Below are 144,179 nucleotides of genomic sequence, written 5' to 3' on the forward strand. Positions count from 1 at the left end.
AACCGATCGAAATATATTCTAGTTATTATTATATTTGATAATATTTTGCGACTTATATATATTACTTATTTATAACGTAAAAACTAAAATAGATTGCAGTATTTTCATGTTTAAAAGTCTCAAACTAAATTAAGTCTTAACTAATAATTTTAGCTTAATTAAAATTATTTTCAACAAATATACGCTGAAAAATTAATATTACGGGGACCGGAAAGTAATGTCATTTACGTGCATTAAATATTCGTTAGTTTAAAAAACCAATTCATTTTTTCGATTCCTTTTGATTAATTTTCAAAGCGGCATTGAGAGATTGTTGCTAACAAGGGTGACTACATTATTGATTTAAAATAAGATCTTGATAACTACTAAATGCACCGAAACGGTGTTACTTTCCGGTCCCCCTAATAAAACATCTGTTAAATAATTCATTGTAGCCTTGCCTTTTTTACCAATTACAGCTGCACAAGGTCACGGAATGGCTAAATCAGGTTATCGATCGACACAGTTAAGAATTGATTCGATTCTGGTTGCAAAATTTTATTTGAATATTGATAACCTCTTACCAGACGTTTAGCTCTTCCCATAAATTATATAGTGAACTAAGATCTGAAGATTGAATTGGCCTATGTAAATTGTCAACATTGTTAAGTGCAAGACCTTCCTTCACAAGCATTAAGGTGTAATTTGGGTCGTTGCAAATACTTGCTATAACCTTGATAATATTTTATTTGTTTTCTATAGCAAAATGTTTGTAAAAGTGAAATGATTGTTTTGTAAGATATACTGATACATAACTCAATGTTTAAAGCCAGTAATTATCATAATGGTGCAGATTTTTGATCCGAAATACACTTCACACTTTCACATTATCCTTACCATCTTTGTTAGTAAGAATTTCTTAGGTAATTTCTTCTTATTTGACATTGAACAAATTTTGTTACAATTCTCGAAAATTCCTTTCAAGTATTCTAAGCAGCCTGTAGTCCAGCTATCTGATTTTCATTACTAAATAATGGTTTCATTATGGATATTTGCCCATATAATCGAACGTCATATAAACATATTGTAACAGTACTTCAGCACTAATATTTATAAAACTTTCTTTTAACAATCGCAGTGCAATTCGATCTGAACTTTTTAAATGCCTTACATTAATTTGCCATGTGAAATAATTATTTTCGTTTATTTTCATAAGTTGGTTTCTCGTATTTTCTGATTTCAGATAAATTTAAAAGAAAACAACTAAAAAACAAATATTGAAAAAAAAATATTAAAATACATTTTCTGATTTTAATATTTACCGGTCAGTGTTTATTCATACCGTTCTGTCTAATTGTTCAAATAAAATTTTAAATATAATTTTTTAATGTCATTGAATTAATTAAATAATTGAGTTTAAAAAATGGCTTAGATAATGCGTCATAAATATCGTATTATTTCCATTTATTTAATAACCTGCCCTTATTTTTAATTTTAAAACCGTTAACTTAAATAAGTCACATAAATTGAGCTAACATAGTGAACTAATTGGCAACCCACGCAAGTCAGAACTTTCTTATTCTCCGAAACTAATGAGCGTCTAATTGCATCCTGATTTTCTTAACAGGTTGGATTGTTTCTCAGATTGAGAGGTTCCCGTGAGTCTTCTTTGTCTTTTCAAGTTCCATATTGCATTGTTTCAGATACGAAAGTAAATTGCTAAGGTTAACTATCAACTACATTTTTATAGATAATAAACACTCCTTTTATTTTCCCTTTTAGTTTAGATTCCACTGAATAGTTATGAATGAGTCTGTGTAGCTTTAAATATTTTTACATTTGCCTTAATCAATATTTAATGACCTTTTATTATTTAGTTTCATTTATAGAAATTTTGAGAAAAGTAAAATAATATGTTCCAAAAATATATAGAAATATAATATTATGTTTAAAGAAAAAGCATAAGATAACTTATCATTCTTCTATTAATATTTCAGCGGTATATTATTATCACAGTAAAAAATTAGAATTTAACTTAAATATGTTAAAGTTTATGGATAAAATATGATAATAGTGGCTTATGCATTTCACAACTTATAATTTACTGCTATAGAGCAATTGGCTAGACAAAAAAAAAGTGTTTTTAATGTGCTTTTCTTGAATGTTGATAAAACTTTAAGGAAAAATTATTTCTTGGATGTGTTTGTTACACATTCAAGAAATAATGTTTCAATACCCTTAAAAAATTCTTAAATTAATCAAAATAGTATTTTTAAAATATACTGTGATCAAACGTTTAGATTTTTTCTCTATCTTCTTTATTTTTGTCAAACTTAACCTTAAACTATTGTTTATAGTCCTATAATGCCTGAAATATTTTGCAATTATATTGTTCCTTACCTTTTTAGAAGGAAAGCAACAACGATTAATTAAGTGAAAATTAAATCAATTATGAAGAATTTAATCAGACAGAACTTGAAAATCCTTTAATTTATATAATGAAAAAAAAACTTTAAGGTAGGTAGATGCCTTATTTGCGTATCAGTAGAGCTACACAATGAGCTATTAGCGACGGTCAGATCAGAATGATCCGAAGATATGCCATCACAGTTTTGATCCTCTGCTGAAAGGATCTCATTCGTGAGACAACTTCTTCTATTTAGACATAGATCTGGAGGGGAAATCAATTTTCTCTCGATTATTGAATCCATGGTATTGTTCAGCGACTGAGTACATGACTTTCGATTCAACTTATTTTACGAGCATGTATATCGGTTATACTAGGTGGATCTTAACGGAGTCAAGGATCTAACCCGGCTCCTTTTCTCCGATTCTCTAAATACCGGGCTACCACGTCCCAAATAAAAGCTTTAAAATACACCCTGGTAAACATGGAAAAGAAACAACTTGAACGATGCTCAACTAGATAAATAACATATGTGTTTCGCACAAAATTGTCTCAATACACTAGAATAGTCTATGACAAATGTTTCTTTTGTTGGGATTGTAACGTTATTTTATGTAAACAAATTAGTCTTTAGTAAACTGCGATCTGTTACTTGTTCTTATTTTATCTTGTTAAAACCAATTATGGGTCATTCTCACTGAAAAGATATAAATAGACTAAACAATTTTCTTAAATTAAAATAATTAAAAAAGTGATAAAAATTACATAAATTCCTTTATTTATTTTTGTTATATGTCCTTATAATAACGGTCAAGTTTTTTATTTTATTTTTTACAAGATTTGAAATATTTTAAATTCTGCCTTGTCCATGGAGGAGATGTAATAGTTAATGGAGGAGACATTTTATGTTATAAAATATAAAATGTCAATGAAGACTAATTCATTAATTATTGGGTACAACTGATATTAGTTTAACATAAAAGTAAATAATAAAATATTTCATTATTTGAGATAGAGCTACTTCCGATTAATCATGCTGCTATGAAAGGAAACATCCATTTTTAACCAAGGTGTACAATTTTTTAAGTAACTCTTGCTGAATATTAATAAATAAAAATGTAAAGACTATTGAAATAAAAATTCAGACTCCACATGAAAGTTGAGAGTTAAGGATACTCTTTTATGAACATTTTATGCAAGTTAAACATACTGTCATCCAAATAACATTTTTGTTTTTTCTCTTTTCTTCTTGTTATTGTTTCTTTTTTTCGTGGGCACAAACGGCTTGCTCTATCAATTTCTAGAAATTTAAGTACATTTAATCACGATTTTTCTGTTAAACCTTTCCTGATGCAGATTTTAAAGTTTCTTTCTCTTTTTTTTTACTTTCTTCAAACAATATAGGGTTTTCTTTTAATTTATGTCTAGCTTGTCTCATACTAAGTTTTTCTGTTCCCTTCTCTTTTGCATTTGAACATTTGATTGCTTTCTTTTTTTACATTTTGGTTTTGCCATATTTTTCCAAAAATTTGAAAAGAAAAAAAATTTTAAACATCACAGATATTATTTAGAAAAATTGCCAATATTTACTTCTCCGATAAGAAAAAGTTAAACTTAATTGATTTTTTTAAAAAAATACAAGCAAATTAACACGTTTGTTCCATTTTAAAAAATATCAATTAAAGGAAAATAGTTTTTTAATTATTAAAATTGTATTATGGTTATCTAACACATTGCCTCTTCTATTGAATGTGTCTTCTCCTCCGTGGACATGACAATTCCACGGAGGAAACAAAAACTAGTTGCTGAATTTTACTGATTTTAAATTTTAAAGTTACAAAAATGGGGCAGTTCTTTTTATTAAATATACTATTTTTGTAATCTAAAATTCATCTATCAAAAATAAAATAATTTTCTCTTACCTTCTTTATGATGCCCACGGAGTATACGGTGAGAACTTTGCCAAACCCCAGCTGAACACAACAATTCAAAACTGACACCAAAGAGAACAAAAACAACTGATAGTTAACAATAGAAAATGGAATGGTTACCTTTCCCAGAAGCTGTCTTATAGGGATTTCGCATATGCTGCCCTTTATTGCATATTTATCGAACTATGTTAATTGTTCATGGAGGGAGATTTCATTTTTGATGGACAAAGTTTACTAGTCATTTATTTCATATAAAAAAAAAATTTCGAAAAAATATTACATAAAAAGTTACTATAAGCATTTAACTAGGTAAAACTACAAAAATCATTAAAATAGCATTTAAATTGTTTAACAGCCATTAAAAATTATTTTGTGTCACAGACGTAGGGACGTCCACGGAGAGGATTTTGAAGTTATGTTTATTAAAAAATAAGAATGAAATATTAAATACATTTCGCAGAAGTGCATGTGATTTGTTAGTTAGAACTTTTCGAAAAATGATGAAGAAAAATATTAAGAAATCTGCTTTATTTCTCAATATTTATTACTAAGGGACTTAAAAAATCACCTTTTTGTGAAAATGACCCTTATGAAAAAGGATATCCGCTTAAAAAACAAAATATAATTTGTAATGGTCATAAATCTCTAGAATCATTCACTATAAATTTAAAAACAACCACAGAGAATATAAAAAGAAATCAGCAAATATTTCAATAAATTGCAGACATACTTAAGCATTTGCGTTTCTCTGGATGAACAATAAAATCAAGAAAAACAAAGCAATAAAAAGAGTAATAAAAATATTATTCTGTTTTAAAAAAGGAATATTGTAATGTAATGAATAATTTCAACGGCACAATACCGTTTTTTACAGCCTCAAAATCGAGTTTGCTTTTCTGTGGCTGCTAATAACATCTATACTTAATATTTAATCTATCGAATAGACTATAATAATTCTCTCAGAGTCATTTCAATACATCGGGTGGATTTGCTTGCAGCTTACAACAAGAGGATATTATAGCCAAAAAAGCTTATCTAAGATTCTCATGATCGACAGAGTTTGGATTTGAGCCCCAGCATTGGTCCCTTACTTTAACCTCCATTTCATTTAACACATGAAAAGTTTCCAGTGTCCTGCACTCCCCAATTTGTGTCCTGTACTCTCCAATACTCATTACCTAAATAAAACACAGGTTTCTACTTCCAGTTAAAGTTCTTTTTTCCGGGTTTGAAACCATGCTAGTTACAGGTGGTAAAAACCACATAGTTTTGTATTCATGTTTTTTTTTTAACCATACTAGTTATAAGCGGTAACTAGTTGCAAAACAGTAAAGGTAAAAAAAATATTCTTCAACGTAAACTTTATGGTTAATTGGATGGACAGACTGCTGCTGGTAACTTTACCATAATTTTAGAATGAAAATTCTAACGGAGTGCAAGTAATGAGCCTATCTAAATATATTCAACAGAAATTATTTTAATTTTTTAAATTATTGGCAAAATGAATAGTGATAAAAACAATTAGTTGGCAAACCTATTATAAAATTGTAAAAACAGGCTGGCAAAGGCTTTGTAATGTAAGGAGGTTAGCTTTGAAGAAAATATAAAAAAAACACTTTCAATGAAAAAAGTCAAACGAAATACTGTTTGAGATTAATTTCGTTGAGCAACAATAGTTTGTAAAGTGTTAAAATTTTAAAGCTAATTTCCATATATGCACTTCTCCATAGAATATGAATGGGGAATTCTTTACACAAATTAAATGAAACAGGCTGAAAACTTATACACCCAATTGAAAAATTCCTTTGTAGTAAAATATCACTTAAAAAGTTATTAAAACGATAGTCAGTGTAACAGTTTGTGGATAAACGCGTCGTTAACATTTTGATTTGTTGATATAGCGATTAGTTAACATAACTAAGTAGTTTATTTGTGATCATTAGTTTTATAATAACAATTATATAGCTTATTCATTTTTATAACTTTTTTAATGAATATAAACGTGTTAGCAGGTTTTTATATTCAGTTGAAATTAACGTTAAGTGAAACGAAATAATAAAATTTTGAAAACATTAAAAATAGTATTTACTGTATTTTGTAAAGAAATCAGGATGTTAGAGTTCCATATTAATACAAAATAATTAATACGGCAAGTAATCCAGTAATTAATACGAAGAACTTGGGTAGCATTTTATATCAGTCATATTCTTACATCAAAACGTTTCTCAGTATTGTTTCGAAATAAGTAGTTTACAAATTCTCAGAACTTTGATGGCATCATCGTATGAATGAATATGAGGAGTTAGTCTGCTCAATTATTTTTAATTATATAGCTTACCATAATGTAGTTTTAAACCCTTCATTTTACTTTTTTAGCGCATTAATGCTATGAAGTTTATTTAAAAATCAATATTAGAGTTTAGAACAAGATAAAATTTTCCTGGACACTGTAAAAGATACTATATTGCAATAAGCACTGGTACTCAGTATACTGATACTTTTTACCGTAAAATCCTTTCTTTACCATAAAATTTTTCGGAACAAAATTCTGATAAACCGTAATTTTTACAGTAATGTTTATTGTAATATCACTGAATTACTTGAATTATATAAATATTACCGTACAATTTACAACATAAAATTTTACGCTAAAAATTAATCTTATGGTATAAGGGTTCGCTTTGTCAGTTGTTTGAAATTCTATCTTATCGATCATAACATTAGCAATAGAAGGGGAAAAGTTGTCATCAAGCCACTTTTCTCGGAATCAGTTCTGAAGCACTTGCTTTGTTTTTTGGATTTCACGGTAAAATAATTGTCCCCATATTTTGATCGGGAATTTCTTACAGTGCAGTTTTCATAGATTGAGAATAACAGAATACCCAATTATCTAAAGAGTATTTTAACTTTTAATGCATTTTGTTCAAACGTTTTGGTCATTTTTTTGCATCGTTATGCCCAAACAATTTTTATCTATCCTTACAACACAAAGCAATGTTCGGCATAGCTGATTTGTACAGAAGAAAATTAAATTTAAGGTTTGTTTCATTTATTCAATGATTTGAAATTTATATTATTTATATACATTTCTTAATAATATAATAGTTTCTTGTGTGTGTAATGACATTGGTAACCAAGGTTTAAATTTAGGAGAAAGGCATATTACACAGAAAAGATAAATAAAAATTCGAAATAATCTTTAAACCTAACAATTAATCTTTAATCTTAGTAATAAATGCATCGTTAAAGATAACGAGATCATTAATAAGAAGAAAAAAAACATGATTACTATATGGTTATTTTTTCCTCATCTAAATATATAAAAAAATTTAAGATTTATGAAATGACATCATTTATTTTACCTTTCCTTTTAGAGAAAATATTAATAGAAAAGCACTTACTTTTTGGGGGAAAATGAGAAATTTATGAAGATAAGATTTGTTCTACTACGTTTGGTAAAGACTAGACATATTTTAATAAGATAATCTTCAAAGAACATAAATCTTTAGATAAAATAGAAGAAAAACTAAAACCACCCTGCCTGGATATTCAGTTATTTATTTATTTATATCTTTTTTTTAAGTATGTACATAAATAATATTTTTATGCAATTTTCGTAAGAAAATCTCATTTCTTTGATAACTTGATGCTCTAAGTCAGTGTTTCTCAACGGGGGCGATAACGCCCCCCAGGGGGCGTTGGGAGTATGCTGAGGGGCGGTGGACTTGTTTTGGGCGGCAGGGGGGCGTTAAGTATGTTTTGGGCGGTAGGGGGGCGATAAGCATTTTATCTTATTTAAATTTAATATTCCCAAATAAAATTATTAAATTAAGAATCATTTAGTAAATAAAATTAATCTAAAATTAATGATAAAGAAAAAAAAAGATTAAATTAATGTAATAAATTTAGATTATCTGATACAACATTAGTACCAGCAGTAAAACAAACTCTTATGCAACACGTATTCGCCGATCCGAATCAGCACAGCACAGCGCATGAGTCAGTAGTTTTTGCCTCTGACTCATTCAAGCCATTTGGTGAGAATTAAAGTGCATGCGCTTTTTGTAAAAATATTCGATTTGACCCGTGTTTCTTATGATGGTTTAGTTTGCTTTCTAGCAGATTTTTACCCAGTTTCGATTCGATTTCATTGTTTATTTAGCCAGGTACGTTTGTGAATTAGTTCTTAATCGTAAATAATTTATTAATTTGAAAAAACAGTTGATTTTCTTTCATTCGTATTTTGCTGCCACCAACAATGTCAGTTAACATAAGGAAGTGTATTCAATATAGTGCTACGTACTTGAAGTTTAGATTTGTTCAATTGCTGTCGAACTCTCAACTACCCATGAACTTATTTTATAACAAAGTTTAATATAATGAGACAATTGAGCCTTCCCGTTAGCAGAAGCATTTGCAAAATATTCATCCTCACAAACAAAATAAAGCAGGGGTCTGTCCAGACATTTTGTGAAAGGTCCGTTTTTTGTAAAATTGTGAAAAAAATTACTCTAATTTTTGAATATAAAATAAACATTAAGTCACATTCTTTCAACCAGGGTCCGCTTTCGTGAATGTGTGCAAATAGGGTCCGTTATTTCAAAAACACTTTTGCAAGGAGTTTTTTAATTGTAAAGACATACAAGATTATGCTCAACACTGTAAAATTATAATTAAAAAAATTAAATTTTAAAAAATAAACAGCTATAGCAGCTATTAAATTAGCGATGCATCATATAAATATTTGGTATTTAGCCTATACTGCTGAACACAGAATATTCATTTCGAACGAATAAAGGAAGAAGCGTCTGCGGAAGACAAAATATAGTTCGTTTACATCTGTCTTTCTTCCCCCCCCCCCTTCCTGGGAAGGGTTTATTCGATTAACAAAACAATAATGAAGATAAACAAATTTGTGAAGGGTCCGATTAAAAGATAAATTATTTTGTGAAGGGTCCGTTTTTAAGTTGAAATATTTTGTGAAAGGTCCGTTTTTATGAAAAGATATTTTGTGAAGGGTCCGTTTTTAAGTTGAAATATTTTGTGAAAGGTCCGTTTTTATGAAAAGATATTTTGTGAAGGGTCCGTTAACGGACCCAAATTTCTTCTAAACAGACCCCTGTAAAGATTTGTCGTTTTTCACGAACATCAAAGACAAGTTTCTGAAGGCACCTTTGTCCTCAGGCTTACTAACAACCTAATCACAAAAATGCGATGATGGTTTGATAAGTTCTAATAATATCAAAATTAATTGCTAAATCTGGGAAATGTCATACTATCGGCAAAGAATTGACACTACCGGCTGTTAAGGAAGTTTTAGAAACAGTTTTACACTATCCAGCCTCATCCGATTTAAACAAAAATACCCCTTGCAATGGTAGGTAGACATGGTGGGTTTTTCGCCGTTTTGAAGAGGGTGGTACCAGATATTTTAGTAAGAAAAAATCTCAGCTGCCGTTTACATCAGTCATTGCAATATGTCATATCTGCTGCGAACAAAATTCGCAGTAATGTTCTCAACGATTGATTACTCAGACAGCTGTTTAAGAAAAACTATGAAGAATATCGCTTGCTACTACACCGTAATTCGCTGGCTTTCCAAAGGAGCCTTGTCTCAATAGATTTTTGAATCTTTTCGACTCTGTGCTTGAGTTCCTCGAAGACAGAATGTAGCTCTGAGAGACAGATTGCTAGAATTTAAGATAGACGTTGGTGGATTTATTTGCAAAATTTAATGGCGTTAATTTGCAACTTCAAGGTGACAAACTCAATTTGATCCCTACGAAATCAGTTATTTCTACATTTCTAAAAAAACGTATTTTTTGGAAGCAGAAATTTGGTAGGAATGAGTTCAACCAATTTCAAATCTTATCGTATCTTGAAAAGAATGGCGAAATTTCCTCTGATGATACATAAGAATATAGTTAACACTTTGACTCTTTGCACAGGGACTTTTCTGACGGTTATAAATATGTTTTGTTCTGTTTCCTTCAATGGATTATTAACCCTTTTTTGAATATTGAAACAGAAGAGGTTCAGATTCAGGAGGAATCAGTCAAACTTTCAACTAATGAAGTTTTGAAATGGTGATAACTCACAGAATTTTGGCTTCAAGGTAACATCATTCGCCTCTACTCTGGACTGTCAAAATTCATTATTATTTTCAAAATTATTTTTAATTTCCTTCCCTTTCTCCTACTTCGTCGAACGTGAATTCAGTGCTGTTATGGATCAAGTCACAAAAAAAGAGAAATAGACTCGAAATCACGCAACGAGGGGACTTGCGTCTTCACCTCAGTAAAAATATTGAACCAAACGTTAAGAAATTGGCTATGAATCATCAAGTACAATCATTCCACTGACATAGTAACTTGATTGTTTCGTTGATACTACTTTTATTTTTGAGTGTTTTTTTAATTATCTAATTTAGAACAAGTGACTCTTTTTAAGCATAGTTTTCTTTGTTGTACTGTTTTTTTCATTACCGTATATATTTTTATTATGACAAATAGACTGCGATTACCTGCCTAGAGAAAATTATCGAGTTAACGTACACATTAAATTTAAAAAAAAAAAAAAAAAAAAAAAAAAAAAGCAAATTTAACGCTTAAAAAATTGCCTAAAAATGCATCTTATAATTCAGCACACCCCCTCCGTCCTCATGCTCTAAATAACTGGATTATCATAAAGGGGGGCGTTGATATGTTTTTTGCTTATTAAGGGGGCGGCAACGTTAAAAAGGTTGAGAATCTATGCTCTAAGTTTTCCATAAATATGTAATTATTCCTTAGATGCAAATAAATTAATAAATTCTATTATTGAAAATTTACTAAAAAATATTTAACACTCACAGCAATAATTTAAGCGATAAAGATAAGCTATTGCTCGATATGATTTAAGAGAAAAAATTGTTTTAACTTGAATTTTAATTAGAGTAAGAACCTATATATTTAATCACAACAGTTGTTTTTTACAAACGGTGATCGTTTTCTAGAGAAAAAGAAATTTCAAAAGTGCAATGAGTGTAAACAGAAACTCTGAAATACGATTTGAATATAGCCAATAGAATATTGGTTCGATTCGAACGTACTCTGAGAAACTTGGACTTCCCCAATAGGCTGTTGCATTTTCATGAATAAAATTAGTTGTTCTTATACAGTAATCAAACATTTAATTTTTTCTTACAGGATATTAAAGAACGTCATGCATATATACCTGGATAAAAAAAAGAAGGATTAGAAACGTATTTTTATTTCAATTGCTTTACAGTTTTGAAATGCGTGAGAAAAATATCCGGTTAAAAAACAATTTAACGCATGTTTCAGAATATATTATAGTTAAGACTTGCAATGCTAAGTTTGAAACATTTTACAAGTATTACTGACTTAATGACACTTAAACTTGTTATAAATAACTGGAAAAACTGAAGATCAGAGGGGGCTATTCACAAATCTATGAATGATAAACGTTAGTAGTTCTTATACATGCTTAAAGAAAACCGTTTAAAATAAAATTTTATATTTCTTTTTTAAAAAATTCGCACAACTGACAAACTGTTCGAATAAAATAAATTTTTCCACAGCAATTGTCTTTATGTAATGTATTTTATATTTAAAATAAAAAATACTATTGTGATTTAAAATAAACACGAGGAAATTATTTGAAATTACTTACAAAAAAATCGTTTGCTGAAAATAAATAATTTTCATCAAATGATAATAAACGTATTTTTGCAATCTTTTCCTTACTTTTCTGCTCGTAAAAATATTGAATTATGATATGAATAAACTATGAACAAACTTTGCGTGAAAGTAAGTAATATTCGGTGTATTGATCTTTATTTATAGACTTTTAGATAAAAGAGAAACTGCTAACTTTATTGATCATTTAAAATAGATTTTTTTTACGTTTCTTAAGTGCTTCTTAATATATTGCAAAAAATAAATGATTGAAGGAAATGTTTTTATTGATACTTTTTTTTCGCTTTCAAAAACTGTTCTATTCCTAAAAGAAAAATACAAAAAAAAATTCACATTTCTTAAAATTAGTCTCCCTTGCTCATATTACTGAAAAATTTTTCTTACTGATATTTATTTTATTTAAGTATAATTTCATAAATCAATATGATTATTCATTTTAATGAAGCTTTAATTTCATGAAGTTATCACAATCTTTCTTATCAAGATGTTTAACTTTCTGAACTGTTTTACGTATGTTTCTGTTGTATGTATTTTCGGAAATGAATTATTCTTCAAAAGCATTTGAATATCGTAGGAAATGCCACGTATTTTTAAGTTTTTCTGTTAATGTATAAGTGACCCGAATTTGAGAAATAGAAAATTACCTTTTCTAACAAATAAACTGCAGATATAATGCGTAGTTTAATTATTAAATTATTGTTTTTCATACAAAAATATCTTCATAATTTTTATTCGTTTTTAATTTGCTTTTCTTTTACTGTAATCAGTTATTTCAAAAAGTTATATAGATAAAATTGAAAGTTACAATTTAATCATAATTCTCGAAAACAAAACTTGCGAATTAAGGAGTTTTACGATTATTATTCAATGCTTTTCCACTAACAAAAGAAAATAAAACCATTTTCTAACTCAAAATTTAGCTTTTATTTTATACTAAATGCATTATTTTTTTTTATAAAAAAAGCGATGAAACGTGATTGAAAAAACTTGCTTTTCTTTTATTTTTTGAAGATTATTTAGTCATATAAATTACCGATTAAGAGACAAAAAAATTTTTATGACTATTTGAAATTCATTAAAGAGCTCGTTTCGACAATATGGGTAAATTAGTCCCAGTGAGTGCCTTTTTAATCCGAAAAGAAACTGAATCCGTAATATAAATATTTTATGTTATATTTAATAACCGTCGTTGAACAGCCGACCCATTTTATGGTTTTACGAATACTAATGCTCAACTCCGTAGTCTTGTAATTTTGAACCCAATCCAGAAGACAAGGGAACTCCTGGATTGAGTGTTGGGAGAAATTTGCCTTCGTGGAGGACTTTTTGATGGAGCTAATACGCAGTTGCGTTACAAGGAAAGGTAGACCACGAGAACCTCTCACGGTTAGGCTGACGGCATGGGGACTCTAACCGATGATCCGTCTACCACTGAGGATATTTCATGTCAGCACTGTGGTTGGTGCAAGCCGGATGCGGAAGTCGTATCGACTGGGATTCTAACCTGGTTCACCTCATTGCAAGGCGTATGTTCTATCCCCTGAGCCATCGCGGCCCGAAATATCAATATTGAAAAAGAGGAAAGAAAGGCTACAGTTTTTGGAATAAAAACTGGGATCATTTTTTAACATTTCATTTTTTAACATTAAACGCTACGTCACTACAATATTATTCTATTTTAGCTCATGAAAACGGCAATAATTGAGAACTATTTATTGATTTCAATAATTTACATCAAACTAAAGGGAAAAATTTTGCTAAATTGCAATTTTTTATTGTTAAAAGAGTTTAATAGTTTATTTAAATCATAAAATATTTACGCTTCCGAGATATATTCTAGCAGCGAGATATGCATAATTAAAAAGGAACATGCTCCTGAATTAAGGCAGAAGCACTAAAACTTTTTTTCTTGCCTTGGTGAAAGATCTTCGAAAACCCTGACTAAATACCTTATTTATCAACTTCTGCATAATTTTATAAGTTTTTACAATGCATATAAAGCGTAACTTTTCAGGAATTAGCAAGATGCTTGTTATTTAAAAAATTTGTGCTTTATCTCATTAAAATTCTGCTATTTTTTATCATATGGACTAAGGGCTACAGGTAAAGATTCGGGCAAAACTTAATAAATATTACGATCTTAAATAGTTGAAGATAGTACTAAAAGACTGTATTTAGTACAACCAAAACAACAGTCGAAACTTGTTATATTGGACCAGTTTTTTTTTTAAATTAATGTATACAAGAACCTCTGGTACAAATAACAATTTATACCAATTCGCATTTGACAAAATACTGATGCTGACAACTAACAAATAATAAAAAATAAATAAAATAATATAATATTCTAAGAATCTTTAGCTCATTCAATTTTCCTATTATTCATTTAATATCATTCATTATATTATTCATTTAATATAATTCATTTAATATTTAATATTCATACGCATTAAATTCAAAATATGTTTATTAATAAATATGCTTTATTTTTAAAATGTTAAGTATGAAATGTGAATGTTATTTGAGTAAACGACAGAATTTAAAAATTCAGGTTAAATTAAGATAAATAATCGTCCAGAGCGACCGAGGCGAAGCAAGAAATTCAGCATTCCAGTCCGCAATGATTTTATCTCTAGCGATGCGCTTCCAGTGAGAAGCTGGAACAGACACCCTTAAGTCTATTTCACCAGACCAATTGGCTAGGGAAGCTACGTGTGGTGAAATAGACTTAAGGGTGTCTGTTCCAGCTTCTCACTGGAAGCGCATCGCTAGAGATAAAATCATTGCGGACTGGAATGCTGAATTTCTTGCTTCGCCTCGGTCGCTCTGGACGAAAAGGTTCTTTCCATCCATTTTTCACCGTTTGCAATGTAAATTCTTTGCAACTGATTTTAAATTGACCCAAATTTTAACAAACCATGGAAATTTTAAAAGATATTTATTTCGTTTCCATCTGCAGACCAGTGGAATTTGTGCTTGCGGTGATGCTGATGAAGATGCTGAGCATATTCTTCTTCACTGTAGTCTCCATGCGAGTGCCCGAATGAATTTAAAGACTGATTTGAGACGTCTTTCAATTTGTTGGCCACCTGTCTTATCAGAACTGGTCAAAAGTATTGAAAGTCTTGCGGCCTTGCGGAATTTTGTTTTTAGTGTAAATTTGTAAATTTTTCTCCTTTTGTTTTTTACTTACAACTGTAAGCCTCATGCTATACTTTGTGGTGCATGAGGAGTTTTAAGTCGTTTAAATTAAAAAAAAAAAATAATAATTAAGATACAGTAAAAAAACTAATTTTTAGAACAAATTGGAGAACATCATATAACCTTTTGAGAAACATTATATAGCATTATTCCAAAAACTTGCATGACTTCATTAAACTGCTTAATTGGAGAGGAAACCCTTAAAGTACAAGTACTGAATAGAAATTTATTTTATGCAATAGTAAGTAAACTCACATCCAATAATTTACTATTTAACTATGTACATTTAAAACAAGCTGGAAATAAAATGTTTCAGTCAAAAATAATGTGATTCGTTATATTTTAAAATTAAATTATATCTATAAATGTGCCCTTTAATAAAAATGCATTTTCAAACGTTAAGCTTAAGGCTTGTTATTGGACCTTACAACTCAATATGCAGGAATTTCTGATAATAATGAGGAAAATTCAAACCATATCTTATTAGACAAAATACTGATACTGAAAATTTTTTTAAAAGTAAATCGTCTTAAGTTACAAATTATAAAAAAATAAATTCTTTTCTTTTTTCTGTTTGCACATATTTAATAATTTAGAATTTTTTTTAAATAACCACAAGTTTGGCAAAGTAATAGATATCATTTAATTGAATAAAATCATTTTATTTATTTAAGAAATGAAATACATTTATAAAACAAATCCAGATATTTTCCAGATTATTACACATTGTTTATTCACATTGTTTTTTCACATAACATTAAAAAGGCGAAAGGTTTATAATATTACGCATTTGTTAGCTCATTGAATGCAGTAATTATTAACATAATTAACAATATAATTATTAACATAATTAACAATACAATTATTAACATAATTATCCACCACAGTATATATATACACACATTAAACACACATTTTGTCGAAACTTTCGTTGTTAAATACTAAGATGCATAAAAAATTAAGGTGTGCGCATTTATTAGCATGCAGTGACAAAGAAAAAACCCCTTTTTCTTATTCTTTTCTTAATGAATCAATCAATACAGTAAAACTTTATATTTCGGATATCACTCACTCCGGATAATTGAAATATACGGATCATAGAGGAAGCATTGTGTTTTTAATAAATTTCCTTCTATAATCTTTAAAAAATTTATTAGAACTGTATATTATTTATTTAATGATATTTGACAAAATGTTTTTATTATCATATACGTATATAAATAGTACTTGATTAGACACTTCATTCGCTTCAAAAATATATAAATAGGAATCGTTCCAAGTCTTCAAAAACATGCACTCATTTTCAAGACTTGCCGGACGTAAATGAGAAGAAACAAAAGTGATTAAAATATAAAACTTAAAGTTGCCAACGAAAAATTTAAAAATAAGGGGGAGAAACAGAACTGGAAAAACCACAACAGCCTAGAGAGAGAAAAATAGAACAAGAAAAACGACAGTGCCCCAAAGGGGCAAATCAGTGGCCAAAGAAAACCATTGTTTTTTTTCCTTCCGTTTTTCATCTTTTTTTCTCTCTTAGCTACTGTGTTTTTTTTTTTTTTTTCTAGCTTCGTTTCTCCCCTTTATTTTTCAATTTTTCGTCGGTAAACGTTTGATATTTCAAATCATTTTTGTTTTTTCTCAATCATGCCTGGCAAGTCTTCAAAATGGTCGCCTGAAATTGAGAGCGAAAAACATGTCAACTGTTATTTACTATTTACATATTTTCTTAATCGCATCAAGTTTTTAATAAAGTCATATTTTACAGCTGCAGCTTCTTGGGATAATTGATTTAAGTATTGGAATATTTTATTTTGAAACTCACCTGTAGTATAGCCTGTAGTGTCACTCAAATATGATTATAGTAAATAAGTATTTTAATATTAATATACAGACAGTATAATTATATTAATATTAATACAATAAATACGTATTATAATATAGACTGTTAAATATTTTTCTTCATAACCAAGCACTGGAGCAGCCGTGGGGCAGGGTAAAGTGCTCTCGTCTTTTAATTAGTTGACCGCGGATCGTATCCCAGTATTGACTGGTCATAAGAATTCTGCTCTATTTCCAACTATAATGCTTGTATAGAGTTATCTTTGTTAAAATAGTTTTTTATTTCAAAAATAACACGGTTGTTTCATTAAAATGACAGAGCTTGATTTTTTAAATAACAGTATTTTTCTGTGAAAAAAAACAGTTTTATTCTGGCCCATCAGTTGACAGTTTTTTTCTGTAAATTAGGGGATTTTATTTCGCGTAGCACAGATAACAAAACAAGCTTATTTTTTAGCAAAAGCAGAAGCCATGAGTATTCAAATTAAACTACACTAATACTAGTAAAAGATTTTTTGCAATTAATGAAAATGAAATTATCTTTTGATAATTGAATTTAATAATTATATGCAAAAAATGTTCAATTCGATTGAAAAGTTTTCGAGATATGGGGAAATTCGCAAAAAGTAAAATTAAGGGGGTCAGAACTTCGGATTTCCTATACAAACAATGGGGGCCATATTTCCCAGATCACGGTTACTTCCTATATTTTGAGACTCAGAAATCTCCGTTGAAAAAAAGGCTTGTTTATTTAAGGAAAGTGCGTTTTTTGTGTCTGCTTTCGGCACTTAAAGATCGTCTGTTCGTTAGAATATATGAGTTCACCCTCCTAACCATTTGCATAGAGTCATAGAACGTGAAGTTCCGATCATTAGATCAAAAGTTATTCAGGGCGGTCCGTTTCTTTTAGCAATGAAAGAAAAATGATATTGAAGAACATATTTTTGTGTTCTGAGGAGTCCAGATGCATTCGATTAAAAAAAGGTTCGAGTAATTAATGTTCTGCTATCGATTCCACCGCCCATTTTTCCTCTGATGCTTAAAATTTGGAATGTGTTGACATGCACTCACAGAAATGAAACTTTCATTGGCGACCCTTAATCCTTAAAATGTTTACATGAAAATCCGTCCTCATTCGTTCTGGATGCATTCTGGGATTTATGTTATTTACCACCTACTGCGTCATTTTGTGGTGTAAAAACTGCGGTGTAACGTCTCTCCTTATATCATGTTGAACAATCCAAAAGATTGTGTGAAGGTTCATTTTTTATTGCGAATTAGCACCAAATCGAGTGTTTATATGCGGTTTAAAAAGTATAATATAAATCTAAACACTTAAAATTGAATCTTACACCAAAACCTCATGCTTTCACACCATACGAGAAATAATTTCCCTTCCTAAAACATCAATATCGGCTCTCTCTGAATATCGAAAATTCAAGAAATGCCAAGTAGAACATCGCGAGTAGTTTGCTTTCAATCTGGAATGAGCTGGCTACAGTTTGTTGTTATATTCGTTGCTGTTATTCATCAACAGAAACAAAACTTCACCGCTAAATGTGTGTGTATGTCTTTATTTGTGTAATAAGTATAATTACATTTTAATTTTTAAATCTCTGAGCACAGTATTAACTGATTTTGCAATGTATAATTTTTATCCACTTCCGTGCTGTTAAGCCTAGTTCGAATTTGTCGCAAATTTCTGATTTTGCAATGTATAATTTTTATCCACTTCCGTGCTGTTAAGCCTAGTTCGAATTTGTCGCAAATTTCTGATTTAAAAATGTATAATTTTTATCCGCTTCCGTGCTGTTAAGACTAGTTCAAATTTGTCACAAATTCCTCTTTGCGCTATACGTATGTTTAATTTACAAGCTAATTTTATTTTAAAGACAAGTGTATTTATGCATTCTAAATTAATGATTCTTACTTTATATTGTATTGTGAAAATAAATTTGCTGATTCTTATGTGCGTCGTAACTTACTAAAAGTTTTTGTGTTATTGAATACCGAAAATAGTGACGGCAACTTTACACCAATTAGTGTAAAAGAACAATGGTACAGTGAAACACTAGATCGAAGAGTTATGAATGGCGTTTCTCTACACCACTTTTGAGTAAAGTGGTTTCCAACATTTTTGGTGTTGAGATACACTACTCTTTTTTATTCTGAAATATATGTTATCTCTAAATTAGTAATCAACTTTCACAGAACCTAACGCGGTAAAAGTTAAACATCAGTTAGTCATCACGTTGATATCATGTCGGGTTCTCTTAAATTTCTTAACAGCTTTTAAAACCATCAAATGACGTAATCATGCATGCGTGTGATCGCTTGCTAAGCGAATGTTTTTGCGTTTTATTCTATGCTATGACGTAGTCAATTGTGTAAATCAATTTATTACATTTGGCCTTATGCTTTGGACAAAATTTTATCATCAAACAAGTAAAGAATACAATTTCCTTAATATGAAGAAATGCTCGTTCGGAGCATTTTCTAGGCAAGAAAATTTCGGAAAATTTGAGTATCCAATTTTTATAGTGAGTGATAGTTTTTTTTATATATAAAATGTATTTTCATTTACAAATAAACACTTTAACCGGATTTTACTGAGAAAAAAAACGATCACCTTCGAATACCTTTCAAGAATTTTTTTTTGTATTTATTTAGTTCACAATTCCTTTGTTTGTGAGAAAAAATCCTATTTCAATTCAAAGGAATTCATCTAAGAAAGTGCATTTGTAACTTATATGTGCTTTTGTGAAATATTCTCTTATGAAACTCTTTCGAACACAAATACTACTAACAATTTTAAATTTTAAATACATTTAATCAGAATTACATAAATGAAATCTCATAAATTTAAAATAACTTGCGTGATAAATGTATTTAGAGTTCTTTGCCAGTTGTAACTCTAGATAAGAAAATCTAATAAAGAAAATAGTTTTTTCTTCGGCAAGAGAAAATTGTTGACGGAAACTACCTTTGACAAAAAAGCCTTTTCCCCAGAAATCTAATTCCTTTTCCTAACATTTTACGTGGAGCATTATTTCCTTCTACTAATCACTTAAAATATTAATAGGGCATGAGTATCATTCATTCAGTTGCTTTTATTTCAATCATTAAAACTTTAACTTAATCGTATACGAAAAAAAAAGAGTTATACTTTTTTTGATGAAAAAAAAATTTTGATCCCAGTAATTACGAACAAAAATGGAGAAAAAGGTTAATAATTATAGACGCAATCGACGCTATATTATTTAAATATTTTCATTAAATTAATGAAAAAATCATCCATTAATTATTTTGATTTTTTGTCGTGATGGCTTAGCGGTAAAGTAAACGAGCTGCCATTGTCAAGAACTGGGGTTCGATCCCCTGTAGCGGCCTGAAGCACACACAGCATTAGGTCAATGGGAACCATTTTGTCGAAAAAACTATGAACCCAACTATGTTCAAAGTACCACACACAAAATACTAAATTACCATAATCGTACTTTTGGTCAGAAATTAGTGGAAAGATAAGCTTAATAACGCATATGGCCTACAATGGTCAGCCGAAAATTCCAGAGTCAAATTACGGTATAAAATACGCTACACCGCAGCTGAATCATTCGAAAAATCAATTTTACTGAAAAATCCATTTTTACCGTAAAATATCATAACATACCTTTCATAATACTATTAGTTTAGTTAGAGTAATTCAGAGAGTTTACGGAATTTATTACTGTAAACATTACAATGTAACAGATTTCTTTATTCCGTAACATGCTCCGATTAAAATGGATTTTAAGGAAAAAGGTACCGACACCTTGAGTCTCGGTACTTTTTACCGTTATCTGATCCGGAATTTTTTACAGTACAGAAACGCTTTACTCTGTAACATACAATTTAAAAATTGATACAAGTTAACAATCACTTCGTTTCTCCCAAAAATACAAGTTTTATATTAATTAATATCCTAGTTACCACAATCAACGAAGAGTTTCAAAAGCTCGGAATTACAATACATTTAGATTGAAACACATTCACAATATCAAACGTAAAAACAGTCATTAATGATTTGAACATTTGTATGTTGTTGCCATTTTAAAGGAGTTTCAGTTAATAGCGTCTCCATTATTTAGATTGAGTTCATCATTTTCAGGTGAGTGTCCTTGATTCCTCTTGCAGCGTATATGACTGAGTCTTGAGGAGCGCGTTCTGTGCGACGTGACAAATGAAGTTCTGTGTCCCAGAGGTATGGACTTGCCTGTCTCTCCGAAGCGGGGAGAGTCTGAAGATTGAGCGTTGGGATTGCATATACATACTACTTTGCGAAAGTAATTACGGAACCTGGAAATAAAATACTATAAGCATTTATATTAAATGGCATGTTTAAGATAACTACAACTTTACTGAGAGAAAAAAATTGCTTTTTTTATCGTAAAAAGTGTCCTTTATTCCCAGTAGTAAACAGATTTCAATATTTTCAATATTCTATTCATTGATAGAACAGTTTAATATTACAAAAATAAACGTCAGCAAATGTTTAGATAGTTATTTTAATGGATATTTTAAAATCTATGGTTTCTGGTATGAGACACTCCCTTTAATATAGAGATTAGACCATACAATTTTTTATGATACACTGTTAAAATTTTCCTTCTAAAATTACGGTAATATAACTGGCAGCTGTCTATCCATCCGATTAACCATAAAGTTTACGGAAAAGAAAATTTTTTCCCTTTATGGTATTATAACCATTTATAAAAATATCGTTATAAAACCATGAATACAAAGCTATACGGCTTTTAACCATTTACAACTAGCATTTTTTAAAAACATAATAATTTTTAAACTAGACATAGAAGCTCGGTTTTTCGTAAGTTAATGGTCATTGGAGAGTGCCGGACACTGGGAATTCTTCACGTGTTGAACGGAATTGAGAAAACATTGAAGTGTCAACACTAGGACTCGAACTCCAGTTCTGATGGTCATGAGATTGACAGATATGCCCGCTCGGCTATGATATGTACGCAGTAGCGAAGAACTAAGTAGCTTCATTAGGTGGTTCCAGTAGGTGCGATAAAATTCTGGTTGTTTAACCGTATTAGGTGAAAACAGTTAATAAACAGTTTTTCTTAAACTTAACAGTTTGATTACCATTTCATTTATGGTTATTTGATTAAATATGGTAAAACAGCCATGCAATCAATTGTTATTTAACCATTTCTTCCAACAGTGTACTTATCATTAATTTAAATAATGTTCAGGGACACTCATAATAACCTTTGATCTAATGATTGGATCTTCACGTACTAAATCTTGCATATACTTGAAATTGGACTCTCAGGATTTATTCGGCTAATTTTGAAATTTGGCCAAATTTTGTATTTTTTTGTCACATAAATTTTCAGTTTTTAAAATGATGTAAAAATCTGTATAATTTGCCTGTTATTAAGCAAAATAATTTTAAATAATTATTAAAATTATTTTTGCATAAAATTATCTTTGAATAAACAAATTTTATATGTGTGTGTAACGTTTTTCTATTTGTTGAACAAATTCTAAGCATATGGCAAATTCCCCAAAAAATGAAGAATAAATGAAGACTTTCCGGGCCAAACTATAGGGATTATATTTTTGAGATTGCGGCTACCCCACCCCCTATATTTTTAGGGTAAAATTCAAAAACCCTTTAAAAAAGGTATATTTATTCCGCAAAAGTGTGATTTTGTCTCTGATTTCTTAACTTAAATAATAGTCTACAATAATTAATTAACATGATCCTTTAAGCCATCAAGATTGGGTCTTGGTACGTGAAGATCCGATCACTAGATCAAAAGTTATCAAGGGTGTTCTTTTTTACGCATTCAAACTGTGACTGGTTAAACCATTGGGGATCGTTCATTTTTCTACTTTGCAAAGCCCAAAAGAACTGCAATGTCATCGCAAAAAATAAATATATTAACAAATCTATCAAATCTAGCGAAGGTCTCCTAATTTTGGATAGTACCAATATTTCAACAAAGTGTAGTAATTATATAAGCTGATTACTATTTATAGGCAATTTTACAACAAAAAATTATATAAAAAATTCAGCAAAGTGATGACTTGAACTTGGAAATAATAATACATCTTAATAACAAACTTAACAACAGTTTTTCTAAGGCGCTACAGCCAATAGAAGGCATCTGCTTTCTCACTCTCATCTTAGCACTACTACCACCGTATCTCCTCCGGCTACTATAGGGGTGTTAAATTTTAGGGAACTATCACGTGTACGGAACTTTTTCCCTGATCAAAATCGGTATATGTTTACTAATAATACATTTTCGATACGCAAAAAAATTTGCATGAAAAAATAATCGCAGGAAATTATTTTGCGAGAATCAATTATCAAGTGAAGGTGATTTAAGTAAGTATTAAAAATTTAACACTAAAGCATAAAAGTATCAAAGTATTTCGGATTATTTTAAAAAATAATATAGTTTGAAGCACAACTTTTTTCTGCCTAAGATCTAAATTATAAAGGAATTAAATTACAAATAATTCAAGAAAAGCTTGTAAATTGTACATACCAGTATCATAGAATTTTGTACGAGTATTTCAAAATGTGTGAAAAAAATGCCTGTACAAATAACATTTTAAAATATTCATAAAAAAAATCCTTAAACATCTAAATTGATTTTAGTTAAATCAATTATGTATTTAATAATTTTACTTAAAATAGCATACATTAATAAACAAATAAAAATTAATAGGTAAACTTAAATAAAAAAATTTTATAAATATAACATATAAAGTAAAAAAAATTCCACTTTTGAAATCCCTTTATTGCCCTTATTATTCTATGAATTTAAAATAATATATTTATGCTGCAAATACATAACTATACTTTTTTCTTCCTTGTTAAAATTTCTCAGAAGAAGAGAAAAACAAATTAAAAAAGTTATTTTTGTGAAATCCGTAGTTAAGTAAAATATTTAATTAAGGCATTCTCCGGCACTTTAGTGCTGCTCTAATAATAATTAATTAAGTTAGGTGCTAGTTCTGAGTATTTTTACTAATTAGGTGATGTTTACTATGCAAGGCATCAGGGCTGAAAAGTTCAGAATTGTCTTAATCTATTATTGCGCTTGCTTTTTTTTCACTGTTGGTTTTTATAATTAATTTTTAAGCAAGGGTGTTCCCAAATACTTAACCGTTTCCTAGCAAAATATAAACAGTCAATTAAGGGATTAACTATTTTTAGAACATATGATTGTAAAATAAGAAATGCAAGTTTCAAATCACGGAAATTTGATATCGAATCTTCGAATGTCTAGTATGGTAAAACAAAATTGTCCTAGTTGTATAAGATCGTTTCGAAATGTGAGTATTTCACTATATTTTAATAAACAACTTTTGCTTTTGCAAACACAGTTCTTAACTGAAATCCTTGACGCAACAAGGGGTGAATCTTAGCTCACTAAAAAACCAGACAATTTTTTACTGAAATTAAATTTTCTTAAGAATGCAAAAGATATTTAAACTCACTCCTCGTACTTTGAACTATCTGTATGCCAAATTTCATCGCTTTCGGTTGGATGATTTTGGAGTTGATACATGACACACACAAACACACAGCTACAGACAGATAATAAAAATTTTTGGAAATCTGTTTTCATTCTAAAATAATTTATTTTGGACCAATTTGCATGATAAAATAATTTGTGACTAGTCCGTTTGTAGGATAAAATTATTCGTAAAGAGTCCGTTATTACGATAAAATTATTTGTAAAGAGTCCGTTAGTAGGATAAAATTATTTGCAAAGAGTCCGTTATTACTATAAAATAATATGTGAAGAGAACGTTCTGACGAAAAATAATTTTTACGAGGCTGTTTATGTATCAAAATTGCTCTAAAAAGGAACCCAGAAATTTTAAATTTGCAAAGATTTATTTTAAAAGTCGCACCTTGCATTCATGATGTAGTAGACTATGGGATTGTAGCAGGAATTAGACATTGCAAGCCAATATATTGCAAGATATACGTGTTGAATAAAATGTGTGTGCACTACATCGCTGTTGTAATATATGTAAAGAAAATATATGTGATACGGTAGCCAACATATAGCAAAAAGCAACATCACTGCAACCAGCATGTGAACAACCTGAAAATAAATAAACAAAAGCTTCACAAAACAGTTACTTTTCTTTCAAACAAAAAACGAATCATATTTATTACTCATTTAATTTGAAACTTGAAAATACAATTAAAAACTATATTAATTTTAACGCACTATTAAATATATCATACGCATAAATCACAATTTATAATAATTTTCCATTCGTTGTTATAAATTTATAATTTTTTGAAAAATTATCCATGTTTAATAGTTTTAAGTTTTATTTTTCCCTTTAAGCAAAGTTTAATTATTATAAATATGTTTTTGCCAATTAAAAGATTTCATGAGAACAATTTTCATTTAAATTATTTTAAAAAAAAATTTATTACTTGAATGAAAATTAATATATATAAGCTTAAATAACTATAAACTAAAAGCAGTTGTTCAACCATAACAATAAATGCTTAATAAATTACAGGTTATGGACTTTAAATAGTACTGAATAGGGAATTTTTACCAGATAAATCACTCATCTCAGCTTGCTAAGGAAAATAAATATTAAAGGGTTAAAATATTTAATTCCTTAATTTAACCCATGTGTAAAATTTGTTTATTTATGCCTTAGAGAAATGAAGCATTTGGAAGGGCGTGCATAAATGATTGAATTGACAACTTTCACAAAGGAACTATACACGATGCTAGAGGGAAAACCAGAATAATAAGCATAAAGAAACGCGAGATGCGTGGAGGACGTATCTAAGGAACATGATAACAAGCAGGCAAGATGCAGAAATAAATAGTTTTTAAAAAATTTGTTGTGCACAAAATCTGTGCAAAATCTCAATTTTGTGTTATAAATTATCATTAGTTATGACCTGTATATGTAGGGATGCAGAGCGCAATTGAGTTAGCTACCTTAGAATCCTGTAGGATTCTTGCTTATTATTATGTTTTTGACGTAAGCGTAGATTTTTGAAAACTAATTCTGAACCATTCTGTATGTTTAGATAAAAAAAGCCTTAAACATTATAAATATTTACTTTAATAGACTTTCCATTTCAAGAAAAATATTTTCGTATTTTATGATCCATGCTTAAAGAATGTTACAGTTCCTTAATATATTCAGAAACATAATGCATATCTATATATAATTTCTTCTTTTAAAAGCTTTAAATTGAACGCATGTTTTGATAGCACATTCTGAAACAAAAGAGGATCACAATTAAAGTAAAAATATATTTACCCTTTGTTTGGATTTAATAACATTATTTTGAGGGTCAGTACTTTCACCTATTACTTTGCTTCCCCAAAGTATACATCCAATCCACGTGTAAGTAACAGCCATGCAGCACATCGGAATGATGTAAGTGACAACCAGGAAAATAATGTTGTACCTAAAATGAATTGAAGTACTATTTCTTAACTTCCTTTTGAATATAATTCTACTAGCAATGAACAAATTTCTAGGTCGCAATTTATATTTCAATTTTATGAATGTTTTTCATTTTTAAAATTATTTTTTAATTAGTTCATCAATTTTATCTATGTTATCAGCCTGAGATTAAAAATTATTAATAAATATCCCTCGTAATATTAAACATAATAAAAAGTTCTTCACAAACCTTAACAAAAACAGATTTTTTAAATAAGTGAATCTGGTGGCATAAATGAGGGGATTTATTTAAAAGAAAAAACTACGACGATTAGTAAGCATTAAAAGCATATGACACGACTATGATAAAATTAAAACGCTTTTTTAACAGAATTCATAAGTAATTTAAACTGTTTCGTATGATCCTTCATTTCATTCCACTGCTAAAAAAATACCAAAAAAGTTATATACAATTTGAATGGAAAATCACGCGCTTTGAAAAGTGCACCGACAGCTAAAATTCATTTTTAGGAAAATATAAAGAAATTTTAGGTTTTTTTTCTGCGTTCTCATTAGGTAACAAGATTTATTTTCCCCAATTTAAAAAATTAATTACAAAGTCCGCCATAACTGAAATATTTAAAAGGGCAGCTATTAATTTCATCTATTGCACTGCGTATACATGCTACGCGAATCACTAACTATTAAAAGTCATATTTGTTTTGAAAAAATCCCATTAATTTATGGCTTTCCCACGTCAACAGAACTGTATATTGCTGCAAACAAATAAATTTACCGGACGCCTTTTAGTATTATTCAAATGAGCTGCAAGTTCTACAGATGAATAAACAGATACGAATTAAAACATAAAAAGCATTTATTAACTCTAAAGGAATTAATTAATATTTATAAATCTTAATTAATCGAACACTAAATATCCAACATAAAAAATTTCGATAACGTTGCCATAAGCAGAACTAAAGTAAAACAATAAAAATTAAATGGAAGTGGTAGCAGTTACAGTCACATAATATTAACATAATTCAGAACTAGTTTCAACTACTTGTTTTAAAAGTTATTGAGTTTGAAAAGATTTGGTGTTTAGATTGAAGTTAGAATTTAAATTTGCAGATGGTCCAAAAATAAACCATAAGTTCATGCTCCATAACTAATTTATTTTAACATAGTTAAGAAAAAGTCCAAAAATTATGCTTGAAATTTGAAATATATTTATTTTTCCCCATTCAAGGAAGGAATATTTAGTTTTAAAACTATTCTGATTGAAACAGTCACTTTGATCAAAGCAGAATTAATTGAAAATAGTAAGTTTTGATATAGGCGAAGAGAAGGTGGGAAAAGGTCATGAGCTCCGAAAGTGCACCACCGTTCAAAATAGAATCAAAATAGGTAGTGGCAATTAGAAGTTATGAAACAGAAATAAAATTTTAATCCGAAGTTATAATAAATTTATGAAATGCTTGCCAATAATAAGTAAGTAATCCATAATTTGGTAAGGTAACTATTAATAATTGGGTACTTGCATCTAATCACATGGTTGTGAGTCACGTGTCAATGTTACAACTAATTGGTCTGGGTTTAATATCACGCTAAATCAATTTCCGGATCAGATTTAATTAGATAACTGTAAGGGACGGCACGCGCGCTTATTGGCTGGTCCACGCGTGACGTCGGTAGCGAGTATCCAATTTTCTGAGTTATAATTGCTATTTAATGTGAGCTTCATAAATTTAAAATATATTGGTAATGGAAACTTAATAATGTATATGAAAAACCAAAAATTTACTGTAAACATTAAGTAGTCTCTCATATTCATGTAAGGAAAAGCTTAAGTATGGAATTTGAAAAACTACTTAAAACAATATATTAGTTATTACATTGATTGAAAAAATAATTAAATGAAATATGAAATTATTTTGAAAATAATTGAAAATAGTTTTGCCTATTACGTCATGACGTGAGAATTGATTCCCTGAGTTTCTTTACTACTACGAAACGGATCATGCATTTCCATACCCTTTTGTTTTTTCTGTAATTGAATTTATTTAAATCGGCCATCACTTTTGAGACACCTATATACAGAAAAAAATTCTGCGTAGAGAAAAAGTAAAATTACCGTAGTGAATGTAATAATATTTCTGGTAAAAAAAAAACGTTCTGGTTAATAAAATCTAGTTCTAATCTAAAACTTCTTAATCTAGTTCTGGTTAATAAAACAAAAATATACGATATTTAAACTACTTATTTTGTAATTTTTAATTTTATATGGTAGTGGCTTACCAAAAATTTGGTTTATAAAATTGCAGTTCTTATTACCAAACATTTTGTGAAAAATACAAAACTTGAAAGTAAATTTAACCTAATAATTTGCTCCAGTGTCTAAGGTATCATGATAAAATTATAAAAATTTTATCACGCATTGTACAACTATATTTTATCGTTAATTTTTCCAAATTATATACCAAAGTGCTTCAATAGGAAATTACCGGGACTTCTAGTGTTCCCATAGAGCCGGACACACGCTAAATGTTACCATATTCTGGTAGTTTTGAGCATTTTTCCACTCGGCGTAGTATTTCTGAGCAACTCATCCCTTTAATCCAGTGTTTCCCAAACTTATGACTTTTGCATACCCTTTCAAAATTTTTCGTAACGCTGTGTACCACTAATAAAAAAATGAATGAAAGAAATGAAAAAATGCACAAAAGTTTAAAATCACAACTGGCTGTTGACGCCACTAATTATTAACTGTTAACTCTGCAAAAAATAGCCGTAAAATATAATATAGCCGAAAAATACGTAATCGTAAATTTTCATGGCTAGCTGCGTTTTTAAATGAAATTTTTTGAAATTTTCGTTTGTTGCGAGATAATTCGCATAATAACGCGTACCCCAGCTAAACTGCTCCCGTACCCCTGGGGGGTACGCGTACCACACTTTGGGGAGCACTGCTTTTACCCATTAGGTGCCAAAGCTCCAGCTATGAGAGAAACTACTGATTATTTTTTCCTGTTTTTACTTTATCCATTAATTTAAAGTTTATTAAGTGTTCAAATTTTAAAATGAAACTGGGAAAATTCTAAAAAAAATTGGTACTTTTTTATTTTCCTTCAGTATTTTGAACATCTTAAGAAGTTTTGAACATCTTAGAAGCGGAACATCTTAAGAAGTAAGTCTTCTCGAATACCTTTCTCGTGTTGATTCGAAATACCTATTATAAGTAGGTAACAATGACTTCCCTGTTTGTCGGTCCTGATATGAGAGCTTTTACAGGAAGTAAGGTCACTTGCTCTCCCTTTCAATTAATGGGGAGTGCAATGGTATTAATTAGACATCTTAAACTGCCTGATAGTTCTGGAATGCAAATTGGGTAGTCTTGCACATTTGGTGAAGATGGTCCTCTTAGAAATCTAAAGATTGACTATTTTGCGCTGTTCGTAAAATATGACCTGGCATGAAATATAATAATGCCAAAACCAAATAATGATGTGAGATTTGATGGAATAAAACATTTTTTTCGAAAGTAGATATTAACAATCAAAATGCAAGTTAAGTAAAAAAAATACACGGTTGAAGTATAAAGTTAATTAGCAAATAGAGTGCTCACAGATGCAAAATAGCCACGCAAAATAACAATTGGGAAAGAAAACAAACACGCTTTCATAGTGTAAAATAGTTCATAGTTTCCTTAGTGCAGTAGAATAGAAAGATTTTCTAGTTGCTAATTTTTATTTAAATTTTTTAATTTCATTTATGGTGAGAAACCGCTCTACCTGTTTAAAATAGCAGACGGTTTTACAAATCGCAGTTGAATAATCGAAGGTATTTCGAAAATATGTGTTCCCCTGAGCCGTAATGGCTCTGGAGTAAGAGTGCTCTACTCCCAACGAGGTGACCCGGGATCGAATTCTCAGACACGGCTGGTCGATGTGAATTCCACAACCGGATCGCTGACGTAAAATATGCTCAGTGGTTGACGGATCATGGGCTAGAGTCCCCCTGCCATCAGGCTAACCATTGGAACTTTTCGCGTTTTTCCTCTCTATGTAATTCAAATGCGTTTCAGTTCCATCAAAAGAGACCTCCAGGAAGGCAAATTTCTCCCAATACTTGATCCAGGAGTTTCCTTGTCTTCTGGATTGGGATCAAAATTACAAGGCCTCGGAGGATTTCACTTTGGTAGTCGTAAACTTAAAATTAGGTTGGCTGCTCAACGATGGAAATAAAATAAAATAAAATATGTTCATCTGTCATTCGGCGTCAAAGCTTCCATTGCGAAGAAAAATCTTTCTAATCAGAATTAAATGAAAAGAAGTATTTCCTCCGTTAAATAATATTTCATGTGAAAGAGAACAACATTCATGTTTCATTCATTACAAAATAAATGTAAATTCAACTTACCTTCGAATACATTTAAATATAGCGTAAAGTATATTAGTTTCCTAATTGTGGATAAAAGTTTAATGCTCACTCGTAAAGTAAGAATAATGAAACTTTAAATAAATAAATATTATAAGAAAAGGTGCAAAATTGCTTTAGAATACTCGCAAATTAGCAATTTTTTTTTAATTTAACGTTAAAATAAGTAATGGTCAAAAATAAAAATATGCCGTATTAATACAAATATGAATAACATGGAAATAGTTTATTTAATGAAAAGCATTACGTAAGTGTATAGTTTACTAATTTTCTAAGTTTACAGTTATTTCGCATTCCAATAATCGACAAAAACATGAAAATAATTTAATTTAATTACACTTTTACGAGAATTCCAATGGCAAAAATAAATTTAAAACCAACGTTACTATACATGAGATCATTAAATAAATTGGAAATCATCTCTTTAAAAATAAAATTAACTTTGCTATGTTCGCGAGTGATTATTGCAAAATATTAAGAAATATTTAGTAGCGATTTATAAAGCAGATAAAATATTACATTTCAAGAAATTTCAATAAAAACTCAAATCTTATCTCATCATTTTCACACTCATAAATTAATGAGATGGCATTAAATAAAAATCTATTTCTTTTGAAACTTAATATTGAAAGCAAATTCATATTTTTGAATTAAACTCCAAATATTTTTATAATTATATAGTTTTTATTGAATATGCAAATGATGTTCCCCATTTAATACTTCCTCATAAATATGCAAAAGGTTTTTTTGATAAAGAATTGATGATTTATTTAAAACAGATTTTCCAGCCATTTTCTTAAAAGCTTTAAAAAGTATGAAAATCAGAAATTAAATTTATTTCTTAACCGCGAAAATTATCATAACTGAAGTTAATAGTTACCTAATGTGCTTTTCTCTATCTTTAAATTGATTTATTTATAAGAAAAGATTTTTTCTTCATATTTTTAAAGCTAAGTATAAATAACTATTACGTTAAAGAAAAGTTTTTTTTTTAAACAAAAATATTAAGCTCAGTCAGGTAAAAGAAAATCTAGGCATAAAGGACATTTTTTATTTAAAAGATATTTAGAAAATAATTTTTCACGTTAAAGGAACAAAGGGTTTCTTAGCGTTTGCATTTCTTAATTTAGCTTAACAAAATCGAAATTATAGCTTATTGTAAATATACCTTTTATGTTCGAAATATTTCAAAAGTATTATCTTTGAAACAGATAAATCAGTTTGGATGTTTAATAAAGTAAGTCAATTTTATCTGTTATGTAAAGTTAAAATAAAAACTAAGCCATTTAAAAACATACGAATTGTTAGGTGTATTGCAGTTGCCTTGTAATATAAAACTGATAGCTTTTCTTAAAAAATCTCATGAGAAATATTGTGAAAAATTTGCATAATTAATATCATTTTTAGAAGTTTTGAAATAAATAAACATTTTGATTAGAATTTAATAACATTAATTTATTTAAAATTAATTTAAAAACATATTTACCAGAACTAGGATTGCATAGTTTTTAATACATTACAGTAAATGTAATGAATTGTAATATCATTTTAAGCCCCTTGCTTTAAAAAAAATGAAACCATTGAAGATTTTTGTGCTCCTTTATTACTTCTATACTTTAATTCTTTTATTTTTTTAACTCTATTGTAATGACCAAGTAGTTAAATTTGAGTACAGAAATATTGTACCATTCTTTCACAATGGCTGCTCTTCTCTTAATTGCTGATAAAACTTTCTTACTTATTAACAGAATTTCTAAAAAATATGTAACGTGTAAAATGTTTACTTGTTCTAGAACAAAATTTGGCATTCTCATGAGAAACATAAACATTTTTCAAGCCATATCTGTCTGAATTCTAATAGTTAGCAAGAACTAAAATATCATGTTTAAACTACCTAATCAAAAGTCAAGGAGTATCAGAAACTCATATATCAAGCAAACTCATGTACGAAACTCATATACTATTAATTTTTCTTTAAATTCCGCAATCTATCATGATTGAAGGCTCTCCAAACTATTAGTCATCTTCATCTCATTAAACAATAGAAGCATTATTCTCTCAGTCGATTTCATATTTATGTCATGTCATTAATGTTTGTATTCATTCTGATCGTCAGAATTTATCAGAAAAAAAATATTTTACATTTATCAGAAAATACAATTTTATTTCATCTCATCATTACAAGACCTGATTTTTTTCCGTTAATGTCGATTTTCTTAATAGATTTTTGTTTGTTTAAAAATGTGATGTTTACTCCATTTACATTATATTTGATTAAAGATTTTTCCAAGGTGTGATGAAGTTATTTTTTAAAATCGACAAAAATATTAAATAATCTTTTAGTTTGAAGAAGTTTAGTTTAGTTTAGTCAGAAAAATATCTTTTAGTTTGAATAAGGATTGTTCATATTTCTACCCGACAGTTTTGCTTTCTTGGCATGAATGTTGTTTGTGTTTTCATTCAAAGTTTAATTCTAAGGCATTTAAATTTTTGCACTGTCTTAAAAATATAAATTTTAACGACAAATTACGATATTTGAATAAAATCGATTTGATAGTTCCTGAGAAAAATATATCGCTGATATTGTAGTTTCGAATCTCCAAGTAATTTAATACACATGGAGAAAAAAAATCTGGTAAAATTACTATTTAACATATCTAGTAAACCAAATTATAAATCTGGTTGAAAAACGAAATATAATATATTTAAACCATTCATTTAATAATTTTACAGATGATTGGTAATAGTTTACAGGAAATTCAGTTTCTCAAAAGCATGGATCTTATTACCACACATTTAGTAAAAAATACCAAACGGAAAAGTAAATTCAACAGAATAAATTATTTTAATGACATGCTTCAAGGTATTATGAAAATATTACTAAATTTTACCACATTTAATCTACTGTTATAAAGCTATATTTTGCTGTTAATTTTACAAAAATCATAACCGAAGCGCTTTGTTAAAAATTACCTAACATTCTGGTGTTTCCATTGTACCAGAAATACGATAAGTTTTATCATATTCCAGAAGATTTTTTCTACATTTTTCTTTCTCAGTGTAAGTTAACCGATTTAATAAAATTATAAACTTCTAAAAAGTTTAAAACTAGAAGAGGTTTAGAAATACTCTGATTCAACTTAAAATCATTACATTTTGAAAATGCTCGTGAGATGCCAGAACAGTACTAAAAAAATTCAAAATACTGAGCAACTTCCAAATGCTATAAAATCCCTGTAGATATGAGAGACACTTCAAGTGACTGGCAAAGCGTGACATGCAAGTTTGCTGGTTTCTATGTCCCTGAAAAAGTAAGGCACACAAAAGGCACACCAATCATGTATAGGAGGCAGAATTATATAACAAGCGATTTTAAACATGATGTATTCAATTTCTTGCACGCAATTTTTTAATTTTAAGAACTAGGGTAGACCAAACAGTGAAGGAACACTACCCAGTGATGGAACAATTCATATATATTAATTAAAAATAAGAATTTGAAAGTTTTTCTTTAGATTAATTGGTAACAATAGCAGGAAGTCATCTAGCAATGTTTTGGGTTACCTGGTCAAATAGACTTCTCCGGAAGAAATTTTGAATTTGTTATTATCTCTACAACACCTTGTTTCTTTGAAAAAATTATAAGGTGAGTGTTTGTATTTATATGTTTCAAGTGGAATTAATTGCATGTAATAGTTTTATTTTTCACACTGTGAAAAAGAGAATTCGAAATATAGTTATTGAAGTTACGTTTTATTTTTTTTATGCATTATAGCATAATGAAGTACTGAGATAAGGGGGTGTTTACTCACTGGATCACCAAACGATGAAAAACCAGTGAAGGAACAAGTGTTAATTTACTAGGTTTTCTTCTAAGTTAATGAAAATAAAAGATAAACTTTAATTTTCTTGTACCTTTAGCGATGTTCCGCATCAAAAGTATGTTAAAAATACGAAAAACAACTTCTAACCAGTGAGGGAATAGGCATGTTCCTTTACTGGGCATAGATTTCCCAGTGAATGAACAGTATGTGTTAATATGTTGACACTTTAATTTTCAATTCATGATTACAAAAGAAAAGTTAACATTTTCCATGTATTTATATGCTATAATTTCAAGAATAAGCTTGTTTTAAAATATTTGTATGGCTAATAAATTCATAAAGAGCATTAAAAAATAACCAAAATTAAGTGTTCCTTTACTGGGTGTTCATTCACTGGTAAGAGTTGTTCCTTCACTTGATCTTCTTACTACTCGTTATTTGAGCCTCCAAGACTTTAAAACAATATTATGTAAGTTCTCTGCAATTTTTTTTCATAATTTGCAATTAGTAACAAATATGCTGACGCTGTCATTTAACTAAAATTACGAATTTTGAAATTAATATTATTTTTTAAGCGGCAAAAGAAGCTTAAGTGTTCCTTCACTGGTTAGTTTACACTATTCAATTTCTTGCGTGCACTATTTAACTATAAGAACTATATGATTTGAGCCACGAGTACTCGGGCACAAATTCTGTTCCCGGTCTCGTATCTTCAGTAGTAGATAAATCATAATTTAAAATCTCCTTGTCTTCGGGCTAACCGTGGGAGGATTTTGTGGTCTCGTGATTTTATGTTTGTGTACCTGAACATCTCTACCGACTAAAAAGAATCAGAATATTTCTACAAGATTAAAAGAAATTATATTCTTTTAACATATTTATTATATCTTTTTTTTTAAGGAAAAATAAAATAGATGAGATAAAATAAACTCAAAACATCAACTTACTGCTAAAAATGGGAAAGGAACGATAATTTTCATTGTGCACAGTGAGATTTATTAATAAATAATTAAAATAATATTTTTGTACATCTCATTTTGCTAAGAGGCACTATAAAAGCTGCGGTGACTCAGGGGTTGGCTGCCCAATGAGGTGGAGCAAGTTCGAATTCCAGCGGTTTCTGGTTGGTACATATTTACTCCTGGATCGCACTAACCTCAGTGCGGTCATGAAACATCCTCGGTGGTAAACTGATAATGGGCTAGATAATGGATAATGGGTACCTCCTTGCCGTTGATCTAACCGTGAGATGTTTTCTGGGTTTTCCTCTCCATGTAACTCGAATCCGGGCTAGTTCTATCAAAAAGTCCTGCACTAGATTGTTCCAATGCATGATCCTAGAGTTATCTAGTCTTTTGGGTTGATTAAAAATTAAAAACTATAGAGTTTAAAGTTGATTGTCGTAAACTCAGAGTTGGGTCTGCTGTTGAAAAAAAACTAGAACACCTGATATTTAAGCAGTCATAAAAATCTTAGTATTTTGTGCGAAAATTCGTTTTCCTCATTAGTAAGCGTTAGTTTCAAATAAAAAAACTTAAAAGTGATTATATTCAACAAAACTTAATTTTATTTGTGTGTGACCAAAATAGTTTATTTTAAATTTTATCTGATTTAGCTGAAATCTACTGTTTCAGCCTCCTAGGAAAAAAAACAGATAGTTTAAAGCAAATGCACAAAGGGTAAAATAGAGGCAGATGATCACGATTTGCTGTCATACTGCAGTATCATAAATCATCCCTTTTCAATAAAACATCATACTTCAGCAAAATGTAAAGTAGTACTAAGTAACGAGTTATTGAATATCTGTTGTTGACGCAATACTCCCTGCGACGATGCATCTCTTGCGTGCTCAACGAGTTTTTTTTAAATGAATTTTTTTATTGAATAATAATCTAAAATAAATTTAGAAACCATACTTACACATGGTCTGTATAGGATTTTCCCCACACGTCATCAGGCCATTCTAAAGAACATAGTGTTCTGTATCCTTGATCAGCATATTTGTAAGTCACAGTGGTTGCGAATAATAGAGATGGGAAAGATAACAGGCAGCTTAGAAACCAGACAGCGCATATGATAGATACAGCAACTGTCTTCGTCATGCGAGGCCTCAAAGGACGAGTTACAGCAACAAATCTGCAAAAAATAAATGTTTATTTTATTTTTTTTTTTTTTTGAATGAAACAAATCTATTAATGCAAACATTAATGTGAAGGTAGTAAGTTAAAGCAAAAATTAGCTTAACTGCGTCCCTGATTATCCTGTGTCAACTGGGGCATATATAGATTGCAAATACAGTCGAACCTCGCTAATTCGAACTCCGATTACACGAATGTTTCGATACCTCGAAGGAAAAAAAATTCCCATCAAATTTCCTACACACTCAATGTTAAAAAAAACTTGATTTCACGAATTTTTCTTTCTAATCCCTCGATAACTTGAATTTTTTTCTCTCCATAAATAGTGTAGATTTTTCTTCTGAAAATAAAAAACTATTCCAAAGAAAATTAAAAAATTTAAGAATAGAAAACCAGTTCTCATAATGATAATTTTTTTTTTTTAAAAAATTGACATAAAGACGTCAGTGGCATGGAATGATGTGTCTTTCTCTACGATAATGAATGGCTTCAAGAAGGCAGGATTCATTAAAGATCACGAAAGCAGTCAAACAATCAAGATCGTTAATTCTGCTGAAAACTACACAGAAAATGATTGGGACAGATTGACCGAACTCATGAAACTTGATGACATGGAATTTCATAACTTTGTAAACGTAGATGATGCAGGAACAGTGTGTGGTCAGTAGGATAACAATGATATCATCGCTCAAACGAAAGCTTCTTGTGAACTATCAGAAGAAGAGGATGAAGAAATCGAAGATTTACCTCCCAATGTTACTAACAAACAAGCACTTTCTGCAGTGGACACTGTAAAGAGATTTATTGAGAGGCAGCCAAATATGTCAGAGGAGATATTTAAAGCTATAGTCCACTTCGAAAGTGTTGCAGACAAACTTCCTTACACATCTCTAAAGCAAACAACAATTGAAATTTTTCTTAAATGAAAGTGTAAAAAGTGTTTTCAGAATAAATATGGAATAGTAAATAAAGTATGTAAAGAACATTTTTCTTTACTCAACCATCGATAACATACGGCTTTTGATAACTCGAATTTTCGGTATCTCGAATTTTTTCTCCTCTCCCTTTAAGTTCGAGATATCGAGTTTTGACTGTATTTATTATTCCGAGAAAACACAGGTGTAGCAGAATTCAACAGTACGTTTTATTTCATCACGTTTTTACTCGGCCGGAAGCAAATTACCGATTGCCATTGTATATACAATGTCCGATTGGATTGTATATGGGTGATTCTCACGAAACATGACAATTCACTGTCCCTTGCTCCATCCGGACGTATCCGTTTGGGTTCACGTCCCGTCCGGAGGGTGCCTGAAGCTCCTCTGGGAGCTGTAGGTAGCAGAAAACGGAGTATATACTCTTTGAAGAGTCAAAGCAACGTTTCCGCGTGCTTCGAGTCATAGTGTGGTTCGGAACACAGATATGGAAAGGTCTTTTGTCGTCGAGCGAGACATCCATGCAGTGACTCCGCTCCAGGGCTAAGACAGTCGTTGGTTCTTTGGAGCCAACGACTGCCGAAAGGGAAAGGCTCTTCGTAGAAGCGTTCATAAGAACGCTCTCGAAGGGGCGAGAAATTTCCCGGCCAACCGCTTGTTGGTCAAATGAAGGAGACGCCTAGCACAGCGTTGGCGCGTTAAAGTCGTCCCCGACGTCAGTCCGTTGAGCATAGAAGTCAGTCGTTAAAAAACTTTGCACTGCTCATCATAACGGTGAGGCCAATTTTGGACTCGAAAAACCACCCTCTAGGGAGTTCCCTAGAAAACGAAGGCAGAAACCAGCTCAGGCAAGCCGTGTAATGACACGCGAGGTCGAGTTGAAGTTTCCCCGACAATAGTGAGGCGGGCGGGTCCGCGGTCGTTAAAAGAGGAGCTGGTTACGTCCGGGCTCGTTCCTCCGACTGTGGTTTCGTCGGAGGAGTAACCGGCACAAAGCCATTCAATGGGTAAAGGGTTGGATAAACCTTAGGTACCAAGCTACGTGCTCGGAGGACTGTCCCTTGCTCCAAGATCTAAGACTATAATACTAAAAGAACTTTTTTTTTTAAAAAAATTAATAAATAGCATTGCTGTTAGCATCTTAAAATGACTTAGCACTAGCATTGACTGTTTTGTATACTTAAAAAATTTAATTGAATATCAAAATGTCATTTTCCTGGCATGTCCCAAACAATATTTCCAATAATAACTAGCTTCAAAGCTTCCCATACACTTTTCAAAATCTAGTTTTTCTTTATCTTATCCTATGTAAGCATTTCTAGAATATACGCAGAGGGTATTGTTTACTAAAACTTCGTTTAAAATAATTTTTTCTGTCAATAATTCTTTTGTCCCATGAAAATCTGTCATTTTCCTGGCTTATGAATGCCAGGACATTGAAGTGTTACTAGAAATTCCTTTTAACTGCTAATACTGTGAAGAGGGAAAGCAAATATTAATCTAATACCAAGTTTATGTATGATCGTAATAAGATTGGATGTAATCAAAGTTATTTATTTATTTAATGATTGATCATTATACACAATTTTATTCTGTACATATCAGCACCAAATTCTTTTTGTTTCTTTCTACAGTGGATAAAAAGAATTAATTTAAGCAATTCATGGTCCATCTAACATAAAGGCTTAAGTTGAGTTACTTACTATTAACTTAAAATGACTGTTTCTTAAACTTCTAAGGTAATATGTCATTTTCCTGGCATTCAAGATTCGGTGAATTTCTATTTTTTTTTCTTTTCTCGAGCAAATGTCAATAAACTACACTGCTGTCTAAAAGATATTAATAAGTGTAGCTAAAGAAGTATACAAAAAAAATTTTAGATTATTTTGAAGACTCTAAATTTGAAGAAATTTTTTGGTCCGAATTGTCATGTTTCGTGAGAATCACCCATATACGATGGTAGTAGAATATGCATTGAAAAAATAGCGCATCGCTTCACTGGCATTTGGAGAGTATCGCTTCCTTGTTGCTCCTTGTTTTAAAAATTATCATACAATGGCTAATATTTAACTTTTTTTCATTTAATGATAATTCGTAATAGTAAACCTGATGGTAAATTAAATGTCTTTTAAGGTCTGGTTTCGTAGGACAAGCGCCTTATCTGGGCGTCAGCGGCGCGTCAACGTCCCGCTGACGCCAACAAAATACTGGTTTGTTAGCTCAAGGCCTGGTTTCTTAGAATTAGTGCCTTATCTGGGCGTCAGCGGAGAGTTGACGTAGAGCTGACGCCAAAAAAATACTTTTTTGTTAGCTCAGCGTGAGCAGTCGGTCCAACGCAGACATTATCTCTCATTGCGCATGCGTTAATAACGTAAACAAATATTTATTTTGAATTTGTATTGATTTTGTTATTGTCGACCAGTGTTTTAGAGAACAAATAATGACTTTGTCCAAGAAAAAACACATTATAGCTGAGCTAAATGAAGAGTGCTATGTTTAATGAAGAAGCTATGTTTAATGACAAAATCAAAATCTTGGCTGATTTCAATGTGCTGTTGGATGTTGTCCGCCATTGCTTCTGTGGTTAACGTCACGCTGTAATCCAACTGCAGTTGAGTTGGACGGCAATTGCAGTTCAAGATGAGCGTTCGATGACGCATACTATCAAACTCACAAATGGACCAATCAGATGTTAGCGCTGATTTCCAGCTGACGGCGTCCTGTCCTAAGAAACCAGGCCTTTACGCACATGAAAATTAAAATTTCAACTTAAACCTTGTGCATTATGTTTTGTTTTAGGTCCTTTTATTTATTAAAGAACTAAAAAAGAAATTGTTGATTTTTTGCATTTTTTTCTTCTTCTAAAAATTGGAAAGGAAAATGGTTGAAATGTAATGAAGTAAATATGCGCTTAACTAAGAAATTGGTGGTTGTTGACGGCAAATGACTTTATATAGAGTAGGGCTGATTAGAAAAAAGGAAAAACGGTAAATTTATAGAGAATTTGAAATTTAGAGCGAAAGGCTGGATTGATTTTCTTACTGCTGCTTAAATATATAAACAAAAAATTTTAAGCAATTTTTAAAAGTTTAATTTTTTTTTATTTATTAATTACCGTTAATAAGTATTTATTTAATTATATTTTTGAAAAGTTGTCCTACCTATTTATCATTTAATTCCAGTTTTATGTCATTAAGAGAATTCAATTACTTTCATCAATAAAAAAAATAGTAAACTATCTCAGTACTAACCAAGAGTTAAGCTGTAATTTCTCAAAAAGATAGTATTTTGTATCGATTAACAAATAAAGACGAAATCCACTGTTGAAGAAAAAACATTATTGTTTTGTTTATTATCAAACCAAATAATCAAACCAAAACAGGATTTAGAGAAGTCATAAAAATCATATTGATTCTAAAAGTCAAGCACTTATTTTGTAAAAATGTTATGTTAGAAATCGTAAAAGAGTACTTACTTAATATTCTAAAAGTTTTCTCAGCTTTATCGCAGCTATGTCTCAGATTTTTAGAATACAGAAATTAAAAGCATTTTTTCACCATTGTCTCGACACTGAATTAAAAATACTTTTTTTCTTAGAGCAGATCTGCTTTACTATGGTTTTATGATTATTCATAACGCCGTTTAAAAGTAAAATTATTTATTGTCCGACACAGGGTTTTCAATAATCCGTAATATATGTTTTTTAGAATCTTATCCATAAGCAAACTTAAAAAATAGGCAATTTATAAATCGCAAATGTTTATTTAAATGAAGAAAAAAATAAATTTAATATCGAATTCAATACTATTGATGTATTCAGGTTAAGAAAAGATGCAATTTAAAAATCACAAATTTTTATTTAAGTGATGAAAAAAAATAAATGTGTTATCAAATTCATTATCATTGATGTACTCAGATTAAAAGCCTCAAAAATTTTGATAGCCTGGTGAATCTTAGAAAAATGTTTCAAATAGTACTTATTTTAATTTTATTTCAAAAATAAATAAATAAATGTGTTATGGAATTCATTACTATTGATGTACTCAAGTTAAAAGCAGCAAAAAATAGTTTGATAGCCTGGTGAAACTTAGAAAATGTTCCTAATAGTACTTATTTTAATGTAATTCAGTTTTTTTCCAATTATACGGAAATTTTTGTTTTTCATCACGTCATATTCCTTGAATTTTATCAATGTTTTGATTAAGATTACTATTTTTCTTTATTTAAATTTTAATTTACTGACATACTTTACACATTTTTTGCTTCAGTTTTCAACATGATTGAATAATAAGTTGAAATTAAACAACATTTCCTAATTGTTTGTTGTTACAATCTTCTTATGTATATTAAAGTTTCTATTTTAAAAAGCTTTGGTTTCTTTTTATGCAAAATGATGTGTCAAATAAAGTTGCTTTAATCCTTTGAGTTTTTAAAATATTTTTATTTCTTTTCAAAGCATAATCCATCAAAATTCCTGGCAGTTATTTAAATACAGTGAATATATTCTTTGAAAATATTCTATCACAATTCATAAAAAATACATCGATTACTTCTTGAAAATTTACTTTCAATTTTTTGACATGTTTGAGTTTGAGAACCTCTAAAATTTTCATAAGTACAGGTCTATACATTTTCAATATAACGCAAAAACTGTGAAAATTCATGGTTTAAATTTCTTATACTATAAAATTCAAAATATTCGAAACGTTTCATATTAATACAAAAATATTCACAGTGTTTTATTCAAACTTACTGCGTAAATTTTTGAATCACTAAGATAAATTTTTTTTTTGATAATGGAATCTCTTTATCATATAACAGAATAAAAGTAAATACGTAATTTAAATATGTTGCAACGTTAACACACACACACACATTCGTTAACACATCGCTTTATACATTTCGTTTTATGTTTCATTCTGTTTTTTCTTCATATTTTATTTTCTGTTTTTGCGTGATATTTTTGCTTAATGTGTTCTATTTTATTAGTTGTAAATTTTTTGCAAATTTTTTTGAATGCTCCTCGCACTATTGTACTGATATATTTTGCTTCGGCAATATTGATACATTATAAAAAAGCACTCCTCTTTGCAGGTATAATCGTGAGAGCTGATGAAAAGATTACATCTTTTATTTTCCAGATTTTTATTTTTTTTCATTCCCTTTTCGAAATTTTTTTTATTATTATTTTTATTCTTATTTTATTTTTTTTGCCCTTTTTTCATAGTAATTTTTCCAAGTTTTCAATATATTTTGAATCTTATATATATATATATATATATATATATATATATATATATATATATATATATATATATATATATATATATATATATATATATATGTATACACAAGGAAGTAATTTGGTGGAAGCTACGAATTATTTTTAAAGTTACAGTTGTTATATAGTTGGAGAAAAATGGAATTCCAAGGTTTGTCCCCTCTCCCGAGATTAACTTCCCGCCATATTGAATTTACTAAAAGAGTTTGTGGTTAAAAGGGAAAAAATTCAAAATTACTATCTAGACAAGTGAGGTATTGTTTCTCATATATTTTTTCGCCGAAACTCTAATGATAAAAAAAATAAAATCGAGAAAAACTGATTGATCGAAAAATATAGAAGATTTATGCATAAAAAAACTGTTTTTTAAGTTATTTTAAACAACTTCAGTAATTTTTACGTTTCGAAAATGTTAATATGCAAAGAAATCATGGAATTCTATAATTTTGAACATTTATTAAATGGAATGAAAACCAAGTCAATAGGAATAATATCGTAGAAGTTGAAAGAGCTATAAAGTTTTCATTGACAAAAATTATGATTTCATTCTTGTGTTTATTTACGAGCATGATAGTTCTCCTAAAACAGATGAGGCATTGTTTCTTATTTATTACTTTTCGCTAAATTTAATATAAGAAATGTGCGTCAGTGGAATTAATAGTTTACAAAATATAAATCTTTCATGCTTAAAAAAATACACTAGAAAAACTATAAATTTAATACTTCAAGTCAAAATCCAATATTTCTTTTATCAACTGTGTAACATCAAACACACTGGTTAAAATGAATGCAATACACTCCTTTAATTTATGTAAACATAAATAAATTTTGACTTATTAGCTTTACTGATTTCATTCTGGTTTCATATAATTCAGTTTAAAATTGCACATAGGCAGCAATAGCTAATTTTACAATTTCTCTAGTTAAATATTGCATCGTAGTAGCGTAAATGTCACCCATTTGCGCTACTAATAATAAAAAACTAAGCTTTCATCATACTAACGTGAATAAAAATCAGAAAAACCGTAATTAGCATAAAAATAGAATTTTTAAACTATTAGTCAGTTAAAAAAACTGACAAAACAATATATCACAGACCTAGTTTAATGTTTTAATGTTTAAATCCGCCAATTCTGAACCCCACTTCTCCGTTAAATTCAAAACGGTGGTAACCTAGACTCAAATTACATTTTTAAAAGAATTTGCAGACTTCTCCTTAATTATTTTTAATATTTAATTTTTCAACTACTTATCAACTTATAAAATATCAAATGAAGTAAAAAACTGCAATATTTTGACAAAAATTCTGGTCTGAATTGCCATCGTTGGATCTGGTAAGATTCTAGTCTGCTCATTCTCTGGTAAGATTCTAGTCTCCTCTAGTCTGCTCACGGCTACGTTTGACTGTCTGCTCGTTTGATCAGCTTTGACAAACTTACAGATGGGTCTCGGTTAAGTTTTTTTTTTTAACACTGTTCGAAATTTCTCCAGAAAAAATTTTTAAATAACAATTTATTTAAGTGATTTTTTACTGTATTCAAATAACCATAAATAAGACAAACTGTAAACTCTGAGAAAAACCACTTACTAACTCCTTTCACCTTAAGCGGTTAAACAATAAGAATTTTATTGTACCAACAAGGCCTTTCTAATGAAGTTGGTTGCGAAGTTCCTTGCAGCTGGGTACGTATTATAGCCGGGAGGGCTAATATGTAAATCTCATAGCCGACAGAACGGAGGTTCGATTGTTCGAAGCTGGAAAGCTATTTCACCACAATATTTCTTCCATTCTCTTCGACACGTGAAAGGTTTCCAGCTTCCTCCACTCCCCAATTTGTGAACTTGAGCTGTTACAATAAGATACTCTCATATACGCATAAATGGCAGCATAACGTCCAGTTAAAAAAAAAAAATTACGGTTTTGAAACCATGCTAGTTGCAAATAATTGGAAAACCGTACAATTTTGTTTTCATAGTTTTTTACCCATACTAGCTGTAAACAGTTACAAAACCTTTAGTTTAAAATTGTTCTTTACTGTAAATTTTGCAGTGAATTGAATGGACAGACTGTTGCCGTTTATTTTACCATAATTTTTGAATGAAAATTCCAACAGTGCTGATATTTTCCAGAATAATACACTGAGAAGAAAAGTGCCATCAAAACTACCAAAATATGATAAAATTCACCATGTTTCTGGCTCTACGAGGGCGCCAAAGACTTCGGTAATTTTTGCCGAAGCGCTTTGGCCATTATTTAGGTAAAATTAACAATACATTATCGCTTTATAGTATCTGATATAATTTGGTAAGTGGTGTAAAATTCAGTAATTTTATTATGATACCTCAGAGCATGGCATAAAAGCCATTTATTCTGAAAAATATATTTTTCAGATTGGTATTTTTAGCTAAATGTTTGGTAATAGAAACTATAATTTTCAAATCCTGATTTAGCAGTAAATCGTTACATTATTAACGAAAAAATTACCAAAAGGATGGCGTAAATTCCGTACAGTTTGATTTTTCTAACCAGAATTAGGTTTTTTTCCCCAGAAATTCCATTACTATACAGCACAGTAGCTTTACCAGAAATTTTTCTCCTTGTACGCAAGTGTTAAAAAAATTCAAGCACAACAATTCAATTTATCCAGTATGATTTAGTGAAACGCTATGATGACTTTTCATCTTAGTTCGCTAATTTCATTTATCTTGATAACGACTTTTTACATTAGTGGTCTTTCTTCTTCTCTGCTTTGCCCATAAGTTTCGTGGGAAAGAATCTTAATGTGCATGTTCATACGTGTTTAAAGAAAGCGAATGTGTATAAAGAAGAATTTGAGTGCAGAGAATTAAGTGTAGGAAGAATTTAATATTCTATGCACTAATTACGATTATAATATTATTTGCTATTAGTAACTTATATCTACTTCAGACAGTTCTATTTTACCTTCTCAAGTACTTCAACAACATTTAAGTTTGTCTTTTAAAACGGAATTCTCGGCGAATTTTCTTAGTTAGAATTCAATTAAAAAGCCGTCACTCATTTTACACGCAAATACTCGAAACTTTTTTTCACTTTCAGGCTAACGTTGTGTTTCATCTAACAGGAACGTTGATTCTAGAAAGACACGTTTAAATTTTATGCAGAACGGAAAGAAAGAAAAACATAGAATCATTTGCAAAGTTTTTAACTGAATTCTGTGTATGCCTAACTTCTATATTTTGGAGTGTGAATGATAAGTTTCTTTATTGTCATTTTTTTATTGTCATTGTTTTCTTACTTTATTTCTCTTCTTTATTCATTCAAAATAATTTATTATTTAAATGATAATTTAATAAAAAGTTTGTATGCTTTTTTTAACACTAGGTCTACGGGAAGCGTCATTTTGACGCATTTCGAATTTTGTAAGGAAAATTACAAAACCCGTTTGCATTTTTATTTTATCTCTTGTAATGACTTTTATCCATTGATCGAGGTAAATATATATTGAAATCTATTTTCTTCAAAAGCGTTGAAATATTGAAATTCTTTTTGTGGTATACCTTATCTCTACGGATGTGCGTCAATTTGACACGTTCGTAATTTAGACAAAATTTTGAGTTAGTATGTAAACATCACATCAATAATAAATAGGAATGTGCCAACAATACTTCGATCCGTTATCCGATATCGTTATCTCAAATGAAACAAGCGATAAACAACTGTTGCCGATAAGCAATAATAGAAAGAACGAACGTAGAATGTCAATTGATGTCAGAGTGTCAGATTTTGAAGGTTTCAGTTGCTTGAATCGAGTATTGAAAAATAAAATACTAGAATATTTCATAAATATATATCGCATATTTTCATTTTTTATTCTTATAGTATATAATCACATCGCCAAAATAACTAAAAAAACGGTAAATAACTACTAAGTAAATTTTGCAAATATAAAGTGGTGAATTATATAAGCCGACGAATTATTTAGAAATAGAGGTGAATAAAAATCTACTAAATTGAATTTATTAAACCAAGAATCACAATTGATAAACTATCACTTTAAAATATATATTTGCTGTCCGGAGCAAGTTGGCATCTCTGTAAGTGCTGTTATATGTATACGTTCATGCGTTAAATTGACGCGTTTACGTAGAGATAGGTATATAAGAAACGTCCGTAAACCTTGTGTTAATAAATATATATGATATAAGACAAAACTGTATAATATATTTAATCCATAATTTGATTTCAACTGATATGAGTAAGCAAAACCGTTGTTACTTATATATTATAGACTTCAAATGTGAAAAATTATTTCAAATCACATTTAAATCTTATAATAGATATTATATTTAAAAAATGTCTTCGATTTATTGAATCAGTTAGGAGGATAAATAAAATATATTTTTTTCAAAATTAGTTTAAAGATTAACCGCATTTATTTCGGTTTATTTTAAATGCATTATAAACCTTATTACGAAGAAAAGATAGATCAATTTTTAACACAAATGTTTAATGCCAGAAAATAAATTGCTTACACTCCAAAATAAATTTTATTCATAGTTAAATTTTGACTTAGATGAGCTAACAAAACCATACATTACTTTATTTGTCACTTATTCACTTAAATGTAATAATAGATATTTCATTTTAAATAAAAATATATTCAGTTTATTAAATCAATACGATGTATAAATAAAATATAATTTTTATAAAAATATTGGAAAGCTTAACTGAATTTATTTTTCGGTATGCAAGTATTTCCACTTATTTAAATAAATTTTGAATCTTATTATGGAGAAAAGATCGTTCAATTTTTAAAACAAATATATGACTTAAACGAAATTTCTCTTATCCCAAACACATTATTTTGCATGTTATGAAACGAGGAAAAATTGATTATAAATCTCACTTAAGTCAAATATAAGATATTTCACTTTCAAGAAAAAAAAATATTTTTATTGACTCAATTTAATGCACAATTCCGTCTAAAATAGATCAGGAGAACTTTTTAAATCTAGTATGAGATAAAATTTTTTTTTTTTCTCAAATCGCATTATTATTTTGAAACTCAATTTCAGAAAAAGCTACTATTATTGTGTTGCAACTCATTATTTTCGAAGCTTTTTTTTTAAAACTATGTTTTTTTTCCCTTTAAGAAAATGGCTTCTTATATAATGCTTTCCTCAGAGATAAAATCGCTTTCTTCGTGAAACTCAAATTTTTTGATCTCATTGTAATGTTGATGAACTCCATGCAGCAAAAAGAAGGAAAAAAAAAGAAAGAAAATATAAAGCTTAATTTATAGAATGAAATCTAAATTTTATTACCCCAGGGGCTTTTCTAAGTAATTTTCCTTTAAACATTGTCAATACCTATTTGAAGTCATTACAATAATCATGCGCTACATGGCAATTATTGCATAAAAAATGAGAGATTTCAAACACCAACTTACAACTAAAATTGGGAAAAAGGTGCAAATTCTCATTGTGCGCAATCAGGTTTATTATTAAATAATCAAAATAATATTTTGTAAATCACATTTTGCTAAGAGGTGGTTCTTGGATAGAGCACTCGCCACTGTATGAGGGGACCCGGGTTCGAATCGCAGCGATGGCTGGGTGATACGAATTCCACAAACGGCTCACACCGACAGCAATGCAGACGTAAAATATCCTCAGTAGTAGACAGATGATGGGCTAGAATTCCCTCGCCATTAGGCTAATTGTGGAAGGTTTTCGTGGTTCTCCTCCCCATGTATCGCAAATGCGGGTTAGTTCTATCAAGAAGTCCTCCATGAAGGCAAATTTCTCCCAATACTGGATCTAGGAGTTCCCTTGTCCTCTGGATTGGGCTCAAAGTTGCAAGGCTACGGAGTAGAACATTAGTAGTCGTAAACCCAAAATTGGGTCGGCTGTTCAACGACGGTTATAAAATATTTAGAAAACATAAATGTTAGTTGTTAATGCAATTATCTTTAAGTAGACTAAAAAAAATCTTTAAAATATAGGGTATTTATTTTTTTAAAGTCAGTGTTTGAAATGTCAAAAAAAGTAAAGGAATTTGTTTCAATGCATTTCGTTTTCTTGAATTTTTTTTTAAAAATGTTATAAAGGAATAAAAAATTTGAAAAGCTTAATGTTAAATAGGCTAAATGGAAATTAGAATAACGCTTGAAATGATAATTAACGACTTATTTTTAGCTAGAGAGAATAAGAAATATTATATTCAACTATAAAATGAAACTTAGTTACATAAAACACTGACTTGATAAATGAAACTTATTTACTTTTATTCTTTTATTTTAAAAAAACTATTTCTTTATCTATAACAATGTATTATCTTTTTCAGATACAAGACAAATAAAAGCGATTTTGAAAAGAGTCAGTTGTTTATTTAGGTACTAAACTTGCATTCATTGATTTATTTTATTCTTTTCACCCACTATCGATTTCGGAGTTTATTTATTTCTAATTGCTTCTTTGGCCACTAGAGTGCTATTTGTGCTCTTAAACAGCAATCATTGCAAAACTTTAAAAATATTTCCACACCTTTTGTAAAGGATCTTTTGCTTTGTGTGTATTACGCCAATCTAGTAACACAAGTAGAAAAATATCCTGGTATAATTAAAGTACTTTATAGTAATGAAAAAAATAATAAAAAGTGACAAAAATAATTCTGATTAATGAAACCAAAAAATATGTATTTAAACTATTCACTTGGTAATTTTTTCTCAAATATTTTATATGATTTTCTCGGTTAACTAGAAAATCTGGTGGTTTTTAGAATTATGTTTAATATTAACACACATATGGTAAAAATACAAAATTTAAATTTAAATTTCTCAAAATAAATGGTTTTATGAAATGATTTTAGGCAGGGCTCAAAAAACCGCCCGTCCTCGGCGGTCAAAAATTCCCCACGGACAACGAATTTTTCGAATCCGACTTCCCGTTAGATGGCCATTTTCCCGTTAATGTTCGTGATACATTTTCAATTTTTGTTATCTTACAAGAGTCTAGCACCTCACTTCTAAAATGACCCTCTAATCTAGAAATACAGCAACTACTAATCATTGTGCAATTTGTATAAATGTTTGTAATAAATAAGAGAAAATTATATTTTTATTTATTTAGAAGCAACGGGTTAGTTTCAAAGGAGGACAGGTACATTGTTGGACAAGCCGTCCTCTGGGACGGGTAAAATTTCTGAGTTTTTTCGAGCCCTGATTTTAGGTTTCATGATAAAAATTACTAAATTTTACCTCATTTACCAAATGTTATCTATAGCATATAAAACCATATTTTATTGTTAATATTACCAAAATTATTAGCAACGTGCTTCAATAAAAATTTCTGAGCTTTTTGGTGTTCCCATTGAGCCAGAAACACAATAAATATTAATATATACTTCTGATATTTATTTTCTAATGGTTTTGACTATTCTTTCTCTTTCAGTGCAGGGCTCACTATAAAACAGCTTTTTAAGTGCTTGTTTCTGATTTTTGTTTCACTTTTGCAAAGTTTCCAATCAATTTTTTTTAAAGAAACATTATCTAATATTTGACATTTTAGCAAAATTGTCAATCAATTCTTTTAACGAAACTTAATCTTAAATATATTTGATATTTTAACTCTAAATTAAATTTTCCTCAGAATTTCAAATACATTATATTTTTTTGCTTTATTTTTTAAAAAGTAAGAAATAAAAATTTTATTAAGTTCTCAAATTTTAAGAAATTTGTAAAACATAAGATAGAAGTTTTGCAATTATTTGTATGGATATTAAACCGTGTTTCCACGCATTAATTTAAATTTCCACACATTATATGTTTTTCCACACATTATATGTGTTGAGTTTCGAAAAAACTCTCTAGCACTTTATATTAAAATACAAATTACGAAACTTTCTCACAATTAATGAGACTGTAATGTCAGATTTAAAAAGTTTGCTTTAAAAACACTCGATTTCGTAAAACGGCTACTAACGAAATTCAAACCTATGTCATGTGGTTTCTTACACAGTTTAGCAAACTAGGCACTTGCAACTCGAGAAGAAGACAAATCATTACGCTTAACCATGTGATTAAAATGAGACATAATTGGATACCTGGAAGCGATGTCATACATGTGTATCGAACCTGATTGGCTCCTGAATTGACAAATATTACGATTTGCATACGGTGACGTAAGACATCCAATTGAAGACATCCAATTGCAATAACAGTAAAGTTAAGTTTTTGGGCATGTGATGGCGACAATGTAACTTTTTTTTCTTCAGATTAAGTAAAATCCGTAATTCAGTGTGAATATAATTATTTAACATATTTAAACAAAAGTTTGCATTTTTGACAGTTGAGTGGTCTCTTTGTCCAAATTAATATATAAATCAGTAAAATGTTAGGTAAGTATATTAAAATTAAATTAAATTTAGTTATTTTGTTTCGTTAAATGTTATATTGAGATGAATATTGAGATGATTTCATACATTTACTTTGCAGTTTTGTATTTTTTACTGATTTTGAAAACCTTAATTTCTGGTAAATCATTACCATGTGAACGAAAAATTACCTAATGCATTGTTTGAATATCATATATTTATTTTTATTAGCAGAATTACTGTGTTTTCAAAATTATCATTACGGTTTCAAAATTACCATTACGGTTACTTGTTTATGCTTTTGAAACTCACAAGTTATTTTGCATCGTTAAAAACTTATTAAGAAAACAGAGGAAATATAAAAACTTTATTTTATTTTATAACCGTCTTTGAACAGCCGACCCAATTTTTGGGTTCACGACTACTAATGTTCAACTCTGTAGCCTTGTAATTTTGAACCCAATCCAAAAGACAAGGGAACTCCTAGATCAAGTGTTGGGAGAAATTTGCCTTCGTGGAGGACTTTTTTGATGATACTCTCCCACATTTGCGTTACATAGAGAGGAAGGCCTGATGGTAAAGGGACTCTAACCCACGATCAGTCTACTACTGAGGATATTTCCAGCACTGTGGTCGGTGCAAGCCGGATGCGGATTCGTATCGACCAGCCTTCGGTGAGATTCGAGACCGGTTCACGTTATTGTAAAGCTAACGCTCAATCCCCTGAGCCATCGTAACTCAAAAAGTGAATTTGAACTATTGAAGTCTAATCTTAGAAAATGCTTCGAAATATTGAACTGATAAATAGTAAGGTTTTAAAAAGGGATTTAAAAAAGCCTTTTTTTTGTACTTATATTTGACCCATCAGGAAATTAAAAAAAAACATATGGCAACTCTAAACTGAAAAAATAATTATCCTAACTTTAATTAATTACATTTAAAATTTGAACAAAAACAACTACAAATACCGTTGGAATTATTAAATTTGAACGAATAAAAAACTTCTCTGCTTATCTAATTGAAAATAGAAAAACTCCCTGGAAGAGGAGATTTAACAATTTAATTATTTCCCGCCTACTTTCATTTCAATCTTGTAATAAAATAGAGAGTGGAGTGAAAAAGGATTTTCGAAACATAAGAACTTTAAAAAAAATCTTTACCATACTTTTTACTGAAACGACTCCTTACCGTGCTCCCATAGAGTCAGAAACACGGTAAATTTTACCATAATCTGATAGTTTAAACCATACCTTTTTTTCTGCTTACGTAAAAATCCATTGTGCAAATCTAAATTTAGAATTGATTAGGTAAAGAATGCCACCGATTTCTTTTCACTCGAACATATTTACTTCATTTCAATTTCAATGAACTATTTCCTACTTGAAAAAGAGTTAACATAAACATGGCTTTTATTTTCTCTCGGCATACCTTTGAGCGGATCGATTATCGATTGGTATCCAGGAAATTCAATGATGCTTCAAAAACTACTATGGGAACTCTTCTTCTTTACCATTCATTGTCTTTTTTTTTTCTAAACTTATTTCAATATATTGGAAAATAGAGAGATATGGGAACATAATCAAAAAACCGTTTAATATTTAAGATTTGAAAAGTATGGTTTGACTATAACTGTAACTATTTAAATATGAATGTTTATAAAAATGTTTTATTGGTAATTATTGAAAGGCTTAGAACATAGTGATAAGCAACGCAAGGATTTCTTTGGTTTACTTCCAAATCGGAAATAGCTTTCGAAATTTCCATAACGTGACAGCATATTATACACACCCAAATTATCTCATCGTTAGGCTAAGGTCCATGACTGGTAAAAAATGTTCTAGTCACAAAGAGATTCATAGAACTCTGTCCTAGAAAAATTTGTCGTAAACTGTATGGCCACTAACAATATATTAAAATTAAGCCTTTCGCTCGGACATTGGCATTTTCATAGATTCGGGCAATTTATACCAGCATATCAATGAGATGATATATCAACAAGACAAGCCAAGAAACGAAGCGAAATAGTGCTATGGTGCTTTTTGTACTCACTCAATTTTGTACTTGCTCGTACTCACCAATGTTGAGGGAATGCGAGAGAGATGTTCTATGGCACCGGCCAAAATCAAACCCGAAACTTTGTGTCCGTAGTTTGATACTGTAAACCCCATGGAAAAGGGTGTAAATCCCCAAATTGCAATAGAAAGTTTAATATAATAAACATATAAATAAAAATGTTATATAAAAAAATGTCCCTCAGTGGCCTAGGATAAAATCTGTCACCGTGTTTCGTCTGATAACTGGCCACGATTCCCTGAAAAAAACATCTATGTCGCATCAACGTGGTTCATGATCCCTTCTGTACATTGTGTGACCTCCACGAGGTAATGGACTTGTCTCACCTGTCAAAGTGTCCTGCTTTCCCTCGGAAATCTATCTGGAAACTTTACTGGATTGCTCGCTCGTATTTATAGATTTATTGTTATCTTTTTGATGTTCAATTGTCTCTTAATGTGCCATTGGAAATTAAAAAAATAAACAACAAAAAACATATAAATGAATGGTTAGGTTTGCTAATTTTTCTGAAGTTGATTAAAATAAAGATCAATAGGCTTTTTTATACACATAAGAGAGATGGCCGTAAAAAACAACTCTCCAGATCTTACAGAAATTAATTAGTGCACATGAATAATTTTTTCCCTACATGTAAATCGATATATTTTCTACTAAAAGCTCTCCTAGAAGAATCTCCTAAAGAACTATTTGCAAATATGGCTTACCAATATAATGCCTCAAGCAATTCATTTATTCGATAACGATGCATTGAGAAAAAAGTATGGTCAAACCTACCAGAATATGGTAAAATTTTCTGTGTTTCTGGGGGACACCAAAAAGCTTGATAATTTTTATCGAGGTGCTTTGGTAATGATTGGGCAAAATTAACAATAAAGCAAGGTTTTTTTTAAAAATTTGAGATGAAATTTGGCAAATGTGGTAAAATTTGAAGATTTTATCACGATACCTTTGAACATGGAATGCAAAAACTATTCCGTTGATTAAATTTTCAATAGTTTAAATTTCAGTTTCGTATTTTTTTACTAAATGTGTGATAACCAGATTTATAAATTTGAAATCTAGAATTTTCGATAAACTGTTAATATATTAATAAAAACCGTTACTAAATAATTGGTTTAAGTACCATATTTTTCGATTTTAATAACCAGAACTACGTTGTTGTTGTTTTATTTCACCAGAAATGTCATTACCATACAGTTAGGTAATTTTACCAGGATTTGTTTCCCTGTGTGGTAAGGTTTTATTCTTACCTTCAGAGAGATCTGTTAAAAAATATTTTAAAAAAATTGTTTTAATTAAAAGATGTTAATATAAATTTTCCGTTTGGTTTCTGTTGAATTCAAAGTAAGAAGAAAAGATTCTTTTAAATGTAAATCAGTAGTTTATTCTAAGCCTAAAATCCTTTTTTTTTTTAAATATATGTATAAATTTTAATTTACATCTTGTATAAAAGAGTAGTATGTTATTTTCTTGTTCCATAGCTAAGTGTTTGCACTAGGGAGGATTTAAATAAATAAATAAAAAAATGTTACGCTGATTTCTCTAGTTTTTAGACCGGAATGAAATTTTTATGCAAATCCAAAGTCGGTGTATAAAAATAATTTCGCTGCTACGAAATGGGACGAATAACAATAACAAGAAAAAAAAACACATCTAAAACAAGCAAAGTCATTAATGTCGAGAAAATGCGTGATAAATGATGTTCTTGAGATGGAAGGAATAGATTGTGTGCGTCCTGTTTTTTTTTTCAAGCTGTAGATTTAAACTACGAAAATGGGAATACGTCAGCTGCAAAAGATGAGTTCACACCTTTTAAATTAATTTTTAAACAAATTCTAAGGAATAAAAGGAAGGTTAAATATATTTAAGTACAAAAGTTTGTTAAATCAATCTAAATTAAACAGCAAATTTCATGATGAAATATTTTAATGCATTTATTAGATTTTAAAAGTTAATAAACACTTTATTCAATTCTGTTAGTTTAAAGAGGATTTTAGGATTTAGGTAAATTACATGCATTTTAATTCAAATTTTATCAAACTTAATCTAAGTTAAATTCCGTTTATTTAATTCTGAATTTAAATGTAAAATAACATTTCTAATGCTTGTAATTTAAAAAGGTAGGATTCAATAATTAATGGAGGATTTTTTTTTATCGAAAGTTTAGTAAACGGAAGCTCTTAATGCTCTATCAAACATTAGTTTCGATGAATTCTCATGAATTTAAATTTTAATTATCACATAAATATTTTTGTTATTTTGCGTAATGATTGAGTTTCGGAATAAATGTCTTTGAAAAGTAAAAATTAAATGGGAGCTGATTAATAGAGTACGGATTTTAAATTCTCCCATTTAAAGAATACATGACTAAACGATATCCGCCTGAGAAACCCACGATTATGCATCAACCATTGAACCAATCTTGTTATTTTTAATAAGAAAATGTTTATAGGTTTTTATGAATATAAAATTGTATTTTGAAGCCAAATCAATGCCGGTTTCACGCGTCATAGTTTTAAGGAGCAGTGAACCACATTTGGATCTTCAATTTACAGTTACATTATTTTTCACAGTTAAATTTTTTTTTTACATGCTTACATTTTGGATGCTATAACAATAGTGCTGCAATATTGCGTAGTTCAAAAAAACTGTATCTTCTCTTCCAAATTTTTATTATTATTGGTAATAGTTTTCGTTTTATTTCTTTCCAAAATATGTATTCTAGATAAAAAGATTGAGAAATTTTCTTAGAAGATTTGCCTTGCTTCAAACCTTTAAATTTTAGAAAAAAGAAGAATATATAACTTATTTACTCATATTCATTTCCTTCAATTAAAGAATCGGAAGAATTTTAAGATTCATTTGTTCATTTAAGACAGCAACTTAGCAAAAATTCACAAAATATACCTTTTAATCTGATAGAACATTAATATTAATTGGTATTTTTAAGTTCAACAATTTGTGAGTAAATTTGGAAACTAGTTCAATCGAAAAATTATTCTCTAAATCAATGCATGACTGGATAATTGTCAGAGACCGGCAAAGATGTTCCAGTTACTAACCTAACAAGACCATAGCGTAATGCTCTAATTTCTTTAGAAAAGGATGTTCTCATCCCAAATTTAATTAAGAAGCTTCATATAATAGCCATATAAATTGACGGTCAACGTTTTTAATTTTGCTAATGTTCGTTACAATTTCAGGTACTGGGTGTTTTTGTTTTAAAAAGGGAGCAGGCTGTATAAAGTAACTGTCAACTTTTCGTATTCTTCTGAATTCTTTACAATTAGGGGTATTAAATATATTCGTTCTCTTATTCAGGTCAAAATTACGATCTGTGGATGAATGAATGGATGTATGAATGGGTGCGCCCTATAAGCAAGTGCGACGTATGGTGTGGCAGACGTCGATATATAGGCCATAGGTGACGCCACTGAAAAACAAGAAACACACACTCTGCCTTAAATTTGCTCAGTTTCTCCAAGCAGGCTTACCCGTGTGGCAAGTGGCATTAGAAACAACAACACAACAACAAATATTTTATTTTAAGAAGAAGATAATTATAAAATAACGACCAACTCTACGATTTATTCAAAATTTCTTTTAAGATATTTTTTTTTGGTCCAGAATTCCTTATAATTTTATCAACTTTGAGAAAAAGGGCATCTTAGGAATGACAATTAAGGAAGGAATTATAGAGGAATAGATAATTTAGGCATTAATTTGAATAATTAAGAAGTTAAGATATTGATTTGTGTTCTAGCATCATCAGCTTCAACCACTATCAATTCACTGCTGGATTATGAAGAAACTTTTCCCAAATACACAATCTGCTGATTCCATTTTCTCTGTTTACAATTGTTGATCCCATTTAAGGAGTAATCCCTAGGGAGCTCCAAAGCAAACAATAAGTAGGTGGAGAGACGCGTAGTATATTCTTCTGAAGGATAGATTCCGAACAATATTATAATCCACCAGGATCTGAAATCTTAAAATCCTGAAATCCTAAATATATATTAGCTGCTATTAAATCAACCTTTCAAAAAATATTACAACAGTTTAATAATTTGTGAAGTATTATGATGCATGAAGGCGCATTTTATATTTTAATAAAGAATATATTTTATGTTTGCAAGAATTTCAATTCCCAGTAAAGTTACGTTCATTCCAAAACGTGGATCTCAACCTTCAATTAGAGACATACTGCTATAGAACTATACTTGAAAACAGAGCAAATGACTCGAATATCCTCTCACAGTCGGAAACAATTTTGCAGAAAACCTCTTCTGATCGCATATTTTAGATTTAAATTTAGACGCATAACTTAAAACAATACATCCGTTTTCGCAACGTTACACAGAGGAATTTATGCAATGTAAAATGAAACTTAACTGCTATACAATAATATTGAAATATTTTATGCATCAAGCAAATATATTTATATTTATGACTGTTCATTTGTCAAATGAGTAAAAACTGTGAATTAATAGGATAAATCGGTGGATAGTTTTCTTTAGCTTTTATTTGTCAACTCCAATGAACCATGAGTCATCTTCCCCCTAACTGACTCACTACTTCACTTCGACACTTTGACCATGCGCTGTTGACACACACATTTATATATATATATATATATATATATATATATATATATATATATATATATATATATATATATATATATATATATATATATATATATATATATATATATATATATATATATATATATATATATATATATATATATATATATATATATATATATATATATATATATATATATATATATATATATATATATATATATATATATATATAAGAAGAGAGTGGAATGATAACACATAGCCAATCACAGAAGACTTCTGGTTTGTAACGCACAAAACAGCCAATCAAAATTGAGAACGCATGTGTGTGTAAAGGTAATAATTTTTAATAATGCTGTTCTGCAGAAATGTCACAACTAAACTTACCAGCTAAATCTTGTTGCGATTTTTATTTTGTATTGAATGTCTGAAATATATTCGCGATCGCAACGCTCGAGTACGCCGTCTAGCGGGAGCCTGTAAATATCAGACATTAATTTATCACGTTTTCATTTAGTTCCATCAAAGTCATTGACAGAATCAGACGCTATTTTTTAGCAGCAAATAAGAAACAAAATTTCCCTAAGGAAATGGCCGAAGAACTTGAAAAAAATCTCCAGAATATTAGTAAATCTTTCAGGAACAGAACACGCCAAACATTTGAAGAAAAATTCCAAATAATTTTTAATTTCTATTATCAACAAACTTGCAACTGATGACTTGCGATTTCGGATACTGTTGCAGATGTGCGTATTAAGGTAAAATGAATTTCTTCTGTCTTCAATTCATTACGAATTAAAGTGAAATCAACATTGCTTTCGTCATTCCAGTGAATAAATATGAATTCAGAACATACAGAATTGTAATAGTTATAGCATATTCTTCTTCGTTATGGAATAGTATATATTTCTGTATCCATATAATTCGGAAAACAACAATAAAAAATTATCCAAGTTACTTGAAATAGTGCCATTTGTGCTGATTCTTAATTAAGTTAAATCGTTTTCTTGGTAAGTATTTTTTAGTTTTGAAAGAATAAGTTCAACTAGAATTCAGCTATTCTGTTGTTAGCTACATATTCAAATTCATATCAATTATAAAATTTTGCTGTGTAGTATGTTATCTAAAAGTAATGAAGGGTAAACTATGTATCTATTATTTGAGAATAAAGTTTTCAAACAAGGAACTTATTATTTTGGAATTCTCCGGGAATTATAAATCAGGTAAGTGCAATGATTTTTACAATAAAAAATTTGCTTGTAAATATTTTTTTTTTATTTGATGATGGTTCTCTACAGAATGGTTTTTTACGTCTGAATAAGAACTATAAGAATAATAAAAAAAGAAACAATATGAAAGTTTTTATTTCAATGTAAAGAATTCTTAAAATCGTTTTTTTTTTTATCCTAAGAATTCTTTATTTTCCGTTTTTTAGTTTATAATTTTTTGATAAAAATTGGTCTCAAAATACTTTTTTTGAAAAATTAAATGGTATAACATTATGTGTTTATGTTTACTTCTTGTATATTCCAATGTTTGAAGTAATATGATTCAGAAAAGTATGGAATGAAAATTCGGCACTTACGTATTAACGCCACCGCCGCTACAGATTTGGCGGTTTTTAATTGCCGGCAATCTACACTTGAAATTTTTGCGACAATTCATAAAATAAAACACTTTATTTAAAATAAAAATAGTCAATCGGATTTCGGTGGAAAATGAGCCGATATAGATTTTAGCATAGATTCAAAACAATCATATCGCCATATGAACTCTGATAAATAAGATTCCAAATGAAATAACATTACCAAAACGTACGTTTACCAAGATAAAATTTCATGTTGTGGGAATTGGTACATTTTCGTTTTTTCGGTAAAATATTTCCCTCCTGAAAAAATAAAATTGCATCTTGTTTTGTTTTTGGCAAATCCCAAAGACGAATTTTCGTAGCACTAAAAATGGCGACAAAAAAGAATTGTTTTTTTGTTTTTGTTTCGTCAGCATTCTTTATTTTACGTTTCTTAGTTTCTAAATAATGATTTTTATTGAAAAATTAACAAAATTTATTACAAAATTAAATTTCATAAAATTATGAGGCTTATGTATACTTTTTTGTTCATTTTAATTTTTGAAGTAATATGATTCTTAAAACTATAGAATGTAATGTTTAAATGGGCCTTTCATGTTATATCATTAAATTTAGTAATACTATTTCTCGGGCATTAGGTTTTAACTCTTATAAGAATATACATATTTTTTTCTGTTAATGTGCAAATACTTTTCCGATGTGTTTTGGATATTCCTTCTCTAATAAAAAGAGATACCATTTTGTTTTCGGTTGTACAAGAAAGAATATCAAGCATTTTTCTTTTTTTAATTTAATAAGCCACATTAAAGAAGGAACGTTGCAATGCTACACGCTACATTAACGACGTCTCCAGAGTAACTGAATGACGGTTCATATAGAAATCGCAGGTATGCGTCTCATACAACAACGCCCCCTATAGTTCGTTGCGATCGCGAATTGAACAGAGTTTACTTTAAAATACTTATATCTTTTATGAAAAATGGATAGCCGTGAATATCTTAGGAGATATCAACAGCGACATAGGGCTGAACATAATTTAGCAGTACAAAATTACCGGGAAAATAATCATAGTACTATCAATACGCGACTGCGAAATGCGCGGCAAAGAAACGTTGAAGAGTCAAGACGTTTAAATGATAACGAATAATATGGAAAAGAAATTGATAAAAAATGTTGTATATAAGGAGGTTTTGTAAATAATTTTTAATTTTATCATTGTTTTTTCTTACTTTTAATTGTTTTTTATTTACTTTCAAAAAATCATTCCCCCAGAAATATTAATTAACAGTTCATAAATGTTTGAGATATTTCTTAAATAATGCATAAAAGTGCAAATCATTGGTACAGAAAAAGATGTTAAAAGAAAAATCAATGAAAAATGTACATAGCTAGGTTTTGTGAATATTCAGAGATTTTTGTAAAAAAAATTTTATTTTATTGTTTTCACCTTATTTTTCTACAACAATTCAGACAAAAATGTTTAGTGATCATTGATAACATAATTATTTCATTTTACATTTGGTTTTTTATTAGTATTTAATATGACAAAAAAATTAAACTGCTTAATTTAATTTGTCGAATTTCAGTTTCATTTGTTTTTATTATATAATTTGCTTTTTGTCTGATTGAAACTAAAATATTTTATCAGTTGACAGTATTGTAGTTAATTGGGCAATTACTTGCAATGAGGTTTGCTTTTGAAATATTACTCAGAATCAACTTATTAATATTACATGTTTTAATTTGTTTGCCACATTTTAAAGTCTTTTTTCATTAGGTTTTAATTGCTTTCAGTTTAAAATTTAAATTACTGGGGGGGGGGAGATGAAGCACCATATAGGGTGCGTCCGGCATCCTATAAGATCAACAATGATTTGAGTTAGTAGGGGTAAAAATGTACGCGAGGATGCCCCTTGGCGAAATTGGTGACTTACGTCTGGCACCATTCCTGTTTGCGTGGAACACCGTGGTAACAAGAATGGCTTCCAAAATATAATGATATTTCAATAAAACATTGGAAAATTTCAACCAAACATCAGCCAAAACTTTATAAAATTTCGATAAATCCGATATGAACAAAATTAATTAACCCAAGAAAATGCATTTTGAATCGAAACAAAAATTAATGGAGTAAGCACAGAAGGAAAAGGAAAAAAACAACTCACTTCTTCTTTAAGCTTAAATATACTCAGATTTAGGTGCACCGAATTCTCTAATAGCAGTTAGATACTGTCTAAATTTATCATGAATAGAATCTGTGTACCTCCATCGCCACATAAATTCGGCGAAATACGAATCGAAAAATGCGTATGTGGTACCGGACTGGCGATGAAATTTTTTTCTAAAGTCCCTTTTTATGAATGCCCACATACCCTCGATCTTATTGACACCAGAAGAAAAAGTAACCTTACCAGCCGGTATCCAACTTAGAACTAACGGAACTCTGAAATCACATATACCGTTGAACATTTAAAAATAACGCTAAAATCTAAACCAATCAGACGACGATTGGGTTTCAACATCACCCAGCTTGGTGAACAACCGCGATTACAACTTGGCGAGAATCAAGGGGCAACCTCAAATATAGTCAACCCGAGTTAGGCTCTGCCTCGTGTGCTTCGAATACGGAGATTAATCTCCGGCTAATGTCCTATAGTAATTTGTTAAATAATATTGCTTCCTCGCTTTATAGAAGTTTATATTATTGTTTGTATTAAAATCGCTTTATATAAGTTTATAATGTTGATAACAAGGACCTCTGGCATATTACAATCCTATCATATTTTCTCTATGTGATGTTGGTGCAGAAAAATTGCCAGCTAATCTCCTGGAAAACAATTTTAAATTTGTAAGGCGATGTGAACCTATTAATTGAAACGGACTGAGGACAGTACGCTTCTATTTGGTATCATATGTCTAACATGAGTATCTATGCTAATAGGAAAATTATATTTATTTATCTGTAGCTACATCCAGAATTATGTATTTATATCAAACTTCTTTATATATTCTTTTTTATCTTTCTTATTGTTTAAATAAATACTCTTGTAGATATTTACAGTATCCTTGTAGATATTATTTAATTATTTCTACATCTTTGAGAATATTCTAAAAACAATTTACGGTATTAAATTTCGTTATTAGGGTACCCTTCCCGTAAACGGACAACTCTCATAAACGGACAAATTTTTTGGTCCCATGAATGTCCGTTTAACGGAGGTTTCACTGTATATATATATATATATATATATATATATATATATATATATATATATATATATATATATATATATATATATATATATATATATATATATATATGTATGTATGTATTCAGTTAAGAGGAAAATCATGTGACCTTAAGGTATCCAACTACCTTCGGGACAAAATTTTTGAAAAATAAATATTTTCCACAACATTATTGCAATTTATATTGTATATTAATTTAAATAAACATATTTAATAGAGAAAATTTAAATATACAGGAAATTTTTTGTTTAAAGAGTATTTTTTAGATAATTTTAATGAAAATAACTCATTAACGGAAAACACACACTTACACAAAAAACTATTGTACATACAGCTATCAAACTTTTTGAGCCGTTTCGTATAGCCCTCTGAAGTGTTATGAACCTCAACTTAAATGATATCATGAAATTAAAAAAAATTATGGAGTGTTAAGCATATTTTTCCATTTTTTTTCACATTTTCTTCACATTATCTATTGCAAAATATCTCATAAAACAAAAAATAATGCAGTTATCTGCATTCTGGAGGTCTGTTATATAACCACCAATACAAGAAACAATCTCTGAAAGTTTGAAGACAAATTTATAATAATTAGTTGAGTTATCTTGTTTTCCGTAGACAAAAAACAGCAAAATTTTCATTTTGAGAAAAACACAATTAAAGTTTATAATTACATTTTTTCTATAAACTATGAATGTTTGTCAGTAGGAAGTTATTATATTTTATAGGGGGCACATTCCTTCACACATTTTCTTAGTTTTATTTAACGTAGCGATATTTTTACGTATTATTTAGCGATATTTTAAAGTATTTAGTGAATAACATCAAAAGTCTACTACTTATAAAGCATTTAACACAGGAACAATTTTTTATTAAACAATCATCTTACTGTATTTTCACACTTTAATATATATGTCTAAATATAGTTTTTATTAATAATTAAAAGTAAAAAATATTTTTTGTAATATTTATAATAGCCAAAAAGTAAAATTTTCTTCTAAATGCAATTTGTTATCATAGCAAACCGGACAACATTATGAAGCTAATATCATCATCAGGATCTCAATATCAATTATTCGATTGCCACACAGATTTTTTTTATCCAAAGGCATCAGTTCCTTATTCACTTCCATAGAAATCGATAATTTTGAAGATCTTGAAGTAATAGATTCTTCTGCTTTACGCAATTTTGAATAAATGGTATAATCAACTTTACTCAAATCATCGCTTTTGTTGGCATGTTGATTACCGTAATATTTACGTTTCTTATATCGAGAAGTACGTCCTTTGCCCATCTCAATAAATTTATCAAAATAAATAACAAATTTTTTTGAAAGAAATCAATAAATTTCTTCAAAACAAATCAAAATCAAGATATAGAAAGTACGCTTCAAATGTAAACAAACTATCAGAAAATATGCTAACTTTTCATGTTACCCACAAACAGTAACCACGAAACGGAAAATCTAATTAAAATATAATTCAGATTATTAGCCGAGAGTTTAAGAGCTTTTAAAAATTAAATATCTAAGAAAAATAAACACACAAATAGAAATGGAACCGAAACTATTACCTACTACCGGTTTCATTTTTGTAATTTCCGGTAAGTTAGACAGCTGTCATCTGTTACTAAAATAGCTATAACTAAAGTTCTGCTTGACGTGCATTCAAAAACAAAACAGTTTTGAAAACTAGAAAAATTGGGCATTATTATAAAGCAATAAAATAAAAAAGTGATTTTTTTGTGAAAATCCTCGTTTTAAAGGTAGTCGGATACCTTAAAGAAATAAAAAAAACGACTTCATCTACCAATTTATCCTATTAATTCACAATCACTTCCTACTTGATAAATGTATACTAATAAATGCAAATATATTTACTTTATGCATAGAATATTTCAATATTATTGCATGGCAGTTAAGTTCCATTTTACAGAGCATAAATTCCGCTGCCCAATGTTGCAAGTTTTGAGTCTAAATTTAAATCTAAAATATGTGATCAGAGAAAAGAGGCTTTCGGCAAAATTGTTACCTATTGTGAAAAGATATTCGAGACACGTTCTCTGTTTTGAAGTTTAGTTCTATAGCAGTATATCTCTAATTGAAGGTTGACGTCCACTTTTTGGAATGATCAAAACGTGACTGAGAATTGAAATTCTTGTTAATATGAAATATATTATTTATGAAAATATAAAACTGGTCATCATGCATCATAATACTTCACAAATTATTAAATTGTTGTAATATGTTTTAAAAGATAAATTTAATAGCAGCTAATGTGTATTTATTCAAGATTCCTTTTCAGGTGCATGTCCTGGGGGATTATATTTTTGTTCAAATTCTACCTTTAAGAATAAAGTCAAACTATTTATTTGAAAATCATTTTGCAAGTAAAAAAAATATTAGTTTTATAGTATGTTTTCGATTTAGGTCACAGAAAAGAAATTAATTTCATTATTTTGATCTTAACAAGCGAGTGCATTTATTTTTTAAGAACATTTTTGCAAGCGAGTCAATTTATTTTCGTCAGAATTTTTTCTTTTTCTTTAATTGAGATTTTCAAAAGTATATTGCTTCATTTGATTTGAACCAAGCTGTAGCCATTAAATAAAGAATGCCCCCTCGTCCAATGACGTACTTTTATTCATATTAAGTAATTTGAAGACCTTAGGCAACTGTAGTGATAACCAAATTTTTCAAACTGATTTTCTTTTTTTTTAAGAAGGAAACATTTTCGTCTAAAAAAATACTACGAGTACCCTGTTAGCAATGATATTTTACTTTTCATTGGGCTCTCATTTAGTGAAAATTCTCTTTATAAATTACTATCTGAAAACTATCAAAAATGTCAATTTTGAAAAATTTGGAGACTTAACACTAGATAGTAGAAAGCTCTATAATTGTAATATTTGATGACAGAATTGTAACTACGTAAAAAATCAAACATTTCGTATTTGTAATCCTAGCAAGTTACGAATTGAATGAAAAATTTAAAATGATCAATGAACCAGTACTGAACAACACAACGAAATCGTGCACAGAACTGAAAGACATATACTGTCCCAATTAATCAAGTCAAAATAATTAATTTTTTTAAATTTATTAATATTGTAGTCTTTCCCGGTGGCTCTAAGTTATTAAACTAAGCAAGAGGTCTTTTTTAATTCTTCCCGTCAGAATAGAGATTAACTGTATTCGGCATCACTTTGCATGAGGCTACTGATTGCAGTCAACTATTGGTAGTCAACATTTACCACTTCGGTACACATCCCATTCGAGGAGACGTAAGACATTTATTTCCACTGTATCGATATTAAAACTGCTCAGAATTGGTTTAATTTTAATTATTTTATTTTATTTTATAACCGTCGTTGAATTGCCGATCCAAATTTTGGGTTTAAGGCTACTAATGTTCAACTTAGTAGTCTTGTAATTTTGAACTCAATCTAGAAGACAAGGGAATTCCTGGATCAAGTATCAATTACCATTGATTTTAAATTATTTAATTAAAACGTGTTTTTTTTAGAAGAGTTACAACAAACAAAGAATACACGTGGCTTCAAATAACTTAAGAAATACTAAGTATATGCCATAGTCCTACCATGCTATCGTGTTAATATTTAATTAATTTATTCAGCATAGCCTAAAAAATAATACAAATATTAAAGCACATGAAGTAAACTCTTTTACTTATCAAATAGTATTGTGGCCTAACTACCACTACGAAAATTAAACATCAATTCACTGGTATATAAGACATGCTAATTTGATTCAATCACGGGGTACCTTTTATAAGATGAAGGATGGCATGGTCGTTAACTCCGCCCCCACAGTATGATAAGCTATCAATTAAACTGATGTTACACTCGATATATTTGAATTGCTAGAATCCTTTCGGCTTCAATTAAAAACAATTGCTAACTATTAATCAATAGTATAATTTGCTTTTTCTCTCATCCCATTCAAACGGTTTGTAATAAAATGCTCTAATATCAATAGGGATCTTGCCCGTGTTTCGAATTATCAGTATGCCAAATTCCATCGGTCTCGTTCGGATGATGTAGGGACAGTCTATGAAGGACAGGTCGTGTATAAAGGGCACAGAGAGAAACAAAAATTAATTTTCATCTATACCTATAGACAACATTTCATTTTTGAAGCATGGAATTAATATAATTAAAACAACGACCCAAAATTAATTAATTTCATGATTATAATTATTTTGGACAGTAAAATTAAAATGTAGTAAATTTATGTGTGTATAAATTGTAATATAATAAAATAGTAAATTTATATGTGTATAAATTGTAATATAGTAAAATAGTAAATTTATATGTTTATAAATTGTAATATAGTAAAATAGTAAATTTATATGTGAAATTATTAGGCAAATTGCAATTACTCCTAATAAAAATATATTCTTTGAAGAATAAAATTTTATACTAACGTTCATTCAATATTAAATTTAAAAAAAAAAACATGTTAATAACTTAGTAAAACTATAATTTTTCTTAAAATATCGTCTTAGTTCAGCTTTTCGAAAGTCATAAAAAACTTATTTTCTTCTTTAAAACCAGCACAGGCAAATTATAATTTCGGAAAATAACTGAAATATAGCAAAGATAATTAGAACAAAATAGAAGTTTCGAAAACTTTTTCCATAAAAAGTTAGTGCTGTTCTATAACTTCTTATTTCCTGAAGCTATAACTAGGTTTCGTTGAGCACGGACCGACCGTTGTGGAGTAATGAAAAATATTTGCAAGTTTCTGTTAAGATATTAACAATCTCCAAAGAATTTTAGAAGTAAATATAAAAGATTTAATCCTTTGAAATCTCCGGATGAAATTTATGTCATAGTTATTGTTGCATTCTTTAGAAAAATCAAGTATTTTAAATGTAAGACTCTCAGCTGAGGTGATAATTTAGCAGTATATTGTTAAAAAAAAGCGAGATATTTAATGCACTTTAATTTATTATTTTTATTTCCTTTGATATTTATTAATGTTAACTTACCTAAAAAAAAATCTCAACTTTCTATTCAGATTCGGATTTTTTCTTATGTAGGATTTTTTTCTTTTTATATCTTTTAGATGAACATTTTTACGTTTAAATTAAACTGGAAAAATAAGTGTACTGTGTTTAATTTTAAAATCAATGCACAAGCATATACCTGAGTTTAAAAACTGTATACAGGCATAAACCTAATATTCTTTTTTTAATATTCTAATCGCTTTCTTTATTTTATAATTAGAAAGAAATATTGTCATAAACGGAACTATTACTTAAACGACATTTAAGAAATATTTATTTTAAAATTTGACGTTTAATAGTGGTGATAAAGAAATAAATATAACAGTGATTTCAATTTTAAACTTCTTTTTTTTAATTTTGTGGCGAAAATAAGCAAAATAAAATCTATCAAAATATCAATACTTAATTTATTTAGACCTTGTTAGTTCCGAAAGAAATTTAAATTTTGAAGGTTCGATTTTTTGTCAAAAACAAAAGCAAGTTCACATTAATGTTCTATGACATGAATCCAAACTTAAACAAATACTTCACTCGCTCAAAACTTCACTTAATACTAACTTAAAATACGTTCATATTTAAAGGTACCTAGAGTCTTAATTTCTGGAATCATAAAGTTTTAATGCGTAATGTCCAAACAATATCCATTCTTTACTAATGGGATAAGCCGCCTAAGCACAATGACGAAAGAACTGAGCTCTCGGTGTGCAAAGCTCTGATGGCAGCTTGTAACTTACCTAGCTCTTGAATAATTTTTCAAATCCCAATACTTCATTGGACTACCAGTATCCTAGGAAATGTCTAGACGCACCATGATTTAATGCATAATGTAATGTGTTACGTCTGAACATTACTAATCCTCCAGTAGCAGAAAAAGCTCTGAAGACACATTGGCTAAAGTACCGAGCTCTCAATGTGCAAAAACGGTGTTCAATACCCCCAATAGCCTTGCGTCGGTTCGATTTTTGCCGGCTATTCTTTGGAGTAAAAGCAGCTGGTGCTCAATATCGGTCATTTTGCCCCACTCATACCACTTTCCTTTAACTGGGAACGGGGTTTAACTTTAAAGAATACTTTATTTTAATTTTATAGAACATTTCCCGTAATATAAAGATAAATAAGTTTATTTAAATAGTTTTTTGTCTTCTCTTTTCATTAATCCTTATTATTATATTATTTTCCATGTTTTCTCTCTATTTCTATATTTTTAACTTACTTTATGAGTTTTACGTACTTGCAGTTTATGCGCAGTAAATGAAACTTATTATTTCTCTTTGTTTCCTTTTTGTCATTATTGCGATATATATATATATATATATATATATATATATATATATATATATATATATATATATATATATATATATATATAAGTTCAAAATGAAGAATAAAACAAAGAAAAATTATAGACATAAAAAAAGGAAGGGGGAGGGGGGAAATAATAAGTAAAAAAATAACAAACAATAGTTTACATAAATATATAATTAAAAAGAAAAAAAAAAAAAAGAATGAAATTTTATTAAAAAAACCGGGAAAAAAAAAAGATATAATCTTTTCTTCAGCTCACACGATTATATCCGCAAAACAGACTGCTTTCTGATATTGTATCAATAAAGCCAAAGCAAAATATGTTAATACAATAGTGTGAGAAGCACTCAAAAAAAATTTTATAAAAATAACAATAAGTAAAATTGATCACAAAAAGTAAAAATAAAATGTAAAAACAGAAAATAAAATGAAATAAAAGGAAAAACATTAAAACGGGGGCTATAAAGCGAGTAGCAAAATCAGATCAACTTACATGGTTGAAATATTTTTCAAGAATGATTTAAAAATGTTTTCGCAGAAAGATTGCCAGATTACAAAATATGAAAACAAAAGATGAAAACAAAAGCTCAAATAGTGTAACAAGAGGGTTTTAAAGTGTCGTTCTTACTGCACAGCTGAAGTGATTTGTTATTCTGAGATTTGATTTGTTAGTTACCAAGGATGGGCCCGAAATGGATGTGCGCAAGGTAATATTATACTGTATAATCATTGTTAACTCATTGTTTTTCTTAATTTTCTTCGTGTTTTCTTGTATATATATATATATATATATATATATATATATATATATATATATATTCCCCCCCCCACCTTTTTTTTTCATATGTCTGTAATTTTCCTTTGCTTTATCTTCATTTTGAACCTATATATATATGTATATATTTATATTTATAAAGAAGTTACACGAATATTATTGTATTATTCTTATACACGCTATCGCTGTCCAATTTTCAAAAATATCTATAATTCACTTAAAAGTTTTATTTCTGCAAAATACACGTATGTAATACAACCGAAATGCATTTCAACATTGATGTGCATCCCTATAAAAGTAAGTTTAAGGCAGAAAATGGGAAGAAACTGAATCTTATTTTGACTCAAATCATTCACTTATGCAAACACACTTTCTGAACAGAACCGAAATACTAAATGTAGTTTGCCTAGAGTGACGTCAAATTCCATCGATTTAAACCAACACATGTGAGGATGAGCAAATACTAATAGCCCACCTTGGATTATAAGAAAATTTCTTCACTTAAAATATATTTTTGGAGTATAAGCGATGATCACTTAATTTATATATATCATAAAATTTTATTTGTTGCCATTAATCGCTTAGCAATCAAAGTAAAAGCATGTAATGAGTCAGGAATACAAAATTATTGAAAGCAAGATCTTTAATTCCATCCCTACTTTTATAATACAAAATTATTTGGAACTTTCTCCCCTCACTCATCAAGCCCCTCGATTACTACGATCATATTTTGAACTTCCATAATTAAATATAATTTCATGCCTAAAATAAAAAGCATTCCCGAAAATTTTATGGTACTAATACAGAATTGTTTGCGCAGATTTCTACCAACACGAAAAGATGATTCCAAATAATGTGTTACAGTTTTGTATTTATTATTATGATTACAAATGCTAAGTTTTTTGTAAGAAAAGTTGTAAGCTTCATAAAAATTTCAATAAGTGCTAAACAATAAAAATAATATATCGATTTAAATATGTTTGTCATAAATTGTTTTATAATAATGTTATATGATACACTGAGGAAAAAATTATCGTCAAAACCATCAGATATAGGAATTTTTACCTTGTTTCTGACTCTAAATCTGGGTATATCTTACCAAAAAACTTTGGTAATGATATTTGGTAATTTAGTATGATTAACAATAAAATATTGTTTTATAATATGCCATAATATCTGGTAAGTGTGGTAAAATTTGGTAATTTTATCAAAATATAATGAAGTATTGCATAAAAACTATTTATTCGGTTAAATTTACATTTTTTTTTCAATAAATGCGTGGTAATAAGAACGATAAATTTGAAAACCTGAATTTCCCGTTAACCGTTACCATATGATCTTACAGATTACCAAATGAATTATTTAAATATCGAATGTTTTGGTTTTATTACTAGACTAACGTTTTTTTCTTACCAGAAATATTATTGTCATACAATTCGGCTATTTTACCAGAAATTTTTTTTCTTTGCGTAGGATTAATTCAAAATTAAGAAACCCCGATTTTAATTTTAAGTTTCAAATTTGGAACAAAATTCGGAATCAAAAACGTAGCAGGGACTAAAAAAGGGTAGTGAGGAAATTTTGCTGGCAAATTTTTGTAAATTAGAATTATAAAAAAAATTTACAGATAAGCGATTCCTTTCTTTTATTTTACGTTGATGACAAATTTCGAAAAAAGTAGGTAATTTACTTTTATTATTAAACAAAAAACGACTGCGAAAGAAGCCATTCAGAGAGTCATGTACCGAATGGCCATATTAGCAAAAAATTCGATTATTTTCGACCGTCGAATATTTTCTGCCGAAACTGAAAGATACCGAAGTGAAAACTTTTCTTATCGATAGTTCCCGAAAACCATACAATAGGTTCCCAAGATCGGAAAGGATAGACGGCAAAAATTGGTCGATAAGAGAAGAATGTGTTATGAGGGAGAGTCCCATATGTTACAAAATGTAGAAATAATTAAACATATATTTTAAACCATTTGGATTATTGGAAAAGTCATTAACTATATTGTAAAATGATTTTGAACCTAAAAATTTATCCAAATTTTAGGTTAGGTAATGTCAAGAAATGTAAAATGGATTTTTCAAAAGAAAAATTAAGCCACAGTGGTCAATAACTTTAACATAATAGGTTCCCAAGATTGGAAAGGATAGACGGCAAAAATTGGTCGATAAGAGAAGAATGTGTTATGATGGAGAGTCCCATATGTTACAAAATGTAGAAATAATTAAACATATATTTTAAACCATTTGGATTATTGGAAAAGTCATTAACTATATTGTAAAATGATTTTGAACCTAAAAATTTATCCAAATTTTAGGTTAGGTAATGTCAAGAAATGTAAAATGGATTTTTCAAAAGAAAAATTAAGCCACAGTGGTCAATAACTTTAACATAATAGGTTCCCAAGATTGGAAAGGATAGACGGCAAAAATTGGTCGATAAGAGAAGAATGTGTTATGAGGGAGAGTCCCATATGTTACGAAATGTAGAAATTTAATTAAAATTGATTTTAAACAATTTGGATTATTAGAAAGGTCATTAACTATATTGTAAAACGATTTTGAGTCTAAAAAATTTATCCAAATTTTAAGTTAGGTAATGTCAAGAAATGTAAAATGGGTTTTATCAAAAGAAAACTCAAATACTATATATAATATTTCCACAATTTAGGACGGTGGAAAATCGTTTAATGTCTTGATTTCAGTTTGTAATCAAAGTATAAGTTCGGTTGAAGCTAAAAAAACCTATTTTTTGTACAATCCAATAATATTAAATGATTTTTTAAAGAAAACCTAACATAATCTTATTAATTTTCCTTATTAGAAATCATTTGTAATGTTTTTCTTTCCTTCAAAATATAAGAAAATTCAAGTCAAAGTGATCCACTACTGATAGAAGAAAAAAAACATTTTTAAAACAAGAAAATACCGTTAAGATAACTTGCATATTCATTTAAAAAGTTAAAAAAGTAATGTTTTCTTTTTTCATTAAAAAAAACGTCAAAGCTGTAGTTATTACTTGATCAATGCATTTTATTCTCACATTTGCGTTATAAGCAATATCCTCTTAAACTTAAAAAAATACTTATCCTTAGCCAGAATTTTGTCAGCAGAAATAAAACAGAAATAGTATTTTGACTAAAGCTTTGTTTAAACTAACATCTCTTAGAAAAGAATATTTTTTTTAATCGTAAACTATTTAACGTCATCTTCAGAAAAGAGGATAAAGTGATATTTGAAGGACCAAAAATAGTTAAGAAGTAATTTTCTGCAGATTCGACCACTTCAACATTTCTTGCAGGAAGAGGCTTAGAAATTTACTGTCTAAGAAATAACATGTTCTTAATGGAGAAAGTTCTTGAAATAAGATGAAAATATCATCTTCAGTTAGAAGAATATTGACATATTTTGTGTAAAAAAGATGAAAAAACTTTTATATTAAATAATGGTTTGTGTTTTAGTAATGAAATTCACACAGTTTGAAAAATCAAATAAAATTTTTCCTTTGGTATTATACAAGAAAATAAATTTAAATTATTGCTTTTTAGTTACTAATATAGTGGCTGAGTGGCACAGTTGGTTTGTCGTCGGCCTTCTGAGCCCAAGTCTGCTGGTTCGATCCCCGGCCCAGACATCGGATTTTCGGGATGCAGAAAATCCTCAGCGGCCATGTCGTATAATTATGCGGCATGTAAAAGATTGGCTCTTGGCACTTCCGACATAGTTGAATTCCTAATGCACTTTAGCTTCCAAATAGAGTCTCGGTGCTGCCATCTAGTGTGGCAGAAACTAGACGTCCAAATTAACATGACCACCGGTATCTCACCCATTGTGGTGCGCCTGAAAGAATGGATACCACCTCTGGAGAACGCACTAGGCCTGCTCATCAACGAGACCGATTGTGCAGCTCATTGGAAATAAAATTAAAAAGTTACTAATATACTATGAGTTATTAGTTGCAGTTATATATCGAATTTCAGATACATTGATTTATTTCTGTGCATTAAATTTACTGTTTAATAAATGTGTAATTTTTTCTCGAATATTTGAAGTGATTTCAACGCTGAGAGCTGAGAAAAAGTATGTTTAAAACAACCAGAATATGGTAAAATTTACCGTGTTTTCTCTCTTTATTAGAACCCTAAAAAGTGCAAATTTTTTTTTCAGAATCACTTTGGTGATGTTTATTTTTAAGGGCCTCCCTGGACAAGCAGTTTTGCCGTTCCACCAAATGCTTCGTAAAATTGAGGTAGCGGGCTCAAGTCCTCTCTTTACCCTAAATGTGCAACAATAAAAAGATAAATTTGGCTTACATACATAAACGGTTTTTTGATGCTTAATACAGATAATGTGCCTCATGTCAAATTGAGGAATAGAAAGCATAGAGGGAGGAAGACAGCACGAAGGTACTAGACTCGCTATTTCTACTTTTTGGAGCGTTTGGTGGAAGGACACTATTCTTCAGCAACGGAGGCCCAATAATGTTTTACTTACAACAAATTCTAGGGGACTTCTTTGTCCTGCTTTATTGCTTATCTGCTAAACGCTCTGAAGCTGGAATGTAGTGAGGTCGAATCCCGCTATGACACCGAATCTTTATTCGTGCAGTTTTTCCTAAACTTGTGCTATCTGTCTTTTAAATTAAAAAGAATATACTGTCTAAACATATAATTGCTTATAGTGAACAAGTCTCAATATAGAAATATTTTATTAAGATTTGAAAATTTTTCATTTAAATAAATTGCAAATAATTTGTGATTTCGTTAAATATAGGGTTCCGAAAACAATATTTGAGTCCTATGTAACGGTTGCTTGTTGTAAACGCGTCTCAATCATTGAAATATATTTTCATAGTAGTAGTAGTAATTTATTACTAGAACCATACAATGACTATTCTCAGCGATCAGGGAAACATCCCTGAGGATGATTCAAAGACGTACCATCACAGTTTCGTTCCTCTGCGGAGGAGATGCATGGTAGCTTGATGATGTAGAACAGTTATACGATACCGCGCACCCTCAGTCCTTTTGCATGGCAATGATGCTTGACTATCTTTATCTACTGGGAAGCGTGTTTCACGATCTACTGTAGGATACATGTTATTTTTGTTTGTAACTTTATTCATAATAATTCAAAGCAAACTTATCTGAATTTCTATTGTTTAGTTTTGTATTGTTTCATATCTGAAACGTGTTTTTATTACATGTATACATGTATTCTTATACAATAAAAAATAGTAAAAATTTAAGAAGCAAAAATATTAAATTATCAGAAGAAAGAATATGAGAATATTTGAATAATAATAAAGAATTAATTGATCATTTAAAATTAACTGATAAAATTGATTTGCATTTAAATTAAGAAAAGAAGATGAACTAATAAAAGAAATGATAAAAGGAAACAAATAAATGAACCAAATTAATAACAAACCAGCAAAAAATTAGCATTACACAGATTATCAAATGAAAACAAACAATGTCATATATGTAATACCTTTTTTTAAAATATTGAAAATATATTCATTTGCTCTTAAATACACTCGGACAACCCTACAAAGCAATTTTATCAGATCTTTTAAAACTTCGAATATTTTGTTACTATACATTTGAAATACATTAAGTTTTCAAACGATAAAAAAAATAGTAGAAATTGAAAAAAATAAGAACAGACAATAAATCATCCGAAGAAAAATATGCGAATAATTGAATAATAATAAAAAAATAATTAATCATAAAAAGGAAATAATAAAATTAATTTGCATTAAAGCTAAAAAGAAATAAGATTAACTAATAAAATAATTTTTTTAAACAAATTAATGAACCAAATGACTAGTTGATCGGCAACAAAATAGCTTAACACACATTTGCAAACAAAGACAAGCCATATCATTTATATAATCCCTTTTTAAAATATTGAACACAGGCTCATATATTCTTAAATACACTAGTAACAACCATACAAAGCAATTGCATAAGAGCTCTTAAAACTTTTACAACACTTTTTCGGAGTGGAATAAATCATTCAGCAATTTTCAAAGAGAGAAGAACTTCTTTCCGCGCGAAGTACCACAATTCGCTTTACTGACTTCTAGTTGCATTGAATAGCTTCCCTCCCCCCCCTCCATCTCCTTTGTCTTCATTAGAACATATGTGTATCACGAAAACACGACATTAAGGTTTCTTTCCGGATTACTTTTGGTACATAAGATTGTTTACCGGCAAAAGCAGACACTTCAAAAGTAATAACACATTGATAGATGCGCACGGAAATTTTAATATTGTTTCGAAAAGTATTAGAATGGCGGTGAAAAATGAAGCGGGATTAATTCTAAGAATTTTGTTTGAGTATCTAATAGTTTCATAGTTTTCTGATTACTTTGAAAATAAGTTAACTTTTCTCAAGAAATGCGTAATAAGTTTGTAAATCGATTTAATAAAATTTTAATATTAGATTTATTTAGCTTGAGTATGTAGTATAACTACTCAAGCAGTACTATAACTACAACTACTCAAGTAGTATAACTCTTAACACAAATGGGACACCGGTGACCCTTTTACGTACTTCTTTTGTGACTCTTTAAATACAAGCAAATAGTTTTTTGATTACTTTGAATATTTTTAAAATCAGCAAACTTTCCTCAAGAAATGCGTAATAAGTTTATAAATCAGTTTAATAAAATTTTAAAATTATATTTATTTAGCTTGAGTAGGTAGTATAACTTCTCAAGCAGTACTAACTACTACTACTCAAGTAGTATATTTCTTCACACAAATGGGACACCGGTGACCTTTTTACGTATTTCTTTTGTGACTCTTTAAATACAAGAAAATAGTTTTCTGATTACTTTGAAAATCAGTAAACTTTTCTCAAAAAATGCGTAAGAAGTTCGTAAATCGATTTAATAAAATTTTAAAATTAGATTTACTTAGTTCGAGTAGGCAGTATAACTATTCAAGCAATACAATAACCACTACTACTCAAGTAGTATAACTCTTAACGCAAATGGGACACCGGTGACCTTTTTATCAACTTCTTCTGTGACTCTTTATTAAAAATAAGTCTAGTAGTTACTGAAAAAAACTGTTTGGTTATCGGAATTACATTTGTGCTAAAATATAAAAATCCGAAAAAGAGTAATTTCAATTTTTTTTAATCAAGTTCAAGTATTCATCAATAATTGATTTTGTAAATTCACTTATTGAAGATATATTTAAATAGTCAATTTTTTCAAGAGTTAGGTAGTTTGGATACTTGACATTTTTCATATTGTTGAAATTTTCAAGATATATTCTTTATTTAAAACTATAAAAACACGCTTTTCCTTATTTTTGCAAACAAAAAAAAGTTCTCAACATTTTGGAGGATAACATTTTGGCTTACACACTAAATATTGAAACATGAATACTTTCAGAGGACTTTTACATCAAACGTGAAATGTCATTCAGAAATTGTTGAAAAATAAGGCTATTTTCAATGATTTTGACCGTCAAAATATATTAGTGATCTCAGTATTTCTTAGAATATGTAATTTTCCCCAAAAATCAACTAATGTGTGAAGGGGCCGGGATAGTTTGGTTGGTAGGGCACTGGACCTACTGTTCAACAACGGATGTAAAAACTAATGTGTGATGTATGTTTAGCCTTTAACCTTAATATCGACTTTAAAGTAGCAAAACTAGATGAACTAAAGACTATGAAATGTCCTGGAAACGAAGCTTTAAGTATAGCCATAGCAAAAGGAATTCACAGATCTATGACTCAATTTTAATATATTATTGCTGCAACTTTGAGTCCAGCATTTGATCAATTGAATAAAGAAATAACTATGGAAAAAGCTGTAAATTGTTTTAAAAAATTTAATTGAGATCCAATATATCTTAAGTTAACACCTACCTCTGAAAAGAGTTTTAGTCTCAATCTGGAACTTACTGAGGCTGAGGAGTAGAGGTGGACAAAATTTACTCGTTTTTATCCAAGCAAGTAATATTTATGTTCCTGATGCAATTTTTTAGCCTGAATGTAATGAAATAAAACCAAATCGACATCTTCAATAGTTGAGAAGTTATTAATATTAATAGAAAGAGAGCAAATAATGGTTCGTAAATATTTATGACGCTTACTTTACTATCCTATCCAGGAAAGTGAGTGATTTCAATGTATTTTTTAAGCAATCAATAGGAATAGTTCAATTTACTGAGTTTTAAAAGTTATGAAAGAAAATTTGGTATAAAATATAAAGCTGCGTACTGTTTTGCACTTACCTATTTAGAGCTTTTATAACTTCTTTACGGTTAGTGAATTAAAGTGTAACTATCGATTACTTATAGTATCGATTACTTAACCAGTAATCATAGATATGTGAATTGATTTTATTTCAGATATAAAGGCTTCTTTTCCGGAATCTATATCCTTCCAAAAAGGTGTGTTTATTTAGAGAAAGTGTGTTTTTGTGTCTGATTCCGAAGCTTAAAGTATCATTTGTGCTAAATGATTAGAATATTTTGGGTCAGGTATTGGCATTAACACATTAAGATTGAGTACAAGAACGTGAAATTCCGATGCATATATCAAAAATATTCAGGGTAGTCTGTTTTTTTTCTACTGTACACGATACACATAGTGATTTTGTTAGGTACTACACCTTAATATGTGCTCACAGAAGTATATGTCAATGTGGTATACTGTTGGAATAAGTAGATTTTGACAATTGATACCCTTGTTTCGAAGATTTTTAAATGACCTTTGACTTTCGCTGCAAAGGTTCATTTCATTTTATCTTTTAACCGTCGTTGTACATAAGACCCAATTTTGGGCTTACGACTACTGATGTCCAACTCCATAGCCTTATAAGTTTGAATTCAATCCTGAAGACAAGAGAACTCCTGGATCAAGTATTAGGAGAAATTTGTCTTCGTGGAAGACTTTTTGATGGAACTGGGGCATAGGTTGCGTTAATGATAATAAATAAGAGATTAAATGAAAGGATAATCACATTTAAAAGAAATAGAGATATTGAAAAGCATCACATGCTGGTGACGATAAGCTTGATCAATCGATCAATGAATTTTAGTATAACTGTTTACTTCAGTTCAGAAGTAGTAACATGAATCGTAGGCATTCGCATAATTCAAGCTGCATTCCGACAGAAACGGCAGGTGCCGCACACTCCCCCCCCCCTCAGTGCTAACGATATCTTATGGGGAATGCGTGCGAAGACCGAAACAGGTAATTCTGGAGCTTGTATCTTCAAAAGGTAGTGGGAATTAAGGTGAAACCATTGGTGGAGGTGGAGATGTTGGGCTGCTGCTGGCAACAGGATTTTCCTGCTCATTACCATATAAAATGTTACCCGGTTTTACCCTACTAATTGAACCTGGCTCTGTCTTTTCATTGATGTTAGGGTAAAACATTTTCTCTGATTTGCGGACGACCAAGTAAATTCACTATAAGGAGGCTGAATTGGCCTTCTTACCACGCCTGACGCAGAAAGACATGGATGGCAGTTGCTAAATTTGGATGGACAACTTTGCTATCACCCTGGCGCTTAGGTGGTATTGGACGAAGTGATTGTATGTGCTGGCGTAACTTATTTACAAAGTTTGCGGGATCACAGGGTTGTTTAACTGGAGCAAGGAGCTCACCAGAAAAGCGAATTGTTGTTTCAAATGCCACCTCAGTTGGTGTTCAACCAACATCTTCTTCTAAGGCCGTACGAAAACCAAGAAGGATAATGGTAGTACCTCAGTCCATTCTTCTGTAGCATAGCACTTGATGGCACTTTTAAGAGGTCGATGCAATTCCTCTATCAATTGATTCGACTGTGGGTGGTAACTAGTTGCTCTAGATCTGTTAATAATCAAGTATTGTGTAAGGGAGCGAAACAGAAAAGCCTCAAACTGACGTCCCCTGTCCATGGTCACAACAGAAGGTTCCCCATAACGGGAGATAATGGGAAAAATGCCTCAGCAATAGCTTCAGCTGAGATATCTTTGAGCAGTTGGATTTCCGGCCATCTTCCTGTCGATCAGAGTCAGGAAATAGGAATAGCCATTTGAAGAAGGGAGAGGGTCTATCTGGTCCAAATGGACATGATCAAATTGTTGGGAAGGTTCCTAAAGTTTTGACAATTGTGCTTTGGTAGGTCTATGAATCTTAGATTTTTGACATGGTATTCAACATTTAGTCCATTTGGCTATATCTGACAACATTTCGGGCCAGGCGAATCAAGATCTGGCCATGTGCTGTGTCTTTCGTACACTAGAGTGAGCAATGTTGTGCAATGAGTAAAAATCATTTTGGAGAAATTAATTTGGAAAATATGGACGCACTCTTCCATTTGAAACATCATATATCAAATCAACATTTGACTCTGTAAGTGTTATTTTTTTGATTTTGGGTGATGTATCGAATGATAGAAGACTTTTTAACTCATCAACATCTGCTTGAACCGCAATAATTTCAGAAGAATCAATGTATGGTTAATTTAATTAGTTTTGAGAACCAAAATCTTGAAAAAATATTTTTTCGTAAAAATGAAAATAAATGTGTGTTTCATAGTTTGCATAGAATTAAATTGTTCTGAAATTTTACAGTTTTACTTTTATCAAAGGTTACAGCATATCAACTATTACATAAATTATTTATGTCTTTTGACCTGTATTTAAGTAAAAAATGAGTTAAATTTAATGTGAACAAAAGAAATTTAAATTTATTGTTAGCAGAATTATGAAGTATATCTATTTTTCAAATGCAGAATAAAAAAGAACTGATCTTTTGAAAATATGTCCGACTAATACAGATCAAGCAGAACATAAAAACTCTCTGGAACAAGAAATTTAAACACATCGTAAAGAAAATTGAAGCCACATGTCTCTCTTCAATGATTTGTAATTTTACTTAACTTTTGATTTAAATTGTAAACACCTATTCCACAAATATAAATTTGTTAAAATTAAAAAAAAAATATTGTTTCTACAAAATAAAATGTAAGCCTACATTGCTAAGTTAAGAAATGGAATGTAAATCACTGATTCTATGCGTTCTAAGAAAGTTTCGCAAAATTCGAGAGTTTGTCGCTAATTTTACGGTCAACTTGATTCCTTGAGAAAAAATACTGAGCATCCGTATTAGTTATGAACTCAAGCTTAATTAGTAGAGTTAAATAAACGTTAAACCGTTAAAAACCATCAAATTAAACGGCCAGCTTATTAAAGCTACCTAACTCAATTCAGATGTGTCCACCCCATAGTGGTTACTGCATTAGATTATGATCACAAATGTCATTAGTTTATTATTTCTCATCTTCCCTCGCTTTAAATCCGTGACCACGAACAACAAACACGTATCATCCTCACTCCTCGGCAGATGACAACACTTCCACGATTTGCTTTGATTCGACAAACAAATCGTCTTAGGCTCAAACAAGATAAGAGCCCTAAAGGAAAATAATTTTTACAAGCAATATGTTCATATACTGTGAGTGGATACATATTTCACCGAAAGAAAAAAAAATTGCGTCCAGACCTGTATTTTTACGGGCATTAAAGCTTTACGGGCAAAAAAAAATTTTTTTAGCAGTCAGCGAATAAAACACTTTTCTCTGGGTCACTGAGTGGTAACATAATAACACCAATGCTTTTCACTGATAGATTACTGAATTTTAACTCTAATATTTCCGGTAAAATTGAAGCATGCTATCATGTCATCAAATTTAAAAATTACAACAATAAGGCTCTACGTATCATAATAAGGTCACAGAAAATTAAAACAATATCATTGTTTGATGCGTTTCTAAATTTATAAGAGTGTTTGTAATTTATTTTACAAAGCTAATGTTTTCGATTTTTGAAAAATTACGTTATAGAAATCGCGAAGATTTTTAATATATTTATTTCAGATTTTTTCCATTTTCTATGCAATTTTTACTTATGTGTATTATTGATGCACACATAAAATTTTTCGAAGTGTTTCTTAGCTCTCATTTCTCAATTGTTACCTTGGACATGATTCAATATACGGCGTATCTGCATCACACAGACTAAACGTGAAGAAATTTCAAATAAAATTGTTCTGAGAAGTAAGTTTATTATTTAGGATAAAATATTTACATTACATAACTTTATTATTTAGAATAAAATGTTTTATTACATAAATTTATTATTTAGGATAAAGTTTCAATTAAAATGTTTACATTACATTAGTTTATTATTAAGTATAAAATGTTTACTAAAATGTTTACATTACATAAGTTTATTATTTAGGATAAAATGTTTTTATTACGTAAGTTTATTATTTAGGATAAAATGTTTTTATTACGTAAGTTTATTATTTAGGATAAAATGTTTCTATTACGTAAGTTTATTATTTAGGATAAAATGTTTACATTATATTGTTCAATTATGGGTACAAACTATGTAATTTAATCTTACTTTAAAGGTAGAATGGAGCTTTAAAAATACTGAAGTATTTTTGAACTGTGAGGAAAACCTTTCAGTCTTGCAACTTTGCCTCAAGATATTTTGAGGATCATAAAAGTGTCAGCAACTAATAAAATCAATCATATTCTTAGGTATCCAAACTTAACTCAAAAGTTAACTTTCTAAAACTATGCTAATAGAAAGATAATTTTCATGACAAACGATATAAACATGCAAATTGCTTAAATTTAACTCTATTCTTCATTTAAATAAAGGCATTTAGCCTTTCGAAAAAGCAAAGAAGGAAGTTTGAAACAAAATTGTTTAGAATGAAGAATTTCATAATATATAAGTTATTTTCGAGGAATAGTTTCATTCATATTAAAAGAGAACAGATTGTTTTCTCCTCAAAACATTATATTGTTCATTATTTACTGATCTCTTTATCAATTTATCAATTAATCAAACAATTATATTAATTTATTTTGTAATATACAGGGTGGTCCCGAATTCATGGTACAAACTTTAATGGTAGGTACAGGACATTGTAACAATGATTTATTGTATAGGAATGTACAGTCGCAAGTGACGCGGTGAGGCGTAAACAGCAGAAATAACGGCCGAAAGGAAAAACAAAGATTTTATTGAAAGCGTTGTTGACAAGTGTCATGTTTACAGTAAGTGTTCAAAATTGCGTCCACCAGAAGCGATACATGCTTGACAGCGTCGGTGGAGCGATTGGCGTACGCGTTCAAAGATGCCTGGTATTTCACGCACGCCTGCAGCAGCTACAGATATGCGAGCGACGAGATCCTCATCTGAGTCAACTGGAGTCTCATAAGCAAGATGCTTTAGATGTCCCCATAAAAAGTAATCGAGGCTCGATAAATCGGGAGATCGGGGTGGCCAAGGGATTGGTCCACCACGCCCAATCCCTCGAGCACCAAACGTGGCATTCAGGTAATTTCGTACATCAATGCTGAAGTGTGCTGGCACCCCATCGTGCTGAAACCACATGCGGTTACGAATGGCGATCGGAACATCATGCAGCAGGTGTGGTAACACTGCTTTCAGAAAATTAAGATAGCTTCCGCCACTGAGTCGCGTGGGTAGTAAGTATGGGCCAATCAAAAAGTCGTTCACAATACCAGCCCTCACATTAATACAGAAACTTCGTTGAAACGCATGTGGACGCGTTGCATGTGGACTATCGGTTGCCCACACATGGGAATTGTGCGCATTAAAGACACCCTCGCGTGAAAATGTCACTTCATCTGTAAATAGCACATCACCTACGAAATCCGGCTGCAACGCACATTGCTGCATCACCCACAGGCAGAAGTTCACGCGGAGAGGATAATCTGTCGGATTCAATGCTTGTACTTTCTGAAAATGGAAGGGGTGAAAGCGATTTTTGTTTAACACTCTGCATACAGTCTGATGACTCACACCTACGTCACGCGCAACAGTTCTTGTGCTTGACTCGGGTCTATCAGCCACAATGTTCTAGATGCTTTCTTCCAGCCTTGGAGAGCGTACAGCTCTTAATCGACCAGCGTCATGTCTGTTGACGTCGAACGCGGCTGTTTCACAAAGTTGACGATGTAACCGTTGAAAAATTCTATGATCCGGCATTCGTCGATCAGGATACTCCGCGCGATACATTCGTAACGCAGCTCTGCCGTTACCATTTGCACGGCCGTACATGTAATGCATGTCTATTTTTTCTGCATACGTTAAGTCACCCATCGTCTACGGCAGCACAATTGTGAATGGCGCTTTTCCCTACTGCGATGCATCATTTTCAACGGCGGCTGGACATCTACTGCCCTCTACCGGCAATGATACCAACCGATCACTTCATTTCTCTTTCCTTTTATTTCCCCTGTTTACGCCTCACCGCGTCGCTTGCGACTATACATTCCTATACAATAAATCATTGTTACAATGTCCTGTACCTACCATTAAAGTTTGTACCATGAATTCGGGACCACCCTGTATATATATATAGCAAGTAAAGAAGCTGCAAGTAAACAGAACTCATTAGATAAGTTCAAAATTCCTTTGTTTTATCTTCATTTATTCATTGAGTGGTCGAATAAAAGAAAATTTAAATAAGGAATTATAAGTTGAAATAAGAGAAATTTTAATAAATTAAAACTGACTGAAAAGTTTAAGAATAAATTATATTTCTGAATATACTTCATAAATTTCGAAATTGTTTTACTTATTTATTTAGGAATAACCATTTTTTAAAATTCTTTATTATAAGTTACAATTTTCCAAAAGAAGAAGAATACTTATCAATTACTTACAATTTTAGTGATTTATTTATCTAAGCGTAAAAATTTTTTAATTTTCTTCTTATATAATATTTAATATGTTTTGGTGGCTTATATTGCATTATGACATTCTCTGATTTAATGAGATTAGAAGAGTTTTCATTTACTTGTTCCTTTTTTTATGCGTTTGTACAAGAAAAAAATGATATACCGAATGATGAAATACCGAATTTCATTTCCAATTGACAATTTTTCTGTTTCCTAAGTACTAATTATTATAAGACGTAAAAATTTTCTTTCAATTAATATATTTCATTTATTCTCTCGATGTAATAACAATACCAATTAACATTGTTTCGTTAACTGAGAAAAAACCTTTGACATTACCAGACAACGTGACCTGAATCTTTCATGCGATTTTAGATTGAGTCTAGCTTTCATTTGTTCTATTTTCTTATCTATCTACATTATTGTTTAGCTTAATGAAAAACCTCGAATCCTTTAATTTGATACCACAAATCTTAAATAATTTACTATTGGTAGTTTTATTCGACATATTAAGTAATATTCATAATCTCTTAAAATTAGTTTTATTGTGATATTTGAACATGGATTAACATTAAATTGCATATTTAAAAATTATAACATAATTTGAAATATTGATTATAGATTACACATTGAAAGAAATAAAGTTTTTGTCGTCAGATTTTAATCGCAAGTCGCATCACAGAAAGTAAACATAAAAAAATTAAACACTCCCGCCCAGTCCACTTTGTCAGCTAGGAGACAATATAATGCAAAACTTCTGAATTTCGATACCAATGATTTGAGGGAAGCCAAGTGGTTAATACTATCTGCATTGCATCGTGTTCATGGTGTCTATTACATAGTAGTTACGTTTCTGAACAAGTGGTACACACAAATCTGAAGCTACTAAGGCCTCATCGCAAGGTATTAAACGCAAATCCTTTACAACAATAGTTAAGTGCCTCAACAATTGTACAATCACTGCTATAACGGAAGTCAAAGAAAGCTTTTAGATATTTGTTTCAACTAATTCAGATTATGCTCTATTCCAAGTATGTTTTGCACTATACTTAATATACGAAGATGTTCTGTAATTTCCACCCTTAGTTCATTTTATCAGAATCCTTGTCAACATTTAAATCCAAAATGTATGCACATTAGGAGTAGAAAACTAATATTTTTTTCCAATGCCCACCTCTGTTAACATCCGTCAATTCAGGCATTTACAGGGCGATTTTGTTGACCTTTCTTTCAGGGGCACCATATTACGTGTGCCAACGTCGCTTCCACAGTGAGGACAGATAGTACAGAGTAGGAAAGAACATCCATGCCTTTCCCGGGATTCGAACCCAGAACCTTTCTGAGGCAAGGGCAGTTCACTGCCCCCTACACAGGCCGGTTGGTAGAAAACTAATATTTAAACTGGAAAAAAAGACTTGAACTCTAACAAATTACTACTGAAGAAAATATGCATTTAAAACATCAGAACGAGTTTGAATGCATGAAAAAAAAACTTGCAGAGGTAAAATAATTCCATTAACTCTCTCCCTCTACAATTAAAATTTTAGTGACCTGCACAGTACATAATAGCACAGTCAAAAATTTATAATTAAAAACAGTGTGAGCCAGAATGGCTAAAAAGTGGTAGAGCACTCCACTTCCCAAAACGGACGTAACTTCGAATATTTGGGGTAATTGGTCAATGTGTATGCGATTTCAAGTCCTCACCGACCACATTGCTGTCATAAAATACTGCTAGTAGTATGCAAACCATAGATTGGAATCCCTTTTTCCTCGGTTTAACCCTCGTCAGATTTTCGTGATTTTCCTCGCCGTGTACTGCAAATGCAGATTAGTTCCATCAATTAGTCCTCCACGAAGGCAAATTTTTCTTAATGCTTGATCCATGAATTTTCGTGTCCTGTGACTGGACTCAAAACAGTGTTATGCATTGTCAATTTTTCCTCAAAATATATTCAATAATTGCACCCTCCTTTTCAAAATATGTTTCGTTTCTTAATTGCTTCTCAGATACTTTTTAAATGCAAATGGATGTATATATGTAAATTTCTTTTAACTTTTTTTTATCAATTTATATTTATAAAAATGTCTATCATCGTATGAAACATAAACTAAGCATGCATTTCAGTGTTTTTAGCAGAAACTGAAAACATTTTGAACTTCTGGTCAGAATTTTAAGAATGGAAAAAAAAGACAATTTTTCTATATTCCTTAAAAGCTCAAATATTGAGTTAAGCTACATTTCTTTGCATTACATTTTTCCTGCCATTTACATTTCTTGAACTTTTTTGGGTTGTGACTCATTTAAACATGAATATTTAAGAGAATAGTTAAAATATAATTAGTTCTACTTAATTTTTTTAAGGAAAATCTGCAAATTTTGCGATTTTTTAAAAGAGTTTAATTTCGGATAAGCTTTATTATTTATAAAACCAGAAAATTAATAAATATTATTGAAAAAATAAAAGTTAATATTTAAATATAACCTGCTATTTATTGTCACAGATTAAAATCATCTCCTCTGCTATTGGTTTAAATTTTTCAATTATTTTGTAGTTTTAAACCATTGGAGATTTTTTAAACATAAAATTTTTTTAGAAAAATATATTTACAAAACTTTACAAATGGAAATCAATGGAAAAGAACGGTTTAGATTCATTTCTAACAAAAATGACTATAGGATCACCATCTTGTGCATTTTAAAGATTTCTAAGTTTTCACAAATCGGTTCTCTTCAAGAGTTAGTATCCAGTGAAGATTTGTCATTCGGAGGTAAAACTGTTCCTATCCACGTGAAGACAAGAACAAAAAAAAGTATATTAATGAAGACGAAGAGAATATTGCTGAGGATTGGGGAGAAGTTTTCAGGGGAGGAGGAAAAGTTCTTGTCCAACCCGATCTAAAAAATTTTTTTTTCTCAATATCAAGCATTGTAATTTTGGTTTTGAAATATTTAGGAGATGTAAATAAATGCTTTTGACAATTATACTTTACCTTTTACTGTTTCAATCGAATGCTTGTTCTTGAAAATTCTTAAACCTCGAAATACGCTTTTCTCAGAATCTGCAACCTCTCCTAAACAAACAGATATTACGGTAGTATTCCTGTCATATATTCACAAATGTTGCTGAACATATTTGGCAATACTTTTACTTTCGCTAATTGTAACGAAAGCAAACGTCAAAAGTACGTACTTTTTCTTGTACTTCATTATTTTTTTAAATTTAGTACTTTTATTTGTTTTTCGTTACTTTTTTTTGGAAAAAGTACAATTATTTGTAACGAAAATTTCGAAATTAATTGCTTCTTTTTTCTGATTCAAATTGAAAGTTTCCTCGAAAAAAGAATTTTTTTCGAAATTTTTTAAATAATTTTATTTTTAATTCATAAATTTAATGTATTATATATTCTTTGTCTCTAAAGAAAACTGTTTTTTTCTTTCTTACGTCTGACCATAATGGAGGTGCAAAGGGGTCGAAAATCACAGTATAACCACCTACAAATTCCTAGAAACTAGCAACCACTCCACCTGCTTGGTCAATATTATTTCTATCCGAAACAAAATGTTTAATTTTTGTTTAATGGATTCAATGCGGAATATCTACAAAGCAAATTTAAAACTCTTCATAATTTAAATTTCTAAAATTTTTTTTAATCTTTTATAGAAACGAAATATAAGTTTTAATTTAATGGATTTCAAATGGTTACTTGGATATGAATATTTTTTTTATTTCTTTACTTATTACTTTAAACAAAAAATATAATATTTATCGAATTTTTTGAGCAAATTAATTTATTACTACGAATTTCAAAAATAAAAACAAAATTTCTAAAAATTTGGTAGTTTTAAAATTAATAAAACTCCTTTTCTATGCAAACACTGAATTTTGATTCCTGGATATTTTCAAGGTTCACTATTTCAAGGAAATTTGTAACATTTTCATGCATTTTGAAGTTTTATGCTTTTTAATTAAAACTCAATGTTCTTAAAATTACATTTTCTCTTACATTTTTTAACGAAATGAAGGTTACTTAAAATTTTTGATTTCCCCGAAATGTACTTAAAATCGTTACTTTTTTGATTTGTGCTTGTACTTTCACTTGCACTTTTTATTTGTTACTTTTTAAAATAAAAACGTTTTGTTTTTTACTCGTCACTTTTGCTTAAAGTACTTGTACTTTTACTCGTTACTTTTAAGAAGTAACTTTCCCATATTTGCTACTGAATGGTTACAAAATTTAGGGTATTTTTGGTTTTTCATATGTTGTTTGAAAAGTTATTGTGACAGAGAATCTAATTTTTCAATTCACTCGACCACCGAATGTAGCACCATTTTAAAAAAATAATTCTAAATTTGAAAACTTTTTTTTAAGAAATATTTCCTTCAGCATTAGTTTTACGAAGAAATATGAAGCATGTTATTTATACTAAATTATCTACGATTTAAAATCAATATGATATTTGCAGCTGTTCCCGAAATAAATCCATTTGATTTGAAAAGAGTATTAGAATTTGAAATTCTTAGTAGGTTATTGCGCGGTATCAACTAGAAGAATTCTACAACGAAATTGGTAACAATAATAATTGTTTTACCTAATTAGAAACTCCATCCGCTTTAAAAACACACAAATAGCAATTAACAGTTGTTATGTTTCAAGAGCTTCAAAAATAGGCACCCATTTTCAAGACTTGCCGGATGTGAATGAGAAGATGATTAGATTAGAAATATAAAACGTAAGATTGCCAACGAAGAATGAAAATAGTAAAGCTGAGAAACAAAACCGGAAAAACAAGTAGCTGAGAGAAAATAAATATGAAAAACAAAGCCACAGTGGCCAAGAGAGGTAAATCAGGCTAAAATGCATGATGAGGGGGGGGGGAGGATCTAATGTCGTTAACAAGAGATTTAGCACTCATATGAATAAAAATAGATTTCGGGGCATAATTTTTTTAGTTTTGTTTCTCACCTTTATTTTGCAATTTTTAGCTGGCAACTTTACGTTTGTATTTCAAATAACTTTTGTTTCGTCTCATTCACTTCCTGCAGAGTCTTGAAAATTGGCGCTTGATTTTTGAAGCGCTTGAAACATGTCAACTTTTTGAAAGCGGTAGAAATTTCTAATCAAGTAATATCTTATTGCTTCAGTTTCTTGGGAAAATTTATTTAACAATAATTGTAGTTCATTTAAATAGATGTAATTTTTTGTCGCCTCAAACCTTCTTATTTTATGGGAAGGATAAAAATACATTACTACAATAATGCGGATAATGTGACTTTATTTTTAATTCACAAGATGGTTTCAGTAGTTTTCACGCTATGGGAGCATTATGATAGTTTCCCCATATTAATTTTTACCACGTAAAAGTCGCGTTAACCGTCTTGGTACATTTTTCAATAGTAAATCAATACAAAAATCTAGCGGTTGCGCTGCTTAACAATACAAAATAAACGAAGTGGCAATGCATGATTGGTAAGTGTATTTATTGCGGTTGTAAATAATTAACTCTGGGGTATACTGCCTTCCGGCTCATACATGTTCTTTAGTTGTACGGCGAGAAATTAGATAATATTGAGATCCCTGTATTGAATGGGTTCATCGAAGCTGTTATCCAGAACAACAATTTTATGTTTTCCTTCCATAAATAATCCTCCAACTTAATCTGGTGCAATTTATAGAGCTCCTTTGAATGTAAGAAGAAATGCAAAAAATATCAGAAGAGTTGTTTCATCATGCGTTCAATCAGCCGCTTTATATTAAAGCACAAGAAATGATAAAAAACCACGATGATAGTTTTTAATGTGGTTATTATATTAAAGGGTTCACATTCTAATGTTCATTATGGGAGTTACGGTTGCTGCTGGAAGAGGCTCCAGTGCCTTTTAGAATTATGAGAGATTATGCAAACACAAGGGTCTTAAGAGACGCCTTTCCTGATAAATCTTGTCTTAGTCCTATTAGTTTGGAAGTCAGTACTTCTACCATAATATGATATTTTGATCGTGGGAAGCACGTTTAACAACCAAAGTAATTGAAGGCCAATGCAATTGTGAAAAACGTTGAAGAAAATGAACTGTTTAAAGAAGTTAAGCAAAATTCAGGGAGGATTTACGCACTCTTGAATGACGTGGACTTATCAGTGAGATGTACATTGATTACTTTTCAATGGTCAGTCTGATCAAACAGTTCATAATAAAAAGGAGAACTGGCCTCTTCCATCATCTTGCAAACTCAGTCATTTTTTTTAAATACCTTTTCATTTCCTTAATGAAAAATGAATCTTCAAGATACGTTGAGATTTAAAATCAGAATATATGCCGCTGATTATCTGGCTTTTTGACAGCCAGACGTTACAACAAATTCTGGTCTTCTAAAATTCAAACTGATCAGACATTTGAGCGACATCTGATGAAAATTATTAACAAAAATCTGATTGATTGACAATAAGTGATATAATGACTGATGGTGTGCTCACTCGATGAATCTTTCGAATAATAAATGCATCTTCGAAGCATTTGTTCAGAAATTAAAACAATTCTGCGGTATAGCATTAGCGTCCTCTGAACAACATGTCGGCATGAGGCCTTTTTCGAAAAGTCCAACATATGATAAGCAGCATAACTCTCACAGTGGCTTACTGGACACAATTTGTCCAGTAAAAGGCACTATTCATCATAATCTATTTTCCAATACAGATGTAATAATGTGAATACATTCAGGAATTGATGCAGACACTGATTTAAATTGTCCTTTTTCTGAGAAAATTGGGAAATCTATGATGGTTAAATTGATGGAAAGAACTTTGACGTCCTCAAATTTAAGCAGAAGAGCAAAATAGTTAGTTACGCCTCTTGGTTCTGCAATTAGAATATTTAAACTGGAGAGCATCAGCATAGCTTTATACTTCTTTATGCTTTTTTACTAGTTATGCATAGTGAAGCTGTCACATGATAATGATAATTTGAGAGCATTTCTCACTGTTTCTTATGCCATTGCTTACAGAAAAGGGCATGTGCAAGGGAATTAAATGTTATATATATGTTTTTTACCAATTTAAACTGATTTAAATACCTGGGCAACCCTCTTCTATTCTAACTCGGTTTAAATTGAATTAGATTAGACATATTTGATTATGCAAAAACTTCAATAGCATCAAAAATTATTATGGTGGAAAAAATTGAGTGTTGAATATTTCGAGCGCTCAGAAACAACGCGCCCATTCTCACGACCTACAAGATATGAATATGACAGAAACATAGAATTGTAAAGCGAAAAAGCAAAGTTGCCAATGGAAAATAATATAAAGGTAATGAAAATTTGAAATACCATGGTAGGCGAGGAAACTGGTAATGACCCAGCTAACAAGGACTGAGGAATTCCCACGCAGTATGTCTAGGAAAGCTATATTCATATGAATATGTCTCAGATTTTAACTAAATAAATACAAAAACAAAAATAAAGCTACGACTTAATAAACAAAAGTCAAAGTGGTTTGGGTTATCGTAAATACTTTACCTCATGTTTCAATTTTTTTATACCAAGAACTCCCATATAAACGTTCTTTGATACATAAATAACTCTCTGAACTGTCGAAAAAAAGCATGAATACCTGAACATTTCATTCTTCGAATTTTTCAAATGGATTTAAAAACGCATATTTGAAAATATTTCTACCATCACATTGTCTTAAATATAATCTATACTACCGTAAATAAAGATCCTTTAGTTTAATGGATGTGTTTGCCTTGCACTTTCCAAATACATAATATTCTTCAAGTTTAAAATTTTGGAGTTAAGCCATTTTCCTTATACGTAAACGTCAATCTTAATAACTGGTACTGCAATGTTTCTCCTATAACAGCTTTTGAAACTGTAAGCGATATGTTAGAAAATATACTTCTTTCAAAGCCCTAGACACTCAGGAACAATTCAGACAGAATTTAAAATTTTTATGTTTTGCCGAGATCCAGATGGTATCTTCATACATTCTTAAATTTCGTTTTCCTTTATCACAATATCTTTATCTATATGTGTAATAAGCGATGAAATGATATATTTTTTTCGTTTGAAAAAAAGAGACACATCGATAACAAAGAAATGGAACTAGATGATTTAACTCAAGCATTTTTTTTCGTTACATTCGAATTTGATAAAAAAAAAATAATGCATGTATATTTATTTGTATAGTTAAATAAAAGTATTATAATATAGCAAGTACAGTTACCTGTTTTAAAAATTTATGTTTTTCCTATAAACATATAAAACATATTATACTAATAATCCACTTTTTTCTTTCATTTTAAAAATATTTTTGTTATTTTAATTATATAACCAGCTCAAATATGAATAAAATATTCTGTACCTAAAATGTAAACTAGAAGGACATAATTTGTAAATAACGTAATTCGTATATAGCATAATTATGCTAAATTCAGAAAAAAAATACCTGAAGTGCCAATTGTAAAACATATTGATTTTATGTTCATAAATATCATTAGCGGTGAAAATAGAGAGATCCTGAAACGTTCAATACAACGAGAAACTAAAGTGCAAATATTTTTTGCTATGGTACTGTAACAAGGGATAAAAAAGAAAAAAATCAATATTTTTGCTTATATTACCTTAAATTTATTCAATCCAGCTTTCTATAGAATGTGTTTATAATTGAACGGAAAAGAATGATATGATTATTATTTCACATATTTTTTTAAACTTTCTACGGTATAATTAATGCCAAACCTGTTAGCATTCTATACAATGATTAGGCAAAGTATGTAACAGTTTTCGTAGATCATCCTTTGTCGAAAAAGCACTTGACATTGCACAGGAAGACTAAAGTTTCAATGCAATGACAAGGGATACTGGGGAAAATATGTAATAAGTCTCATGTTTTATATTTTACTTAAAAACACGAGGCATACTATTCAGCGACGAGGAATTTTATGGAATGTTGGAAATGAATGAATGTTGGACAATGAAATTCATGGGAACAAATATAAAATATACGACTTTTTAAAATTCAATTTCTCAGTAACGCTATGTTCGAATTTGCTCAAAGTTTGAATTTTGCGATATGGAATTACATTATTTAATAAACAAATTATATAATTGAGTATAAAAGTTTTTAAATTCACCAAAAAATATCTTGAGATATAAAGACGCAAAAAGAACGGTAAACATTTAGGGGTCAAAACTTTGCACTCTTGACCAAACATTTAGAAACATACTTCCGAGATCGCGCCTACCTCAGATATTTTGAGGGGACGAAATCCAAATCCATCAAAAAAAAGGTACGTTTTTTGCCTTATTTCTTAACTTAAAATATCTTTGTCACAAATTTATTAGCATATTTGAGGTTTCACTTGTGAACCATTAAGTGTGAGTCCTAGTACGTCAAAATCCGATAATTAGATCGAAAGTTATTCAAGGCGAATCATTGTTTTAATATTATTTTTTTAATTTTCTTAATTTTTTTTTATTTATTCATTTTTTTGCTCACTGTGCATTAAAGCATTTTTTCTCCATAGTTTGGTGCACAATAGACTATTTCGATAATTAGAAAAAAACTCAACATTTTCCTTCAACTCAACATTACATACCTATGTTTTATATCTTAGTTTTCTGTCTTCTCAAATTATAAATTTCAGTTTTCTGTCTTCTTAAATTACATACCTTAGTTTTCCGTCTGGCTAAAATATTTTTAAAATGCTACCATCTTCCAAATAAAAAAAAAATTACCATCTCTATAAGTTGAAAATTATTTTATATCAATTCATTGTTATTTCTTAAATCAAACAAAGAAAATACTTTCAATTTTTAAAGATAATTACATATTCTCTGTTGAAGATAAAAATATTTTGTATACATTTGTATTTTTGACATAAAAATAAAAGTAAAATATATTACCTGCCTCTACGCGAAAACTTAAAATGAATTCAATGCAAGATTTCTCCACAGTTTAATAAGAAAAAAAATTCTATTTGTGCAACAGTGGGATGGAAACAATGTGCGAAATTTTTTAAGGTGTACATATTACACGTTGTAAGTTAATCTCGAAAATGAGGAAAAGTCAAAAACGCCAATGAAATCTTAAGATTGACTCTTCAAATGTCAAAAATACATAAATATAGCACAAACTAAGTTTTAAATTTGATTGCTTGATTTAAAAATCATACTTTGTAAGAAAGTTTTATATTAATTAATAGTTTCAGTTCGTTAATTCTTTCATTTAAATTTCATAAATTAATTGTTTTACAGCAATCAAAAGAAGTGTTTTTAATTAAGATATTTTATAACATTTAAACTCATAGTGGAAAATCAAATCAAAAACATAAGGCTACATGTACAAGAAATAAAAGTTTTCTAAAAAATGCTATTGTTAGTTTTCAAGTAATAAAAAAACACTTGTTGTTAAAATATAATTTTTCCAATTAAAGACTATTATTTTTTAGGCAAGCGAAATTATTTTTCTTAATTTATTTATTGCATCATTTAAACATTATTCGTAATAATGAACTATTGACCATTTAAATGAAAATGACACAAAGGTTTAAATTTCAATGTGAAAAAATATTATATTAAACTATATGAATATACTATAATAGAAAGATAAATTTTTACCTAAGCATTTATATAATTCTCTTTTAAAAAATTAAATTAAAATGATAAAGATTTATATGTCTAAAACTCAAATTCATGACTTGCAGCTAAAAATCTAATCAACGTAAAGCTTCTTTGTATTTCAAATTTCAGTTGTTGTTAATTCAAATCTAAGATAACCACCCTCATAAAAAGAAAACAAGAATGGAACTAAAAAAATAAAAATAAAAGATAAAATAATTAAAAAAAAACTTTAATTACTTTATACAACTTAAATTTTTTTACAAGAAAAAAAAATTAACAAATAATGATCAGAAGCAAAATTAAGACAAATGTTCCGCGGAATTCTGTAACTTTTTTATAACCAACACAGTTATACGTGCTAAAAATAGCTCTTTCTGGTACTGGTTCAATATTCCCAAACAAAGGAATATCAATTATTCTGATACACTTTGCCTTGGTGATATTATTATATACAACTTTAATTTTTTTTTACAAGAGAAAAAATTTAACAAGTAATTATCAGAAACAAAATTAAGACAAATTTACCGCGGAAATCTATAACTTTTTTTAACCAACACAGTTATACGGGCTAAAAATAGCCCTTTCTGGTACTGGTTCAATATTCCCAAACAAAGGAATATAAATTATTTTGATACACTTTGCCTTGGTGATATTATTATATACAACTTTAATTTTTTTCACAAGAAAAAAAATTTATCAAGTAATTATCAGAAACAAAATTAAGACAAATTTACCGCGGAAATCTATAACTTTTTTTAACCAACACAGTTATACGTGCTAAAAATAGCACTTTCTGGTACTGGCTCAATATTCCCAAACAAAGTAATATCAAATATTTTGATATACTTTGCCTTGGTGATATTATTATATGCAACTTTAATTTTTTTACAAGAAAAAAAATTTAACAAGTAATTATCAGAAACAAAATTAAGACAAATTTACCTCGGAAATCTATAACTTTTTTTAACCAACACAGTTATACATGCTAAAAATAGCGCTTTCTGGCACTGGTTCAATATTCTCAAACAAAGGAATATCAATTATTTTGATATACTTTCCCTTGGTGATATTAATAGATAATATCACTAACATTAATTTTTATTGGATATAACTTCGTAGCTTAAGAGTATTCTATTAGTTCTGTGTATTTCTCAAAACATGAAAACCTCTAGCAAATTTATTTTGTAACTAATGCAATCTAAACTATATCTCTACTTTATATAAATAAAAAAATGAACAATCAATATTTTACTTACCTATCTAAACTCATTGCCAAAATAGTGAACACTGACGTCGATACAGTTAAACTAGCTACGAAATTGCTTACGACACAAAAAGTTCCTCCAAACGGCCAATGACTGTTCAGCATAAACACAAAGTTAAATGTGGCATTACCACTAGCTAAAAGAAAGTCTGCAATCGCTAAATTTAATAAAAATAAATTGGTGACAGTCCGCATTCTTCGGTGGGCTATAATAATCCATATCACTATAAGATTTCCTACCAACGCTACGAGAATCATAATTGAGAAAACTAAAGTCCAAAGAAGTTGCTGATACCAAGGTAAAATATATTTTGGAGAAAATATACTGCTTGGTATAGAATCATTCAAGCACCTGTAATATTCTTCTGTAAAATTTGGAACACCATTGATATTTTGATAATCATCTAAGTCAGAGTCTGTGAGTTTGTAGTTAATAACTGTCTGAAATATATCGCCACATTCAGACATATTTGAGCTGAATATGGGTTTGTGCAAATTCATGTAGGATTCAAGTAAATTTATTTCTTTTTCCTGTAAGTTACCCATACTTGAACTAAAATTTTGAATTTATCAAAATATATATTTAGCAAGTATTTTCAAAGTTTTTATTCTTCATCGAACGAAATCGTAAATTAGTAATGAAATGCAATATAAAATACAATAGTTTGGATACGTAAGCCATTAAATCAAAAAATAAATTATTTGCAAATGAGTTCCTTTTTTTCCGTCATAAAAGCATTTTGCAATGAATTTCATAATAATATGCATCTTAAGCTCTTTCTTCAAACGTTTTTTGCATTTTAATCTTCATTTAATATGAGAAATACACCAAATAAACTAATTCAATTTCTAAGTAAAATGTTTTTAACCTCGAAACAAATCAAATATATGATTTGAAAAAGTTTGTTATTGTTTGATAATTCATTTAAAATCCATATAAATATATTATTTCTTATTTTTCAATAGAATAAACAGTTTAAATAATAACTTGCTTAAGAATCTAAAAATTTGCAATTTTAGTATGAAAAGCTATAGCTTCCGAAGAATTCAATAGATATTGAAATTTCAATGCATATTTAAAATATTTAAAAATAAATCATACATATTATTTATATTCCAAAGTTTTGATATATTTTATACTAAATTTTATAAATTTGTAACTGGCCAATGAAAATTGAACTTTGACATACACTAAATCTTTTTTACAAAACGATGTGTTAAAGTTAGATCACTTTGAAAATCCGTTAAATTCTTCAAACTTTAAAACACTTCAGAGATTTTTTTTAATCAATGTCCGACACCTTCCAGAATTTATCACTTATCTAAAAGTTTACATTCTAACTTCCAAATTTTCAGAAAAAAAACTTGTAAATGGAACTTTTAGATTCTTTTCGATTTTCGAAGACCCCTTTGGAATTCGTCTAACCGCGGCCAAACACAAGATAGAAACTGAGAAGTTGGTGAGCTGAGCTGTTGATTTTCGTCCCGTTTTCTCCTATCGATTCTTTGCGCATACTCACCCCTTTTATTTTCGTCCCTCCCTCCCCCACAAAAGCCATGACTCCCCCTTTGATGTGCATTACGACTCTTCACGTAGTTAAATAGCCGATGAAAACGTGTGTTATGTATCAGAGATAACGCGCAAACCGTCCTTTTTATTTCTATTATAAGTTTCTCTAGTTATGGTTCTTATAGTTTAAGTGTTACTATATCTTTTTTAGTATCGCGCGGTCTGATACGGTGTGAAAAGTGTGTTCTATTTCTTTCCTATAAACAAGATGTATTCGCTCAAGTTTTATATTGATGTACAGTTTCTATCGATTTCAATTTTTACATCATCTTTAGTCATAAATTTATGTTCACATTTTCATTCTTTTCAAAAGGATATATTTATTTAAGCTCTATCGTTTAACATTAACTCTTGTTTTTAAACGAACGTTTAGCGTTATGTTTTTAATCGTGTTCTGTTTTTGTTATTTTTAACATCGTTTGTTTACATGCTATTTATTTATAAGAATGTTGCATTAAAAATACATATTTTATGCGATAAATATTTAATCAAAAACTCGAACAATTAGGCACAACGTAATTCGAACTTATTTAATACGTAAGTTAGCAAGTATATTCTAAATATTTTTTTACAATTAGGAGTGTTTATTCATATTGATATAGAATTTCACATGTGCATGGATTTTCAATTTTTTTCTTATAGAATTGCGTTATTATGTCTTTTTTCCCTTCAAAAAACTTTACTTTATACAAAAAAAGTAAAAATAATGTAATACAAATTAATTTTTGAACATGACATTTTTTATTAACTTATTTTTATATTTTTACAATTATGTATTTTATATAAATATTGGGTAATATATTTATTCGGTATGTATTACCGATAAGTTAATATATGTATATCATTCAGTAAGCATATATTAACTTTTCGGCATTATGTATCGAAAATAATTTTTTTCAGTTCAGTGAACTAATCAAGAAAACTTTATTGAATGGATATGTAAAATTACAAGTTATCTTTTTAGAAAAGCAAATATTTTCACATTTTTGTTTACTATTATTGATAATGAAGGGCACCTTTCTCACCATTGTCTGAAGTACCGGACACCTCCGGGGCTTTTAAAAGAGTCAATTTTTTTAAAACTCTTAATGCATTCAGAATCCCTCAAAACTCCCAGACAACATTTTATTACTTTCCTATGAGTCCTATTTAATAAATTATTTTTTAACGAAAAGAAAGCTTACTTTCGTTTTTAGCTGAAACGGAGAGTTACGTGATTATTTACGAGCTGACGTCACTCGTGTCCATTTCCCGTTCATCTGCAATCACTGAGCTATGAAAGCCATTCTTGCATTCGTTTGTATTTTCGTAATAAAATCCAACTATTTTGAATAGTAAATAACTAAGTGAGAACGAAGAAATGTTTAATAAATTGTGCCCTAATGGAGCTTAATGAAAATGTGCGTTTAATATAGCGTATTTTAATAACATTGTTAAATTTCAATCCTACAGAAATATAGTTAGTTGTCGACGAAATTTTCTTATTCTGAATATTTAAGATTTTTTTAATCAGTAAAAATGTGTTTGAATGAGTTATGCGTACCTGGTATTATTTATTAAAATGATACTTTATAAATACAAAATAATTTTGTTCCTTCATTTTTTTTTAAACCGTATTAATCTTTATTTTAAAGTAACTCGTATATTTCAAATTCATTTCGAAGATTTATTTCCAAGTTAAGTGAAAGAAATATTGAATTGATTTTCTACATAGAACAGTTTTAGATTTTAAAAATGTAGGTAAGCTTAAGTTATTGAATTTTTTTAATAGCGTGAATTCAATGCAATGAATTATCTTCAGCATAGCAGTAGCCTCTTACAAAAGTTGTGTTCTTAGCAAAACTTTTAGTTCATTGTTGAAAAAAATAAAAGAAAAAAATTTATATATTCCAGTGGATCCTATTAACTTTATTTTAATTGAGTTAATCTATATTGTAAGAGTATTGAAACCAAGCATATGCATTTACTTAGTTCCCCATTGTAGAAACAGGAATTAAATTTTATAAATACATATAAAAATAATTTTTTGCCATAGCACATGTCCTATTTACTCAAAAAATAAAAATAAAGAAAAAAGATACCATCATTACTGTTTATTTTTTAATTATTTAATAAATAACAAAGGATATGCTTTATGGAATTTCTTTTCATTTTGCACAAGTTTTTTTTTATTATTCTTTAACTTCAGTGAAGCAAAAACGTCTAGCTTAATGATATTCACTGAAATTAAGTGTATAAATTAAATATCATTAATTTAATTTTTAAGTAGAAATGCATGGATTATAAAGATAGTGATGAATAGCTATAGTATTTCAATAGATTAGATTCTTGAGAGTGTTGATTCGTTTTCATCGATACTGCATGCTCAACCTGAAATTTTTTATACTTATTTCAATTAAATATTTTAAATAATTTTATTTTAAATTTAAAATTTATAATGCATTAATTTTACTATTTTAGAATTCTTTATTGCAAGCACTAACAAATAGTTTTCAAAAATAAAGAGGAAAATTGACAATAAACATTATATTGCAGACACAGGATTTATAATTTATAAATTTAAAAAATAACAATAATGTCTAACTGTAGCGAAGTTCCTAATTACTTAAAGAATAATAGATATAAGCGTTATTGTGTATTTGAATATTTAATACATAGTGAAAAAATAAGATATCTGCATTAGTAAATATTTACTTAAAAAAACCTTCAACTTAGGTAAATAAAATGGAGTAAAATTGAATTGCATTGCTGGAATTTTTGAACATTAGTACAAATATTGTAACGATGATGGATTGATGTTTTGCAGTGGACTAGATTTATGAAAATACTGATTTCTTTTAATGCAGAGACCTTCAAACCATCTACCCTATTTTTAAATGTATACCATTTATGCGACTGATTTTAATGAAATAATTATGCTGTAATGGATCATTATTTTAACTTACAAATAAGTGGAATAAAATAATATTTTCTATGAATTTCCACGCCACGTTTCCATTTAGGACATGTCATGTCATAACCAATTAGGGATTGTTTTTGATTGCGTCACTTACGGATGCATTTTTGCCCAATTTAAATGTTTATAATTAAATGAATAAAAATTTGGCGAAACAAACAATCAAATTTTTGGTTTCAAGAAAGAATTTCCAATAAGTTAGGATTGAAAATATAAAAAAAAATTAAGAGATGCTGTAATTGTCTATTGCCTCTGTGACCACACCTCTAAATTCTCTGGGTTCAAGACACACCTTAGAAGATCCAGCAAGATATCACTCAAATCACAGTCTTCTGCATCCTCTGCTCATCGTTTGGTGAGGATCATTAAGGAGTTGCTAGAGCTCATTAAAGATAAATAAGTCTCAACGCCTCGAATGCCGTCATCCAGGAAGCAATTACTTAAGAGGAATACTGTTGTCTTTTCCAGCTACCATCTTCAGCTATGAATCTGCTTTATATCAAATATACCGATATCATCCTCCTGCTGCCTTTGTAGCAATGTGATAGATCAACTGAGGCAAGTGAAGTGCCAAAAGTAAAGTAGGTACTTCGATCAAAACATCACATCGAAGCATCGAGGCATGGCAATCGTTGGCGTAATGCAGAAGCTGAACGATTCATCTCATGCCTAATAGCTTCAGAGCTACAGGGGAAAGCATTTCCGAAACGGCAATTTTTTTAACTGTTAGCGTACCACCGGGGTAAAAGCGCACCATGAATGGCAAAATAACACTATGACTAGTGACATGGCATATGGGGTGCATCACAGACCATATATGACGGTGTGTTCTGGCGAATAGACGATCAAAGGTTGAACAACTGACCACGCAGATAAAGTAAAGGGCTGCCAATAGTGTCTCCTTAACGACAGTTCAGTTAACGTTGCTATGTACAGGCCTTCGCAGCAAACATCTAGTTAATGAACCTATGCTACCTGCTGTTCATCGGCAATGAAGACTGGAATGCGCATGCCAATACTGTAATTGAACATGTTTAATGTTTCATTGGACAAATAGGCATTAGCGTTTGCGACGTGAAATGTCTGAAAGCAGACACTTTGCAATAATTGCTGTAAAAGTTCAAGTGACAAAAGAGGGCATTATTGTATGGGGGAGGTTTTCGTTGCATTCACTGGTGCACTCATCACGGTGAAAGATGTGAAAATTCTTATAAATGCAGCAAAAAAGGAATAAAATAATACTAGTTTAAATAAATTAAACATAAAATATTACAAAACTGTTCAAATGAAATCCAAAAACCTCACTTAGTGTCAAATTTTGGCATGAAATTTATTGGTTCTATATAAGGCCTTCTCTTGACATTTTATCACTTTCTTGTAGTTAGAAATCTGTAACTGTCTTGACTGCACGTTTAATGGTCTGTGTATGACCAGAGAAATCTTAAAAATGTCATTTCTTCAGCTCCTTTTTTCTTCACCATCAATAGCTCATTTCCATTATTGAAATCTCGAAGGGTAATAGGTTGAAAATAATTTTGCTGCCAATCAATGAGTTCTGTTCATACTTCAGCATTTAAATTACCATTTGGTATCTCAAAATCACGAGACGATTTTCCAGAATAATTTGTGTTTCTTGCTGTTCCGCTTCTTTCAGCAGTAAGTTTGCGCATGTGGAGTTTTGGTCTCTGATTGCATCAACAATTATGTATCTACGAGGTGCGCAAAGAAACTATTCCTTTCAATAGTAGCGTCAAATATTTCGTTCAGTTGAGGTGAAAAGTATCGAGAATTAGAGACAAATTTCCCACAAAATGTCTAGATTCATCTTTAAACTAAGGATGAGTTTTTATTTAAAACCATATAGATGCTGAAACTCTAACTATAAACATTGCAAGATGTTTAATATTTTCTGAATGCTAACTTGTGGGAATTTATGCCATTGATATTCTGTTGATGCTTGTTAACCCTTGTGTATGCGACAATTTTCGAAGCGATCTGTTTTCCAGATCAGCAGAGTACACGCCATTTATTACAAGCAGTGCAATAATATACTTAAGGAAAATTAGATTAATACTACTATACTAAATTTTCATCAGAACACAAGTGCACGACTATTTTTACGACAGGATAAAGCAACATTTATTTGTAAAACCACTTAATTTTCAGCTTGTTTTCGCAAGGAAAAAATTTGCACAGCAAAGAATTATTAACAATTATATTCCAGCATAGGAAACAGTCTTTTATATCCTTTATAACTTTTAATAAATCTTGGTAGCCAGTGTTCTCTATTTTTACCAACCTGATTTTTCTTTTTTTAAGGAGAACAAACGAACGGCTCAAGTTTTTGAAGATATCCCAATTTATGTCTTGAACACTTTCCTTTTTTTACAACTTAAAGGGAAAATTTTTAATGTTATTTTTCAAGCATTTTACTGACTGTACCAGAATAATATGTTGGAGCAGTCGTTGTGCCGTCCAAAAATGAGCAAAAAAGGCACTTCAGCTGTTGTTCCTTTGTGTAAATAACACTTATCATCAACAATAAAGGCTGGTTTAAACGTATTTGTAACAGTCAATACCATTTTGCAGCTTTCCCTCTAACAAAACTAAAACTGTTTCTTTTACGAAAACGAGAGCATTTCCTTAAATATGATGGAATTGAATCAGCCGAATAAAATAACAAAATTATTCGTACATTACACCAAGACCAGCACTCGGTATTTTCATAAAAAACCTCTTCTTCTACAAAACTATAAAGGGTTCTTAAAAACAGATTTATTTCTTAATTGATGACTGTTCCCTTGCTTCAGGGGAGTTAAAAATGATTTCTACAAAATAATATTTAAAAAAAAAAGCCTTCATTAGCATTTTTCGAGTGATTTCTTAATATTCAAATCAAATTCACCGGTTGATAGACCCGAAATAAATTAAAATTATTTTGGAATATACGTTTTAAGGGGTTGGGTCAAATTTTATAGGCCATTAAAAAATAAATTTCTTCCCTAATATCTACACCAACATGTGCATTGTTTTTCATCTAAAGGATGACATCTACCAACAGGACTATGTGACGCGTTATACAGCTTGTACCAAACTTGTACCTATCCAAACTATACCAAACTTGTACCCTAAAGGCGGGTGGTCTTCAAGCCGTAATTGAGGATCAAACCCCGATCTTACAATGACACTGACTTTAAGGACTGTTTCATTAAAATGTTTGTATCAGAAGAATGTCAGATTTTATTTAAGCTAAAATTGAATGAATAAAATACTCAAAAACTTAATAAATTGTAACAAAATAAAATTCAAACCTGAGAGCTTGAATTAATTTCGTATTTGTTTGATACAGGGACCAAAAAATTTATATACAAAAATCTAAAAATGTATCTGCCTGCATAATGTATTGAGAACGCTTTCCTTCAAACTAACTTATGATAGAAACGTAAGACATTCTAGCAAGGAATATATTTTCTTCAAATCCCATTGTGGTTTTGGAGATAAATGTGAAAGATGCACTTTTATTGAAGGAAATGGTTTCCCTCTCCAGAAAAAGTATAAAACATGATGGTGAACTATAAATTGTAGTTTGTAAATTTTTCCTTTTGTATTTCTATTCTTGATTCTAAAACTAAAGATTCTCTTTGAACTCTTCAAAGAAAGGAAATAACTTTTTCGACTTTTTTTTTTACAAATTTCAAAAATTAGAGTTCAAGAACGATTGAGTTATGTAAATAAAAACCACGTTTAAGCTTTCTTACGCGGAGGAAAATATTCTGTAAAATGCGAGTAGCGAATTTAAATGAACTTACATAAAAATTTTAACAATGATTTTAAATATTTTCGTAATAAGATTGCCAGAATACAAAATATGAAAACAGAAGCGCAAATTGAGATAGAAGCTTAAATAGAGGAATTTTGTTTTTGGTGCGTTCTTACTGCAGTAATGAAGTGCGTTTGATTTGTTGGTCACCAAAGATGGGCCTGAAAATGGATGTGCGCAATGTAATTTTATACTGAATACTTTAAAGAAGTTTACAATGATCCAGGAGTTCCCTTGTCTTCTGAATTGGGTTCAAAATAACGGGGCTACGGAGTTGAACATTAGCAGTCGAAAACGCAAAAACTGGGTCGGCTGTTCAACGACGGTTATAAAATAAAATGAAATTAATAAGGTTGATATTTAATTATACAATTTTAATGATATTAGAAAATTAATTAAAGAAAATTGCTCTTTTTATTAAAAAAAAGAGAAAGAGAGTGAGAGAAACATTAATTCCTGTTTCACACATAATTTTAGCCACTGATTTTGAAAAAAAGGATTTGCACGTGGTAAAAATTATATAAATTAGCTAATAATTGTTTTAGTAAATTTATTTACTCTCTCTCTCTCTGTTTACTATATTTTATCACATTATTTAAAACCATATTTTATTGTTAATTTTACCAAAATGACTACCTAAGTGCTTCGATAAAAATTGCTAAGCCTTCTGCTTGTTCCTAAAGAGCCTTAATCACAATATTCTACATATTTTGCCTCAGAATATAATGATTACTAGAAATATGATGTACTTAAACGATAAAAATATGATTACAATAGTTTTAAAAAATGCAAACTCGCAACACATACATTTTTTGTACATACATACATTACATCTAGAAACAAAAAAATATTTTTAGTTATTACAACGGTTTTACTTCTCCTACATTTTTATTAAAAACGAAAACACTATTTTTTTCAAATTCGATAACACTTCTACATAATATGGAAAATGGACCGAATTCATTTTGGTACAAAAATAGGTGCATCGTATTAAAATGAATTGTATTATTTTTTATTATTTTATTTTTCCTAAATACGCATGTTATATTATAAAACGGATGATATAAGGGGACACAAAAAATAAAGTTTTTATTATTATGCAGTAAAAGTGGAAATTCAGTTTCATATGACAAAAAAAAAGCAATTAAAATTTATTTGAATAAAGTTTATATTAAACTTCAATTTTATGAATCGAGAAAACCGAGAACACCGAGAAATTTTTTTTTAATTCCTCTATAATACATTCTTAATTTTTTTTATTGTACGTTAAAAAAAGAATAATAAGCCTGATATTGCTATAAACCCGCTATGTGTAACATGTACTGAAAGCTTATAATTACATTTCCAGCCACAAAACTTAATTTCAGTAAACTTAATATAATTGAGTCTCATAAACAAATGTTTAAATAACATGATAGTCAATACTAACAGTAATCACACAATTTTCTTTGTATAATGTTTAGATAAACTATATGAGTTCCATAAACACGTTCATACAACATGTTGGTCAATAGTTACGTTAATCACGCAATTCTCCTGATGGAATATTTAATTATATAACCTATTTAATGTTAATGATTTTCTCAAACACGCGTTTAAACAACATGTTAGTCAATAGTTAGATCAATCACGTAATTTTCCTGTTGGAATGTTTAAGTGTGCAGCCTATTTATGGTAAATTTAATGAGTTTCATAAACACGTTCAAATAACATGATTGTCAATAGTGACGTCAATCACGTAATTTTCCTGATAAAATGTTTAAGTGTGCAGCCTATTTACGGTAAACTTAATAAGTTTCATAAACACGTTCAAATCAAATGATTGTCAAAAGTAACCTCAATCACGCAATTTTCCTGATAAAGTGTTTCAGTATAAAGCCTATTTACAGTAAACTTAATATTAATGAGTTTATAAACATATGTATCAAAAGAGCAAATATAAACAAAATAAGCACGTTGTTTCATATATCAATCAAAATGCTTATTCGGTAACGTAGCTCCCAGGAAAAACGTTTTAAATGTAGAAATGTATTCCCTGTTAAAAAAAAAATTAAAAGAGATGTAGAGTGTTTTTAAACCTTTTTTTTCTATTCTATATTTCAAGAAAATGCTCGACTCATTGCTTTTAGTAGTTTTTTGGTGACTGTCTTTTTTGCTCTTCTGGGCTTTTAGTTTTAGATTATTGCCTTCTGTTTCAACCTTTTCTTTTCCTCTGACAAACTAGCATAATGTTCAAATTCTTTTTTAGTTAAATAGTCATTATATTCCACTATAACATGCCCCGATAGAAAAATGTAATAGAAGTACTTAACGTTTCAAAGAAGTATTTTTACTATAGTATTAAAGTAATAAATTTTCTTGACATTATTTGAAGTAAATGCAGATTCAGAAACGGAAATAACTATATTGCCATTGCGAATAAATATCATTGCAATATTTAAAAACATTCAAATTGTCATGTAAAAATGCTACTAATATAAATAAGTTAACGCACTTAGTTGTTTTTAGTTTTTTTTTTTTAAAAAAAAGACGTTATTTTATGCACTAAACTTTTAATTTTCATCTGCGGAAAGATTTAGATTAATTTAATTCTTTTTCTTCAATATGAGAAATACTTGTAAATTTGAAATTTCAGAAACTAAATATTTTCATCTTAGTTCACTTAAGGATAGAAGTTGTTTATTAATTTAAAAATATTCTTACATTTCTACACAAATTTTTAGTATAAAATAATTAGTATTTGTTCATTTTTATTTTTTTAATTCCGTTTAAAATGGAAACGAAAATGTAGTTAATTATTTATCACCAAAAATAATAAAATTTTATGATTCAATCTCATTTTTTCGTTAACAACTTTTCCCTTAACAGAATCCTACAAATATTAATTAAGTTATAAAAAAGACATTCTAACTCAAATTTTCCAGCAGTTAAAAATTATTTAAAAGTTAGTTAATGTGAAAGAATAAAATAGATAACAGTCAAGAATAAAGAAGTAAAAACTTTGACTTTAGATTCCAATTGAAAATGTTGATGTAGAGTATGAAAAATAAAAATAAAAATAGAGTAACTTAATAAATTTTGATATGATGATTTGAAAACCACAAGTTAAAGTTAAATTACGTTAAAAGGGCCTTAATTATGCTAAAATTGAGAAAAATGATATTTTTAAAAGAATATCAGACACAAAAATGTATATTTTTATATTAAACATGACTAAATTTTTACGGATTTGGATTCTTGACCCTTAAAATATGAAGGGTTGGAAAAATTGCATGTTTCCCAGACAAAGCCATTTGAAAAAATATGATTCAAATAGTTAATGCAGAAGAGTGTTCGACTCATCATAGAAATATATTTGCCAGAGCCTCGAGAGGTTGGACTTCGGCCTGTTGGACAGCGGGACCGTTTGCGTCTTCTCAACAGATAGAAAGCACAGGGGTCAAATAGATACAAAATTATATATTGAAAGACAATGTATCATGAAAACATCTAACCCTAAATATCTGGGAATAACTCTATATGCCGAATTGAGATTCACTGAGCATGTGAAGGTTTCCGAAAGAGCTCAGAAAAAACTGAAAATCATCAGAAGTCTTTGCGGCACTGAAAGGGGAGCTTCTCCCACAACCTTAAAGACCACATATACCTCACTCATTAGACCCCTTTATGGAGTATGCTTCAACGATCTGGGCACATGCCTCTGATACCGTCCTAAACAAGTGGGAAAGCGTACAAGCGAGAGCTGCAAAGATAATAACCGGTGCAGTGTCTTCCACCAACAATGGCGAGATAATCAGAGAGGGTGGTCTGGAAAGTCTTCAAAAGAGAAGGAAAATAAATATGATATAGTTCACCAACAAAGTGCGATATCGCGTACCTGATCACATTTCCCGCATCACCTTCATAGAATGGAATGCAAGATAGGACTGAAAAGATCTTCACCCATGCAATACGATGGAGATATCAGAGCAAGCGTAGGCCTTGAACACAATAAATATGTTATTCTATAAAAACCAATCTTCCACAAAAGGCTTCCACTGAACACAAATATCCACACTGACCTCTTGGAGCCATGCAATAAAAACGAAAACAATGATATCATTAAAGAAAAGGGACTCAAGACAATTGAACTGTTTCCAAAAGAGAACTTTGTACATGCATATACAGATGGTTCCTCTGATAAAACTATCAGACATGGAGGCTCCGGAGTGTTTTTAACTACTTTAACGGAGTGTTTTTAACTACTACTTTACCCTCAACAAGGTAAATTTGGATCCGGCGCCACACGTTGACATTGCGGGCAATGAAAATGCAGATAAATTGGCCAAGGAAGTCAGAAATCTCAACATTAATGACTGTAACGTCTCCACCCAAGATGTAAATGCAGTTGCTAAATCTAAACTAAGAGTAAAATCAATTCTAGCGAAACACATGATTTGTAATATAAATGCAGATAGATCCACAGCAAAAACTATAGCCAGGCTGAGAACCAATCACCACAGAGGCATGAAGATAGACAGAGAGGGCAGGAAAGTATATAGGAATTGTGAAAACTGCCCAGATACACAGCTGACACCATGTCACATCTTTGAGTGTCCAGCAATGAGTGCTAATCTGAGAGAAATCGGAGTCTTGCCGTCATTGATTGACCTTTATGACGATAACATCAAGCAAATGGCTGAAGCAGTTATCAAGACTCATGGAAGCATTTGATTCGGCTATGTCATGGGCACGACAAAAAAAAGAGAATGTTCGAATTTCTGTTAATTTCACTTTAATGTTAATTTCACTCATTAATGTTAATTTCACTTTTAGCTTTACTCCACACGCCCCTGGAACTATTTAAAGTAAGATAAAACTTATGTTCGTAAGTATAATACTTCTTTATCTAACGATATTTCTACACAAAATATATGTTTACATGATTATTAAGAGTTTTTTACTATTTAATTGAATAATGATTTAAAAAAATTTGAACTACAGGGTATAAAAAAATTTTCAATATTTTTCGTTATGTCATTTAAACTAACAAGTAGTTCTTAAGAAATGGAAAGTTAAAAAATTTAATTTTTAATACTATTTATCTCAAATATTAAATAAACAATACGATACCTATAAAATAATGTATCAGTAAAGTATCGTTTGCATATTTTTTAGCATAATTAGTACTTAGAATTTTTTATATCGATTATCATATCGTTTGCATTAATTTTAATCTCTTATGAAATTTTAATAAAAAATTGATTTTGTTCATTGTTTGTTTTGTTCTAACACTCACAAGGTAAGCTTCAACTTGTTTTATACGAGGGTTGCTATTTATATTTCTAGTGTAAGTGTTGCAAGGCGACCGCAGACGATTTTAATAGAAAGTTTGATATTTTTAAACATAAATTCAGCAGACGATTTACCATTATAGCTTCATTTGTGTTGTTGACAGTGAATTGAAAAGTTCATCTCTTTCAAGAAATGGAATTGAATCGTGAACATTTTCGTGCCATTATTTTTCATAACTTTTGACGTGGATTGTCAAGACAAGAGTGCTTCGATGAACTTAATTCTTTATTCAGCGATAAAGCGCCATCCTACAGCACTGTAAAAAATTGGTATAACGAATTTAATCGTGGTCGATGTTCGATCCAGGACGAATCTTGTGCAGGTCGTCCAAAATCCGTTGTTGTGCCAGAAAAGATCGATGCTGTGCGTGAATTGATAAAGCAAGATCGTCATGTGACATACCGTGAGATAGAGGCGTCTTTGGACATTAGTATGACTAACATCAATAAAATATTGCATGAACATTTGAGCGTAAAAAAAATTTGTTCGCGTTGGATCCCGCATAATCTGACAAACGCTCAAGAAAGGCTCGCGTCGATTGGTGCAAGGAAATGTTAGAAAAATACGTTCAAGGTACATCAAAGGCAGTGTATAACATCTACACAGGTGACGAATCATGGATCTATGCATATGAGCCGGAAACAAAACAGCAGTCAACTCATGGGTCTTCCAAGACGAGGCAAAACCAACAAAAGTTGTTCGAGGAAGAAGCACATCGAAACAAATGATTGCCTGTTTCTCCGGCATTAACGGTCATGTGGCAACAGTGGCGTTAGAGCAACGCAGGACGGTCAATTCTGAATGGTACACGATCATTTGTTTGCCAGAAGTCATCGGAGAAATTCGAAAAAAGCAGTGGAACAGGCGAATCATTCTTCATCATGACAATGCGAGCTCTCACACATCGACTCAAACAAAGGCATTTCTGACGGAGCGAAAGATCGAACTGATGGGTCATCCACCGTACAGCCCTGATTTGGCACCCAATAACTTCTTCTTATTCCCACACATCAAAAATAAATTACGTGGACAACGATTTTCGACCCCCGAAGAAGCGGTTGATGCATTCAAAACGCATGATTTGGAGTTACCTCAATCGGACTGGAAAAAGTGCTTTGAAAATTGGTTCAAACGCATGCAAAAGTGTATTGATCATCATGGAGAATATTTTGAAAAACAATAAAACCAATTTCGATCTTACATGTTTGTTTTTTTCATTATTAGGCCAGAAATATAAGTAGCAGCCCTCGTATCGCTAATAAGGTGAGTTTATCTTTAGAAATTTACGTATATACTACTTTTGATATAATATTACTTCCCTCCACCCTCTATACTTAAGTTGGGAAATAATAATATTTATTTGCAAAAGGGTATATGCATTCTTATACTATACTTTCGTGTCTCGTAACCAAAAATATTGCTCGCACAAATAAATTAGAATATTTAAAGTTTGGTTCTCGAATCATTAAGATTCCATCTTACATGAAGAGAAACAATTCAGCTAAAATTACCAGATTCTATAGTAATAAAGACATTTCTAGCAATAAAAGCCAAAATAACGGTTTTTAAACCATATCTAGTAATTTTTTCGATAATATGGTAACTGTTTTTCGGAAATTCAGGTTTTCAAAATTATAGTTCATTTTACCACTCATTAAGTAAAAAATACAAAACTGAAAAGTTAATGAAAGCAAAGAAATAGTTTTTATGTCGTGTTTTAAGGTATTTGATTAAATGACCAAATTTTACAACATTTTCCAAATTTTATTGCACGTTATAAAACCTTACTTTATTGTCAATTTTACCAAAATCAATCTCAAAGATATTCAATAAAAATTACTGAGCTTTTAAGTTTTCCTATAAAGCCAGGAAACATGGCACAATTTTACGTATTCTGGTAGTTTTGACCCCGAAAATACCTTTAATAATATTTTCCTCAAGTATGAGTTTTCTATATCTATTCTAACTAGCGCTACTTTCATGGATTCTTTCATAAGTTAAGCCATTTACTTGGTGATCATCCAAGTTGCGAATATCTATGCAAACTAGATTTAGTTATCCCGAGTATTTAATGAGCATCGATCTCCAGTACCACCCTCTTCTTCACACTTCGACAGCTGCAGGGGAGATTAGTTAAGCACGAATTCTAACTTTTCTTGTTTAATTTGCGATCTTAGCTTAAAGTTTCTTTCCGGTGACTAATTAAAAATATTTGCTTTTCATGTTTCGTCATCAGTCATCTTTATTTATGCGAACTGACACATCCAAAGAGATAAAAGTAGCATAATTATAGTTAAATGCAAATTCAGTCTCAATATATTGGAATTACTACTGCAACTTGGTTAAACCACTGAGCTGTCATATAGCAGAGGTGTAATTCTCTCCATGGTTGCAGTTTGAAGGTTACTCAACTTCAAATTGAAGGAGGCTATCTATTCTGGGAAGCATTCCGGAAGTAAAGTCACACTCGTGCCGTTTGTTCGCGAAATTATTAAATCTTAATATTCAAGACCTCCTTGGCTAACAAATGACTGTTTCTGAAATACTTTTTTCTCTAAAAACAATATATAATGAAGTTTTTTATTTTATCCCCTTAACGATCGGTTAATTTTCAAGAAAACGGTCATAAAAGTGCCTATTTTTTTGGCTTTTGTATTTGTATTACGTATTTGATAAGTGCTGCAACTAGTTTAAAAAAAACTAACTATCTACAATTACCTTAAAAATTTCTTGTTACTGCCATGAGGTGTGTAAAATGAGAAATTAAATGCTTTCCGGGCAAAAGAAATTAATTAGTTTTATTCTTATTGGCGTATTACTACTGAACACTCCAGCCCGTCAATATCACGAGAGCGAGAAATAGCGGGCGAAAACTCAGTCCGTCATTTTCACGGGAGCGAGATGGAAGGGGTTAATAATTTGAATATAAATATCTATTTCTTACCAAAATAATCCATTACTCTACGTTTTCAGGATGACTTGTACTAAAAACAGGATCAATAAATCGACGTAATATAAGTTAAAATAAAAAATTAAAACAAAATAATTTTAGTGCGATTATTCGTAAAGTTTTTAGAGCAAAAAATCATTACAAAATCTTTTCTTTTCTTTAATTTAGATTTGACTGTAAAATTCACTCTGATTCTGTAGTCACGTTGAAAATTCGAATTATGATTATTGGATTTTGTAAGTCTAGAATTTTGAATTTTGTAAGCATTACATATTTATATAAATTATATATATATATATATATATATATATATATATATATATATATATATATATATATATATATATATATATATATATATATATATATATATATATATATATATATATATATATATATATATATATATATATATATATATATATATATATATATATATATATATATATATATATATAAAATATCTTTCCAATCTGTCTTCTAATGAATTATGACTCAATTCGATCAATCAATCAATTGATTGGAATTTTCTAATCATTGTTATAAAATGATACTAAGCTGAATCATGTTCTGATACCTCTTTATATTGTTTGCACAATACCATGCTTTGACTTAAAAATAATGCTTTTAACATCTTATAAGGCCTGGGCAAAGACTGATGAATATCGATGTTATTGTTTAATGCTGAATCTATTTATTCAAAGTACGGATAAACGTAATTTAGCTCTACTTGTTGTAATAAATGTAAGAAAATAACGAAAAAATCACCTTTTGTAGAACTGAAATATCATGTTTGAAAATATGATTATTTAAGGAAAAAGTGTGTTAAAATTTATATGTAAAGTATGTTAAAATTATAATAGTTTAAATACCTTATATTTTGGTTCTTAATACCAGAATTGTGGATTTTCTACAAGAAGCGTCATGACTATGCAGTACGGTTATATAACCTGATTTTTTTTCCATGAGTAGAATAAAGATGTATAATAAAATAATAGTATAATATCTTCAATCAGTTTGATCGTATTTTCGATTTAAATCCTTGAATTGAAGACAAAAACATTCATATTAAAGAATCATAACATGTCCCGATAAAAAAATTTATTAAGTTTTAATTAAAATAATCACTGGAAACGATGACTTAATAAGAGCCTTGACCATTATTAACCTCCCTGCTTTATGTTATTATATAATTATACTTGATCCAAATCTATACATAATTATAAGGATAAAATTTAAGCTTTTAATGTGAGTTAAGTAGTGCATGTATAAGTAATATTTTTATTCAAGTAATTGCTCATAATGCTTACTAATATGCAACCTGTATTATCACATTTGGTAATAAAGACGTCAATTTAGAAGTGAGTAGGTGTAGATGCACTATCGATTACTCAAATTTAATCAGGATAATGACTATCTTAAATGACATGGTGTGCCATATGTAATGAGAATAATATTATGTAAATAGCTATTAAATAACATGCCAAATTTCCAAACTCATTGTACTATAGTGTGTTTATATAGTAAATACATACGTTTTCTGTAAAATTTGCATTATTATTATTACCGTAACACAGTGTTTCCCAAACTTATGACTTTCGAGTAACCCCTCTAAGTTTTTCATAACGCTGTGTACCACTAATAAAAAATTAATGTATATTTACTATAAAAAAATTGCACAAAAGTTAAAAATCACAACTGTTGATACCACTAATTATTAACTGTTAACTCTGCAAAAAATAGCCAATAGAAAAATACGTATTCGTAAATTTTCATAGCTAGCTTTATTTTTAAATAAAAATTTTTGAAATTTTCGTTTGTTGCAAAATATTTCGCATAAGAACGCGTACCCCAAGCTAAACTGCTCCCGTACCCCTGGGGGTACGCGTACCACACTTTGAGAAACACTAGGTAACACATTGGAGCTCATTTTTTAGTCAAACTTGCTCATTTTTTTAGTCAAACAAACTCATTTTTTGACTAAGATCACGTTAGATATCCCAAAGCTGATTCAATGAAAATTAAATCAAAGAAAAATTGAAATATGTAGAAATGTTCGATTTACTGTATTTTGCTTAAGGAATCGATACTTAATATCATTAGTAAATCTGCAACTTTTTATAATATTTTTATTCTTCTTATAATAACTTAATTTCTGATTATTAATTTCTAATATTTAGGTAAAGATTCTTAACAAATATATATAGTGCGGAGATAACGTACAGTGCCAATATTTATGAAAGAAAATAGTATAAAACACATATTTGACATAATTGTAATTATTTTATAATGAAGAAGCTTCGAAATTTTTCAAGTGAGATTTTGACAAAATTTAGTTACATTAAAATCTGATTAAAATTAAGTATTTAAATATTTCTGTAATTTAATAATTTTATGATTAATTTTATTTGTATAATTTATTTCTGAATTATAAAGTTGTTTTTGCACAAATGTATAATGAAAACGAAGCCCGGTGGATGAGCGGTAGAGCTTCGCGCTGTCGTGCCACAGATCCGTGGTTCGATCCTCGGGCCGGGCAAGTTTGACTCAGCTTGTCATCCCTTCAGTGGGTCGATAAATGAGTACCAAGAATGCTTGGGAACTAAACACTGGGGGTTCCGCGTTCGACTGATCACCTGAATGGAACATCTGCTCCTGTACCCCAGAGCCCAAGGTCAAGAAAACTAAGACAGGCACAGTAGGTCTTGACCCTCTATGGGCTGTCGCGCCACTGAGTTTAGTTTAGTTCTAGTATAGTGAAAACAATATAATTAAAGGTAAGTCTTTAAAATTAATTAGTTTTTTTATTCAATTTCATACTTAACTATTTCAAAACCAAAATCATACTCATAATTTTCTTTAAGCAAAATAAATCTTTAATTTGGATTTCAAACAAATTTATTTCTAAAGACTACGCAATCGAACATGAAAATTGATATTTAAGCCCAGATTTCTTAGTTTTAAACTTCCCCTTCAAAAATTTATTAACATCAGACTGTTTCAGAAATTTGTCTTAAAAATAAATTCAGATAAATTAAAACAATAAACTTTTTTATTGCTTAAAACTAAACCTATAAAAATAATAAAATAAATAAAAGAATAAAAGAATAATGATTCTTCCTAATTCATAATTAGAAGATAAGAACATAATACTATTCCTTTCAAATCCTCTTTTTTATGCACTTATTTTTTCAATTTTTACGTTAAAGCATTCCGTTTTCAACTACTAGTTTATGTGATACGTTTCGCTCGACTATTTAATTTTTTTCTATTGACGACGTTCTCCTGGAGTTTTTAAAATTTATTGTATCCGATTATAAGCCACCTCCTCCTAACTTTAGTTCTTGAAACTTTTTCAAAAAATATCGGCTTATATTCTGCAATATAAAGCATTTTATCTTGCCTGCGAGGAACCAGTTGTTAAGATGTTGAAGCAAGTTTTTGTTAAAAACTTCAGCATCCTAACAACTAATTCTGTTCTACAAGTTTCTGATGGGATCCACAGATCAAAGAAGCTTATTTCGAGCAGCATTGCCTTAAATCCCACATTGGTAGCTGTTTATTTATTTTTAAAACTTGAGCATTATTTTGGGCTACCTTCACTACCCTTGTGGCATTTTTATGATTTCTGTTTATGACTTCAAGGACCAGCTATTTAAAGTGACCTACAATAAAGTTTTTTTTATAAACAAAAGGAGAAGAAAAATGTTAACTTCTGATAAAACTTTTGAGAGACCATTTGAGAGTTTAATCATAAAAAAGGTTAATATTTGACTAAATGTTATGCAATCAAGTAAAAAGGAATCATATCTTCTACGAGTGATATCATCCATAGAAAATCGTTAACTTAATAGACCGACACATCATGACTTCCAAAACTGTGCAGCAAGTAAATACAATGCAATATTTTTTTAGTAACTTAAAGAAAAACCCATCTTGAAATCGGCCATTGATTATTCTGACCCAGAAACATTTAACATAAGACGAAAGTCTGAATAAAGCAGTAATCTTAGTTAAAGATATTATAAGTTTACTTTTAGGAACGAATTAGCTTCTAAATACTGGATCTGTCTTATCGTAAACATTAAATTGATTCTAGTTAATTCCAGAGAGTTTCGGGTTGGGCCATTAATCCAGATAATCTTGCTTGAGAAACGAGAATTCGAAGTAAATAGGGATAGAAAATCGAATTGGTGTTGACATTTGTGATTATGGAGAATTTTCGCATAGGGAGATCAAAATAGTTTTATTGACAATTCAGCTTCACTACGTTGCTTATACTTCAGTTACTTTGTTGACAAAAAAGCTCCTTTACTTTTATTATGTATTGGAAAATTATACTTTATTTAATTTATTCTGAGTTACCAACCAAGACTCTTTCCGTTTACCGAAAAGCCTAACATTAAATATCATTACATCTACTCATGTATATTTAAAGTCAATTAGATACGTTATTTAACTGAAGAATCATTATATACGTTTTTAATTTGTCGACTTTTAGAGAGTGTTGTAAAAAAGTTTGCAGCAGAGGCGGGCTCCAATCAGCTTCACTAAATTTTTAATTAATCAGGAACATTTTTCAATCAATCAGTAATAATAGGTAGTGCACATATGTTTCGACTAACATTAAAACAATATGTTTGTCTCTGATGAGAACACTCCTATACATTTTATTTACTTTCCATTGCGAATCATCATATCTGGCTAGACAGCCCAGGGTGGGCCAGTGCCTTTCTTTGAATTCGAATCCACTTCTCTCTACTTTTGACACTTGTTCGCCAGTTTTTCTCCTTTAGAGTAAGGAAATCAGTCTCAACTAAATCCAGCCATCTCAGCCTGGGTCTACCTCTTTTCCTGTTTGTTAGGGGTTTGTGTAACAGGATTTTTTTTAAATTTGAGTCATCATTCCTTCTGAAAATGTGAGCTGCCCAGTTCATTCGATGTATTTTAATGAATTTCACAATATCTGGCTCTCTGTAGATTTTATGCAGTTCAGTATTATATCGTCTTCTCCAGGAATTATTTATTTTTATCCCACCAAGGATGGCCCTCAAAACTTTTCTCTCAAAAATGGCAATTTTATTTTCACCAGCTTGAGTTAGGTTCCAGGTCTCACAAGGGAAACTAGGGAAGTGTGACTCGCCAATTTTGAAATAAACTAGTGGGATGTATGCCTTATGAGGAATAATTTTAGGGGGCAACATTCGTTTCGGCCCATAGAGGGTCCTATGAGAGATAAAAAATAATTAAGTATGTAGAAAAATCGGTATTTCATTACTTCAATGCAGACTATTAGTTATTGTAATTATCTTATACTCCAATTAATTTTATGGTACTTTCACGTACTATATAATGCATATTTATTGTCAAAATTGATTTCGAAAATTTTATATATCTGTAGTTTTTCAGAAAAAAAAATAAAAAAAATTGGCATTTTAAAAATAAAAAAAATTGGCATCAAATTTTTAAATTTTTTTTTTTTTCAAAAAATTTTCCTATATTAAAACTAGTAAACAGTAATAAATTTAATTTATATGAGAGTCGAAATATAATACGCATTTTACCAAACTGATGGAATTTTTTCATATTTAATGTGTATCCAAAAATGTGATTTATAAAAATAAAAATAAAAATTTCATATTGTTAGATCTTGCAAAAAAATCTGAAATAATTTATGTGATTGCATAAAATTAAATTGCATTTATAAAAATGTTTTCAAATTTGTTTGGTGGGAAATTTGAACTTAAAAAAATATTTCAGTTTTCAATGATTTCTTTTTTTCTTGAAAGGTCAACCGTACTATATAAACAAAATTTGTAAGTATTTGTCGCTTTAATAGACACATTTTTTTTCTTAATTTTTTTTATTGCACAACTGGTAAAAAAATGAAAAAAAAAATAAATTTCAAAAAAGTTTAAATTTTTTGCCAAAAAATTAACATATTATAAAAAAAAATTGTCCTGTGAATTGTTCAATATTTTGTCAAAACATTGCTATTTTTGAAATATTATTCATACAATTATCTTTATACCTGATATCCTAGCTAATGCCAACTTTTAAAGTTAAATATTTCAAAAATTAGCTAGGATATCAGATATAAAAATAATATTATAAAGACAGCAATGTTTTGACAAAATATTGAACAATTCGCAGGACATAGATATCAACGGATTTTCCACTTAAAGTGACATATCACTTCAAATTTTGTGTATACAGTACAGTTGATCTTTTATGAAAAAAATCGAATTGAAATATTAAACATTTTTTAAGTTCAAATTTCTCGCCAAACAAATTTGAAAACATTTTTATAAATGCAATTTAATTTTATGCAATCACATAAATTATTTCAGATTTTTTTGCAAGATCTAACAATATGAAAAAAAATTTTTTTTTTGTGAATCACATTTTTGGATGTTACATAAGCTATACTCACAAAAAATTCCATCAGTTTGGGAAAATGCGTATTATATTTCGACTCTCATATAAATGAAATTTATTACTGTTTACTAGTTTTAATATTGGAAAATTTTTTGAAAAAAAAAATTTTAAAAATTTGATGCCAAAATTTTTTTTTTTAAAATGCCAATTTTTTTTTTTTTTTTTTTTTTTTGAAAAACTACAGATATATAAAATTTTCGAAATCAATTTTGACAATAAATATGCATTATATAGTACGTGAAAGTAGCACAAAATTAATTGGAGTATGAGATCATTACAATAACTAATAGTCTGCATTGAAGTAATGAAATACCGATTTTTCTACATACTTAATTATTTTTTATCTCTCATAGGACCCTCTATGGGCCGAAACGAATGTTGCCCCCTAAAATTATTCTTCATAAGGCATACATCCCACTAGTTTATTTCAAAATTGACGAGTCACACTTCCCTAGTTTCCCTTGTCAGAGCCATAGGTAAGTATTGGCCTAATTAATGTTTTAAAGTTTTGTATTTTTTGATAAAAGAGAGGACTTGAAAAAACGTTTTAAACCATAAAAAGCTTTACTTGAACAAATTAGACGACTCCGAATCTCATTGTCTATGTTATTGTCGGCAGTAACTATTGAACCAAGGTAAGTAAAATTCTGAACAGTCTAAAACCTGTGGGAAACAGTCTGAAACCTCCAGATAGGATTCAGTAAAATTTAATTTAGCAAGTACAGGCATGTATTTGGTCTTATCGGTATTGATGATTAGTCCCATATCCCTAGAAGCAAGCTCCAAAGAAAGGAAAGCTTCTTTTAATGCAGGAACAGCTCTTGCAATGATGTCTAAATCATCCGCATACGCCAATATTTGAATAGATTTTGAAAATATGTTGCCTCTGATATTGATTTCAGCATCTCTTATAACTGTCCATTGCGAATACTATCATAAAAGATTGCATATGCGAAAGCTATCTCAAAATTATAGTTACTTACTTATCCTCTTCGAGTCGAACTGGAACCTAAGGCCTCGAATCTTTCTCTCCACATTCTCCTGTCTTTGTCCAGGCAACGTGCTTCTTCCCAGTTAATCCTGCTCTACTAAGATATTTATTAACGCATCTTTGCCATGTCAGTCTCGGCCTCCCTCTATTTCTCTTTCCACCAGGCGCCCATGAGCTTGCAACATTTGCAGAATTGTTTCCATTTGTTCTTAGTATATGACCAAGCCATTTCCATCTTCGTTTTAAAATTTCTTCATTGTCAGATGGGATATTAGCTTCTGTTAAAAGGTTTTCATTTGTTATACTATTGGGCCTGAAGAATTAAACCTGTTCAGAAGTTATAGTTTCCTATTTTCTTTTAAAAAAACACTCAAAAAAACTATTATGTATTATTGTATTTATTATTGTATATTATTGTATATTTTCATCATTTCGTCTTCATTTTCCATCGCGAATGACATTATGAAAGATTGTACATGCGACACCTATCTCAAAAATATAGTTTCCTCTTTTCAAAAAAAAAAAATCAAAAAACGATTTTTTTCTTATTATATTTTTATTATTATAAAGGTTGAAAATTTGAGTATTTCCTTTCGCAAACACTAAATCAGTCAATGCATTTTTGTATTGTCGTGTCACAACAGCTTCCGCCGTGTTCCATCCTCAACTTTTACTTCATCAAAAAGCTGATACACCTTCCGGTTTAATGTTCTTTCAAAAGTAAGGATTTGGTGGTAATGACTTGTTGACAAGTATTGATTAAAGGATGTGATTCAGAAGCAACGAGAGGAAAATATTTTCGCCTTTGATCACATTCCTCTTCTCCAATTTTGAATCATCCATGAAAGTTTCCGTTAAAAAGGAACAAAATTTCTGATGCCCAAAAGATGTTTCCTGATCTTTTAACATTTGATGCTATTCAACCCAACTTTGAACAATTTTCTTTCAAAGATGAGGCTTAAGATTTTTTTCATTTAAAAGACATGGTGCTGGTAAGATGTGGACGTACAAAATCTGCCTCAGAATTCATTAAAATGGATGGATTCTCTTGTCAAATGTGTAGAAAGATTCACAAATATTTAACTTTAAGAGTTAATTTAATATTATAAAAAATAAATGGTGTTTCTGTTTCGAAATGTTTTTGGAGTTATGGTGTTTTTGATTCGCCCCGGTGGCTGAGTGGTGAGTGCCACAGGTCCTGGGCTCGATCCTCGGGCCGGGCAAGATTGACTCAGCCTTTCATCCCTTCACTGGGTCGATAAATAAGTACCAAGCCTGCTTGGGAACTAAGCACTAGGGGTTTCGCGTTCGGCTGACCTCCTGACCGGAACATCTGCTTCTGTACCCCAGAGCCCAAGGTCAAGAAAACTGAGATGGGCACAGTAGGCCTTGGCGCAGTATGGGCTGTCGAGACACTGAGTTTAGTTTCAGTTTCGATAAAACGAAAAATTTACTTTGAAACTTTTTAACGTATCGCAAAATTTTTTGTTAAATGCAAATCATTATTCAAATATCCATGGAGTTAATGAATGTTTATACAATAAAACCAAAAGATATATTACTTTGTCATTAATATTTAAGACCATATTCTATTCAAAGAAAAGTTCTTATTTAAAAAATAAATTTATAAGTATTTTTTTTTGCCAACAGCGCCGCAAACTGAACAACTTATCAAAAATTTTGTCTTACCAACTATAAGGCATACGTCACTTTAAGGAACTTCGAACCATTTCAGCATTCATTTCATATTCATTTCAGTATAACATTTGGATATTCAAATGATCAAACATTAGATAAATTGAGCTCATATAATGTTACTAGATTGTTGAAACCGAACTGCAAACTATGTTATTGGGTTATAACATTATTTTGAATATTGGATAGTACTTATGGATCATATATATACGAGTGTGTATATATTATACATCAAATCCGTGGCTAAAATTATTTGCAAAACAGGCAATTTATGTTTCTCTTTTCTATTTTATATTTTTTCTTAAATAAACATCTATTTTCTAAAACTTTTTATGGTCAATTTTTAAAATTATCCAGTATAATATTACCTTGCGCATATCCATTTCGGGCCCATCCTTGGTAACTAACAAATCAATGCACAGAATAACAAATCACTTCAGTAGTGCAGTAAGAACGACACTTTAAAACCCTCTTGTTACACTCAATTTGCGCTTTTGTTTTCATATTTTGTAATCTGCAATTTTTCTGCGAAAACATTTTTAAATCATTCTTGAAAAATTCCCGTCCATGTAAGTTGGTCTGATTTCGTTACTCGCTTTATACTCCATTTTTATACTGTTTTTTCTTTTTATTTTATTTTACTTTCGGTTTTTACATGTTATTTTTACTTTTTGTGTTCTATTTTATTTGTTGTAATTTTTATAAAAAAAAAAAAATTTTTGAGTGCTCCTCACACTATTGTATTAATATATTTTGCTTTGGTTTTATTGATACAATATCAGAAAGCACTCTGTTTTGCGGATATAATCGTGTGGGCTGATGAACAGATTATATCTTTTTTTTCCGGTTTCTTAAATAAAATTTCCTCCTTTTTTTATTTTTATTTTTTTTAAAAAAGCTGTTGTTTGCTATTTTTTACTTATTATTTCCCCCCCACTCCCTTTTTTTCATATGTCTATAATTTTTCTTTGTTTTATTCTACATTTTGAACTTATATATATATATATATATATATATATATATATATATATATATATATATATATATATATATATATATATATATATATATATATATATATATATATATATATATATATATATATATATAGTCTGTTGGGTGTAGTCCGGCAAGCATTGCCTAATGTGTTATGTGTCAAACTTTTATACTTCTATACTTTTAATACTTTTACGTACATTCACATATCACTTAATTTATTCTTTAGTTCAGACTTGGTGACTAGGACTCTCGCAATTGTGATCCAGCACTTTTTGAACTTCTTATTTCTGCGAACTCATTTTTAAATGTTTTCTTTATATATCACTTATTATCGCATTTTACAGCATTCTAAATTTCCGTTATTTTTATTGTTCTGTAATAAAGTTTTTCTTAATGAATTTTTAAAAAAATATTTATAGGCTAAGCTAAATTATTAAAGATGTTAAAAAAACAGACTTAATTACGGACCATAGCTCTTGAAAAACATTACATTTCTCAAAAAAAAAAATCTGTATTTCTTTGATATTAATTTTTACGCACAAAAGCGTTTCCTTTTTCTACTCACGTTTTATCGCTTACTTTATTAGAAGTCAAGAGAAGCAATATTTTTGACACATCAAACATCTGAGTTTAAAGAACTTATCTAAGAATAATAAGTTTTCGAGAAATCCTTTTCAAATCCGAAAGATGGCTTGCAAGTTGTTAAATCATTTTAATTCAAAGGCAAGAAAACTGTAGTTCTTGTTAGTGCTGTATCGTAACAATACTTGTAGTGTTGAATTTGTCCTTCAAAAGAAATAAAATTGTTATAGTTGCCACAATAAGTAGTATATAGAACTTGAAAAAAATTTATTCTTGCAACTAAATTAAAAGAAAGAAAAAAACTTCTAGGCAATTTAATAATAGATAAAATTCTAAAGCCTCTGGTTTCTTTTGAGCTATCGAAGAGAAGATTTTAGGGGGAAGTAACATTATACTTTTTATCTGTTATCTATATGTAAAGATCACGCTTCTTAAAAAAAATGAAGTAAAATCTTACATATTCTCTACAAAATTACCGATATTTGTGAAAAAAAAATGAATAGGCAATCATATATAAATTCAATAAATCAGTTTAAAAATTTAATTTTAATAATTATGTATTAAATTTAATAAAAAAGAAATAAAAATTTGTACTTCACGTCAAAAATTTTGAAAACAAATATTGTAAAACAATAATAGTTTTGAAAAGATTATTTCGCTCTATATATCACCATACGATCGTTGTATAAATAGTCCCCGAAGTTTTCAGATACATTTTGACAAGGAGTTAATTAATTTTTTTCATTAGCATTCTTTTTTTAATTAGTTTTGTTCGTAGCTTCCTTTTTGGTAAAGTCAGTTGGATAAATTCCAAATAAGAAAATGTAAAAGTATAATACCAAATGTGCTTCTTTCTGTATGAAAGGAAACACAATTAGCACTTTTCACGTAATTAAACAGTTTTTTTTTTATATTGGAACAATAATAAGAAAAAAATGTTGGAGCAAAAAATATACTGCAATGCAAAGAACAGAAGCGAAAATATAATTTTGTTTAAAATAAATTGATAGAATTTCTAAAATTCCCTGGAAAATGTTGTAAATATTAAGTGTTTTCAGAAACAATATTATTTATATTATTATAAATAATAATCTTACGATTTATTGAAAAATTATATTCTTCCCTTATGATTCATACGATTCATTTATATTAATTCAATTCAAAATGTCAAGAACTTTTAGTTAAGTTTAGTTTAGTTCTTTTAGTTTTTGATATTTCATTCGAGGACGCTATTTAATGATTCCTCAATTCTCATTTTTCCAATTCGATCAATTTTGCAAGTAAGTTTTTCATATTTTTCTATTCGATTGACATTTTTAACTACAGGGTGGCTACAAAATATCGAATCATTTTATTATATAGATATTAAATAGAAAATAAAAAATACACAATTATGATTAACACTATAAATTGAAGTTTATATTAATATAATTTTTTTTATTCCTATTGACCTCCATCTTGATCGAATACTAAAGATAATCTCTTACACCATTGTCCGAAGCGGGCACGAATAATTTAAAGAGGTGATTCATCCCATTCAAGCAATGAGGAAGCTATGAGAGTGTTCACACTTCTGTGCTGCTTAGCATTAGCTATAGACTCTAGCGTCCCCCAAACACATTAGTCTAAAGGTTTCAGATCCGGTGAAGAAGGGGGCCACTCTTCTGGCTTAATAAATTTCGAAAAATTGATAAGGAGCTAAGCCTGTTTTATTCTGACCCAATTTTGCAGTGCAAAAATTTTGCTGAAACTATCCAATCGATTTTGGGATACAATCTGTCAGCATGTGGCACTAAAAGTGTAAATAATTATTTTTTATGTAATATTCAACAGTGATTTTTACACCTTTATCGATGAATTTCAGAGGAAATTTTTCTGTTAATTGACACTGCAGCCCAAAGCAATATGTAATTCTTGTTCTGAAAGCGTTGCACCATTCGTGCACTTTCAGGTATATCATCGAAGGTAGCTGCATATACAACATTATTTTTTAGCATAATAACTTTGCTCTGTGCAAAATATTTTCTCATCAGAAAAGATTATTCTGTCAACACTTTTGTTACCATGCCGGTTTAGCGATTTCTTACATTTTTGTGAACTTTTAATTTTTGTGCAGTTGTCAAATCTTGAACTTTTCTTTTCCGATAAGGGCAAAAACCCAGGTCTTCATTTAATATAACTTGCATAGTTCTCCAACTCACGTTCTCTTCAGTGGTCATTTTATTAACAGAGTGTTGTAGATTTCTTCTTATCGTTCCACGAATTCTTTTAATGCGATTTTTTGTACGAACTGAGAGTAAACGAGCAGATCTGAGTCAATCTTTACAGCTATTAGAATCCAGCAATCTATTTATAGTTCTACATATAACTGTTCTATTAAACCCAAGGGATTTTAATTGCGTTAAGATTCTACCAACTAAAAATAGGTGATCGATAAGCTGTTTAACGAACAATCTTTTCGATTCCATCTTTAAATTAATTCTTAATGTTTTCTGCTTCAAGCAAAAAACGTCTAAACTTATAGAAAGAGCGAAACCGATACCGGAATAGTGAGAGACAAATTATTTTACGAAATGAGTAAAATTAATTACCATTTTTTTAGTCTAACAGTATTTAGTATCCACCCTGTAATTGTAAAACAAAGTACTCGATGTTTAACTTTAATGAAAATTTTATAATGTGTTGATCTTTTCTTGGGACTTTGAAGTGCCGCCGAGTTTTATAATTCATGCCATCAATATTTTACAAATTGTATTAAAAATAGTGTTGAATTATTTTCTGTGCTTTTGCTATGTTTATTAAAATATTTGGGCATGATTTGCTTACTGTATTTAATTATAGTAGAATTTTTTATGTACGATTAAATATTTTATTTAATTATTTATTTCCACAGATATGTACAGAAGAAGATGAAGCTTGACAGCTTAACTTAACCGTTGAAGAAATTAAAATTGAGTTGTCAGAAATTTCATACATCAGATCCTAACACATCTGAATACGAAATATACACTAGCGAGCACAAAAATATTGCAATTGCAAATAATAATCAAAAATTTTAATTACTTTTTTTATAAATGTCGTTTGCATACTATTTCTAATAATTGATATTTAGAAGTGAAAAATATATGCACAAATATTTCATTACTCTTAATAGTAGGATCTCTACTCTCAAAGTGTCACCAATCATTAGTCGGGACTTCAAAGTCCCAAATTAAAACAAATATATGAAGAAAAAAAATAAGAAAATAACATTGAGCATTAAAAAAATATTTGACATTGTAAAATAACCACTAATAAATGGGCAAGAAAATTTACGCATTTTTGTATATAAAGTTACCACAAATGAGTACATTTACCAAAAATATTAGGATTTACCACAGCGTTGGTAAAAATATTTGATTAATAAAAAATTAAGTAAACAGTACGATTTTCGTACCGTAGTGTCAATCAGTTGAAAAATGAAGCTTTGTATATGAAACAATTATTCTTTTCCATCATATACTGGGGGCTCTGGTTCAAAATCGCTTCGCTCACCAATCCCCATACTTGTTAACAAATTTTTTTTAAAGTTTTTTGACGATAAACAATCTGTTACATCTAATTTCAAAGGTATTCATTTGGTTGATTTACTGCAAGGTAACGTTTGAGGCGAGCATCCACCCCCACCCTCACGGAGGCTACAGCATTACAACGTGCAAGCCAAACATCAACTCCGGGTGCTACAGCAACCGTAACTTACAGTTACAAGCCGAGCTTCAACCGCAATCGATACGAGATTACGTAACGTTCGAGCCGAGCATCCACCACCTCCATCACAGACACTACAGCATTGCAACATACAAGCCGAGTCTCAATTCTGGAAGCTACAGCCAGCGTAGCCTCGTATCTACTGCTGTTGAAGCTCGGCCTGTAAGTTACGGTGCCTTCAGCATCCGAAGTTGATGCTCTGCTTGCACGTTGCAATGCTGTCGCGTTCGTGGTGGGAGTTTAGGATGCTCGGCTCAAACGTTACGTAGCATCGTGTCGATTGCAGTTGAAGCTCGGCCTGTAACTGTGAGTTACGGTGACTGAAACTCTCAGAATTGATAATCCGCTTGTACGTTGCGATGTTGTAGTGCCCGTTATAGAGGTTGTGGATGGTCAGCTCAAACGAAACGTAGCTTCGCATCGATTACGGTTGAAGCTCGGCCTGTAATTGTAAGTTACTGTGGTTGTAGAGCCCGGAGTTGATACTCCGCTTGTAGGTTGCAATACTTTAGCGTGCGTGGAGGAGGTTGCGGATGATCGGCTCAAGAGTTACGTAGCGTCACATCGATTGCGATTGAAGCTCGGGCTGTAACTAAGTTGCGGTGGTTGTAGCCCCTGGAGTAGATGCTCCACTTGTACGTTGCGATGCTACCTCCACCACGGACGCTAAAACATTGCAACGTATAAGCGGAGCATCAACTCCGGACACTACAATCACCGCAACTTACAGTTACGGCCCAAGCTTCAACCACGATCTTTGCGAGGCTGCGTAATGTTTGAGTCGAGCATCCACCACTTCCTCCACGGACGCTGCAGCATAACAACGTACAATCAGATCATCAAATCCTGGCGCTACAGTCTCCGTAAAAGGGTCTGAAGGAAGTGCTTGTACTTGAGCTAGTTCAAAGATCCCACACAATGAGAGATAAAAAAAGAGACGTAAATAACAATAATTTCTCTTCATTCAAACTCTGTCACGTTGAAAAAGAATGCACGTGGTCAACAAATTATTAGGTAATTTAAAACAACCCTTTACCATTAAGTTTGATTAGCCCTTTCTGGACGAGGAATAATTAGCCTTGAAAAATGTGTTTTCTTTTCTTTTATTCTGTTTTTATCATCCTTTCCATTATTTCTTTTTCTTTACTCGATTGTTTTAGTAAGATCATAAAATATAAAAGTTTAAGACATGTTATTTTTTAATACATTTTTCGGTAAATAGCAAAATTCTAAAGTTATTTTTTTAATAATGGAATAGGCTCGAAACAATATATGTACAATAAATCGCTAATTACTCTGCTTAAAAATTTCGTGAAAATTTTCGATTGCATCTTGGGAAAAATCTTGAAAGTTCGGTATACATTGTTTAAATTTTTACAGCTTTATAATCTTGTTAAAAAGTATTTTAAAAGCACCGTTCACAATTTTTTTTTCTCCAATTATTAAAATTTAAAGCAAGTGTTATGCTTTTTGGAAAATAAATTTTCTATGAGTTAAGATTTTAAAGAGTAAATTCTGTATTAAGGCCCAGAAATTATGTTCACTCTGTTCATGATTTTTATAGACACTACTTTATATTATATAGGATTCTGATGAAAAATTTATGATAAGCAATCAGAGAGCTTGGAAAAATCAGTCCACTTTTACTGATTTTACTTTTTGAGTTAATAACCGTGATACGTCTTTACAATGTGTTTTTTCACGAGTAAAGTATGATGTCACACAATCTCCAGTCTTGCTTACTCGAACTCGGCTTAGCTCAAAAATAATTTTAATAACCTATTTTTTTTAAATAGAGATTTTTGTTTTTTAATTGTAAAATGCATAAAATTTAACACAGTCCTTAAGATTAAAGATCAAACCATGCTAGAGTAAACGAGTAATGATATTTGAGTAATAACATTTTTTCATTCCCACAACTAGATTTAGAGAGAGTGATAGAAAGGCATAATGGCAAATGTGAAAATAAGAGTAAAGGAGCGAAAGTTTCAACCATTCTCTTTACTGATCTGTGAAGACAATATATTCTAAATTGTCACTACCATTTTGACTACAATATTATGAAAGATATTTATTTTTATTCTGAGGAATCACTTATGTGTTTAATTTTGCATAGCAATCAATAGTTAAAATGAAATAGCAAGCATATTCTACGAGGGCCTCTAATAACAAAAATATTACTTCTTATCATAAAATAGAATCATTACTCAAAATTCTTAAATTTGATTCATTTTTAGAGTGTTTTATTGCACAACATCTTATAATATTGAATAAAATAATTACAATGATTATACTGAATAATATCAAGCACAACAGTTTCATCTTAATAAACTCGGTCTTCACATAACATGTTCGGCATTATTTAAGCAAGAACATTCTACGACCTTCGGATTTCGCCTTCCTTAACTTTAAATAAAATATTATCAAAAATTATTTCTGCATCTACTACAAGTTCTCAAAATTTACTTGAGAGTTTTTGTTTATCATTGTTTGAGAGTATTGATTAGAGATATATGGTTAGTTCATGATTTAGGAATCACAAAGATGAATTTAGTCTTTATTTATTTTTTTAGTTGAAAGGAATTAATTGTAAAAATAGAATACTGTCGCTTAAGTTAATGTGGACGTAAGTATCAGATGTGATTTACTTTTAACCGTATAGGTGTACTATTGTTAAACAATTTTTTTGACATTTATGTTTGATTGAAAAAAACTATAAAGCTGATTGTAGTGTATCGACAAATACAAAAATATTATTCCAATTCACTAGTTTATAAGACATGTTAACTTGATTTTATTAAGGGGCACCTTTTCATAGATGAAGATTGACTTTGTGGATATTTACTCTCCCCACATTGGTGACCCGGACGTGATGTGAACACACCTACCTTGACAGAAACTTCCACTTCTATTTGAATGCGCCTACTTCGATGCATTCCCCATTGAACAGCTGACTTGCTACTCGTGACTGCGACATTATCCACCTCCTGGCACCGTTGCTACTTAGTCAAGATCACACGCAATGTCAGCCTGTATACACTCGACTACTAATGGCAACACTGGAGCGACCACGACTGTGAACTTAATATAGCTCTCACGATTTGTATTTAAAAAAAAGTCCGGTAATCTTAACTCAACTCTCTCGGCTTCTCCCAAAGCAGCAAGGAATCAACTAGTTGCATCCATTCATCGAATTCTATCACAGATATTATTCTGGCGGGGAGTACTGTAGGTGAGTACTGTAGTGTATCTACCACTACAAAAATATAATTCCATTACACTAGTATATAAGACGTGTTAACTTGATTCTATGATGGGGTACCTTTTCATAGATGAAGATTGACATAGTCGAGATAATTCTCCTCACACTGATACAGTTTTTTTCTGTAGAATAAAAAAAAGTTTTTTTGTAATTTGAAAGTATATTAATTTGTCAAAGTTTTTAAATAAAATTGTTTTAAGAGTTATTTATTTCTTCTTTAACCTTTTTTGCCATGGAAACGAAATTTGTTTCATCTACGGCACAAAAATTCTAAAAATAAATTAAAGAATGTGTTTAGTTCATTGTTACATGAAGCTCGGCTGCTTTTTTTTTTTTTTTACTTATTTTCTTAAAAAAACAAAAAATTTTAATTAGTGTGGTTTTTTCCTACCAGCTGCTTACTGCAGCTTATTTTGAGAGGCGATATTTTAGAACAAATATTTCTGCTTCCAATAAAATAAATAATCTAATTTCTGAGTTCAAATCTGCTTCATTTCATAAGATATTAATGATATTAAGTAATTATGATATGTTTGAAGCTTAAAATTGTTTTAGATATTTATAGAGAGATTGTTAAAAAAAAGACAACATGGCTGCTATATTTAGAAAAAACTCGCTCTTTTTTCAGTTCAGATTTGGTTTAATAATATGAGGTGCTCCTTCTTTGAGAGAGTGGTCCCCATGTTTAATCTTATAATTTTTAAACAACATGTAAGGTTAAATCGAACACCCAAAACAGCGTTACGTTTTTTTTAATATAGAAATATTGTATTATAATTTTGCCTAAATATTTCTCGTAACAGATTAAAAATGGGATGAAATTCTAAATAAAGTAATAATCCTATTCCCTCATTAATTGTGTAATAAATTTAATACATTTTTTCAAGCTTTCTTCAATTATTTTGAATTTTCATTAAAGCCTAGCTAGTTACTTAATTGTTTTGTTTTTAGTTGTAACTACCCAATATAAATATTTTCAAACGCATTAAGAAAATTATTTTTTTAACCGAAGTTAAAAACTTAAGATCTTCGATTATTATTCTTTTTTCTTTTAATACTTTAAGTTATTCCATTATACTACTACATTAATAATATGATTTTGAGTTTCAAGCAGAAAAATTTTGAAAGCAATTTCACTTCTAATTATAATTAATTGGACTTCAGCATTTCTTAAATTTAAGAAAACAAGTTTACTTATATTTGCTTAAGTTTCATTAATATTCATTTGTGATACAATTAAATCTGTGCAATACTATCTGCAGCAAATAAAACTATCAGACATTAAAAATTTAAATTACTAATTGTTTTATTAACATTTATGAAAAAAATTTCCATACCGCGTTTAGTTTAGAAGAAATGCGGAATTTAATTGTAATAATTTTAGAAAAGGTTTTGTAAAATCAATTTTCCTGAAACAAATGTTCTAACTCTTTTTAATTACTTTGATTTTATAGTGCTTAAGAAATGGATGGCTAATACATAAAATATTTATTGCTGATTCGCATTATTTTAATATTAGATCATATTAAACTTTCAAGTTACATTTTTGAATTTTATGTAATTTTAAGAAAAGTTTTATTATTATAAAAGTTTTAAAAAATCATCACTTTCAACAAAATAAAAACTAAACTTTTTACTTAGTATACAGTACTCCATTTCAACATTTAATTGTGTTATTATGCAACGTTAAAATATAATTTCGTGCAGAGAAATAATGTATTAAAAGACATAGATTATCTTTATTAAAAGACAATATATTTTAACTATCAGAGTTACTTTAATAAAATTTTAAGACTTATTTATTCTATTAAAATAACACTTTACCAATTGACGAACCAACAGTTTATGCCTTTCAAAATATTAAAATACTTATTGAGATGCCTAGTATTTTTAATAACATAGAATAAACTGCATAAGGAAGATATAAAATTGAAGGCTATTCGAAAAACTTTTAAAAGCTTTAGAAGTTTTAACTATTCTTCAATAATCAAAGAAAACTATTCTTTTCTAACCGTTACTAAATAAATTGTGCTAATGGCAAAGTGACAATATACGAGTGACTCGTAAAAAAAGAACGCTTTGAAGTAAATTTTGAAATAAACCCAGATTAGCTTCAGAAAACTAAAGATATGAATGTGTTGATTATCAATATCTAACTGTATCTTAAAATATGCAGACACTATTTTTGTATACTAATGACTTCGACAGCAAATGTATAATTAACGCTTCATTTTGTAAGATCCAAACAATGAGAAACGCCAATAACTTAGTTATTTATTAACTTTAAATAAGGCATAAAATAGAATTCCAGACTTACTTAATTCTAATTTTTAATTAACAATTTGTCTATAATGATGAGATAATTAATTGTTTTTAATATAATGCTGCTTTTTACTTAAATGTAACTCATAAACTCATCATTAAATATAAGTTTGTATTAAATACACATTTAATACTATTATAATATATAAATATTACAATTGAGACAAACAAATACTTCTTAAATTAGTTATAACAATAATTATAACAATTTATTTAAAAAATATATCAAATATATTCCTTATCTTTAAAATCATACTTAATAATTTTAAAAACATAGTTTTTAATCTTACATATTATTTTTTTATATTAAAGCGAATTGTTAAATTAAGTATATTATTTATTTCACAAAATTACTTAGAAACTTTTCTAGGGAACTCTACCCATTTTAATAATGTTGCTTTTAGAGTTTATAAGGTTTGATAAAATTAACTTTGAGAAAATAAACTGCGTGTTTACTATAACGGATGCTGAAAGTTATCAGTTCTAGTTTAGAAACTAGTTGGCACCTTTGCCAGTTATGTAAACGAATATCTTATTATCATGTTAAAATATAGAGTTGACTTGGTTTATCAGTCAGTAACTTTATAATTTGATGTGTTATCTTCATGTTAATTGGTGGATCATATCCATCTCAAGTAACACACTTTTGTCATGCATAAATGTAGAAAATGATTTTATATCAGTATTTAAATTTAAATCGTTTATTTTTTTCAAAAAAATTTAGGAAACGATTTTATATCAGCATTTAAATGTAAATCGTTTATTTCTTTCAAAAAAGTTTTTTCGTCATATCTACACGAAGAGAAAATTTCTGGAAAAATTACCGAACTGTATGGCGATGACAATTCTTTTAAAAAAGAAACATAATTCTGATTAATGAAACCAAACAGATTAAATAACCATGAGGTATTTAAACGATTAATTTGTTAGTTTTTTCGTTTATATGATTATGGTTTAACGGAAATTCTGGTTTTAGAAATTATAGATCTTAATACCAAGCATTTAGTAAAAAAATACGAAACTAAGAAAGTTTTAACCAAATTAATGGTTTTTATACCATGCTTTAAGGCATCATTCCTAAATTACCAAATTTTATGAAACCAATTTTATAAAATCAAATATATATATATATATATATATATATATATATATATATATATATATATATATATATATATATATATATATATGTATATATATATATATATATATATATATATATATATATATATATATATATATATATATATATATATATATATATATATATATATATATATATATATATATATATATATATATATATATATATATATATATATATATATATATATATCACAGTTTATAAAACCATATTTCATAATTAGGTAATCCGCAATCATAACCAAAGCACTTCTTTAAAATTAACTAATTTCTTGGAGTTCCCATAGAACCACGATAAATTTTATTATATTCTGGTAGTTTTTACCATACTTTTTTTCTTAGTATAGTTTTTACCATACTTTTTTACCATACTTTTTTCCTAATAATAATCTAAAAAACAATGTTCAATACGATATATATTACACTGAAAAGATATCACTCAAATTTCACGAAACTTTCTTCGCTTTCGGAGAAACCGGTTCTTGGTATTTGATCCAAGCGAATATTTCATCAAAGTGATGAAATAATTATTGTCATTTTTTAAAAGAAACCAATTCCGTCAATAGTAAACAAAAAATATTTCGTCTTTCTATTTTTTCCACAAAATAAATCAATCAACAAATTAATAAACCTTCGTTGTGTCTAATGTTTCTAACTTTTCTAGTAATCACAATTAATCAATTCAATTAGTATAGTCGAAACTAAAGCTACACATCACAATAGTTATGCAACTATGCAAATAAGTTCCATATTTGAAAGTCATTAAAAATTATGCATTTTTCAGTCATTTAGAAATAATATTTCTTTAAATAAACATTAAGTGCTAAGTCAATATATATATTGCCACATCTTTGCTCATGGAAAGAACTGTCTTTATAACTGAAAAACGTATGAAGTCCATTTTGGTTGCCTCAAAATGAAATATAAAAAAAAAGGTCCCCCAAAAAGAATGATGTGAAATAATAGGCGAAGATGAATATATTTCTATCAAATGCATAACTCAATGATTAGTTATTATTTTAAGTATTTATTCTCCAATCACATTAAATAAATTCAGTTCGATTGTACTATTAAAGAATATTGCAAAACTAAAATGTATGGCAAAATAAATACCTTGCCATTCAGTTAAATGTTATATCTCGGCTTTTTATTTTTTTACTTTATTTTATTATTTTTTTAATTTAATCTATTTAAGAGTTAGAAGTTTATAAAGGTTATTTAGGGGCCATATCATTTGAGTAGGTAAGAAAAAGTTGGCAAAGGATTCTGTAGCAAACATAGGTTAAAAAAAACATTTTCATAAATGTGTCGTATTACTTTCATTTTTTTAGATTCGCAGAGTAAGTTTAACATCTCTCATTTTGTAAAAAGAAGAAAATTATTGCTAATCTAGTTCTGGACTGAAAGATAAAACAACGATACGCTTTTTCGTAATTAAAGCAACATTTTTTTACATGTTTAACTATCATTATATGCATAGTATGTAATTCGGAAGAAAAATCCCATTATCGCTACATTCATTCTGAGTTTTTGAATGCATTATCTTTATAACCTTTACTGTTGGAATAAAAATGTTATCCGTTATTAAATAAGAAAAATCTTTTTTTTTTTATTCTTGTTACATGGCTGTGTTGGGAGAAACTCATTAGGGTTTTGGAACTCCTCATTAATAATTCATAAATTTAGCAACTACAGTTTATTATACAGGTATGATATTCAATAACTCGGTCTGCAGACATAAAAATATCGCGTTGGAATATAAATTTAGTTCTGCCATTTTTCTCTTTTGTAGACAGTTCCAACCAATGTGTTTTGTTAGTTACAAATCCGTCAGTTGGCTTTTAAAAAGATTTAATATAGAATAAATTTAAACTATTCAAAACGCAAATAGTAAAAACTAGTGAAACACAGTTATGCAAGTTCTTTTCTAATGAAAAATTTATTTGAACTGTGAATTTTCTGTTTTGAAAATGGATTTGTGATGAATGTTTGCGATTGAAAATGAAGTAAAATTTTTCTAAGAACTTTTTCTCAAGAAAAAAATTTTTTTGGCTAGGCTCCAGAATTAAAAAAAATATTTTGCAATGAAAACTTATAATGATTCTGAATTGGTTTTTTTCATAAAAAATATTTGCTACAATAGATTTTTCTTCGAAAAAAAATGCTTGCCGCTAAGTCAAAAATAATGAATATTGTAGCATTATAATCGAATATCCCCAGTTAATTAATTAAAATTATGATATCAGTGGTTTTATTAATTAATAATTTCAATAAAAGATTTATCATACTTTATCGGGAATATGTATCCTTTTATATGACTAAAACTACGATATGAGGCATTCATTTGAATTTATGAAAGGTGGAAAAATTCTGAATTCATCACGCGGAGAAAAAAAATCTGGTTAAATTACCATATTATATGGTAGGGACATTTCCGGTAAAATAAAAATTTACGGAATGTTAATCATTCATTCGAAAAATGTCCGTTCATGTAATAAATTATGGTTTTCAAAGTTCTTATTACCGCACATTTAGTGAAACATACAAAACTAAAAAGGAAATTTATCCGAATAAATGGATTTAATGCCATGTTCTAAGGTACCATGATAAAATTACTAAACTCATCACCTATTATAAAATCATATAATAAAATCATATTTTATTATTATTTTAACCAAAATCATCACCCTAGAGCCTCAGTAAAAATTGCCGAGCCTTTAGGTTTTCCCATTGAGCCAGAAACGGAGTAAATTTTACCTATTCTTGTACGTGAACTTGACGGTTAATTGGATGGACAGACTGATGCCGCTATTTAACCATAATTTTAGAATGAAAATTCAAACACTGCACAGCATGTCTAGAAAATTTAAAAACCGTATTTCGAAAAGCTACATTTTTCCAGTTGAGAGAACTGCATTCACCGAATGACTTTAAATCTATACCACAAATTTTAAATTGCATTATTTACAGAAGTATGCGGATCTTTATTTTAGATAGTGTTTTCGCTACAAACCAATATCTGGGGAGATCGCTTTTAAATTTTATTCATTTTTTGAAATATACTTCTTCTTACAAAATCAATAATTCTAAAACAAACTTTGGTTATTCTGTTCCTATTCGAATATATAATATAAAAATGCTTTTTTTACATCCTGAATTAAACATTTTCGTGTTCTGAGTGTTTGTTAGTACATACTTCAAATAGAAAAGTATCATTGAAGAAAATATAGACTGGCCAACAAAAAAAATTTTTTTTCACCTCTTTGAAAAAATCTATTTTTACAGTTCATTAAATATTTTATTTTACTATTGGCGTTGAACAGCTGACCTAGTTTTAAGTTAAGCACTATGTTACTCTACAGCAGTGTTTCCCAAACTTATGACTCTTGTGTACCCTTTTTTAAATGTTTCGTAACGCTGTGTACCACTAATAAAAAAATGAATGAATTTTTCACTATAAAAAATTGCACAGAAGTTAAAAATCACAACTGGCTGTTGACACTACTAATTATTAACTGTTAACTCTGCAAATAATAGCCAATAGAAAAATACGTAATCGTTAATTTTTATGGCTAGCTCTGTTTTATAAAAAAAAATAGTGCGTGGAGTCACTCCGCGCGGAAGAAGTTAAACTTCGTAACCTGCGACGTTAATTGTAGAAGAATCAACAGTCGTAGAAGGATCACTAGTTCTATTCAACGACTCTTTTTCCTGCTCCACTTGATTCCTTGCTCTGTAATCACGGTAATATTGTGCATTTTTCTCTCGTGGACTTCTTGAACCAGTGGAAGTGCTTGTGGTTGCCTCATCGTCTAGCCATGGAAAATGTATTTGTATTAATAATGTATGTGAATGCGTCATAATGTAATTTCAAAGGAGAAAACCTAACAATCAATTGATATTCACAAGATAAGTACCTTGACATAACCTTAAATTCGTCGCATTGTCCGTGGAATTGTTTTCACTCATTTTTTACAATTGTTATCCACTAAATTTGAAAATTAAATATACTTTCCTATTAAATTATATGTGTATCAAATCAAACTAAAACAATATTTATAGAAAAACAATTCGCGATCGCAACGCTCGAGTACGCCGTCTAGCGGGAGCCTGTAAATATCGGACATTAATTTATCACGTTTTCATTTAGTTCCATCAAAGTCATTGACTGAATCAGACGCCATTTTTTAGCAGCAAATAAGAAACAAAATTTCCCTAAGGAAAAGGCCGAAGAACTTGAAAAAAATCTCCAGAATATTAGTAAATCTTTCAGGAACAGAACACGCCAAACATTTGAAGAAAAATTCCTCAATAATTTTTAATTTCTATTATCAACAAACTTGCAACTGATGACTTCCGATTTCGGATACTGTTACAGATGTGTGTATTAAGGTAAAATGCATTTCTTCTGTCTTCAATTCATTACGAATTAAAGTGAAGTCAACATTGCTTTCGTCATTCCAGTGAATAAATATGAATTCAGAACATGCAGAATTGTAATAGTTATAGCATATTCTTCTTCGTTATGGAATAGTATATATTTCTGTATCCATATAATTCGGAAAACAACAATAAAAAATTATCCAAGTTACTTGAAATAGTGCCATTTGTGCTGATTCTTAATTAATTTAAATCGTTTTCTTGGTAAGTTTTTTTTAATTTTGAAAGAATAAGTTCAACTAGAATTCAGCTATTCTGTTTTTAGCTACATATTCAAATTCATATCAATTATAAAATTTTGCTGTGTAGTATGTTATCTAAAAGTAATGAAGGTATAAACTATGTATCTATTATTTGAGAATAAAGTTTTCAAACAAGGAACTTATCATTTTGGAATTCTCCGGGAATCATAAATCAGGTAAGTGCAATGATTTTTACAATCAAAAATTTGCTTGTAAATATTTTTTTTTCATTTGATGATGGTTCTCTACAGAATGGTTTTTTGCGTCTGATTAAGAACTATAAGAATAATAAAAAAAGAAACAATATGAAAGTTTTTATTTCAATGTTAATAATTCTTAAAATCGTTTTTTTTTATCCTAAGAATTCTTTATTTTCCGTTTTTCAGTTTATAATTTTTTGATAAAAATTGTTCTCAAAATACTTTTGAAAAATTAAATGGTATAACATTATGTGTTTATGTATACTTCTTGTATATTCCAATGTTTGAAATAATATGATTCAGAAAAGTATGGAATAAAAATTCGGTACTTACGACGTATTAACGCCACCGCCGCTACAGATTTGGCGGTTTTTAAGTGCCGCCAATCTACACTTAAAATTTTTGCGACAGTTCATAAAATAAAACACTTTATTTAAAATCAAAATAGTTAATTGGATTTCGGTGGAAAATGAGCCGATATAGAGTTTAGCATAGATTCAAAACAATCATATCGCCATATGAACTCTGATGAATAAGATTCCAAATGAAATAACATTTCCAAAACGTACGTTTGCCAAGATAAAGTTTTATGTTGTGGGAATTGGTACATTTTCGTTTTTTCGGTAAAATATTTCCCTCCTAAAAAAATACAATTGCATCTTGTTTTGTTTTTGGCAAATCCCAAAGACGAATATTCGTAGCACTAAAAATGGCGACAAAAAAGAATTGTTTTTTGTTTTTGTTTCGTCAGCATTCTTTATTTTACGTTTCTTAGTTTCTAAATAATGATTTTTATTGAAACTTGAAATTTTTTGATAAAAATTGTTGTCAAAAAACGTTGTTTACAAAATTAAATTTCATAAAATTATGAGGCTTATGTATACTTTTTGTTCATTTTAATTTTTGAACTAATATGATTCTTAAAACTATAGAATGTAAAGTTTAAATGGGCCTTTCATGTTATATCATTACATTTAGTAATACTATTTCTCGGGCATTAGGTTTTAACTCTTATAAGAATATACATATTTTTTTCTGTTAATGTACAAATATTTTTCCGATGTGTTTTGGATATTCCTTCTCTAATAAAAAGAGATACCATTTTGTTTTCGGTTGTACAAGAAAGAAGATCAAGCATTTTTCTTTTTTAAATTTAATAAGCCACATTAAAGAAGGAACGTTGCAATGCTACACGCTACGTTAACGACGTCTCCAGAGTAACTGAATGACGGTTCATATGGAAATCGCAGGTAAGCGTCTCATACAACAACGCCCCCTATAGTTCGTTGCGATCGCGAATACTTTTATGGCTTTTATTATTTTTATGCTAGGGAGAACCAAAACAATATGGAAATGAATGAGGGAAAACTGGATCCTACCACGTGATTTCCCGGCCAATAAAAATGTATCGTTAAACGTTTAACGCAACCTTGTTGGAAGTCGCATAAGAAGTATAACTTCAAAAAAAAAATTTTTTTTTTAATTTTTCGTTTGTTGCAAGATATTTTGCATAAGAACGCGTACCCCCCACTAAACTCTTCCCGTACCCCTGGGGGTACGCGTACCACACTTTGGGAAACACTGCTCTACAGTCTTGTAATTTTGAATATAACTTAGAAGACAAAGGAATTTCTGTTTCATGGAAAAAATTAGTTTTTGTGGAGATCTTTATTTTTTTGATGGAGCTAACCCGCATTTGGTAAACATGTAGAAGAATCCGCGAAAATCTCTCATGGTTAGCACAATGGCTAAAGGATTCTTACCCATGATTTGTCTGTCACCGGTGATAATTTGCGTCAGCACCATGGTCGGTGAGTGCCGGAGCTGTAAAACTCATTACTGTGATTTTACACTGATATCATGTAATTGGGAGCACTTTATACCCTGTGCCATCGTGGCTCAAATTTATTGCTTCGAAAACAAAGAACCTGTTTTGGAATTTTAATTAATTTCATTACCTAACCAATAAAAGTTCCCAAAACATGCTAATTTTCTTCACTACCAGACAAACCCTGCTAAACTCTTTAAATTCATTAAATTACCGTCATTCACCAAAACTCTGTTGAATTCCGCCCTAAATAATCCCAACACTAATTACATTGAAAGGCAAATAGAACAAAAATCAATGTTGTTTTTGTCTAGAATATCAATGCACACAAAACAGCGTGTTATCTGAAAATAAGAAACAATCGATACCAGATACACGCTGGGATGAATGAAATTCAATATTATCTTGACAACATTTTTATGGCTCTTTATTCTTGTTTCTATTAATGATTCATAAAGTAAGCAACTGCAGAACATTAAGTATGCGCAAAATTCACTCAAACTTATTTCAACATCGTAAAAATACTAGTTACTTATCCGTGAATGGGTATTTGTTGTTTTCTGTTGCTAAATTACGTGAGTCGGTTGCTATTTTACTCAATAATACACCATGCGTTTTTATTGTGTGAGCATTATTTTTATTGTTAAAATCAACACGAAAAGCTTTATCAACAAGCCACCTGTTGAAGTAATACGCTGCTATTAATAGTCGTAATTTTGCAATATAATTCAGCTGACCTTCAGAATTTCAATCCTTGATTGCAAAATTGCTTTCGTTAAGTCAATAAAATATGTTTATTATGAACGTTAAGCTCTTGTCTTGATTTTTAAATTTAAAGGTCATTATAAATTTAATGTCTCGCATATATATTTTCGTAATATTTTATCGATTAAAAAAGATAAATTTAATGTCAAGGTTGATGAAAACGTTCTTACGTCAAATAATAGTTATTTAGAGGAGAAGTAAATAAAAAAAGAGGCCTGTTGAAACACAATACTTTAGTTTTTACACATGAAGGTAGATAATTACACGCCATAAACCAGCTGCCACAAATACTCAAGACTTTTTACTGTTATTTGTAACAATGGAAAGCGTGAATTAAATTTACAATTTTTAAACATTTTATTGTATTTTTAGACATACCTTTCTTAATGTAAGTGGCATACATTGTTAATTACATTTAAATAATACTCAGAACTTATTGGAACCATGCTAGTCATAAGTGGTTAGAAAATCATATAATTTTATATTCATGGTTTTTAACCATGCTAGTTGTAAATGGATTCAAAACGGTAATGATAAGAAATGTCTTTACTGTAAACCTTACGGTTAATTGGATGGACAGACAGCAGCCGGATATTTTACCGTCATTTCGCGGAGAACTACTCTAAAATAAAACATTACGGAAAATTCTAACAGTGTATTTTCTAAAGAAACACTAAAAGTCTTAATACATTTCTTATACGTAGAGCAGCTTATCAAATTTTCTTCCTCTGCTCAATGAACAGTTTTATCTTAAGATTTTCTTTCTCACTCCCTTGCTTTCGCTTCTTGCGTTTTTATACTTTTTATCTTTCACTCAGTTATTTTTTCGAAAGCATTATATCAAAATGAATATTTTATCTTCCTAATCACTTTTTAATTATTTTACGCGTTGATCCGGAAAGGGTTATCACCGTAAGAAGGAGAAGAAAAAAAAATTTTTTTTTGCCCCTTAACTGTTGAACTAAGTGGTGATAGTGACAAATTGTATCAACTTTAAAACTATAATTAATAACAATTTTATTAAAATCTTCTCCAATTTATTGGGGAAAAATAACTATTGAATTCGCCTTCACTATGAAGGGAAACAAATCTGGGTAAATAACCGAACTGTATGGCAACGACATTTCTACCAAAAAAAGAGATACATAATTCTCACATTAAAAACCAAAATATATGGTATTATGGTATATATGGCATATATGGTATATATGGCGGCTTGCGGGAAATTCTGGTATTAAAAAGTATTGTTCTTATTATCACACATTTAGTAAAAAATATTAAATTGAAAACAATTTTATCCGAATAAATGGTTTTTATGCCATGCATTAGAATATCATTAAAACATTTATTAATATTTCCACATTTAACAAATTTCATCAACTAAGTGTAAACAATATTAAAACCTTCTAACAGAGAACACCTACGCAATCAAAAGGAAATGCTGTTAAAGATTTGCTGCAATTAATACACTGTTAGACATTTTTAGCACTGAACATACTAACACTTAATATATACCTATTTCTACCATAAGCGGTCTGACCAGACTATAAGTTTCTTGATTGAATGTTTCCATTGTACATTTTCCGCAAACATATTTCTTCTAATTATTTATTATTATTTCTATAATTCTTATAATTATTATTTTAATTATTAGAGTATATAAGAATAATAATTATTCTTGTAATTAATATTATTTATCCTAAAAAATTGTGCTGCCTTGATTGTTTCGACATTTTTCTGGGTAAGAACTAACAGTCAGTTAGAAATGAAGTACAACCATCAAGACAAAATATTAGCTACTTACCAAAACATTTAGTTTTCGTCACTTTTTCTTACACTAGAATGCCAATCTAAAGGTACTTAGGTACTTTATTGAAATCTGAATTCAGTTATTCTGATTGAACTAACTACGCAACAGTTCTTGCAGAAATGCGCAACTAATCGAATGCAATACGTAGAACACGCATTACATCATAATTTCTGATCCGACAACCTTACCACCAATAATTGACCGGGAGAACCAATAATTTGTTCTCCCGGTCAAATGACCGGTTGTGGCAGAAACAGGTATACGACAAGTATTATTCGAAAAAAACAAAACACAAAAAAATAATAATGATAGAATATTAACTGTATATAATTGTTGGAAAAAGT

The 144,179-nt window shown here is 29.5% G+C and overlaps 1 protein-coding gene across 1 annotated transcript; it reads right to left on the reverse strand.

Annotated features, from left to right (window-relative positions):
- Positions 1 to 15,907: 15,907 nt before the first annotated feature.
- Positions 15,908 to 97,664, reverse strand: LOC107445282 (tachykinin-like peptides receptor 86C). Its single transcript, XM_016059640.5, has 5 exons — positions 96,734 to 97,664; positions 36,704 to 36,919; positions 26,394 to 26,544; positions 24,999 to 25,195; positions 15,908 to 21,392 (listed from the first exon to the last, which is right to left on the reverse strand). The coding sequence occupies exons 1-5, from the start codon at positions 97,285 to 97,287 to the stop codon at positions 21,158 to 21,160; spliced, it is 1,353 nt and encodes a 450-aa protein (XP_015915126.3). The 5' UTR covers positions 97,288 to 97,664; the 3' UTR covers positions 15,908 to 21,157.
- Positions 97,665 to 144,179: the final 46,515 nt, after the last annotated feature.

The sequence above is a fragment of the Parasteatoda tepidariorum genome, chromosome 6 (assembly GCF_982258835.1).
Source record: "Parasteatoda tepidariorum strain Cologne lab strain chromosome 6, Ptep-v5.0, whole genome shotgun sequence".
Taxonomy (NCBI): Eukaryota; Metazoa; Arthropoda; class Arachnida; order Araneae; family Theridiidae; genus Parasteatoda; species Parasteatoda tepidariorum.

What these genes read in the sequence shown, in the direction of transcription:
- LOC107445282 (XM_016059640.5), bottom strand. Translation starts at nt 97,287, where the DNA reads ATGGGTAACTTACAGGAAAAAGAAATAAATTTACTTGAATCCTACATG. An exon ending in TTGGCAATGAGTTTAGATAG is followed by an intron (nt 36,920 to 96,733) that starts GTAAGTAAAATA and finishes TATTTTTTGCAG; the next exon opens with ATTTGTTGCTGTAACTCGTC. An exon ending in TACTACATCATGAATGCAAG is followed by an intron (nt 21,393 to 24,998) that starts GTGCGACTTTTA and finishes TTTTATTTCCAG; the next exon opens with GTTCCGTAATTACTTTCGCA.